This window comes from Eptesicus fuscus, chromosome 23, assembly GCF_027574615.1.
Source record: "Eptesicus fuscus isolate TK198812 chromosome 23, DD_ASM_mEF_20220401, whole genome shotgun sequence".
Taxonomy (NCBI): domain Eukaryota; kingdom Metazoa; phylum Chordata; class Mammalia; order Chiroptera; family Vespertilionidae; genus Eptesicus; species Eptesicus fuscus.
Window position 1 is genome coordinate 28,144,493 of NC_072495.1, and position 138,480 is coordinate 28,282,972.

The following is a 138,480-nucleotide window of genomic DNA, read 5'->3' on the forward strand; positions in this document are numbered from 1 at the left end:
CACGGAGCAGCAGCGAGAGACAAGAGACGACATGGCGGGCCCTGGGGGCGTCTCGGGAGAGTTCCCAGGTTCAATCAGGCGCGGTTGCTAGAACATTCCGTGTCAGGATGGCGGGAGCAGCCTGCCGTTTTGTAGGATGTAAATTTGGTAAAAACACAAGCCGGCATATTAAAGAAACCTCAAACAGAGGTCATTTATCCGATAAGCTTTTCGTCCTAAAAGTATTTGCCAAAGAAAGGTCCCCGGGCCAAGTCCCCAAGGACACTCACCGCCCGGGAAAACGCTTGAACCCTGGGCACTGGATGATCCATTTCCCCGATTTAAAACGTCCTGAAAACCTCCTGGAGTGGGCCGTGGGCTCGGAGCTCGGATTAGACTTTAAAATGGATCCTCCGGGGAGAGGAGGGCGGCCTCGAGGCGCCGTGACCGGGAGACGGAGGGAGGGGGCCGATATGAGCCGGGACGCTGATCTGAGGGGTCGGAGCCGAGGGAGCCCAGGGGCCTGGCTCAGCAGCGTTGAGGGGGCTTCTGGGAGAGACGGACATTGGAGTCAGTGACGGAGGGAAGCACATGCTTTCCTGTGGGTGGGTCTTGTCTAATCAGGTGAGGGTGCGAACAGAATAAAAAAGTAGAGAAGGGAGAATTCTCTCTTCCCCTCTTTCCCCTCTTTCTCTCTCTCTCCCAGCCCCCCTCCCTCCCTTCCTCCCTCTGACTGCTGAGCTGAAACATCTGCATTCTCCCGCCCACAGGCCTCCTCAGCCCACTGGCCCCCACGCTCAGGCCTCCAGACTCGGATGAGAACCCGCCCATCCACTCTCGGAGCCTCCGCTTCCCCGTCAGGTGAGCCGGGCCGTCGCGATGAACACAGACGCGAATATGAATGGAAACGCAGCCCCTCGCCCTGTCACTGTCCGTTTCTCCGGAGAGCCCTGGGGCGCCGGCGCCAGAAGCCATCAGCCGAGGAGGCTGTCTGGAGCAGGCGTCCTCACACCACGGCCCGCGGGCCACATGCGGGTGTTTTTGCCGTTTTGTTTTTTTACTTCAAAGTAAGATACGTGCAGTGTGCATAGGAATTTGTTCATAGTTTTTTTTTTTAAACTACAGTCCGGCCCTCCAGCGGTCTGAGGGACAGTGAACGGGCCCCTGTTTGAAACGTGTGAGGACCCCTGGTCGAGGCTCATAGAGGAGCGGTAGCCGCGGAAGGCGTTTTTGTCCATTACGACCGAGGATGGAACATTTTCCCCGTAATGCACGCAGCAGGGTGTTTACGTTCCAGAAAACACCTATGTGGAAAGGAGTTGTTAATAGAGCTTGGAGGTCCGTCCCTGAAAGAAAACCCGTTCTCAGCCCACAGAACTCCTTGGTAACGTCTGGTGGCCCAAGCCGTCCTTCTCCAAGGCGTGCTGGTCGGGGGACCTGCAGGGGTCACGGCCCCTGGGGACAGGGATGGGCCTTCCTCCCTGACCCGGGACAGTGGGGAGCAGGTGTCTGTGGGGGGGGGGGGGTCCTGTGCTCTCCAGCCTCTGAGCTCTGCTGGCTGAGGCCTGTCGGCCACGCTCTCTCTCTCTTCCAACCCTGTGTCCTCTGTCAGCCTCCACGCAGACACGGGTGTGCACTGCCAGGGCCCCAGGGAGACGTCCTGAGAGCCTCCCCGGCCCTGACCGGCGTGGCTCAGTGGTTAGGGCGCCGGCCTGGACACCGAAGGGTCGCAGGTTCGAGTCCCCGTCACGGGTATGTTCCTCAGTGGCAGGTTCGATCCCTGGCCCCAGCTGAAGTGTGTGCTAGAGGCAGCCGATCGATGTGTCTCTCTCTCTCCCCCTCCCTCCATCCCTTCCACTCTCTCTAAAAATCAATAAAAAAGTATTCTCAGGTGAGGATTAACAAAAAAAGAAAAGAAAAGAGAGCCCTAGCCGGTTTGGCTCAGCGGATAGAGCGTCGGCCTGGGCACCAGAAGGTCGCAGGTTCGAGTCCCGGTCAAGGGCATTGCCTCATGTGTGTGGGTCAAGGACGTGCCCGGGGAAGTTGGGAAGGTCTGGCCCCACTGGAGACCGATCGGTGACGCGAAGGCTCCAAAGAGGACGGAGATACTGGCCCGATGGAAGCCCCGGCTGACCCTGAGGGAGGAGGTCGGGCAGACGCGGGGAACCGCAGTGCAAGGTCCTGGCGGCCTGCCCACTCCGGCGCCTGGCGTCCCAGCGGTCGAGGGGATGGGGGTGTCTCTCTGGAACACGCCGTGGTCTGCAGCCTCTTCATCGGGGCCGTCTCACCCGGTCCCGGGGCCCCCAGAGAATCGGGCACCGGGAAGGCGGCCCCTGCCCGGTCCGCGCCGCCTGGGAGCCCGTGACACAGATTCACGTCCCACCCGCGCCAGCCCGACCCCTCACCCTCAGCGCCTGTTTGGAGCAGGAGGTAGACCAGATGGACGGGGGCACGGGCCCACGTCCCTCCGGGGAGAGGATGCGGGTCTCCATTCGGCTGGGCAACCTCGGACACGTGGCTTTCCCTTCACTTCCTGCGTACTTGTGACGTTTCCTCTTTAAAACTATCTCACTTCCTCCTTTTCATTTGTAATGTTTTTTAATGATTTCAGAGAGGGAGAGAGAGAGAAACATCCGTGATGAGAGAGAATCATGGACCGGCGGCCTCCTGCACGCCCCCCACTGGGGATGGAGCCCGCACCCCGGCCTGTGCCCTGACCGGGAATCGAACCCTGACCTCCTGGCTCCTGGGTGGACGCTCAGCCCTGAGCCGCGCGGCCGGGCCGCAGTGATGACTTCTCGTGTGTTTGCTGCTCTAGTTCCACAGCCAGGTTTATGCGTTCGTCGCTCCGAAGGCCCGTTCCCCAAGGAGCAAGGTGTTCACAGGAACATTTTACATCGACTCAATTGCGGTGCGAGTGGGAGGGGCCCATCGCCCACGGCTTTAACCCCGAGAGGCTCCTCTGCGGGCTGGCCCGGCCCGGCCCACCCCTAGGGCTCTGGTTCCCGGGGGACGGGCTGGTTTGCACCAAGTGGGACTCGGGGTGATAGGGAAGGTCATCGCTGTCGTGTGGCCTAGAATGTAGCCGTGGGCAGGGTTCCGAACGGGCCCCGTCATTTCAGAAGGACGCCCTCTTGTGCAGCTGGGAAAGGTTGACCCTGAAGTCGGGGTTCAGGGACCCTGGGACACCCAGGCGGAAATGCCGGTGGGCGGGGCTGCGGACAGACCACGCGGAGACCGGGTCCTGGGCCTCGGGGGGGAGGCGTGTTTAATAACCAGCTTTTACCCAAAGTCCAGCTCAGAGGAAGAGTTTCTTAACAAAGTCACGCCCAGAGGCACGAAAAACAACATACAACGTCAGTGACCCCACGGGCCAGGTTCACACGTAAACTGTCCACGGCTCTTAATCGCATGAATTTTGTTCAAAAGAACGGGCTCCTTCCGGCCCCGCGACGGGCCTTCCGTCCCGTGGCACCAACGCCACGCCAGGACGCGCTCGGCGCGGCTTCACACTCAGCCGCTCGCAGCTGAGACGGGACGGGACACGCGGGCTGAATGTTTCCTGATCCACCTCCTCGCTTCATTAAAAAGCAACGGCAACAGCTTACAAACAAGGATGCTCGCGGCAGCAGGTAAACGTCCTCCGTGCCGGCCGTGCCGAAGGCAAGAGGAGCGGCGGGGAGACCACGACCGAGGCCCGGCGAGGCCCACCGCGTCTGACCGCCGACCGGCACCTGAACCCTCCGTCCTCCACACGGGTGGGTGTTCGTTCATCAGAAAGGAAACAGTCACGTCACACGCTCACACGTGTGTAAACCACGAAGAACCAGCAGACACGCGGCCATGGCCGTGCACCCGCGTGGGCCTGGCACGGCGCGGCTGCAGGAGGGGCGTCGTCCTGAGGAGGCCCCTGCGCTCCGGCTCCAGAGGCCCCGCGAACAGGCGCGCGCAGGAAGGCACCGTCGGTCGGAGCGAGGGCGGCGGGCGTTTGCGGGAGGTGACAGCCTGCTCGCTCCGCACCGGCCAGCCCCCCGGTGTCAGTCTCGGACCCGCTGGGACGTCGGGGTCAGGCCCTGCGGCTGCTGGGCGTCCCGGGCGCCGACGCCCTCGCGCGCTGCCGGTCGTACCTCACGGACACGAGGAGGAAGAGCAGGAGGGTGGCGGCCTGGACGGCGGCGAGCAGGAAGAAGTAGTAGTTCAGGTGGCAGCCGTTGATGTTGCCTGGAACGCAGAGGAGGCGTCAGTGTCCCTGCCCAGGAGGCGGGGAGTGAGCCAGGACCTGGTGTGCCGCCCGGAGCCGATGGACAGCGAGCGGGCTGCTCCCCGCCTCCGGGGCCGGCCTGTCCACGGAGCCCGGGCAGGTCCTGCAGGGGGCGCCCTCTCTCTCAGACCCCACAGCGCACGGAGCAGCACAGAAAGCCAGGAAAGCCTCCCTCCGAGTGTTTGACCCCAGGGCGCCCCCTGCTGGCGCCAGCTGGTGGTGACGGAGCGTGTCATTAAAAGGGCGACCATAACCTGTTTCTCTAACGGAAACAAGCATGCCGGCAAACAGCGGGACCCTTGCGACGCCGACACGGAGGGAGAGGCCGTCTGAGGACTGGACGTCCCGTGGACAGAGCAGCAGGTGCAGGCCAGGCCGTGGCCGCCAGGGTCCCGGACTCGGGAAGCGGCACCGCAGGAGGCCCCGCCCGCCCGCCCGCCCGGGAGCTCCACGCTCACGGCCCCGAGCCGCGTCCTCACCGAAGTCCGTGTGGTTGCTCATCCAGCCGATGGCCTTGGTGGACACGAGCGCCAGCAGCCCCGAGCCCACGAAGGAGCCGACGCCCGAGAAGAAGAAGAACAGGCCCATGATGGCGCTCTGCATGGACTTGGGCGCCGCCGAGTACGCGAACTCCAGGCCTGGGGGGGGGGGCGGGGTCTGTGAGGTGCAGTGAGGGGCGGGGCTCCAGTGCAGCAGGCCCGGCTGTCACTCCTCCCGGGCCCCGCCCCGCCCCGCCCCTGGGCAGCCCCCCCAGCAGCCCCCAGAGGAGCTGGGCCTGAGGACAGGCTATGGAGGCAGCTGCCTCCCTGTGGTCATCTGAGCAGCACGACGCCCCTCAGGCGGGGACGGGGCGGCCCACGCGGTGCCTGGAGAGCCGACCAAGAGGAGCCGCCTCCCTGTGGACCGGACGAGCCAGTGCCGCTCGGACATGCTGCTGGCAGCTGCTCTCCCGGCCGGACCCTGAGCCACAGCCGCCCCAACAGACGCTCCGCCCTCTGTCCCCACGGCCCCTCAGGTGAGAAACCTCGGGTTTATCCTAAGGACGAGACCCGGCCCCACGCCCCGCCAGCCCCACGCCCCGCGGCCCCACACCCCGCGGCCCCACGCCCCCACACCCCGCGGCCCCACGCCCCGCCGGCCCCACGCCCCGCCGGCCCCACGCCCCGCGGCCCCACGCCCCGCCGGCCCCACGCCCCCACACCCCGCGGCCCCACGCCCCGCCGGCCCCACGCCCCGCCGGCCCCACGCCCCCACACCCCGCGGCCCCACGCCCCGCCGGCCCCACGCCCCCACACCCCGCGGCCCCACGCCCCGCCGGCCCCACGCCCCGCCGGCCCCACGCCCCCACACCCCGCGGCCCCACGCCCCGCCGGCCCCACGCCCCCACACCCCGCGGCCCCACGCCCCGCCAGCCCCACGCCCCGCCGGCCCCACGCCCCCACACCCCGCGGCCCCACGCCCCGCCGGCCCCACGCCCCCACACCCCGCGGCCCCACGCCCCGCCGGCCCCACGCCCCGCCGGCCCCACGCCCCGCGGCCCCACGCCCCGCCGGCCCCACGCCCCCACACCCCGCGGCCCCACGCCCCGCCGGCCCCACGCCCCGCCGGCCCCACGCCCCCACACCCCGCGGCCCCACGCCCCGCCGGCCCCACGCCCCCACACCCCGCGGCCCCACGCCCCGCCGGCCCCACGCCCCGCCGGCCCCACGCCCCGCGGCCCCACGCCCCGCCGGCCCCACGCCCCCACACCCCGCGGCCCCACGCCCCGCCGGCCCCACGCCCCGCCGGCCCCACGCCCCCACACCCCGCGGCCCCACGCCCCGCCGGCCCCACGCCCCCACACCCCGCGGCCCCACGCCCCGCCGGCCCCACGCCCCGCCGGCCCCACGCCCCCACACCCCGCGGCCCCACGCCCCGCCGGCCCCACGCCCCCACACCCCGCGGCCCCACGCCCCGCGGCCCCACGCCCCGCCGGCCCCACGCCCCGCGGCCCCACGCCCCGCCGGCCCCACGCCCCGCGGCCCCACGCCCCGCCGGCCCCACGCCCCGCGGCCCCACGCCCCGCGGCCCCACGCCTCACCGGCTATGCTTGCGAAGATCTCGCTGATGCCGATGAGCACGTACTGGGGCAGCTGCCACCAGATGGGCAGGTCGGCCGCGAAGTACACGACGTTGCCGATGGTCTGGTTGACGGTCCCCTCCCGCACCAGGTCCAGCCGCTTGCTCTCCAGGATCCCTGCAACGACAGCGGTGACGGCCTCGCGCCTCGCCGGGCCCGGGGCGCTCCAGGCGGCAGCTGGTCAGGAAGGCCGACGACGCCAACACGGAAGGGTGTTCGACACGCGGGTTTACTTAGTTTTTACGTTATCGCATTTTTTAAACCCTCACCCGAGGATCTGTTTTCAGTGATTTGAGAGGGAGGAAGGGGGCGGGGGGGAGAAACACTGATGTGAGAATCAGCGATCAGCTGTCTCCCTACCAGGGATGGAACCCGCACCTGGGCCTGTGCCCTGACCTTGAACTGAACCTGAGGCCCTTGGGTGCCTGGGACCCGATGGGCAGAGAATCACGGAGAGCACACGGTGCCAGCTCCATGCAGACACGGCCTCACGTGAGTCCCCGCTCTGCTCAAGGGGAAGCGTATCTCCGCGTGTGGATGCTGAGCCCGGGGACCCAGGTCTGGAGCCCTGGGGAGCACCCCCACTTGCTCCTCGGAGGTAGGGGGGGGGTGGAGGCTGCGGAGCATATACCCCGTCCCGGCACGCTGGGCAGTGAATCCTGAAAGCGGCGGGCTGTGGGGTGGACTCGGGAACACCAGCGTCTCTTCTCGTTCTAGAACGAGGCTATTTTACCGCGGAATCGTCCTCAAGTGTCAACGGAGGAAAAAGTGCAAACGTGGTGAGAAGTCAGCACCCCGGCTTCTCACAGAAGACACTGCAGCGACCTCCCTGTGGACCCTTCCTCCCAGGGAAACGCACGCGGAATCCTACGTGACCGTGCTGGGGCCGGGGCGCACGCGGGGCCCCATGGACGTGACAAGAACCGCAGGGAGGACCTCACACCGCCCCGAACCTGTGGAGGTGCATCCACTCGGCCCCCGGCCTGTCTGCCACCGTGCCAGACCGCTCCCCACGGCCGGGCTGACGGACGGCCCAGCTCCGCTCCCCACGCCCGGGCTGATGGGCCCAGCTCCGCTCCCCACGCCCGGGCTGATGGGCCCAGCTCCGCTCCCCACGGCCGGGCTGACGGACGGCCCAGCTCCGCTCCCCACACCCGGGCTGATGGGCCCAGCTCCGCTCCCCACGCCCGGGCTGATGGGCCCAGCTCCGCTCCCCACGCCCGGGCTGACGGACGGCCCAGCTCCGCTCCCCACGGCCGGGCTGACGGACGGGCCCAGCTCCGCGCCTGAACCACCCACCTCCGCCCGCGCCCGCGCCGGCCGGCCCTTACCGGCAGCGAAGGCCGAGCACATGACGAAGAACATGCCCACGGCGATGCGCTTCAGGGAGGACGGCAGGAGGCCGTGCCGGCGCAGCACGGGGTCCACCAGCTTGTCCTTCAGGGGGATCAGCAGCAGGATGAGCACCGCGTCGAACATGGTGAGCCAGGCGGCCGGGAACTGCGAGGAAGGCCAGACGCTCGGTCACGGCCGCCGGCGATGGCCCGGGGACGCCGTGCCGGGAGGGCTCTGCCGGGGGCGTTTCCACAGGGTCCACCCTCCAGGGAAGAGGCTCCGCTCCGTCCCCGGAGACGGGACCCGGGCCGGGAAGGCTCTGCACCTCCTCTCCAGGACGTGAGGGGGAGGGGCCAGCCGGGCAGTCACTGACGACTGATGGGACGACTGACACGACCAACGGGCACGCCTCCGACACAGCGAGCTTCCCCTCAGGGTGAACGCACGGGACCGCTGACCGCCACCGCCTGTAGCGTGTCCGCCACGGGACCGTGCTCAGGTCCCTGCCCGCTCACCGTGTGCGCCGTGGCCGTGAGGCTGGGGATTTCCGGGATCCTCAGGTGGAGACTCTGTAGGACGTACGTGGTCTGCATCTGGGGTGACAAGCGGCAGCGTTGGGGGGGCTGGCTCGGCCCCTCCCCGCCACCCTGCAGCCTCTCCCTCCGGCTTGAGAACAACGGACAAGTCTATCAGCCGATCCTCCTGAACTGGCCCGGAGACCGACTCTGAACGGAGTCACCCCCATGAGGAACCGCGGGAAAGGGGGGCCTGGGACAGCAGAGGGGACCCACTCCTGGCTGCTGCTTTAGAAAAAACATCAAGACGTTTCCATCAGCAAAAAGGAGCCGGTCACTAACCAGGAGACCCCCAGACGCCGGAGACTCGTGGGAAAGAAACCCGGGCCCGTGGCGCCGAGAGGCAGGGCCGCGCCCGCCACCACCCACCTGGAAGTACACCGTCCAGTAGGGGATCAGGGCCAAGAACACGGGCACGACCTTGACCAGGGCCCGCACGTCCTCCACGGTGTCCTCCGTGAAGGGCCCGCCGCGGGACAGCTTACAGGAATCAAACAGACCGTGTTTAGAAGGCGGCCGGAAGACTCCGCTGCCTCCACTTGGGAAACAAAACGAAGGCGTTAGTCTTCTCCCCGGAACCGGGTCACGCGGACGTCTGGAGACACCCCACCCCCTCCCCCACCCCCACCCGGCGCCCTGCTCAGCCAGCACCCAGCAGACGTGAAAGGTGCTTCAACTACAGTGACCGACCCGACGCCCCATCACACCGGGCCTGTGACGGGGCCGAGCCTCACCCGCCGGGACCAGGGTCCGCCGCTCGCTGCCGGGGGCGGCACGAGTACGCCAGGACCTTGACCACGTCGGTGAAGGCGCTGCCGTCGGGGGGCTTGGTGACGAAGACGCTCAGGCCGCAGAGGAAGGTGAGGAAGGCGACGCCGATGCAGACGGCGGGGATGGCGTAGCCGGTCACAAAGCTCACGTTCTGCTGGACGTAGGCCACGCCGCCCAGCGAGAGCAGGGCTCCCAGGTTGATGCTCCAGTAGAACCAGTTAAAGAACCTGCGCGTGGCTTCCGGACCGCGATCTTTAACCTGAAGGCAACGGGAAAAGGCGTGAAGCTGTGCGGTGATCTTCAAGGATGAAAAGCATACGTGGTGGGGGTTTTGTTGTTTGTTTTTAAATATTTTTTATTTCAGAGAAGAAGGGAGAGAGAGAAGCATCCATGATGAGAGAGAATCAGGGATCGGCTGCCTCCTGCACGCCCCCCACTGGGGATGGAGCCCACAACCCAGGCATGTGCCCTTGACCGGGAATCGAACCCTGACCTCCTGGTTCATGGTCGACGCTCAACCACGGAGCCACGCCAGCTGGGCCGTAGTGTTTTTATACGTTAATAAAGATATTTAGGAGGAGGGTATAAAGAGGCTAAATGGTGATGGAAAGAAATGAAGTTTAAAAACATACATGTTTATATAGTCACTGTTGCTGTCACAGCACCATCAGAATGCTTACAACCCACCAGGGCCCCTCACAAAAGCACCGACACCCCATTACCACACGTCCTGGGCTGTGCGGCCTTAATTACGCTTCAACCCAACACGTCCCGAAGAGTCTCAGCACAGCCTCCGGACACCTGCGGGGGCACCTGGCTGCCTCCTAAGCGCACAGGCTCACAGGCCGCGTGCAGCCCTCCCGCTCACCACCGCGGGGCCGGCCCCCTTCCCAGGCGGCGGCTGACCACAGCTACGCCGCTGCGGGCCGGGGAAACCTGGAGCAGAGAGGAAGGTGCAGGCTGGAGCTGAAGCCTGTCTCAGGGGAGGAAGGCTCTCCGTGGGCCCCCGAGGCTCCGACAAGGAGAGGGAGTCCCGGGAGACTCCAACCCGATTCCTGGACCCGGGCAAACGCGGGCCCCGGGGAAGAGGAGGTGATTTCTGAGGGTGCACGCTCCCCCCGACAGACGCCCACGGAGCCCGAAGCGTGGACCATTCACGCAGGCGCAGGCCCACGGCTTCCCGTCCCACGTGGATTTTCACGTCTCCACGGACACGCCGGGGTGAGCTCTCCACCCGGAGTCCTTCCGGCCAATTTCGCTTCATAAACTCTTGGAATCGGTAGCTAAGGGCCGGGCTGGGCTCACACCAGGACTGGTCAGGCTGCCGTCTGCATTACAGGGCATGAAAAACTGGGCAACCTCTGTTCCAGGAACAGATCGGAACTCTGATCCACGTTACAAGCTCCTCTTCTCAGTAACAAGCGAGGTTTCTCACGGAGCCCGAACAGCCAGTGACGTCCGCACAAAAGCATCCTTTAAGCAGGCTCCATACTCGAACCCGGATTGTTTCCAGTGTTGCAAAGTAACCTGCCAACTGCAATCACACAGTGGCCACCGTCTCGAACTGAAATTCTACATTTTAAGTAAACGTCCCCCGCCCACATCAAAGCTGGACACGGGTCCCAGACCAGATGCTGGCATGACTACCGCATCAGCGATTTGTAGGGGGAATGTTTTATCCCCCGAGACAGCTGTTCCTGGAGATACATTCATTTCAATGTCGCTAAGCTGGACTCAGATATTCACGCTGCCCTGGAGACAGACGGAGGAAAGAGGAACTGCAAGCAGAGAAGTGGTTACAGAGAAGATATAACTAAAGATATACAAAAAGTCTTTTTTTTTGGGGGGGGGGGGGGAGCTTAAAAGGGAAGGGCCAGTCAGCGTAAAGCTACAAGGAATGCAGACACGATTCATGGATCCAAGTGGCACTTAATCCCATGGACACGCTTAGATCCTCTCCACGAAGCGTGAGAAATGAGCTTCCACGAGCCAGGCCCCGCCTCACCTCCTGTGTAACCCGCCAGTCGGGTTACTCAAACCCCCGAGTGCCATTCGCCCGAAAGAGCTTGGGAAAGCTCAGCCTGTACGAGGCCCGAAATAACCCGTGATTTCTGGGGGACACGTGGGACGCTGGCTTGGGCACTCGGGGTCACATGCCTCGTGCCTCGGAGCCCGGCCGTCACTTCATATTAGTCACGTTACGTCATCGGCCCTGCCCCACGCCAAGGGCAGACGAGCTTTCACGTGACGGCTCAGGAGAAACCACAGAATCGAGTCCCAGAAGCGCAGAACAAAGACCGGGGTCGTGTGGAGTGAGTCGGACAGCTGGCTGTTTTGGAAAAATTCCTTAAAATGCCCAGGGTGCCATTTCCTTCCCCTCTGGGGAAAAAAAAGAAAAAGTGTCGCTTGCCGTCTTTACGGGTAAAATGAGCCTTTTCTTCTTTCGGGTCACGATGCCAGGGCCTGATCCATCCATGGGGAATGCGTGACCTCTGGGGAAGGTCGGCGCTGGGGAGCACACGGGCTGGCCGTCTGCACCAGCAACCCCCCCGCAGAGCCCTCAGCCGTGTCTCCTTTCAACATGCACCCCAGGGCTCCCGGGCCGCCCCACCCGCCGCCCACGGGCGTCTCCCGGAGGCAGACGTGCTGAGCACCCGGACGCCACAGGCAGCTTTCCTCAGACCGAGAAGGGCCAGGACACGACGAACGGACCGTCCCAGACCGACCTGGCTGCTTCTCGCCCCAACCCCATCCCGCCCCCAAGCAGCCAGCCCCGGGCGTGGAGCAAGACCTGGCAGAGGCGCTGCCTCCGTCCTCCTCTGTGTCTGTGTCAGGAAATGTGACTCATAAAAAAGCACAAACAAAAACAACTCTGCCCTTGGAACGGACGACCGCGCCGGCTGTTCGCAGAGCCGTGGACCCATCCCCACCACCACTTCCACGTCCTCATCCCCCAACCAGGACCCCGCGTCCCTCCACAGCCTCCGGCCACCCCCACCCCCGTCCCTCTCCTGTCCCCTGGAGACACGAGTCCACTGCCAGGCCCGCCTGCTCTGGGCATTTCCCACGAGTGAGTGAAACGGGGGTCATGGGCCTCTGGGCCCGGCGCCCCTCCCTCAGCATCCTGGTCTCAGGCCCATCCCCCTGGTAGCAGGTGTGAGGCTTCCCTCCTGTTCCTGGCTGCATACTATTCCCCACGTGGACGGGCCACGTCTGCTGTCTCCGTGCATCCGTTCATCAACATCGCCTTAACTGCTTTTAAAAATATATTTTATTGATTTTTTACAGAGAGGAAGGGAGAGCGACAGAGAGTTAGAAACATCGATCAGCTGCCTCCTGCACACCCCCCACTGGGGATGTGCCCGCAACCCAGGTACATGCCCTTGACCGGAATCGAACCCGGGACCCTTGAGTCCGCAGGCCGATGCTCTATCCACTGAGCCACACTGGTTACGGCTCGCCTTAACTTTTTATTTAAAAAATCTTTCAAGCTGATAGAAAAGTTTTTAAAGAACAAGCCTTCGTACCCAGCTTCCTGCTGTCATCGCATCCCACCCAACCCGCTCTCCACGCCAGAGGCCTGCAAGCTTGTCTGAGGAGGGGCGGGCCAGGGATACTTTAAGTTCCGAGGGACCTTCCGTCTGGCCACGACTCCTAATTCTGCTCCTCGGCTGTGGGGGGGAGTCCAGGGCGTAGCCCACACTCAACACCAGCGGGCAGAGGCCGGAGGAGACTGAACGGGAATTTCATATCACTTTCGCTCTCACGAAACATTTTCTTTTTCTTCCCCCTAAAAGCCCAAGACCCGCTCTTATTCTTAGCTCCAAAAACGGGAAGTGGCCCAGATTTGGTTGGCAGGCGGCAGAGGCCCAATCTTTCAGAAACGCAAATCAGATCGGGTCACTCCCCTGACGGAAACCCACACACGCTCCCCCGCCCCTCCCCCTATGGAACACAGACCTCGAACTCTGTCCCGAGCCGCACGGACAGCACCGAACCCGCCGGCCACCTCTTCCCACGTTTCTTTTCAATGCATTTGATACATTTGTAACCTCGTGTGACTTTAAGAGGCAGCAGTGGTGATTGATACATTGATGTGTTGCAACGTGACCGCTACTGTAGCCACAGCAGCTGCAACAAGGGCTCCTTCTCTGCCCGGCCCCAGGGCCTTTGCACTTGCTGATGTCCCGTCTGGAAAGCTCCCATGACACTCTGCAGGCGCCTGCGCCCATGGCCCCCGCTCTAGAAAGGAGGCGCCCTCTCCTAGCAGCTCCGCTTGGCCATCCATCCGCAGCCCCGCCCCGTGCGGACCCCTCCCCAGGCCCCGCCTCCACTTGTCCCCCCACCCCAGACCTTGGCAGGCCCGTGTCCCCCGCCGCCTGCGTGCACCTGCGCTCACCTGGTCGGCGCCGAAGGGCGTGATGTTGGCCTTGACGGCGCCCACGCCCAGGCCCACGACGACCAGCGCCCCGAGCGCGGCGGGCGCGCAGTAGCGGGTGGGCGCGTCGGCGCAGGGCGGCGCAGAGCCGTTGAGGCCGCGCGTGGGGTGCGGGGCCCCGCAGAGCGCGGCGCGCGTGGCGGGCGCGGCCAGCAGCGGGAAGGCCAGCATGCCGAGCAGGTAGAGCGCCAGGCTGAGCAGGATGGCGCGCGCCCGGCCGAGCCGCGCGTCGGCGAGCCAGCCCCCGAAGGGCGACACCAGGTAGGTGAGGCCCATGAAGAGCAGCAGCGCCTGGCTGGCCTGCGCGCCCTCCCAGCCGAAGCGCGAGCCGTTCAGGAACAGCACCAGGTTGCCCGTGACGCCGTAGAAGGCGGCGCGCTCCAGCAGCTCCGTCAGCAGCACCGCGGCGCACGCCAGCCGCCGGCCCGCGAACGCCGCCCGCCGCGCGCCCAGCAGCGGCGCCCGCTCCTCCGCGCTCCCGTCCGCGCCCTCCATGCGCCCACCCGCTCGGCTCCCTCGCTCTCTCGCTCGCTCCCCTCCGCCGCTCAGCCCGGCCCCGCCCGCGCCCTTCTCGCGAGACCAGCTTTCCCCGCCCCGAGACGCCTGGGCCCGCCCCTCGAGCGTTCTCATTGGGCGCGCTCGCCACCGCTCAGCCCGCCGGGAACTTCCGGCCCCGCCCCGGAAGTTTTCCAGAGCGGAGCCCCACTTCCGGCGCCGGTGGGACCGCGGGGCGGAGGCAGTCCCGGGGATCGGGCTTTGCGAGCGACAGCTGAGCTGGAGGCTCCGGAGCCCCGCCGGGGGGAACCCAGGCTGCGCGCGGTGTGGCCTGGGGGGTGCGTCGCCGTCCGGGTCCGGGTGCCTAGGCCGGGCCTGCGCCCTGCGCCCCCTGCTGGCGCTCCTGCCCGGGGACGGGGGGCGCTGCCCGGTGAGCAGATCTTACGGGGACGTGAGCGCCTGGTGCCAGGTGAGCGCCGCTCTGGCCTCTGCCCTCCACTGGGTGCCACCTCCACCCCAGCTCCTGGGTTGTCACCAAAAATGTCCCTGGAGCCCGGGGGCGTGGCTCAGAGGTTGAGCATCGGTCAGGGTTCGAGTCCCGGTCAGGGCACAGGCCCGGGTTGTGAGCTCCATCCCCAGGAGGGGGCGTGCAGGAGGCAGCCTATTGATGTTTCTCTCTATACCTCTCCCTTTCTCTCTCAAATCCGTAAAAACTTTTTTTTTTAATGTCCCCAGACATCCCCATGTGGCCCCTGGGCTGCACAGTCGACCCCCATGGAGAACGCGGGTCCTGGAACCAGCCACGCCCAGAGGCGGCGTCCCTGTCACATGGCTGGCATCCTGCTTTCCTCCAGCTCTGGGCTTCTTAGAAGCCTTTCTTTCTTTCTTTTTTAAATATATTTTATTGATTTTTAACAGAGAGGAAGGGAGAGGGATAGAGAGTCAGAAACATCGATGAGAGAGAAACATCGATCAGCTGCCTCCTGCACACCCCCTACTGGGGATGTGCCCGCAACCAAGGTACATGCCCTTGACCGGAATTGAACCTGGGACCCCTGAGTCCGCAGGCCGACGCTCTATCCACTGAGCCACACGGGTCAGGGCTTAGAAGCATTTCTTGACCAATCTATCAGCCCCCAACCCCCGCTGCACCCCATGACCCTGCTTTAGTTTCTCCCTAGTCCCTGTCACGTGTTTGTTGTTTATTCCGTTGTCTCCCCAGCTTGTTCCTGGTCCCAAGAATAGGGTCCTTGTGTTTCTTGATCCTCCCCCGCCCCCTGGCACCCCCAGCCTGCCTGGTGCATGTGAGAGCCGGGCCCAGGGGTCCTGGTTTCTCTCTGTGGTGATGGAAGTATTCTGAAATCGATTGTGGCGGCCGTTCCACAAGCAGGAGAGGAACTGGTTTAGGAGGCCGCCTTGGTGGACAGAGGCCGGGGGAGAAGTTAGATAAGTCTTAGGTCCTTAACCCACCGCGTTGGATCTTCCTGCTGCGCGTAGTGAACGGCCAGCCGTCACGATTCCGTGGAAAAGTAGGAAAGTGAAAGCTGGAACCAGGGACGGCAGCCAGATATTCCCCCCTAGAACCTGACTCCGTCTGCTCGCGGGGCTCCCTGCCTGGCCCCCGTGCTGAGCCCCAGCGGTCGCATGGCTAAAGGCATGGGGTACGGTGACTCGCATGGCTTTGTTGGGCACACTTGGGCCTCTTCTTTGTACTCACAATCATCAAATAAAGAAATGGGCCCTAGTTGGGTTTGGCTCAGTGGATAGAGCGTCGGCCTGAGGACTGAAGGGTCCCGGGTTCGATTCCCGGTCAGGGCACAGGCCCAGGTTGCAGGCTCCATCCCCAGTGGGGGGGCATGCAGGAGGCAGCCGGTCCATGATTCTCTCGCATCATGGATGTTTCTCTCTCTCCTCTCCCTTCCTCTCTGAAATCAATAAAAACGTTTTTTAAAAAAATAATAAAGAAATGGCCTCACTCGCACAGCAGGTGCCTCCCAGAGCATAGCCTTGTGGGAGCCTCTTCCCCGGGGAGGTCTCTGAGCCGAGGACATCGGTGCCAGGACACCTGTGCGAACCGAAGCTGGAAATGCCGCGTTCGCTCTAACACGCAGGGCCCTTCCTTGTCGGTCACCCCCCCCCCCCCCCGTCCCCCAGCCCCGTCCCCTGCTCAGGGCCGAGAAGTCGGAAGCCATCCGAGACCGAGGCCGTTTCGGGGCCGGCGATGTCCCTGACATCTTTCCTGCCACTTCCACTTCTCCTTCCACATCTGCGCCTCCCCCCGCGGCCCCATCTGCTCGCTCACTCTCCGTTTCCTCAACACGCTGCCCTGCCAGCCGCCACCACGGACCCTGCGTCTTCCCGCCGTCGCCCACCCACTCGGCCGACAGACAGCCTCGCAGGGCCTGCTGCCCATGCCGTGACCGCTTGCCCATGCCGTGACCGCTCGGCGCCCGCACCGCGGCCCGCGCTTCTGCTTCGCTGGCGCCCAGTTCCCCGCGGGGTTCCTCCGTGCGGGTCGGGCTGTGGTGTCCGTCATCAGCTGTGAGGCAGTCACAGGCCCTGCCATGGAGCTGTGACTTCCGGGATGGAGGCGGCATAAATTCTATTTTAAAAAAATGTTTTCATTGCTTTCAGAGAGGAAGGGAGAGGGAGAGGGAGACAGAAACATCGATGATGAGAGAGAATCGTTGATTGGCTGCCTCCTGCACGCCCCACGCTGGGGATCGAGTCCCGGAACCTGGAACCCAGGGCCCTTCCGTCCGCAGGCCGGCGCTCTATCCACTGAGCAACACCGGCTAGGGCATAAGTTCTATTCATTTCAAGGCATCCCTGTTGCCACACGCCTCCCTGGCTGCAGATAGCCGAGGCGGAGGGAGAAGGAGGACAGCCAGCCGACGCAGTGGAGCCTTGCGTTCCCGGCCCAGACCGCAGCCCCACGAGCCAGCCCGGGTGTGAGTCCGTGTGGCTCGCAGAGCAGTCGAGTTTCGGTTTCACAGGGGATGTGAGAGCCTGTGGCTGGGGCGGTGACTGGTTGGACTTGCCCTTTTCTCGGGCTCTTATTTGGCCTGTGAACAGCGCCCTCTTCTGGGTCCTCTCCCTCCTGGGTGGGCAGGAGGCGGGCATTGGCCGATAGGGAGGGCGGAGGGCGGGGAGAGGGCGGAGGGCGGACCTGAAGTGCAGCTGTTTGTTCCCGTTCACGGATGTGGGACCACACCGAACAGGTCTATTTTTTAAAAATGTCTTTATTGATTTCTGAGAGAGAGAGAGAGAGAGAGAGAAACATCGATCGGCTGCCTCCTGCACCCCCCCCCCCCCCACTGAGGATCGAGCCTGAAACCCAGGCATGTGCCCTGGCCGGGAATCGAACCGTGACCTCCTGGTTCATGGGTGGGCGCTCAACCACTGAGCCACACCGGCCGGGCCTGACCGTTCTCTCTTAACGACCACGTTCACAACTCCTTACAGGAGTCTGAATCCACGTGGGATGATAACCGGCAGTTACAGGTGTGTTTGTTTTCCAGGTCAGGCCTTACAGAAAGACCAGAGGAAAAGAACTGGAGGCCAAACCTGATATAACTCAGCAGGTGGTAACAGCGGCGTTTCCGGCCCCCGGGGAAAGAATGGGGGCCGCAGACAACTCACCGGAATAAGCGTCTGTAAGAGCCCTGAGAGAAAATGACGGCAAATACAAGACCTCATGAGGGGGATGCATTTCCAAGCCTCCCACGAAAGCCCTCAAGGAGACGTTTGTGGATTTAATTTCATAAAGACTTTAAAACTAATCTGTGTAAAAATCATTTCTGTTTACAGCAAACTGAAAAAAATATTGGAAATACACGGATAACGGTAACGTCCTTATTTGTAGAGAGTTCCCAGGAGTCCTGTGAGGTGTGTTGGATAAACACTCAGGAAGTAAAACTCCAAGTGAATGTCGGGTTGTTGGGGGGGGGGGGCGCGGGAGGAGAGGGGTAGCGGTCCCTTGGTGCTCCCCAGCTCGGGAGCAGCACCTCGAGTTTCTGATTGATCCCTGCTGCCCTGCCCGCCCCCCCCCCCTGGGGGGGCTAGGAGCCCACACGTGACCTCGGCCCATCCAATCAGCAGGAGTCATCTGTTGACAGTGATTGCCTCAAAGATGGGCACGTGACCCAAGTTGGTCCCTGACTTAACTGGAGCGACCAGGACAAGAAACACTCTCTCTGCCAGTTTGTCCTTCTGTGGAGAGGAGCCTGGCATTGCGGGGGGCCGTCGCGGGGAACCCCAGCCTGAAGCAGCCGGAAGAAGGGGGGTGAGGAGAGAGAGACCTGGTTTCAGAATGCCCTTCCTAGGCCTTGGTTACGACGGCTTCTTCTTCTTTTTTTTATTCCTGGACATTTCACCGGCGAGCCCGTAAACTCTCTTCCTGGTTAGGAGAACGGAAAAGTCCCAGCTCAGACAGCACAGACATGCACACGTGTGTACACGGAGAAAAGAAGGGCCAGCGCTGAGAACACAGTGCAGACCAGCAGACCCCACCAGCCAAAAGGTGACACGCAGAGCGGGGACTGCTTGTCACTTGAGCCAGAAGCTCCCGGCGGGGACGACGTTCTGGGAAACGCTTCCGTGAAAAGCGCGTTCCTGCCGGGCAGTCAGTCACTGGTGTCGGAACCACGCGGGCCTGCTCTTGGCGCAGTTCCTCTTCCGGGAACCCGAGGGAGTGCGCAGAGACTTGGCTGTTACAATGTTGCTTAAAGTAGCAAAACGCCTGCACACGGCAACCTTGTGCAATTAGAGGGCATTGATCACGTCCGGGCGGATGGTGCTCGGGATGTTATGTGGCTGTTCCCACGGCGCTGTGAGCAGGGTTCCGGGGTGGAGACGCCTGGCTGATACATCGCTCTGTGCGTTTCCTGTGCCGCGTAACAGATCACAACTCCGGGAACTCGTGCAGCGCCCGTAAATCAGCTCACGTCCGTCCGGGGGCCCGAGGTGGGCGTGGCTCATCCGGTTCTCAGCTCAGGGTCTTGCAAAACGGAGATCTCACCCGGGCTCCTTCCAGCCCCTGCGGTTGTGGGGAGTCTAGTTTTTTTAAGGTGAGGGTTTGAGGTGCCCATTACCTGCTGGCTGTCAGCTGGTGCGGGGGGGGGGGGGTGGGGGGGGGCTGCCCCCAGCTTTTGGATCCTCCAGTGTCCTTTCCACGCAGCCCCATCATCCCCAAAGCCCCCAGCAGGGACGCGCCCTGACATCAAATGCCTCCATGCTTTGACACCAGGAAATGCCGGTCCCCCTGAAAGGGACCATCTTATTGGGTGAGACTCATCCTTTCTTGAGGGCAACTCACTTGGGAATGTCATGGTTGCCCGGATGCGTGTGTGACTCTTAAGGGAGAAAGCATCGGGCAGGAGGCCGGCCCGGAGGGGGCGGGTTAGCACTTTGCCCACCACAGTGATTAAGTAAAAAAAGAGCCAATGACTGTGTGTGTGTGTGTGTGTGTGTGTGTGTGAAGTGTTCCTATCTTTGTAATGACAACCACAAACCCCACAGAATAAAAGTCAGTGACAAAAAGGACTGTGTCCGAGCAGAGTTAAAGAGCAGGTGAAGAGTTCACCCGGCTTCCTCCTCTGCTTAGCGGCGAGCACACCCCGTCTGGATCGGGGGACACTGCCGAGTGCCTGGGACAGCGCCGGGCGCGGGTGAGCACCCCGGAGCTCGGCTGTGCATCACGTCTGGGGAACCTGAAATCAGAGCGTTCCTGGTGCCTTATCTCCGGGGCCGCGGGGCTCTGTGGTTTCTAAGTCCCGTCCTGTGCGCGGTGCTGAACACAGATGGGTTACGGTTACGCAATCCGGTAAGTTAACGATTTACGAGAAGAAGCGGGGCTGCTGTGCAGGGCTGTTCCGGAGCGGTTAGGACACCTTCCCTCCGAGGCCCTGCGTCCTGCCTGCTGAGAGACACCGAGCCTCGGGCGCAGCCCCTGCGTCTGGGTGGGGAGAGGACTGCCTTTGGGGGAACTGGTCCCCCCCAGCCCTCGGGACAGAACGGCATCCGAGCCCGGCGTTCCTGCCCAGAGCTCCGGGGAAGGCACCTGGGTCCCGAAACCTCCTCGTTCCTGACGCAACCCGAGAAGGGACTTGTTCCTCTCACACCCACGGACCTTTTTTTAATTTTTTTTTTTTTTTAGATTTGGTCACTCTCAAGGGCCGTGGTGAAAGCCAGGATTTGGAGACCACAGCTCTGTACAAACCTCCTTTTCTCTGAGCGGTTAGCGGGGGCCCCCCTTGCCCGCCTCACCCCCCCCCCAGCATCTGCCGCTCTCACCCCACAGGGGGAGGCGGGGGCAGAGACCAGAACCTCTGATAGAAACAGGAGCCGCCTCGCTCTGGAGGCCGCAGGCCAGAGGGAGATGGAAAGGAGGGGAGGTGGGTTGTGACCCCAGAGCCGGTTCTGAGGTCCCTTCGCCCACAGCGCCTCCCTGGGGACCCTCTCTGGCTGGACCCCGTGGCCACAGGGGAGAGAGTGTACTTTTATTATAAATACATTTCTATGGGTTTCAGCGAGGAAGGGAGAGAGAGAGACATCAATGGGGAGAAGCATGGATGGGCTGCCTCCTGCAGGCCCCACTGGGGATGGAGCCCTCACCGGGGCCTGTGCCCTTGGCCTGGATGGAACCGTGACCTCCCGGTTCCGAGGCGGGCCCTCAGGGACTGAGCCGCAGAGACGGGGACCCGCCCACCCTGGTCCCCACGGGAGCAACCCGAAGCCACTCCAGGTCCCTGTGGGGGGGGGGGGGGGGAGGAGGGGCGTGGCCACCCCTGGTCTCCGTGGGAAAGGACCCCACGTCCCCGGTGCTGCCTGTCCCCGCGGGAGCAGCCACATCAGGTCGCCTCGGACCCCCCGGAGGGCCCCCAGGTTCCTTCTGGTTCCCTGCCCCCCCCCCCTTCCAGCGCCCCGCGGCCCCGCGTGCCCGGACGCCCCCGGCGCTGAAACCGGCGAGTGCGGGCGCGGCCTCGGGAGCCTCGGGCGGGACTCACCGAGCCCCGCGACACCGCCCGGTGAGCTTCCCGCCCCGCCCTGGGCCCGGTCCCCGCGGGGCAGTCGATGGACCGGCGGCGGCGGCGGCGGCATGCGGCTCCTGTTCCTGGCGGTGCTGCGGCCGCACACCGGCAACGCGGTCACGGCGCAGCGGGTGCGGTAGGTGCGGGCGCCCGGCGTCGCCGAGCGGCCGGGGAGGGGCGGGGCCGGGGGCGGCGGGCGCCCGGCTCTCGCTCCGGCCTCCGCGATCCGCGCGCGCAAACGGCCGGCCGGCGGGGCCTGCGGGGGCGCGGAGCGCGGGGGAGCGGCGCGCGGCCCAGGTCCCGGCTCTGGCTCCGGGCCGCTCGGGCTGGGGAGGGGACCCCTCTGGCACCGGCCTGGGCCGGGCGGCCGGGACGCGCGCACCGCCTGCTCGCGCGCACCCCACACGCGGGCCTGCGCGCGGCTCTCCCGCGAGGGTGTCTGTGCTTCGGGAGCGCCCGGGTCGGGGGGTCCAGCGACCAAAAGCACCGTCGGCGCTTCGTGGCGCTTACCTGTCCGTGGGGACGGGAGAGACGACAGAGACACGCGGACCGACACGGAGGCGCGCGGACCCTGAGCGGGTCCAGGGGTGCGCGTGCGCAGGTGCCATTTCGGGCAGGACGCGGGGGAGGCCTCCGCGAACGCGGCGTTTGCGCAGAATCCGGGGTGTGCTGGAGGGACACCCCCCCCCAAGCTGGGAGGGGAGGGTGGAGGGGGGTCAGCGAGGCGAAGACCTCCCGGGACCTTGGGGTGCGCTCTGTACCCCTGACCTGGGTCCTGCTCGCCAAGGGGCCCCTCCCTCCTCCCTCCTCCCTCCTCCCTGCGCAGCATTTCCCCTTCCCCATCCCTGCCCGCCACCTGCACCTTTTGTTGTTGTTCGTCCTCCTCCGTGGGTTTTTCAGGGAGATTAGGGGGGGGAGAGACAGAGAGAAACATCGATGTGAGGGAGACACAGGGATGGGGTGCCTCCCGCAGGAGCCCGGACCAGGGCCCGGAGCCTGCAACCCAGGGACGTGCCCTTGACAGGAATCGAACCCGGGACCATTTGGTCCGCAGGCCGACGCTCTACCCACTGAGCCACACCGGCCAAGGCTATCTTCTTTTTAAATTTTTTCTGATTACAGTTGACATTCAATTTTATGTTAATTTCAGGGGAGCCCTCACCGTCCTGACCCCGGCGTTGTCTGCAGGGCCCTGTTTTGTCTGCTGACCCCAGGGACAGGGAGGGAGCGATGGCTGCCCGGCGCTTAATAGAAGCTCCTTTTTTTTCTTTTTTTTTTTAACAAATGGACTTTAACAAATTTCTCAGTTTACTTCCTGCCGAGGGTCTGCGTCCTCCTCATTAAAATGAACAGTCCGGCCCGGCCTGTGCGGCCGGGGCTGAGCGTCGACCTACAAACCGGGAGGTCAGGGTTCGATTCCCGGTCAGGGCACAGGCCCGGGTTGCAGGCTTGATCCCCAGTGTGGGGGGTGCAGGAGGCAGCCGATCCATGAGTCTCATGATGGATGTTCCTCTCTCTCTCTCTCTCTCTCTCTCTCTCTCTCTTCTCTCTCTCTCCCTCCCTCTCCCTTCCCCTTCCTCTCTGAAATCAATAAAAATACGTTTTAAAAAGAAAAAAGAAAAGCAGTCTGGTGAGTTACAAAACGAGGTCAGAGGCCGGGGGACGAAGTTCATCTGACAGACCGGCCGGGAGAGAGGTGGCAGGGGCCTGGCTGGCACAGGGATGTGCGCGCCGTGGCGTCAGCGCCCAGGCGGAGGGGTGCACGTGGCGTCAGAGGGAGCCTGGCCGGTGCTGACCCAGGGCCCGGCCTCCGAGACCTGGACAGACCCTCCTCCCGGGAGGCCGGACAGACCCTCCTCCCGGGAGGCCGGACAGACCCTCCTCCCGGGAGGCCGGACAGCCGCTGCCCGAGGGCCAGCCCAGGCCGTGGCGTCCGGTCCAGGGCAGTGGCTCCCGCAGCGGCTCCCACCCCGCACGCCACCAGAGTGTTGAAACCGTGTGACCCCTGACTGTTTCGTCGGGGCGGGGACCTCTTCCCCTCAGATCATCCAACAAGAACAAGGACAGGCCTGGCCGGTCGGCTCAGTGGGTAGAGCGTGGGCCGGCGGACCAAAGGGCCCCGGCTCAGTGCCGGCCACGGGCACACGCCATTCCGGCGTGAACGAATGAAACGCAGACCTACGTTTTTATCAGCTCGGCGACCACAGATACATACCGTGGGGCGCGGAGTTGTGGTTATGGTGGATGTGCGCTGAGACGGAAGGGCTGAGCATCGCCGGCCAGGTCCGGGGGAGCAGCGAGGTCCCCCATTACCCCCGCCCGGCGGGGGGGACAGGGGCCCTCTGTCCACAAACCCAACGATATTTACTCTCCGGCCATTTCAAGGACAGGGTTTCCATCCCCTGTTCTGTATCTTCTTATATATGTACTTTTTATTGATTTCAGAGCGGAAGGGGGTGGGGGAGAGAGAGAAACATCCATGATGAGAGAGAATCACTGATTGGCTGCCTCCTGCACGCCGCCTACTGGGGATGGAGCCCACCAACAGGGTATGGAACCATGACCTCCTGGTTCAGAGGTCGACGCTCAACCCCTGAGCCTCGCCAGGCGGCCTGCCCCTGCCCCAGGCCACAATGCCAGAGGCTCTGCAGGTGCCAGGGCTCCCGGACTCTGGTCTGCGAGCTCCCGAGGGCGGAGGGTGGGACCTGGCCACGGGAAGCGGCTTGGGCTCTGCCATCCGTGTCCGGAGTCCTGGGGCCCTTCGGGGCGTGGGCATGGGGATTGAGGAGGTGCCACGTGGCTGAGAGCCGGGCTCCGCGCTGAGGGCGGGACGGTTCTCGCTGTCACCATCTGGGACACGGTGTCCGAACGTGTTCTTATCTGTTCTTATCGGGGTGGAAAGACTTCAGATAAAGGAGAGCAAACAAGCCCTGAGGGAACAGCGGGAGGGGGGGAGGGGGAGGGGGAGGGGAGGGGAGGGGAGGGAGGGGCCGGAGGGCCTGGCGGAAGCAAAGGCACCCCTCCTTCCCCCCCCCCACTCCTCTCCTCTCCCCCCCCCACCCCACCCCCGCCGCCCGCCGGCCAGGTCCTGCCCCTGCGGAGGTAGATCCTCCTGGAATTGCCTGCTGGGAAGTTTTCCAGTTTTCTTTCTTCCTTTTTAATATATTTTATTGGTTTCAGAGAGGAAGGGAGAGGGAGACAGAAACATTAATGATGAGAGAGAATCATGGATCGGCTGCCTCCCGCACGCCCCACACTGGGGATGGAGCCCACAACCCAGGCCTGTGCCCTGACCCAGAATTGAACCCTGACCTCCTGGCTCCTAGGTCGACGCTCAGCCCTGAGCCACGCCGTTTGGGCTGATTTGAGATCTCGATCCCGGCAGCCCAGACGGCATGGCTCTCTCTGTTCCCCGTCTCCGCACAGAGACCACCTGGAGGCCGCCGGCCACGTGTGCCTCCTGAGGGACGCCGAGGACTTCCCGGGCCCCGCGGACGTCGCCGACCTCATCCGGGCGGAGGCCGTGCAGGCGGCCCTGGCTCTGCACCTCTACCGGGCCGGCCGGCTCCTGCAGGGTGAGCCCCCCTCCGCCGGCGGCACCAGAGCCCCCAGCACCCACATTGTCCGGTAACACACGCCACGCAGCCCCTCGGCCTGGTGCAGGGCTCGAGCGTCAACCTGTGAACCAGGAGGTCAGGGTTCGATTCCCAGTCAAGGCACAGGCCCGGGTTGCGGGCTCCATCCCCAGTGGGGGGGGGGGGGGGGGGGCGTGCAGGAGGCAGCCGGTCCGTGATTCTCTCATCATTGACATTTCTCTCTCTCTCTCCCTCTCCCTTCCTCTCTGAAACCAATAAAAACAAGTTTTAAAAAATAAAATAAACATAAACAAATCCCAGGACGTGGGTTTCCAGTCGTTGCTGGGGACGGGGTAGGGGTGGGGGTGGGGGGCTGGTGCCCGGCTGGGCTCCCCTCGTCACCGTCCTCCCCCGCAGGTCACGGCCTCCCGTTCGGGGTCGTCTTCGGCGGCACGGACCTGAATGAAGACGTGCACCAGGGAGACAAGCGCCGCGTGATGGGGGCGGTCCTGGAAGAGGCCAGGTGCGCGGCGCCCGCGGGGGGAGCTGGCGACACGGAGACCGAGGAAGGCAACACGTCTTCCCGAGGAAGCCGCCTCTTCCTTTCATTTGACCCCTTTTTACCAGATGTTTTCTTACTGACGTCAGAGAGGGAGGGAGAGAGGGAGAGAAACATCCATGATGAGAGAGAACCACGGACCGGCTGCCTCCTGCACGCCCCCCTATTGGGGATGGAGCCCACAGCCTGGGCCTGTGCCCCGACCGGGAATCGAACTGGTGACCTCCTGGTTCATAGGTCAATGCTCCACCACGGAGCCACGCCAGCCGGGCTTATTTCTGTAATTCTTTATCCGGTTCCCCTCTCTCTATTTTTTGAGTAAGCACATTTATTTTTATTTTTTTAAACATATTTTTATTGACTTCAGAGAGGAAGGGAGATGGGGGAGAGAGAGAAAAACATCCATGATGAGATAGAACCATGGATCGGCTGCCTCCTGCACGCCCCCTAGTGGGGACCGAGCCTGCAACCCGGGCCTGTGCCCTGACGGGGAATCGAACCCTGACCTCCTGGTTCCTAGGTTGTCGCTCAGCCCCTGAGGCTTTGTCTTGAAAGCATGATTCTGTAATGAGCGTTTGGTCATGACGTCGCGTGTACACGGGGCGTGTGGGAAAGGCGTGGACATCCTCCTGGGAGGCTCCTGGCAGGAACACGCGGAGGACCGTCTGGGGGCGGACACGGCCCCGCCGCTGGGGCGTGTGCAGCACGTGGCAGGGGACGCCGCGCGGACCTCCCGTCTGGCAGGTCACAGCCGGGCGCCGTGGGCCGTGTCCTGTGGTTTGGGGGCGCCCGGGGTCCCTAAGGCCTCAGGTCGGAGTGAGGACCTGGGGTTCCACCCGCAGCGTTCTCCCCAGTTTCTATTTCCCGTGAGAAACCTGTGACCACGTTTCCTCGCCTCCCTGCGCCTGAGGCCAGGAGCCCTCCTCTAAGGGTGTCTGGGCCTGGCTGGCAGGGCTCCGGGGTTAAGTGTCGACCTGTGAACCAGGAGGTCAGGGTTCGATTCCCGGTCAGGGCACAGGCCCCGGCTGTGGGCTCCATCCCCACCAGTAGGGGGCGTGCAGGAGGCAGCCGGTCCATGATTCTCTCTCCTCACGGATGTTTCTCTCTCTCTCCCTCTCCCTCCCTCTCTGACATCAATAGAGATAAACACTGAAAAAAGGACATTGGCAGTTTTGAGCCTCGTGCGCTCATTCCCCGCAGGAACCAGAGTTTGCGAGGCGAGAGCGGCTGACCGCACGCTCGGCGGGGCTTCCTGCCACGGCTCACGGTCCGTCTCCACGGGCGGCTTCGGGCACGAGCGTGGCCTCTTCCCTGACGGCCTCCTTTCTGCTCCCTCCCAGGTTCGCCGTGGCGTTCACAGAGGCCATGAGGGCGGCCGCGTGCCGGCAGTGGGTACGTGTCTGTGCGGCCCCAGGCTTCCGGGCGGGCAGTCCCCACTGGGCCCTCCACACCCCTCCCTGGAGAGCCGGGCCTGGTGCCTGTGTTCTGTCTCCCAACACATGGTGTTCTCTCGTCCGCCATCTCCTCCTCCTGCTCCTCCTCCTCCTCCTCCTCCTCCTCCTGTTCCTCCATCTCCTCCTCCTCCTCCATCTCCTCCTCCTCCTCCATCTCCTCCTCCTCCTCCTCCATCTCCTCCTCCTCCTCCTCCATCTCCTCCTCCTCCTCCTCCTCCTCCTCCATCTCCTCCTCCTCCATCTCCTCCTCCATCTCCTCCTCCTCCTCCTCTTCCTCCATCTCCTCCTCCTGCTCCTCCTCCATCTCCTCCTCCTCCATCTCCTCCTCCTGCTCCTCCTCCATCTCCTCCTCCTCCTCCATCTCCTCCTCCTGCTCCTCCTCCATCTCCTCCTCCTCCTCCTCCTCCATCTCCTCCTCCTCCATCTCCTCCTCCATCTCCTCCTCCATCTCCTCCTCCTCCATCTCCTCCTCCTCCATCTCCTCCTCCTCCTCCTCCATCTCCTCCTCCTCCTCCTCCTCCATCTCCTCCTGCTCCTCCTCCTCCTCCATCTCCTCCTCCTCCATCTCTTCCTCCTCCTCCTCCTCCATCTCCCCCTCCTCCTCCTGCTCCTCCTCCATCTCCTCCTGCTCCTCCTCCTCCTCCATCTCCTCCTTCTCCTCTTCCATCTCCTCCATCTCCTGCTCCATCTCCTCCTCCTCCTCCATCTCCTCCTCCTCCATCTCCTCCTCCATCTCCTCCTCCTCCTCCTCCATCTCCTCCTCCTCCATCTCCTCCTCAATGCCCCCCCATCCCCTCAGCTTCAGCTCAGGACACACACCACGTGCTTGGTCACTGGCACGTCCTCCCGGAGCCCCCTCCCTGGCGGGCAGGCGGGCGGGCGCTGTGCTGAGGGGCTCTCCGGCTCTCCGGCTCTCCCGGCGGAGGAGGCAGCTCCTTGCTGCTGGGAGGAGCTGGTCCCGAGCGAGCGTCCCCGTGGCTGCCTCGCCCGTTTTCACGGGGATTTCCCTGTTTTCACGGCCTCCGCCTTGTTTCTAGAAAGCTGTTGTCGTGGGCTGTGAGTTCACTTGTTTCTCTTTTCTCTCTTCCCTCCTTTCGAAAGCCTCATGCAGAGGGCAAGATCTGTGTCCAGGGTCAAGGTAAGAATTTCTAAATGTATTTGGGGGAAATTCTTATCGCTGAGAGACACGGACTGAAGGGTTTATGAACGAACATGATGGCGGGGATGTCCTGAGCAGCCGCTCACCGAGCGGACGCGTTTTACTTTCTGACGTTAAGATGGAGGACCCATGGCCCTGGCGGGGGGCTCAGTGGTTAGAGCCGCCGGCCCAAGGGCTGAAGGGTCTGATCGAGGGCCCGTGCCTCGGCGGCAGGCTCCATCCCGGCCTGGTCGGTGCCAGGTGGGAGCTGGAAATACCGGGCGGAGGGGGGGCGGGGGGGGGCACGTTGTAAAACACACGCTTGTCTAACCGCGATGCTGTCCACCTGAACTACAGCAAAATGAAATGGGGTGTCAACTGTAAGTGGCAAAAACTGTTTTGAAGAAAAGATAGCCCTGACCGGTGTGGCTCAGTGGATAGAGCGCCGGCCTGCAGACTGAAGGGTCCCGGGTTCGATTCCGGTCAAGGGCATGTACCTTGGTTGCGGGCACGTCCCCAGTGGGGGGTGTGCAGGAGGCAGCCGATCGATGTTTCTCTCCCATCGATGTTTCTAACTCTCTGTCCCTCTCCCTTCCTCTCTGTGAAAAATCAGTAAAATATATTTTAAAAAATAAAGGAAAGATAATCCGGGAGGTGTTGCCAGGGGGTCCCGTGTGTCTGTCGACGTTCCATTCCCAGAGAGCTGTGAGGGTGCCTCTGTCTGAGTGGGTGACCCCGTGGCAGACAGCCGTGTCCGGTTTGGAGAAGCGGAGGTTGGGGATGGGAACAAGGATGTCGTTTCTACCCGGGACGATCCGAGTTTTGTTGCCAATGTTTTAGAAACCTGCCACTTACACACATTTAATAAAATAAAAAAAAACTTATTATTGCATCACATAGCATTTTTTTAAAAAAAATACGTGCTTATTGATTTTTATAGAGAGAAGAAGGGAGAGGGAGAGAGAGAGAAACATCCATGAGGAGAGAGAATCATGGACCGGCTGCCTCCTGCACGCCCCCCACTGGGGATGGAGCCCGCAACCCGGGCCTGTGCCCTGACCGGGAATCGAACCCTGACCTCCTGGTTCACAGGTCGATGCTCAACCCCTGACCCACGCCCCCCGGTCCTTACACGCGATTTAAAGGAAACAAACCTGTGGCCCAGAGGCGCTCTGGCCCAGACATGAACTAATTCTCTCTCTCTCTCTCTCTCTCTCTCTCTCTCCCCCTCCCCCCTCCCCCGGCCCAGGAATCGCCACGGCCCCCAACGCCGCCTTCCGGTGGGGCACCTTCCTCCAGCGCGCAGGTGAGGGCCCTGCAGGGCGGGCGGCCTCGCGGTTCCAGGAAAGGGCTGTGGGGTCCCAGAGGCTCCCGGTCCAGGCGGGCGGGGCGGGAGGGACAGGACTGGTTGAGGCCAGAGGAGGGGACGTGGTTCTGTCCCCTCTGGTGCCGCCACGGCGCCTCCTCCCGGGAGCAGAGCCACTGGCAGAGGAGGAGGCGCCGTGGCCACTGAGCCAAACTGGCCGGGGCTGTGACCGCATCTCCGAGGAAGCCTGCAACGCCTCTGTCCAACCTGAACTGTCTCTCCGGGATGACCAGGCCGGGCTGCTACTGTGGGGGGAGGGGGAGGGGGAGAGGGAGGGGGAGAGGGAGGGGGAGGGGAGGGGAGAGGGAGAGGGAGGGGAGGGGAGAGGGAGAGGGAGGGGGAGAGGGAGGGGAAGGGAGTTGCAGTCCAGCCATGAACTTCAGAGAGGAGACGGAAAATGCAAAATCCCCGTCCTGCCGGCAGCAGGCAGGAGGGCACCCCAGCCTGTGTTCACACCAGGCCTCGGGCACGCACCGCATGTCAGCGTTCGGCTCCTTTGGAAAGAAAAAGAATGTGCGGCATTTTATTAGAAATAACTTCCCAGGTGCCCGCATCCATCGTAGCCTGAGTGCGAGGTCCTCGGCGTCACGGGGGTCGCTCCATCACCCCATCCCTCAGCGCCCAGCGTCCGGCTTACACGGCCCGGCGCACACTCACTCCATCTTCCCTGCGTCACCGCGCGGCGGCCTCGGGCTGGGATCCATCTCGGGGTTTGTCATCCAGGGCCGTCCTCTCTCGGGCTCACGGAGTGATGGATGGGGGGGCCAGAGATTTAAAACCCTCAGGAGACCTTCCCCGGGGCCTGCTGGCTGCCCTTTAAGAAGTAAAAAAAAAAATAGATATAAATATATATATATATTATTATAAATATATATATAATAGTATATATATAATAATATATATTATTGATGTCAGAGAGGAAGGGAGAGGGAGAGAGAGAAACATCCATGAGGAGAGAGAATCATGGACCGGCTGCCTCCTGCACGCCCCCTGCTGGGGATCAAGCCCGCAACCGGGCCTGTGCCCTGACCAGGGATGGAACTGTGACCTCCTGGTTCGTAGGTCGATGCTCAGCCCCTGAGCCCCGCGGGCCGGCTGCACGGGACATTGTAAACGTCTGCAGAACAGGAGGGCGCAGGCAGAGGGCGGGTCAGAGGGTGGCTTTGGGGTGAGACGTTCTGGAGGAACCGGCGTCTCTGGGTTTTAGGATCAGATGTCTGCGCTTGTCTATGTGGTTGTCTGTCTCTGTCGCCTGGACTGCCCCTCCCCCCATCGCCTGTTCCCCGCTTTCCCACCCCCACCCCGGCTTTCCCTCTCCCCCCCCACCCACACCCCCATCCCCATCACCTGTTCCCCCCGCTCCCCCCCCCTGCCTTCCATCCCCATCGCCTGTCCCCCGGCTTCCCCACCCCCCATCGCCTGTCCCCCCGCTCCTCCCCCCTGCCCCCCGCCCTCAGAGCCAGCGATGGCCACGCGTCACAGCCCCGTGAGCTTCCCGCGCGGCCACCGACCTCCCGACCTCTCGTCTCGCAGGCATCCCCCAAAGTGCGGACGCCTTACACGTGTTCCTGCTCATCTGCGGGCTCCGGCCCGTCAAGGACCCGCTGTACCTGGTGGACGCCTTCGCGGGTACGTGGCTGAGGGGCCTGCGGGCTGAGTCCCCGTCTCGTCCTCTGCGCGGTCGGCAGCGCCGCCCCGGCCGTTCCTTTGGAGAAACCGGAAAAGCGACAGCGCTGTGGGGCCTGTCGTGGCTTCTCACGTTCTGTGTCCCGGCCCCGAGGGAAGCGTAGAAGAGGGCGGAGCCCGGCCGCCCGGCTCAGGGGCTGAGCACCGACCTGTGAACCCGGAGATCAGGGTTCGATTCCCGGTCAGGGCACAGGCCCGGGTTGCGGGCTCGATCCCCAGTGGGGGGCGAGCAGGAGGCAGCCGGTCCATGACTCTCATCAATGATGTTTCCATCTCTCCCTCTCTCTTCCTTCCTCTCTGAAATCCGTAAGAATATATTTATATATAAATTAGCCGAGAGTTCTGAGGCTCAACGAACGTTACGGGGCGTGCTCCGGGCAGGCAGGGCGCCGGTGCGATGGGCGTGGAGTTTCGCTGCTCGCGGCGGCCCGTGCTCTCGAGCTCGGGGGCTCGTGGCTCCTAGCCACCTAGTGAGTTAGGTATCGGGCCGAGGCTAAGGGTCCAGGACCATCCTACGTACCCAAGAGCAAGACACGTCAACGTGTTTACCCTTTAAACCCGCCTCGTTTAAATGGGCGGCTGGGAACGGAACCAGAAGGTGAAATGGCTCATCGACGAGGCTTCTGTGTCCCGCTGGGACTTGTAACCCTTGTCAAAGTGTCTTCCCCCCTTTTCTCCCCGAGAATGGCACGAGGAGGAGCCCAGCGTGTACCTGGTGATCGTGGGTCCTGAGGTGAGTAGACGCCGGTGCGTTCCTGCCCCGACACCCCCGACTGAATTATTTTGTCCGTTTTGAGTAAGTAAACTCTGTTTGCCTTTTTTTTTTTTTTAATCCTCATCCAAGGATGTTTTTATTGATTTTTGAGAGAGAGAGAAGGGGGGAGAGGGAGAGAGAGAGAGAGAGAGAGAGAGAGAGAGAGAGAGAGACATCTATCAGTTGCCTCCTGCATGTGCCCTGACCGAGAATCGAACCCGCCACCTTTTGGGGTGTGGAACAACGCTCCAACCAATGGAGCCACCCAGCCAGGGCAAGTCTGTTGGCCTTTTTGAAAATGAAAACTAGCCCTGGCCAGTGTGGCTCAGTGGATAGAGCGTCAGCCTGTGGACTGAGTGGTCCCGGGTTCGATTCTGGTCAAGGGCATGGACCTCGGTTGCAGGCTCCTCCCCGGCCTGGGCCCTGGTTGGGGTGTGTGCAGGAGGCAACCCATGGATGTGTCTCTCTCACATCGATGTTTCTCTCTGTCTCTCCCTCTCTCCCTAAAAATCAATAAAAAAAATATCCTCGGGTGAAGATTTTTTAAAAAATGAAAATAAATGGAAACTAGATCCCCGTTGCAGAGTATGAGGCTTTACGCAGCTTGACGGGGAATTTGTTGCTACGAAGCGTCAGGGATACATTGTTACAGAAGCGTCAGGGATACATTGTTGCGGAAGCCGGTCAGGGATACATTGTTGCGGAAGCGTCAGGGATACATTGTTACAGAAGAGTCAGGGATACATTTTTACGGAAGCTCAGGGATACATTGTTACGGAAACCGGTCAGGGATACATTGTTGCAGAAGCGTCAGGGATACATTGTTTCGGAAGCGTCAGGGATACATTGTTGCGGAAACCTGGAGGGGCCGCAGCAAGAGAGTCACAGACAGCCGAGAGGGTTTGTCTGCCCTGTGGGGGGCCCCAGTTGCCGGGGAAACTCCCCTAAACGCTCAGCAGACAAGCCCAGAGCAGGGGACTCCGGAGCCCTCGGGAGCCAGGCTGCACGGAGGAGCTCACCTGGCCAGGCGGGTGTGCGGCCCCGACCTTGGCTGTTGCCCGGGGACCGGAGTCAGGGGCGCCTGGGGGTCCCTCTGCTCCAGGTTCCGGTCATGCCCAGGCGATGGGGTGTCAGGGCAGTGAGGCCTCCCTGTCCTCCTGGGGTGTCTGTCCCAGGCTTGCACGTGCACCCCAACGTCCTCCCGTCCTGCGGTCAAGCAGGGAGCGTGGAGGGTGCGCGGGCTGCGTGCAAGAATGACCTTGCCGTGACCTCAGGGCACCAGCGGGGGGGGGGGGGGAGGGGGAGGCAGCGGGGCTCTGCACAGCTCAGGGTCTCGCCAGTTCTGCCATTTTTCCTTCTGTGGGTTTTTTGGTTCCTGCGGGACCCACAAAGCATGCAGTGTGTGTGCGGGGGGGGGGGGTCCCCACGCTTTGCTCAGTATTCTCAGACCCCTGGAAACGGGAGGTTTACCCAGGAAAAGGCCACCTCCCCTCACAAGGTAGCCAGGCCGCCCCCGAGACCGAAGCACCCCTCAGCCTCTGTCGTTTGTTTGGGGTAACACCCCCCCCCCACACACACACACAGGAAGTTTCTGGAAAACAGTGACTTCATGATAAGCTACAGCCGTGGTCGGCAAACCGCAGCTCGCGAGCCACGTGCGGCTCTTTGGCCCCTGGAGTGTGGCTCTTCCACAAAATACCACGGCCTGGGCGAGTCTATGTTGAAGAAGTGGCGTTAGAAGAAGTTTAAGTTTAAAAAAATGTGGCTCTCCAAAGAAATTTCAATCGTTGTCTTGTTGGTATTTGGCTCTGTGGACGAATGAGTTTGCCGACCACTGAGCTACAGGGACAGAGCAGTGTGCACGCCACGGGCTGGGCCGGGCTGTCATTGGGAGCCCCGCTGGCAGGTGTGAGGGAGACAGGAACTCTCTGCCTTCACGCCCCCCCAGATCCCCCCCCCCAGCTCCCCGGAGTAACAGGAAGCCGCCGTGTGGGTCCCAATGTTTCACACTTTGTGTCACACTTGCACAGACGAACATTCTGTCAGTTCTCATTAAATTGAATTCACTGTTAATAACACAGCGGCGGCGGGGGAGGGGGGGGGGGGGGGGGCTGTGCAGCAAAACCAGCCTCCTGGTGACAAGTGCACGCCGCAGCCTCGCACGGACAGGCCCCTGGTCCCCCCCCCCCCCGCCCAGAGCCGACACAGGGTCCCCAAAGGTGGCCGCGCCGGGGCCTGCTCGGGCTCCAGTCTCAGACCCCACAGCCCACAGGAGGGTGTGTCCCTCCGGGGCCTTCTCTCAAGCCCCGCCCCCCCCCCGCCCCTGTGATTGGCAGGGCAGAGCCGACCCGGGAGTCTCGCTCACGTCTGTCTCGGTCTCTGTGCAGGTGGATCCGGAGTTCACGAGGGAGGTCAAGGCCAAAGTGGAGAGGTGAGCATCGGGAGGGAGCGGGGAGTTAGCGGGAGGGGGACCCCCGTGGCCAGCACTCCGTATATATACACGGAGTGGCCAGATTATGATGATCTCTGAACACATACTAATCTGGCCACTCCGTGTATATCCTATAGAATAAAAGGCTAATATGCAAATTGTCCCCTCGACCAGGAGTTCGACCAGCAGGCAGGCCGGCAAACCGCCCATGTCCCCTCCCCCTGGCCAGGCTGGCCGGACCCCACCTATGCACGAATTCATGCACCGGGCCTCTAACACACACATATACACACACACACACACACACACACACACGGAGTGGCCAGATTATCATGCGTTCAGAGATCATCATACTCTGGCCACTCTGTGTCCCAGTGTCTGTTTCTCTCTGTTCACCTGTTACGTCGCCATCGGGAGGGCGGGCGAGGGCGGCGTCAATATCAGAAAAGCGTCGTCGTCTCGGTCCCGCAGGCGGGACGCAGAGCCCTTATCTCGGACGCGCAGTGTCTGGGGGCGCGTGTCTCGTGTGTGAAACGTCTTCGAAACGCCCCCCGCCGTGCCAGCGGCTGTGTCTCCCCGCCCAGCCCTCCCAGGGCCCCGGCGTGGAAACGCCTCGCCCTCCACGCGCCCGCTGTGTGTTGCAGGTCGGCGGGGGTGCGGCTGCTCCCCGAGATGCCCCAGGGAGACCTGCACGCGGCCGAGAAGAACTGCCTCGCCCTGGTCAACAGCTCGCTCTCCGAGGGCATGTCGGCGGCCATCCTGGAGGTAACGGCTCCCGGGCCCTCGCTCCCCTCCTCGGGCGACTCCCTCACGTCTCCAGCTTGAAACATGCAGGCGCGTTTCCCCGGGAGCTCGGGGGGGACGGCACCGAGGTGTCGATTCATTTATTTTATTTTCCCGGATGCATTTTTAAAATTGTTTTCAGAGAGGAAGGAGAGGGAGAGAGAGAGAGAGAGAGAGAGAGAAACCTCAATGATGCGAGAGAATCCTGGACCGGCTGCCTCCTGCACGCCCCCCACGGGGGATGGAGCCTGCAACCCGGGCCTGTGCCCTGACCAGGAATCGAACCCGGGACCCTTCAGTCCTCGGGTCGACGCTCTAACCACTGAGCCGAGCAGCCAGGGCGGGACGCAGCTGCTCTTAAAGCGCCCACCACCGTCGCCTCCTGCGCCCGCAGGCCATGGACCTGGAGGTGCCGGTGCTGGCCAGGAACATCCCGGGGAATGCCGCCGTGGTCCAGCACGGGGTCACGGGGCTGCTGTTCTCCGACCCTCAGGTAACGGGGTCCCTCCCCGGTCCGCGTGGCGGGAGGGTTTGCATGTGTCTCAACATCTTGCACGTTTTCGTCAGCGCTCAGCGTCCCCGTCACGGTCAGGGCGGCCCCACACACAGCGGGCTCTCCCCGGACGCCCCTCCAGATAAAACCCGGGGGCGTGTGGGAAACGGGGGGGACGGAGGGCCCCTCCGGGTCCTGCCCCTGGAGCAGGGTGGCCCGAGCCAGGCCCTTCCCCTTCCCAGGCCCCGGGGTGCCCGCGGCTCCCCCGGCCTCCGGCTCCGGCGTTGGGTGGACGGCCACTCCGCTGGGCCCGCGTGGGGGGACGCAATGGGGAGCCCCCTGGCATCCAGTCCCGTGTCTGTACGGGCGGCCGTCCCTCCTGCAGGCCACCGTCCTCCCGGAGGAAGGCGGGGAGCTGACGCAGACGCGGCCGCCCCCTTCGCCAGTGACCCCGTTTCTCTCGGCTTCCTCCCGGGCAGGAGTTCGTGCAGCTGGCCAGGAGGCTGGTCCGCGACCCTGAGCTGGGGGCCGAGCTGGTGGCCCGGGGCAGGGAGTACGTGAGGACGCGCCACTCCTGGCGGGCGGAGCGGGACACCTACCAGCGCCTCGTCCGCACGCTCGAGGGGGACGCGGACCGGCCGGCCTGCTGACCGGCGCCCCCCCTTTTAACGCGTCTGACGGGCACCGGGGTCAAGGCCCCCCTGTCCCCGCCAGCTGAGTCTGCAAGGAGGAGACTCTTGGCCTCGCCCGGATCGGCAGGAAGCTGGACGCTGTCCCTGGTCCTGACCTCCCAGATGCGCGGCTCCGTGTTACCTCGCGTTCCCCCCCTCCCCCACCCCCCATATGTACATCTTCATATCCAGGCGCACCCCGGCCTCCTGTACGGGGTGAGGGGCATGTTTTTAAGAGAATAAAGTGCGTCGTCAGCAGCCTTGTAAGCTCCTCTCTCTGTTGTTAATAGGCAGGTAAGGCCCCGCCCACTGCTGGGGCCACGCCCCCCGCCAGGACCCCGCCCACTGCCCTGTCCCCAGGGTTTTAAAAGGAGACGCGGACACCTGAGCATCTAATACAGAGAGGTTTAAACACAACCACTAGTCCAAGGCCCAAGGAGAAGTGTCCACAAATGCTTTTCTTCCTTTTTTTCCCCCTAATATATTTTATTTATTTCAGAGAGGGAGGGAGAGGGAGAGAGAGAGGAACATCCATGATGAGAGAGAATCATGGATCGGCTGCCTCCTGCACGCCCCCCACTGGTGGGGATGGAGCCTGCAACCCCGGGCCTGTGCCCTGCCTGACCGGGAATCGAACCCGTGACCTCCTGGTTCCTAGGTCGAGGCTCCACCCCGGAGCCAGGCCGGCCGGGCGTACCAGGCTGATGTTCAAGGCGACTGTTTTGTGTGGCCCATGGATGATGTCCTCCGTGTCCCAGGGGCCCTGCCTCAGACCGAGAAGCAAGGTGGCCTGGGACGTGGGGACCGCCGTCTGTCACGGGGGTGACAGCAGCCTCCCCCGGAGACACCCCCCTCCGGCAGCAGACAGCACGGCCAGCCGTCACACGGCGCCTCTCTCACCCCGGGAACAGCAGCCTAATTGCCGGAGCCGTTTAGTCACCAGCCGCAGTGGTGCATTCGCTAATGAAATGTTTCACGCCGCTTGGCTCCGGGAGCGGAGGAGGGAGAGAGCGCCCCCGCCCCCCAGCCATCCATCCAGGGAAGCCATCGCTGTTCCTTCCTCGGGAGGCTGGCTGTTATCTGCGGGAAGCAGACGCGGCCGGGAGGACTCGGCGGGCCCTCCGTGCGCGGCTGATGAGGTGGCTCCGAAGGCGATGCCGGAATCAGGGACGTGGTTCACGCCGGCCCTGGTCTCCGGGCTTCTCTCCGCAACCATCACCCCTGTGCGGCCGCCCCCCCCCCCCCCCCCCCAACACCAGGCCGTTGGGGCGCATGGCCGGGCCCGGAGGTGCCGCTGTAACCAGTCACACCCCGGCAACCAGCAGGCGGCCCCGGTGGCCATAGGGAGCCCAGGAACTGGGAAGAGGGGGGGAGGCGGCAGCGGGGAGAGGAGGACAGCCCTTTGGAGTCGGAGTCTCGGCTTGGATTCCATCAGCCAGCGGGAAGCGGGCTCTGGGGTGGATGGGTGGCCCGTGGGGACTGTGGCTGTGGGAATGGCATTGCTCAGAAGTTAGGGGCTCCCCTGTGGTCGGCTCCTGCCATGTCGTGGCCGTCCAACCCGTGACGTTTTTTGGGAAGCCCTGGGGTGTCTGGGAAGTCCTCGGGTGTTTACAGAAGCCCTCGGGTGCCTATGGAAGCCCTTGGGTGTCTATGGAAGCCCTCAGGTGTCTATGGAAGCCCTCGGGTGTCTACGGAAGTCCTCGGGTGTCTACGGAAGCCCTCGGGTATCTACGGAAGCCCTCGGGTGCCTATGGAAGCCCTCGGGTATCTACGGAAGCCCTCAGGTGTCTATGGAAGCCCTCGGGTGTCTACGGAAGCCCTCAGGTGTCTATGGAAGCCCTCGGGTGTCTACGGAAGCCCTCGGGTGTCTAGGGAAGCCCTCGGGTATCTATGGAAGCCCTTGGGTGTCTACGGAAACCCTCGGGTGTCTAGGGAAGCCCTCGGGTGTCTAGGGAAGCCCTCGGGTGTCTACAGAAGCCCTCCCTCCGGCATTGAGTCTCTGCTGTGGAAGGGGAGTGAGATTCTCCCTCTTACCGCTAGGGGGCAGCACGTGGCTGGGCTTGGTCAACGGATTCTTGGTCCAGGAATTTTGAATCTACGGCCCCTGTGGCAGGGCGGCGGGTGGCTTTGGTGTCTTTGCTGTGGCAGCTCCTTGCCCAGGCCTTTCCGGCCACCTGGACTCTCGGAGCTCCTCGTGTCTTCCCGACAGCGGGTCCGTTTCTGTTGCTTGTGACCAAGAAACCCGACCGCCCCCAACAAGCTTCTCATGGGCTTTGCCTCGGGGGAAGGAGGCGAGGCGCTTTACCGACACCCTGCCTCAATGACACGTTAACCTGGGGTCCACACGTTGGCCACGGGGAAGCAGACTTGCTCTCAGGGACGGTGTTCGGAGAGGATGCAGAGGGAATTCCCCCCGGGAGGCCCACATTCAGCCGTAGCCCCCACACCCATCCCTGTTCTTGTGGCCCCATAGGAAGAGACTTCCCGGACCTGCAGGCACAGCGTGTGCAGTGACTGAGAGCAGCACCACGTGGTCTGGGAAAGGCAGGCATCGGAGCCAGATGCCCCGCTCGCTTGCAAGCCCAGCTCTGACCCTAAACTCCTCAGTGCTTTGCCCTCTCTCTGCTTTAGTGCCTAATCTGTAACCGGGGACTAACGATGAGTTAACTCTGCAGCGTGGGGGCCGATGATACATTGTATCTATCAACGGGATACAAACTTGCAGCCGCTCCCAGCGCAGGGCTCATTGCCTTCTCTCTTCTTCTGTGGGCCACACAGCAACACGCCTCAGAGTTACTCAACACGGCCCGCGAGACTGCAGGGCGGTGGCTTCCTCCCAGAGAGGGGGTTGGGTCGTTCGGAGTCTCACAGCTGGGATGCAGAGCTCGGCAAGTTGGGCTCAGGGGCCCCCCTGAGTCCTGGGCAGGCAGAGCACCCTGACCCCCCCACCCATCCACCCACGGTTTCCCTCGGGGAGAAGGAGCCTGGACGGACGCTCACCTGCCTGGGTGTCTCCGGGGTCCGGTCCCTGCAGGACACCTGGTGGCTGTTAACTGCGAGCGGGACCCGTTCTCCAGCGGGCCCGCCTGGGCTTGTGGGTCTGGAGGCAGGAAGTCCCCAAGAGGGAGCAGGGGCAGGGCTCTGAGACCCAGGGGTGCACCTGACACGGGGCCACGTGGACTAACGCAGGCGATGAAGCCGCCGCATCCCAGGGTCGGGGAAGAGGAGGAGCTGGGCGTCCTATTGAAGATGGCGCTCGCAGGAGACACAGCTCGCCGTGTGCTCAGCCTGTCCCACCGGTGATACAGGGACCCACAGGCCGGAGACAGCCTGGCCTCACCACTCGGGGCCCGAGAAGCTGGTCCTGAGCCCGGAGCTGGGCCCGTGGACTGCGTCCAGGCCCGATTCTGCACCTCGGGGCTGTCTCCCGTGTCCCGTCCCTACGGAGCCCGGCAGGACACGTGTGTGCCCCCCTGTGCTCATGCCAAGAACATGCAGGTCCAACCGTAGCCCGTGTCATCCAGCGTGCTGCCAAGAGGGGGTCCTTCTCTTTGGGGACCCCCGGGCGAGGGGGCTAAGGTGCGACGTGCCGACCCCACACGAGACAGAGCAAGCCTGCGGCTCCCGGCTCTGTGTCTGGAGGCCTGGGTGTCCCGGCCGGCGGTGTCCGCACTGGCCCCGCCGCTCACACACCTCTGCGGCCGGCGGTGTGGGTCTTCGCGGCGGCATCGCGCCCAGTGGCTCCCGGGTGCCCAGGGCACGGGGGTGCAGAGCAGGGGCTGCGTCCGGTCTCCCGGGCTGAGGGCTCCGTGACGCAGAACCGGAGCCCCCGCCCGCAGGCCCCCGAGTCCCCTCGGAAGAGTCCTTGCCCGCAGCTGACCTTGGGCAGCCGCGCAGCAGACACAGAGGGTGCCAGACGCTAGGAGGACGGCTATCGATCAGGTCTGCAGGGAGGCGGCGGCGGAGTCGTAAATGCTTATTAATGGCCTGAGACGCGAGGGATGCTGGGCTTCTGGCAGGAAGATAAAGGGTGCGGAGCGAGTTAAAGAATCAGAATCTACAGCCTTCGCCCTGGGAAGGCCGGCTGCCCGACCCGACTGTGGGTCGGAATCAAGGGTGGTGGGGGAGGGGGCTTTTATTACTATTTTAAAAAATATATTTTTATTGATTTCAGAGAGGAAGGGAGAGGGAGAGAAAGAAACATCCATGATGAGAGAGAATCACGGATCGGCTGCCTCTTTCACGCCCCCCACTGGTGGGGATCGGGACTGCAACCCGGGCTTGTGCCCTGACCGGGAATCCAACCGAGACCTCCTGGTTCCTAGGTGGATGCTCAACCCCTGAGCCACGCCGGCCGGCTGGGCCCCTTTGAGTTGGGGGCCTGGAGACTGTAGGCTCTGAGGGACCAGGGCCTCTAGGGACCTGCCTCCTGCGGCGGTTACCCGGCTGCAGTGAGGGGCGCACAGGGGTCGTGCTCCTCGCTGGGGGTGCAGATTGCGCTCAGGGCCGGATCTATATATGGGCATGCGCGTGGCCGCAGGCTACGGGACCGCCCCACTGCCCATCAGCGGGCGGAGAATTCCCATCGCTCCTATTGACCGTGTCTGTTCCTGGACGGGCCTGGAGGCGACCTGGGAACTGTTTGCAAAGCCCGCAGGGTGCTCAGTACCGCTGGGAGTGCCCCACCTGGCGGGGGACGCGGGGACGGCACCTTCCCTCCCTCCCCCCTCTCCCCTCCCCCACCCCCACCCCTCGCATCCCACGCGCCACCTCCCCAAGGAGCCAGCGGCTACGCGGGAAGGGTCCCCGCAGGTCACCCCGCGGCCCTGCCTCCGGGGAGCCCCTCTCCTGCCGGTGGAGGGGCGCTGAGGCCCAAGGGGCGGCCAGGGCTTGTGGGGACGCTGGTGGGTCTGTCCTGCTCTCTGTCTGCATTGGGGACCTTCAGGGAAAGGGTTGGTGCGCATGGCCTGGGTGTGTTACAGTTTCGAGTTGGTTACATGTTGTGAGGGGGGGGGGTGTCACCTCTCTAGCAGCCCAGCGCCCGCCAATCCCCTTGTAGGTTTATTATTATTGTTGTTGTTGTTGTTGTTGCGGGAGAGACACACGGAGGTGAGAGACGCACAGAGGTGAGAGACACACGGAGGTGAGAGACACACAGAGGTGAGAGACACATGGAGGAGAGAGACATATGACGGGTTGCCTCCTCGCGTGCAGGGTCAAACCTGCAGCCCAGGCCGGTGCCCTTGACTGGACTCGAACCCGGGACCCTTCAGTCCGTGGGCCATGCTCTACCCACTGAGCCACATCAGCTAGGGCTCCCCCTGTAAGTTTAGCTGCCTGGGGCCTTCACCCAGAGGCCACGGTCCTGGGGTTCCCGGCGCCCCCAAATCCTCATGCTTAGGCCCAACCCTAGCTCCAGGGGAGACCTTCTTTGGAACCGGGGCCTCCGCAGGTGCAACCCGTTCGGATGGAGCCGCGCTGGCCCTCGCCGCCCCCCGCCCCCCGCGCCCCCGCGATGCCGGGGTTCATAAGCGAGGAGGAACCGTGGACAGACACCCGCACGCCGCGTGGGAAACCCCGTGGAGGCAGAGGCCGGGGTGGAGTCTCTCTCCCAGCCCCGCGGGGAGCCAGCCCCGCCCGGACCCCGACTTGCAGCCTCCGAGGGGGTGGGGTTGTCTGTGGGCCAAGCCCCCAGGGCGTGGGCCTTGGTCGGAGCCCAGGGAAGCGATGCCCGTGGGGGGCCAAGGGCGTGGGTAGCTCAGGGCAAGGAGAGGCCGCGAGAAGCCGGGGCCGCCACTGGGGGGCGCTGGCGGCCTGCTCCCCGCGGGGCTCGGGGCCTGGTCCCCCGGTAGCAGGTGCGCCCCTCCCCTCCCGGCAGGAGGGCCCGCAGGTGGCGGCAATGAGGAGCCGAGGCAGGTGTGGGAGACGCGGCTGAGCGCTGGCTTTATTCGCGGGGAGAGGCGCCCCGTTGGAGGAGCCGCCGTGGGCGCAGCCTTTCCCGTCTTTCCCTCCTCCGCTCTGGGCACAGGCCGCGGGCAGCGATGTCCTCGCTCCAGGCCCAGCGACAGACGCCTTCCTGACTGTCCGGGGAGCACACCGCTGCCTCCGTCCGTCCCTCAGCTTCTGGGGAGAGACCTGACCGGGAAGAATTATTTCCCCAGTTTAAGAAAAGGGGTGCGGTTTGCGCTCTGGGTCAGGGGGGCAATCCGGGTGTCCTGCCTGGAGGCGGCGGCGGCAAACCCACTGTCTTCTGTCAGGGATGCTCAGGTGGGAGCGCCCTTTGGCTAGAGTGTCTGAATGTTCAAAAGGCTCAAACATCCAGATTTTTGTGTGTGTGTGTGAAATGGGCAAAGTGCTAGATATTGACTTGTCCTTTCTAAAACTCACAGCGACCCGGAAGTGACCTCCTGTGCAGTTACTCCCCTCGCCACCCCCTACTAGCTGCCAGGTGCAGAGAGCAGGCCTGGGCCTGTCCCAGCCGCCGGTGGGCACGTAGTCGGTGCCCAGGAAGCACCCCTGGGAAGACGCGATACAGTTGGCACCCGGAGGGCATTGGGCGCAGCCCCCTTGTTGTGTGGAACCGTCCGGGGGCTGCGTTGTCAGAGGAGCCTGCAGCCCAGGCGTTTCCGCCCGGACCGGTCACCCAGGCCACGGGCGCACACAGGAAGTTGCCATCGGAAAGGGCGGGAGAGCCAAAGGCAGGACGGAGCCTGTCCCCGCCGCAGCCGGAGGGAGGGAGGCCGGGGGCCGCCCGCCTCGGCTCTCCCAACGCCATCCGTCAGCGGGCGCTGAGCGGAGCCCCTTGATTGATCTGTGAGCCCGCAGGTCCCGAAGGAGAGGCGCTGGGAGCCGGAGGATGCGGTCTGTCACCCCGCCTCGCGGTGCAGGGCGCGGGGGTAATTGCATTGCGCGCCGGGACCCTTGGGCCTGGAGGTCCGGCCGCGGAAGCCGCAGCGTGGCCACCCTGGGGACCCCCTGACCGAGGCCGGCGCCGCGCAGGGTCAGCCACCAACACGCGGGGGCGGCCTCTGCCTGCGCAGCCGGAGGGTTTATAAATCCATGTGACACCTGCGACCTGCGTCCCATACATTGTTTCTGCTCCCAGATTGGGGGGGGGGGGGGGGCGGGCAGCGGCTGCGGCAGGAAATGAACAGCACGTGGGTGAGCCCGGAGGAGCAGGGGGACCAGGTCACCCACAGGGGCCACAGTGAACCCCCAGGCGGAGGAGGTGAGGCAGCTGGGGAAGGGCCTGGGGCTGCGGGGGGCTGAGGGGCAGGCCCAGAGCTCAGCGCGTGGGAGTGGCCGGTAGGGGGAGCGAGCGCTGAGGGTCAGGAGAACTCAGCTACAGGCAGAGAGCGAGGGAGATGGGGGGGGGCAGCGAGGGAGATGGGGGGGCAGGGAGGGAGATGGGGGGCGGGAGGGAGACTCACAGAGAGACACGGAGGAGAGGCGGGAGGAACTGGAGAGGGAATTGGAGAGAGAGCGAGTGACAGAGGAAGGCGGAGGGAGACAGCACTGGTGTGAGGCGTGGCCGGACCTGCTGCGTCCCCTCCCCCCTCCCCCCTCCCCCCCAGCTCTCGCATCTGCTGGGCAAGGACTCACCCCCCACATCCCTCGCGTGGAGCTGAGTCCCCCTCACCTCGGTGGGCACAGGCGTTCAGGACCACCCCAGCCTCGCAGACCCACTCAGGCGCTGCAGTCGGCCCGCTCGCTCTCCAAGGTCACGGGCCGTGCATTCTGCCGTGTGCCGGGGGGCGGGGGGGGGGGCAGCGGGCACAGGCTCCCTGCCCGACCGCCTTACACACCCAGAGGCCCAGCCCTCCTCCCCCTGCACACGCCACAGGGACGCCCACGCCCGTGTCCACAGCCCCGGCCCGGGGACCCGCGTCACTGTCCGGGCACCACAGGGCCGCCTCTTCCTTCCGGAGAATCGGGGACCGAGCGTCAGCATGGACCCTCGCGACCACTGTCCACGCTCAGACCAGCTCCTTCCGGGGCAGCCAGCCTGGAAGGCCGCCCGGAGGCCTCCTCAGGGACCCCCCACCTGGGAGCCGGCAGAGACCCCGTGAGACCGGTGCATGCTGGGAGCTGCCCATGGCCCACAGGGACCCGGCCCCTGGAGAGGCAGGGTGCAGGGAGGGCGCGTCTGAACCAGGTGCAGCTGCTGAAGTGAGACCTCGGTTCTCTGGACCTGAGTGAGGTCTGGGCCGGCGTCCCCGGCGGACAGGGGAGGAAGCTCTGACTCGCTGGAACGGAGGGCTCTGTCTGTCCGTCTGTCCTGGGCACCGGTTACGAAGGTGCCGGGGCCCTCACGCGCCCTGGTGCGCCTCTGCCTGGCTCTGCCTTTGGGAGATAGTAGCCGGTGATCACGCCCCCCAGGGCCGGCGGTGCCCCCCAGGTCCCGCCACCCACGTCCCCAGCGACCACTTCCGCTCGACCCCAGGTCAGCGTTCCTCCCTCGTCCACACACTGAGCGGCGGACCCACGCGGATTTCACACCCGATCCCCTGATTAGAGGTGGGGGGAGGGGGCACTCGTCCCTGGAGGCTCTCAGACGCTCAGAGATCCAGGATGCTTTTCTCTCCCCAGTTTCAACCATCCTGCCACGCGTGCGCCTCACCACGGGCTCCGGACGGGGGGACACGGGCGTCCAGGGGAATCAGGCCTCCCCGCGGAGCCAGGGGTGTTCCCTGGACTCTGTTGACAGCGTCGCCTGGGTCTTGTCCTGTCATTCCTTCCTCCCGCTGGGGGGCACCCTGGCCGCCCATCCCCACATTAAAGGCGAAAAGGTGAGTGAGAACCATTGTCCGTGCGCGCGCGCGTGGGCTACGCGTCATCCCGGAGGATCCCTTCCACGTAGCCGCATGCGCCCTGCTCCCCGGCGTCCAGGGCCGGGCAGACCCAGCCCGAGCCTCCCTCACCGCCCGTCCCTGGGGCGCACGCGGGGCCCCTGTCCTCCGGGGAGGAGACGGAGGTGAAGGTGGTGAAGGTCACCCTCCTCCTCTTGGAGGTGGGGGACGTGGGTGGCTCGCTCTCCCCGTCGCTCCGGTGGTGGTTGCCCGCGGGTCCGCACAACAGCTGCCCGTTGGCGCTGTTCTGGGTACTGAGCAGGTACTTGCTCTCCTCCAGGTCCAGGCCCCTGTCCGTGGTGCTGATGGGCTCGTCCGGGGCGAAGTGGAGGCGGCTCTCCAGCAGCTCCGCCCCCTGGCTCAGCCCCACCCAGTCGTGGGCGTGGCTCAGCCCCTCCTGCTCCTCCAAGGGCACCTGCTTGCGCCGGTACCTGAGGGCGAAGGTGGCGCAGTTGACCAGGAAGACGAGGATGGCCAGGCAGAAGACGCCCAGCAGCGCGTACATGCCGATCTCCAGGTCGCTCATCCCCTTGGAGGCCTGCGCGAGGTCGCTCGCGTCCGCGTCCGCGTCGCCATGGCTCCCGGGGGGCTCGGCCTGGGCTGGGAAGCCGGGGAGGTGGGTGGGGACGGTCTGCAGGCTGCCCCGGCCATCGGAGAGGCCCTCCCAGCCCTGGTTCCTCCGCAAGGCCGACCTCTCCGTGGTCGTGGGCCCCCTCCCTGCCGCGGGGCCCACGGAAGCAGACGCGCTGCTGAGCGCCGTGCCCTCGGGCCCGTCCCGCTCCTGCGGGGGCCTGCGGGGCCGCCGGTCACTGCCCTGCGTCTCCAGGTGCGCGCCCGCCCCCGCGTGTCTGCTGGCGCTGGTGTTGGGGTGGGCGGCGTCGGTCTGGCCGAATTTCACCCTGACGGCGGCGGTGCCCGCGGCCAGCACGCCCTTCCGCTTGGACTTCTGGCAGGACTCGCTGATGGCCATCTCGACCCTGACCAGGGCGCCCTGCCCCTCGGACTCCGCGACGAGGACGGGCCACTTGGAGTCGGGGTCCTGGCGGATGGAGACCACCTGCTGGTCCCCGGAGGTGGCCGTCAGCGAGAAGTCTCCCGCCGCGTAGATGTCCAGGGGCGTGACGGCGCCGTCGCTGAACTGCACCCAGCAGCTGAGGGCCGCCTCCTGTGGGGGAAGGCGAGTCCGTCAGGTGGGCCCGGGAGCAGCGGGCACCACGTCACACACACGGTGGACAGACAACGTGACAGCAAAGGAAAAGCGTGTGAGCCGCGCAGAAGCAGGAGGTGAGCAGACCTAAGAGCAGGAAAGAAAATCCACTCCCACACGAGGTCACTGAACTGGCAGTGACGGCCCAGGGGCCAGGGGACACCCCACACCACGAGCCCACCACCTGCGCGGGCAGTGAGGGTCACCCAAACCTCCATGTTCCTCCCAGGAGGCAATGGGTCTCACCTCTGAGGAGAGAGGGGTCTCGCGTGTGCAAACCCCTGCTAACAGTGTGACCTCACCTGCACTCTGACCCCACCTGCACTCTGACCCCACCTGCACTCTGACCCCACCTGCACTCTGACCCCACCTGCACTGTGACCTCACCTGCACTGTGACCTCACCTGCCCTGTGACCTCACCTGGGGTGTGACCTCACCTGCACTGTGACCTCACCTGCACTGTGACCCCACCTGCACTGTGACCTCACCTGCCCTGTGACCTCACCTGCACTGTGACCTCACCTGCACTGTGACCTCACCTGCACTGTGACCCCACCTGCACTGTGGCCTCACCTGCACTGTGACCTCACCTGGGGTGTGACCTCACCTGGGGTGTGACCTCACTTGGGGTGTGACCTGCCCGTGCGACCCCACCCTGCGGCGTCCCCGCCTCGGTACCTGCTGGGGCCGCTGCAGCAGCTCCTGAGCCACGGCCGTGGCGAAGATGGCTCTGTTGCTCCCCGGGCTGAGCTGCAGGGAGAGCGACAGGCCGGCCACCACCTGCACCCCCAGGTCGGTGACGGCGACCTTCTCGTCCAGCACGGTGATGGTCTTCTCAGCCAGGATGGCGTCCGACAGGGGCGACAGGACCTGGAAAGGGGACCGCATGGCAGGGCGGAGCCTCTGTGGCCCCAGCAGCTGCTCCAGCGGCAGGAGGACGCCCGGGCGGGGCACCGAGCGGGGCACGCGGAAACGGCGCTTTCTGGGGTCTTCTTCCCCAAACTGTGCCCTGCCCGGGGAACGTCCCTGTCCTTTTAAATAACAGCAAGATGGGAAGGACTGGACAGGGTGGGACGTGGCCCCCCGCCCACCACGGAGAGGACCTGCTGGCGTGAAAGAGGCGGGGAGCGCCCAGCCGGCAGGGCTCCGTGCTGGAGCATCGTCCCACGCACCAGGAGGTCACAGTTCCATTCCCCACGGCACAGGCCCTGTTGCAGGCTCGGTCCCCAGTAGGGGGCGTGCAGGAGGCACGATGTTTCTCCCTCATTGATGCCTCCCTCTCTCTCTCTCTCTCTCTCAAAACCAGTACAAACATAATACTTAAAATATAAGGAAAAGAGGGGCGCCCTTGCCCTTGGGGCCGTCTTACCTGCAGGGTCGTCATCCCGAGCTCCTGGCCCACCAGCACCTGCCCGCCCTGCAGCCGGGCGATCCGGGGCTCCTCCACCTGCATGAACTCACGCACCAGCTCCGTGACGTCCACCTGCCAGTCGGAGCCCAGCAGGTGGGCCAGGGGGCCCCCAGGGTCAGCTGGTTCGGCCACAAACTGCGTCAGGACGCGCACCATGGCGTGCTGGTACTGCAGGGCGCAGCCCCGCCCCCGCCTCTCCTCCTCTTCCTCTTCCTCGCTGTCCCCAGCTGGCCTGGCAAAGGGTCCGTTCAGTTTAGCAGATCCTGACTCCGGGGGCCAGTGGTCAGGGGCTGCGTGGAGGGCGGGGCTTGCCTGGGGGCGGGGCTGTGCGTGGGGGCGGGGATTGTGGAGGGCGGGGCTGTGTGTGGAGGGCGGGGCTGTGGGGGGCGGGGCTTGCCTGGGGCGGGGCTGTGGGGGGCGGGGCTTGCCTGGGGCGGGGCTGTGGGGGGGCGGGGCTGTGCGTGGAGGGCGGGGCTGCATGGAGGGTGGGCCTGTGTGAAGGGCGGAGGGACGCAGTGGCCCCAAAGTCGCCCCCTTCCCAACTGTGCCCCCTGCCTGTTCCCACTCAGACACCCCCCTCCCCCCGCACACTGACGTGGGTTCCTGACGGGGTCCCCACCTGCTGTTGGGGGCGACGGGCACCCTCCAGCCCTTGATCTGGTTGAGCTCGGCGTCCGAGACCTCGATGTGCAGCGGGAGCCGGGGCGCCCACACCGTCATCGCCAGGGGCGCGCTCAGGTGCTGGTAGGCGAAGGTCACGGCCGCCGCCACCTTGCCCTTCATCTCCTTCCCGTTGACGAAGACGTGGTCGCACCCGTCGGACACCTGTGGGGGGAGGGGCAGGGGGCCCGTGAGTCCCCGTCGTGTCCCACGGCCACGGCCACAAGGGAAGGCGTTTCTGTGGTCCGTGTCCCGGGGCCTTTCCGCAGGAACCTCCTGCTGGGGGGCGTGGCTGGGCCCGGCTCCAGGGGGCCCGGGCCGGGCACCCACACATCCTGGCGGACAGACAGCGAAGGGGTCCCCGCGGGGGCCGCGGGCAGAGCGCCCTGTCCAGGCCCGACCCCTCTGCTCCTCCAGCCCCTGGTCACCCCGCTCATTCCAGGCTTCAAGGTTCCAACCCAGAGAGGAGCTGGAGAAACGCTGGTCGGGGGAGCCCCTGAGACCAGCTCCTCCCCTCTTGTTCCAATATGACCAGTTGTGGCCAGGCCGGCGTGGCTCAGTGGCTGAGCGTGGACCTAGGAACCAGGAGGTCACCGGTTCGGGTCCCGGTCAGGGCACAGGCCCGGGTTGTGGGCTCCGTCCCCCGTGTGGGCGCCCAGGAGGCAGCCAATCCCTGATTCTCTCTCATCTTTGATGTTTCTCTCTCTCTCTCCCTCTCCCTTCCTCTCTGAAACCAATAAAAACATATCTTAAAGAAACACGACCAGGTGTGCGAGCAGAAGGATTTCCTCGATCCCACTTCACAACGCTGACGGCTGGAAGCGGCCGTCCATTCCAGCTCCCCACCCGTCTCAGGCTGGAACCACGGCTGTGTTTCTGACTCCGACGTGCAGGGCCCGGCACTTATGAGAATTTAATGCCATCTCCTTTTTTCTGCGTAAATGCGGCACGAGTATAAATCTTAGTTAAATATCGCCAGTACTTGTGGGGAAATTTATGTTTTCATGTTCTGCTCTGTTTTTTTTTTTTTTAAGAGCTAGAGCTAAGGAGATTAAAATGCGTCCCACCCTCCCCCCATTTAAACTCAGCCTCCAGGAATATTTATTTGCATCCGTCTAGGCGTCGCCTCTTCGGACTTGGTTTTTATCCGGGGCAAAACAGGTAACAGCACAACAGTGGTGACAAGGAAACGCTGGCCGCGAGGCACCTGGTTAGATGCTTCGCCCACCGAATCCTCGCCGGGAGTCTGGTGGGGGGGCACCGTTACCCCATTTTCCAGACGACAAACTGAGGCACAAGGTCCCTTCGCTGTCAGGGACGTGTCCCGCTGGCTAACGAATGGGAGACGACTTTACCTCCCTCGTGGCATCTGTTAACGTTTATATGTATACTCGAGGGTGTTTCTCTCTCTCTCTCCCTCTCAATTCCTCGCTGAGATGAATAAAATAGCCTCCTAATAAATAAAGAGGTAATATGCAAATTGACCATCATGCCCTCGCACAAGATGGCCTCCCCCATGTGGTCAAAGATGGCTGCCACAAGATGGCCGACAGGGGTGGGCAGTTGTGGGCCATCAGGCCAGCAGGGGAGGGCAGTTGGGGGGGACCAGGCCAGCAGGGGAGGGCAGTTGGGGGGGACCAGGCCTGCAGGGGAGAGCAGTTGGGGGTGACCAAGCCTGCAGGGGAGGGCAGTTGGGGGGGACCAGGCCTGCAGGGGAGGGCAGTTGGGGGCAACCAGGCTGGCAGGGGAGGGCAGTTAGGGGTGACCAGGCCAGCAGGGGAGGGCAGTTGGGGGGGACCAGGCCTGCAGGGGAGAGCAGTTGGGGGTGACCAGGCCTGCAGGGGAGGGCAGTTGCGGGGGGACCAGGCCTGCAGGGGAGGGCAGTTGGGGGCAACCAGGCTGGCAGGGGAGGGCAGTTAGGGGTGACCAGGCCAGCAGGGGAGGGCAGTTTGGGGGGGACCAGGCCAGCAGGGGAGGGCAGTTTGGGGCAACCAGGCCAGCAGGGCAGGGCAGTTGGGAGGGACTGGGCCAGCAGGGGAGGGCAGTTGGGGGGGACGGGGCCAGCAGGGGAGGGCAGTTTGGGGCAATCGGGCCAGCAAGGGAGCAGTTAGGCATTGATCATCCTGGCAGGGGAGTGGTTAGGGGTGATCAGGCTGGCAGGCAGGCAAGCGGTTGGGAGCCAGCCATCCTGGATTGTGAGAGGGATGTCTGACTGCCCTGTGGGATCGGGCCTAAACTGGCAGTTGGACATCCCCTGAGGGGTCCCAGATTGGAGAGGGTGCAGGCTGGGCTTAGGGACAACCCCCCCCCCCCCCAGTGCACAAATTTTCTGCACTGGGCCTCTAGTGTGTATGTATGTGTATATATATATAATCCTTGGACTTGCACCCTCTGACATAGAACACAAGCTAACGTCACCATGTTCTTTTGTTTGGGGGACAGAGGAGAGGGAAAACGCAGGAAAGTGCTTGGACTTTTCTGACCCGTGAACGGGCAATAAAAACATGGCAACAGCCAGCTGACAAATAGAGTCTCCTCGCACGGCCATCGTCCATCACGCCGGAGGCTGGGCCCGTGAAATACGGTGACGGCCGTCTCCAGCCTCCACGGCCTCCCTCCCTGCAGCACCGAGCCACCCGCCCGCCCCTGCTCGTGACACACGGAGGCCCCGTCACCGCACCCCCCTCCCGCCCTGCCCCAGCTCTGAGCCAGCGGGTGCTTTCAGGGCCGGAACTGTGCGGTGAGCCCGAGGCTGGGTCCCAGTGTAGTTCGGAAAGGGAGGGAGGGGGGGAAATCAAATTCTCCAAGACTTGTTTTTCATTTGCTTCTCTCCTACGTTCCCTACAGCAGCCCGGCTGTCAGCAACGGGCAGAAGTAACAGCCTCGTCCCCGGAGACAAAAAGGCAGCGAAGTCACGAGGGTCCCTGTTCTCCTTAGGGAAGAGGGAAGGCGTTTGCCGGGGAAATTGTCAGCTTTCCCCGAGAGCTACGACTGTGGCTTCTTTCTTTCTTTTCTTTTTTGTAAGAGAACGCTTATTTGGTAAATCAGAGGTGGAAGCAGGAGTTCCCAGAAGAAATGGGCTCGGGAAGCGAGTTCCAGAGGCAAAGGAAGGAACCTTGTGGTTCGGGAGGGAGGGAGGTGATGTGAGGAGCCAGGGAGTGAGGAGGGGGGAGGAGAAGGGGGAGAGAGGGGAAGGGGGAGGGACAGGCACGGGGAGCTCCGGAGGGAGGGGCACTGGGTCCTCCGTCCTAAGGGCTTTTTAAAAATATATATATATATTTTATTGATTTTTTTCAGAGAGAGAGGAAGGGAGAGGGATAGAGAGCTAGAAACATCGATGAGAGAGAAACATCGATCAGCTGCCTCCTGCACACCCGCTACTGGGGATGTGCCCGCAACCAAGGTACATGCCCTTGACCGGAATCGAACCCGGGACCCTTCAGTCTGCAGGCCGACGCTCTATCCAATGAGCCAGACCAGCTAGGGCCGCCCTAAGGGCTTTAAGGGGGAGATTTTAGGGGAGGCCCCAGGGGAAGGTCTCAGTAGAACATTCAGCAGCTCCCCAGGTGAGTCCTTTCTGGGTCAGGATCTCCCCTGATTGGTTGGCGGCACCAGGGTGGGGGTGGGGGGTCCCTATCCTAGGCAGCTGGTCCCAGGTGCGGTACCAATGACATCATCCTAACGAGGCAGCAGGCCCCCCCCCCCACCCCCCAGCTGCCTCAGTTACAGACCATCCTCCCCGGCAACACACGGCGCTCCGTCTCCCTCGCTCCCTGGAATCCGCACCCTCACTTTCAGCATCTACTGCCGTCTCGTCCCAGAACCTTCCAGAACCTTCCCGAGCCCCAGTCTCCCCCAGGCGCCGGGGTGCAGGGCACGTGTCTGCAGAGCCCACAGCACCGGGGCCGGGGCCGTGCCTCAGAGCTGGGCTCACAGGGCAGTCACACGGCGGGGGCGTCACTTGCCTTGATGACGCCTTCGTCGGCCGACCTGCACTCCACGGCCCGCAGCAGGTCGGTCACGGTGCCGTCCTCCTCCACCGAGACCACCTTCACCGGCACGGCCACCGCCTTCCCCGTGAGGCCCGCCGTGTTCAGGACCTCCGCCTCCTGGAAGACCAAGCACAGGACCGGCCGTGAACCCTGACCCCCCGCAATGAACCCTGACCCCCGGTTCCTGGTTCGACGCTCCGTCACTGAGCCCTGCTAGCCGGCGCTCCTCCCCTTCTTACGGGAATGGAACAATCTTACCAAGGTCAGAGCGCCCCCCCCCCCCCGTGAACAGGTGACGTTGGTGAAGGGGTCGGTCACAGATGCACACAAGGTCACCCCCCCGCCCTCTCCCCGTGGCCGCCCGTTCCACGCAGGCCACACTTTCTACGTGGCTGACGATGTCCCGAGGGTCCCCGTGAACCTGAAGAACATGCCATCGGACACCTCTTGGGACGTTAGGGTTCGCCAGCGCCCCCTGGGGTTCCGGGAGGACAGGTGACCCCTGGCCCCTCACTCCGGGCCACTTTCTGTCGTCTCAGCCGGTATGATTCGGTTCTGGGCTGGCGTCCTCTTTCGACTACTGATCATTTTAACAGACGTTCCTCTCATCAGGAGACAATGTGCTGACCCCGGAGTGGCTGAACGTTATGAGAGAATCACTGACCGGCTGCCTCCTGCACGCCCCCTCCTGGGGATGGAGCCCGCAACCCGGGCCTGTGCCCTGACCGGGAACCGAACCCTGACCTCCTGGTTCCTAGGTGGATGCTCAACCCCTGGGCCACGCCGGCCGGGCTGTGTGCATGTTTTAAACAGCCGCTCCTCGTGTTGGGAACAGCAGGCCCCGTGCCCCATGCCCGTGACAAGTGACAGGGACGGCGTGTGTGCGTGCCCTCAGCATGTGCCAGGGACCGACCAGGATCCACGCTGACACGGCTCTTACAGACGGCTGTGCCTCCCGCCCGACGGCTACGCGGGGACCTCGGCGCGAGTGGGTGAGCGACGTCTGCGGGTAGAGGCCTCTTCACGTCCTGGGTGTTTGCTCTTTGAAACCGGGGGGCTCCTGCCTGTCCCTTCCCCTACACGGCTGCCCCCCTTCTCCCCGTCACCACAGCACAAGGCATGTCCAATTGTCAAAGGCGTCAGAACCACCGCCCCCCGGCCGGGAGCAGCCGGGAGCAGCCGGGAGCAGCCGGGTTCCCGTACACGAAAATGAGAAATTAATTCAGCTGGCCCGGAACCGACAGAGGGAACCGACATCAAAGGGCTTCCTACCACATCGGAGCGAAGCGTGTGGGGCTGGGAGCGGGTGTCATCTTGGTTCGCACCCCCCTCCTCCCGCCGCAGAGGGGCTGCTGGGGTGCCGAGCCCTCTCCTGACCCGGAGGCCTCAGGCGGGGAGCCAGGTCTGATTACTTATGCCGGCAGCCAGCCAGCGCCGCGGATCCGGGACCTCGGAGAGTCCCGGAGTCATCCGTAGGCTCGGTCCCAGAATACTCGATGAGTTTTTTTCTCTCCTCCACCAGACAACTTCTTAATTATGTTGTCCTTAGGCTAATGCGAGGGCGGATTTGCATGCCTCGAGTTCACCCTAATGAGGAGGAGGGAGGGATGCAGGGAAGATTGCTCTGGGAGGCGGGGGACGTCCACCCGGGGCTTTAAGCCGGACACAGTCGCCCTGCGGTGACCCCGGCCCCAGGACGCCTGGCCACGGGCCTGCCCTGCGCGTCTGTCCCCCGCCTCCTGGTGGTGGGGTGACGGGGTGCTGCCTCGCAGAGGGACGGGTCGGTGTTGTTGCTGCTCCCCAGCCGCAGCCCGTCCGTCTCCGTGTCTTCCCCGTGGACAGGGCCCCGTCTCCGGGAGTCCCAGGCGGGCTGGCCCCTGAGGCTGGCCCCGGACCTCGCTGAGTCAGACGGAGCGGGGCCACGGGAGCTTGGCCACGGGAGCTTGGCGGGAAGGAAAACCATTCCAGGCCCTGCAGAGCGGCCGAGCTCACGGACACGGACCCACTGTCGCCTGTGAGCCTAGAGGGGCGTGTGTCCAGCAGAGCAGCGGGGTGACCAGGGCGTGTGGGGGCCACGTCGCCGTGGAAGGCAGCCCCCCCCCCGCCATGTGATCTCCTCCAGCATCGACGTGCCCCGCGCGGTCCTCTCCCCTGAGCACCCCACGTGCCCCTGCCCGCCTGACCTCTCCGCGGGGTTCCTCCCGCCGCGGGCGTCGCTCTCACGTCCCAAACCGTAACCGGTGCCGTGGGTGCCCTGGGGCTGCAGACAGAACCTCGGGCGCCATCTTTCACGTCTCCTTCCCTGGTCCCCATGGCGCTCCCGGCCCCGTGTCCCATCCCGTCAGCACCACGGACAGCGCGCCTGCCTTTCCTCCCCGCCACCTCCATTGCTATCACCTAAATCAGCCACCCCACCCCCCCCCCCCACCCCGCCCAGAGTCCCAGGGTCACGGGAGAGCCCGCCTTGCTCATGTTCCCCCCGAGTTCTGGCCGCTTTGGGGGATCACTTTCCCCAGGAGCCCATTGGCTGCCTGAACACACGGGGTGCCAGCTCCAGGGGGCGGGGCTTGCACTGCCCACGCCCAGTCCAGTGCTGACTATAGACACCTGCAGCTCTGACGTCAGCACGTCACATGCCCCACCCCCAGCACAGTGCTGACTGCAGGCACCTGCAGCTCTGACGTCAGCACGTCACGTGCGTCACGCCCAGCCCAGAGCTGACTGCAGGCACCTGCAGCTCTGACGTCAGCACGTCACGTGCGTCACGCCCAGGGCTCACCGGCACCCGCTGGAGTCGGTGTGAGGCCCTTTCAACCACTTGCCATGTCAGCAGGTCACCTGCCTGCGGCCATGTCCCCGCGGACCCTCCGTTCCCACTGGGTCAGCTCGCCCCCCTGGGTCCTCCTGCGTCTCCAGGCCCCGCGTTCACCGGCTGGAATGGGGAACCCCGCGTTCACCGGCTGGAGTGGGGAACCCCGCGCAGTCATCGAGCCGGAGGTGGGACAGGAGCCCCGCGGGCAACGTGGCCACGCTCGGTCGGTGGCTGTCGAGGTCCGAGGGGGAACGCGGGGGTGTGTGGCCGCCCTGGCCGGGTCCTCTCCGTGTCTCCCCTCCCGCCGCCATCCTTCTCTCTGATTTCATCCATGAAGCTGGACGTTGGCAGCAAGGGGGTGCGGCCGAGCAAGCACCCGCCCCGGCTGGTGCAGGGGCCGGAGGGGTGTCCGTCCCTCCGCCTCCCTGGCCCTGGAGTCGGGGGTGCGTGTGCAAACACAGGCTCTGAGACGCGGATTCCGCTAACCCCGCGGCACCAGGCGACTTAGGTAGGAGCTTGAGCACCGAGAGGAATTCATAAAACGACGGCAGGAAAAAATAAACACACGCCCCGCCCCTTTAAGGCCGCGCAGGAAGGCTGCTCACAATGGGAGGATGGAGATTAAAAGAAGGGAATTAAAATAAGGCTCGCCCTAAAGGGTGTGGCTCAGTGGATAGAGCATCGGCCTGCGGACTGAAGGGTCCCGGGTTCGATTCCGGTCAAGGGCATGCACCTTGGTTGCGGGCACATCCCCAGTGGGGGGTGTGCAGGAGGCAGCGGATCAATGTTTCTCTCTCATCGAAGTTTCTAACTCTCTAACCCTCTCCCTTCCTCTCTGTAAAAAATCAATAACATATATTAAAATAAATAAATAATAAGGCTCAAGGAACATGCTGCCGGCCATTTGCAAATCAGCCGAGGTTTGCAAAGCCAGGAAGCGGTGCTGAGACGTGGCCAGTCTTACGGCGCCCGAGCCGGGGCTCCTCAGCGGCTGCGGAAAGCGGGTCTTTTCGGGCTGGTTCGGTTCTCGAGGGCTGGTGCCCGTGCCCACGCCCCGGGCTCGAGGAAACACATCTGGGCTCGCCTTGGAGGTGCACAGCTGGGGCCTTGAAAAATCTCCGTTTCTCCAACGCGTGATGTATCACGACCTGCCGCCCATCCGTTCTCTCCTGCCCGGTCACAGCATCCGTCTTGCTTTACGGCTCCCTTTCCAAGACGAAGCCCATTTCACGAAGTGTCCCATTCTCCTCCACATCTCTGTGACATGCGGGCCGCACACCCGGGGCCAGAAACGCATCGAGAATGCCGGGAGCGGCGATGTCTTACGATAATGAAATAGGTTTTTCACCACAGACAGACCTACAAGGACGGCGCTTAGTGTGGGCGAGCAGAATGATTTTTATTCACAACGGCAACGGGTGTGGGTGAAGTCCATTGTGGCACCCTGCGCGGGCAGAAACACCGTGGAATATTCTTTTTTTAAAAAATATATTTTATTGATTTTTTTACAGAGAGGAAGGGAGAGCGATAGAGAGTTAGAAACATCGATGGGAGAGAAACATCGATCAGCTGCCTCCTGCACACCCCCTCCTGGGGATGTGCCCGCAACCAAGGTACATGCCCCTGACCGGAATCGAACCCGGGACCCTTGAGTCCGCAGGCCGATGCTCTATCCACTGAGCCAAACTGATTTGGGCAACACCGTGGAATATTCTGGTAAGATTGTCTCTGTTTCGCCCTGTAAGATTGTCTCATGCAGACGCCTACAATGGTTACAGTCCATTACACAGGCTCAGTAATTAGTCGGCCAGAGAATCTCGTTAGACGCACATTAAGTGTGCGTTTAAGCCGTATTGGAGACACTCGGCGTGAATGAAATGCCCAGTCAAATTAAAACTCAAATTGATGGTCACTCTTACTTTCCTTGAGAACGGAACACGGTATTGAATTCTTTCTCCCCCGCCCCCCCCACCCCCCCACACACACACACACACCGCCAAGGAACAGTCCTGGCCACGCTATGCATCTCACAACTGCTTTGTTAAGTATAATTTACATAAAATAGAGTCAACTATTTTAAATGTACAACTCGGTGAGTTTGAATAAATTTAGATGATTGTGCCGACATCCCCACCGCCCAGGTTTAAGCGGCCCCTCGCGCCCGCGGCACACCCTTGTGGCTTGTCGCTCTCGATCCCTCATCCTTCCCGGACATGGCGGGTTCGGTCTGATCAGATGTTGTGAATGGCTCCTGCACGGCTGTCCGTGAGGAATGCTGGCCTACAGTGTCCCGTCTTTAAGAATTTAAACAAATAGCCCTAGCCCCGTGGTCGGCAAACTCATGAGTCCACAGAGCCAAATATCAACGGTACGATTGAAATTTCTTTGGAGAGCCAAATTTTTTAAACTTCAACTTCTTTTAAGGGGTTGGGCATCGGCCTAGGAACCCGGGGGTCACGGCTCCATTCCCGGTCAGGGCACAGGCCCGGGTTGTGAGCTCCATCCCCAGTGGGGGGCGTGCGGGAGGCAGCGGATCCATGATTCTCTCTCATCATGGATGTTTCTCTCTCTCTCTCTCCCCCTCCCCTTCCTCTCTGAAATCAATAAAAATATATTTTAAAAAAGAGAGAGAGAGAGATGGGCTGATGGCCAATGTCCCAGAGAAAACTGCGCAGGATGCCGGCGAGGGTTTCACGGCCCAGACCTACTTCAGTAACACGCACTTGTTCCTTCGCCGGAGCCCGAGGCTCGCTCGCGGCCCAGAATGAAGCATTTACTCGCGAACCTGTTCTTTCTGCCCGTGAAGCCGCTATCAAAGGAATGAGAACTCCACGGGGGGCGATATGGATTTTCTTAGCCATGTCTCTTTTTTCTTCACCGGAAGAGTCTTTTAAAGGCCTTCTGAGCAGCCCCTTTTACTTTCTCTCAGATCGTCCATCAGCCCATCGCTGACGCCGCCCGCCTGGGAGTCCAGGAGCCGGTTCCCCTGGGAAGTGTGCGTGGTCTGCCCACTGGTGTTTATTAATTCCCTGTGGGGGGTCAGTGCAGCGGTTCCTCTGTGTGTCTGGGCTCAGAGCGTGGCGGCGGGGGGCGGAGGGGTGTATTTTAAAGGGTGACAGTAGCCCTGGCGGGTGTGGCTCCGTGGATAGAACATCGACCTGCGGACTGAAGGGTCCCGGGTTCAATTCCCGGTCAAGGGCACATGCCTGGGTTGCGGGCTCCATCCCTAGTAGGGGGCGTGCAGGAGGCAGCCAATCGGTGGTTCTCTCTCATCATGGATATTTCTCTCTCTCTCTCTCCCTTCCTCTCGGAAATCAATAAAGATGTATTTTAAAAAATAAATAAAGGACGACATTTACAAGGAGCGTCTGGGCCAGCGCCGGCGTCTGCTCCCGGCATCGGCATTCTCCCCGCGGGCGATGCCGTCAGCCCAGACGCTGCGGAGCCAGCTCGCGCCCTGGGTTTGGCGACGGAAGGACACTCGCTGCGGCGGGGTGACCGCGGCCTCTACATCTCGCGGGGCTTCCTCTGCGGGACTTTGCTCTGTGGTTTCACGTCCTTCTTTCCAGAGAGAGGAAACAGCCGGCCGGCGTGGCTCCGTGGCTTCCCACCTGCGTCTCCAGAAAGGTGAGTGCCCCGGAGAGCAGGTTACTGCAATCGTGGCTCTGGCCGCGTCCTTAGGTAAGACGGCGACAGTGTGCCCACAGCCCCGTCACACCCTGTGGAGAACTCGGAGCCCGAGACACAACTACTCAATCGGGGGGGGGGGGTGTTGAGTGGGAAAAAGATGCACCTTTTTATTTATTTTTTATTTACTGATTTCAGAGAGGAAGGGAGAGGGAGAGAGAAAAACATCCATGAGGAGAGAGAACCATGGATCGGCTGCCTCCTGCACGCCCCCTACTGGGGATGGAGCCCGCAACCCCAGCAGGTGCCCCTGACTTGAGTCAAACCTGAGACCCTTCCGTCCACAGATGGACGCTCTAACCCCTGAGCACACTGGCTAGGGAGTATTGTGTTTCTTATCATACTATCTAATAAAAGAGTAATATGCAAATTGACCATCACTCCAACACACAAGATGGCTGCCCCCATGTGGACACAAGATGGCTGCCACAAGATGGCGGGCAGGGGAGGGCAGTTGGGAGGGACCAGGCCTGCAAGGGAGGGCAGTTGGGGGCGATCAGGCCTGCAGGGGAGGGCAGTTGTGGGGGACCAGGCCTGCAGGGGAGGGCAGTTGGGGGGGACCAGGCTGGCAGGGGAGGGCAGTTAGGCATCAATCAGGCTGGCAGGGGAGGGCAGTTAGGCATCAATCAGGCTGACAGGGGAGTGGTTAGGGGGTGATCAGGCTGGCAGGTAGAAGTGGTTAGGGGCAATCAGGCAGGAAGGCAGGCAGGTGAGCGGTTGGGAGCCAGCAGTCCTGGATTGTGAGAGGGATGTCCTCCTGCCTAACTCGAGGGGTCCCAGATTGGAGAGGGTGCAGGCTGGGCTGAGGGACACACTCCCTCCATGCACGAATCTCATGCACCGGGCCTCTAGTGATCATATAAAGAAGAAACATGCCCTCCCCCAGTCTCCGTGGCAAGATTTGGAAAACCCGCCACCGTGTCCAAGTTGAAGGATGACCTGGTTGTTTTTTTTTTTACGTGACCTCATCTCCCTCCTGCACGCCGGGCCCCCGGGAGGCCAGCTTGGCAGGCCCCTTGCGTGGGGGAGGGAAGCGCGTCCATGGAGCCGGATTAATGTTCTTGGCGTGAAAGTCCAGGCCGGGCCCAGGAAAGCGACGCCAAGCCTGCCTTCCCCGGAGAAGGATGTCCGGCTGGCCCGCGAGGAACGGCGGCGCGAGGGGAAATTAGCCTCCAGACGATGTTAATTACGCGTTCCCCATTAGCGGGAGGGTAATTGAGCCACTCAGCGGCTCCGTAAAGAAACCCCCGCTGGCTCCATAAAGGCAAACGACAGTGTTTAATGTTCTCATTAAGGCGCAACAACGTAGCCGGTAGACGGCGGGGAGGAAGTGAGGCGCGCACAGTGAATTAAGAGACGCGGACGCTCCCGTAACACCCTCGTCAGCCCTCGGATTTACGAGGAGGTGGTTGGTGAGACAGGTGTGAGGGCAGGGACGTCCACAGCCCCCAGGCGCGCCCTGGCCGGCGTGGCTCGGTGGATAGAGCGTCAGCCTGCAGACGGACGGAAGGGTCCCGGGTTCGATTCCTGTCCAGGGCACGTGCCTGGGTTGCAGGCTCCTGGCCGGCCCGGGCGGCCCTGGTCAGGGCACCTTCAGGAGGCAACTAATGGATGGGTTTCTCTCGCATCGATGTTTCTCTGTGTCTCTCCCTCCCTCTTCCACTCTCCCTAAAAATCCATGGAAAATTATCTCGGGGTGAGAATTCACAAAACAAACAAACAGCCCCGGCGTGTGAAGTGCTGAGGAACATTCGTGGCACACGCTCACCCCGGGAGCTCACAGAGCCGGCTGGTGACGGCAGACAGCTTACACCCGCACCTCCTGCTGATGGCGAGGCCATAACACAGCATTCGTCTTTTTCCAAAACAGGCAAACAGGCAAAAACAAAATGAAATGATGGCCCTGACCGGTGTGGCTCAGTGGATAGAGCGTCGGCCTTCGGACTGAAGGGTCCCGGGTTCGATTCCGGTCAAGGGCATGTGCCTTGGTTGCGGGCACATCCCCAGTGGGGGGTGTGCAGGAGGCAGCTGATCGATGTTTCTCTCTCATCGATGTTTCCAACTCTCTACCCCTCTCCCTTCCTCTCTGTAAAAAATCAATAAAAATATATGTTTTTAAATTAAAAAAAAATAAAATGAAATACGTCCTTTTCACAAGCCCTCCTCAAGATGAAGTCGGGGTGACCTTGAGGACTGCATGGGGCAGCTCCCAGCCCGCCGGGGAGCAGGGCTCTCCACGGAACCCATCCATCTGGCTGCTGCTCTCGGTGGAAATAAATATCACTTTGTGTCAAGTTGGAGAGGCACAGCAGAGAGAGCGAGCGATCACGATTAGAGCTGCTCACCAGCCCCGGTTATAACTCCCCGCGGTGCCTCCCGCACACGAGGTCCTCCGAGCGCAGCCAGGCGGCCCCCGGCCAGCTGTCGGGGGGCCCGGCCCACAGGCGAGCTTCTGTTCGGCCCTGGCTGCCCCCTCGACAATGCCGGCTCAGGGTCGCCGGTGGGAGAGCGGCCCCGCGTGGGGTCCCCCCGGCATGAACACGGGCCTGGGGTTGGCAGGGCGCCCGGATGAGTCTGCCTCAGGTCTGCCTCCGTGACATGCTGGCCACATCCAGCGCATTTGCTACCGTCCCCTCCTGTGCAGGGAGCGGTGACGAAGAAAGAAGTCACTCCTTCGGAAGTCACTCCTGAGGAAAGTCCCACAGCTGAAAGGAGGTCGGAAGACCTAGTCAGGCCGGCCGGCGGGGCTCAGCGGTGGAGCATCGGCCTATGAGCCAGGAGGTCAGGGTTCGATTCCCGGTCAGGGCACAGGCCCAGGCTGTGGGCTCCATCCCCAGTGTGGGGCGTGCAGGAGGCGGCGGATCCATGATTCTCTCTCATCGTCGATGTCTCTGTCTCTCTCTCCCTCTCCCTTCCTTTCTGATATAAATTTTTTATTTTATTTTATTTTTAAAATATATCTTATTAATTTTTTACAGAGAGGAAGGGAGAGGGATAGAGAGTTAGAAACATCGATGAGAGAGAGACATCGATCAACTGCCTCCTGCACGCCCCCTACTGGGGATGTGCCCGCAACCAAGGCACATGCCCTTGACCGGAATCGAACCTGGGACCTTCCAGTCCTCAGACCGATGCTCTATCCACTGAGCCACACTGGTTAGGGCTGATATAAATTTTTTAAAAAGGAGAAATACCAGCGTCCGCCTGACAAGCCTTCTGTGCGTTACCCGATGTTACATTTCTAATCTGTTTAGGATTCACCTGTTTCCAAAAACGGAATCGGGAATAGAATTAGTCGGTGGAATACGATACCCAGGACCGCACTCCAGGGGGAATTAGCGAGGGTGGCAGCCGCGGCTGGGAAAAGGGGGTGCCCCCCGCCCCGCCCCCCAGTGCCGGGTGAAGTAGGTGAGGAACAACGCTCAGCAGGAAGGGGCGGGGTCTCTGGGGCTGAGCCCCGAGCGTGGGAACCAGGGCCCTTAACACCCAGAGTCAATCCGGTCAGCGCGCCCCGAGGCCGGAGTTGTCCGTGGGAAACGCAGACACGAGGAGAGCCTGGCGCAGAGGAAATGAGGAAAATGGTGAGAAATGCGAGGGCAGGGCCCAGGGCCAGGCCCCTGCCGGCTCCACGCAGGAGAACCTGGGACGCGAGAGAACGGGCTCTGTCTTGGTCGGAGCAAACGGAGAAGCAGCGTTGATGCTGGGCTGCCTCCTGCGCGCCCCCACGGGGGTGGAGCCCGCCCCCCGGGCCTGCATCCTGACCGGGAATCGAACCCGGACCTCCTGGTTCCTGGGTCCACGCTCACCCGCTGAGCCAGGCCGCCAGGCCTGGATTTCCGTCTCCTTTTCCGCCAGCGGCCTCCCCGCGTGGGCTGCCGGCTCTGTTGCGCCCTCGGCACCGAGGACGGGGAGGCACGAGGCCTTGCTCTGCTGCCCACGACATGGCCACACCCCGAGGGTCCGCACACTGACGGCGCCGGGCGGGCGACAGCCACACGACCAGCAGCGGCGGGAACGCTCTGGACCTGCCCCGCGCACCTGGGAACACCCGAGGCTGGGCCGTGGCGGCTGCACCGGGACCGGCTCTGAGGCCAGCGGGGGGGGGGGGGGGGGGGGGACGGGGTGACCGCCGGGGAGGGCAGTGGCTGCCGCCCAATAAATAATTCATTTCCCGGCGCCTCTTCCCGTCTCGCCTCCATCATGTTTTTATGAGCGGGCCTCTCGCATTTGCATTTTCCAAAGAGCTGTTTGCACACTGCCCTGGTCAACAGCCTGGACTCTGTTTCTTTTCTTTAAAAAAAAAATTTTTTTTTAATTAATTTCAGACAGGAAGGGAGCGAGAGAGGCATCCATGATGAGAGAGAGTCATGGATCGGCTGCCTCCTGCACGCCCCACACTGGGGAGCGAGCCACAACCCGGGCCTGTGCCCTTGACCTGAATGGAACCTGGGACCCTTCGGTCCACAGGCCGACGCTCTATCCACTGAGCCAACCGGCCAGGGCCTACATTCTGTTTCCACAGTCGAGTGGACTGGCTGGGAGCTTGGCCCCTGGGCCCTCCGTCTAGAGCCGGACTCCAGCCCAGCCTCTCCGCTGGGTCACTAGGTGGGGGGTGCAGAGGGGTCCTCAGCTCCGCATGCCCCCATCCACGCTGTGCAGTGGGGGTCAGCGTGGTCCCAGCTTCCCGGGCCCCTGGGGGAGGGAATGCCACATACAGGAGTGCGGTGCCGAGAGCCACCCTGCGACCTGACCCCCAGCAAGCACTCGGGGCTCGGGGCGTGCGGTTTGGGGAACAGAAGGCCAGGCTGCGTCTCGGAGCAGAGAATTCTCTCAAGGGCTGCTCGCCGCACCTGGTTCTGAAATCGCAGTCCTGAGAGCCCTGGGCGCTGTGGAGGGATGGAGGCCTCAGGGAGCCCCAGACGCTGCGGCCGAGGACCTGGCACATCCATCAGCCACCGACCCAGGGAAGGAACGCCGCGGAGAGCCGGCTGAGCAGGAGCCAGGAGGCTGCTCTCACGCCGAAAAGCAAAAGCAAAAGAAATCTCCTTGCGGACGCCAGGAAGGATGGCTGCCCGCCCTCGCGTGGGGGCCCTTTCTGGCGTTCTGATCCCGGCGGGTGACTGTCGTGTTCCCTGTGCCAACTCCACAGCGGACGGGACGCGTGTGACCCAGGGGGACCCGCCTCTCAGACACACATGGCCCTGTGCGTCCGGCAAGGGGGGGGGGTGCCCCTGGGCAGCGGGGGACCCAGCCGAGCGGCCAGGCCTCTGAGTCCCGAGGGCTCTGAGGACGAAGGCGGGGGTGGCTGATGAAAGGGGAGTTCAGCCCTGGCTGGTGTGGCTCAGTGGATAGAGCGTCGGCCTGCGGACTGAAGGGTCCCAGGTTCGATTCCGGTCAAGGGCATGCACCTTGGTTTTGGGCACATCCCCAGTGGGGGGTGTGCAGGAGGCAGCTGATCGGTGTTTCTCTCTCATCGATGTTTCTAACTCTCTGTCCCTCTCTCTTCCTCTGTAAAAAAATCAATAAAATACATTTAAAAAAAGGAAAAGAGAGGGAAGTTCATTTCACAGAAGCACAGCGGCGCGTTGGCCTCCGGAAAGCTTATTTCACACGCGTTTCATCAGGAGCTTTTCAGGAGCAAATTACATGGTTCTCCAACGGTGGGCGCGTTTTGTGTGCTGGGCTCGCAGAAACGGAATATTCCACCGGAGTCAGAGATGGAGGGGCCCGATCCGCGAGATGTAAGATGCCAAGGAGACGAGGAGGAAAGAGGCTGTCGGATGCCAGGTTCTTGTCGGCCTGGGAGTCACGCAAGCGAGGAACTCAGCGTTCCACTGAGTCAGCGAGGGGCCCGGCCAGGCTCCCCGCGTTGCCTGGGTGACGGAGACGCTCCCTCCGGCCAATGGGAAGAGGCTTCGCACCGGGCATGCGCAGTAGGCTGGGGGGATGCACAGAGCATGCGCAGTCGGCGGGGTGATGCTCTGGCGCCAGGCTCTCTGCCCTCTGGGAGGGCGCTGAGGCCGGGAGGGTGTAGGTGGGGTGCAAGCGGTTAAGGGGAGCCCGGGAGGCATGTCGTGGGGGTGGCGCGTAGAGGGACGTGCTGAGCCGCGTCTTCCCCGGCGCCCTGGGTGTGGCTCCTGCCTATGATGGCTCCTAGGGTGCCATCTCAACCGGCCCGGTTAACAAGAGTGAACCCCGCCGCTGGCCACGGGTCTACTGTGCGCAGGGGCAGCTCAAGGCCCCAGGGCAGGAGGGCCAGCGAGCATCGCATGGCGTCCGGCTGCAGGAGAAAGGAGGGCATTGGAGGAGGTGGCGTGGGAAGCGGGAGACTCGGAGAGCTCTGGGGTGCGCGTGCTCGCCCACCAGCGTCACGTGGGAGGAAAGCCTCCAAATGGGACCCCGATGGCCCTTCCCGGAGAGACACGCGCGGGGCCTCTCCGGGTCCGGCACACACGTCTGCACGCTCCTGTCGCCAACACCTTCGTCCCCGGCCCCTGAGGGAGCCAGGCCCCTGGTCACGGTCAGTTACGCACACCCAGACGCTGCCGGTCCTGCGTGAGTGCCGTCTGAAGCTGAGGACCCACCTCCGGTCTGAGCACACACCTTGGCAGACCCATGGATTTGCCCGCACAAACACGAAACCAACACCCATCCACTTCTGCTGGCGTCCACCGTCCGTGGGAGTACAAGGTGAGGGAGAAATGCGCCCATCAGAAGGTTAGGCTCGTCCGGCCTGCGGGGCTCCGTGGGTGAGGTTCCACCTACGGACCAGGAGGCTGTGCTTCGGGTCCAGGTCAGGGCACAGGCCCGGGACATGGGCTCCATCCCCAGTGGGGGGCGTGCAGGAGGCGGCTGATCCATGATTCTCTCTCTCATCACTCATGTTTCCATCTCTCTCCCTCTTCCTCTCTGAAATCAATAAAAAATGTATTTAAAATAATAATAATAAGGTTAGGATCTCCTGTGTAGTGAACCAGGAAGTAGAGGGCGGCTGCCGAGGGCGGGGCGGAGCTTCCCCGCCGGAGACGAGAGAAGGTTCTGGAGCTCTGAGATTGCACAGCGGTGTGGGCATATTTACCATTAATGAACCGCACCGTGAAAAGCGGTGAACACGGCCACCTTCCTTCCTCGCCTGGCTGTTAGCACAACGCTAAAAAAAAAGACTTTCTATGACAACGTAATCAGAATTTGAACTCCCCAATCGGAAAAGGAAATGGGCTCAGAACAAATGTTGAGGAAGGAAATTTAAAGGCATGTAATGGAACACAAAAGGCGGGGGTTGGCGGGGGGCGGGAACCGCGGCGGCAGCACTCAGATGTGAATTGCGGGTAATCGTCCACTTTGGAGCCTGCGTGCGTCTCGCCGGCGCCGCGCGGGGCAGCGGGGCATTATCCCCAGCAGGTGGGCTGCGGCCGGCTCCGCGCGGGAAGGCCGCGGGGAGACTGTTAACCAACAAATGTGACAATGTCGCCTGCCCTTTGACCCACCTCCATGGATTCAAATGTATCTCGACAAGTTCCTCTCCGCATCCATCAGGGACGCGTGCCAAGGTGTTTGTGCCTAAATACAAACCGCGGGCTGTTCTGCGGCAGAAAAAGCCTCTTGAACATCGTGAGCCCGAGGGGTGGTGCCATGGAGACACGTGGGAGCTTTCTGGCTGGGCCTGAAACGAGAAATCACCTGCTTTCCTTTCTTTTTTAAATGTATTTTTATTGATTTCAGAGTGAGAGAGAGAGAGAGAGAGGAGAGAGAAACATCCATGATGAGCGAGAATCATCGATCGGCTGCCTCTTGCACGCCCCCCCCCCCCCCCCCACTGGGGAGGGAGCCTGCAACCCGGGCCTGTGCCCTTGACCGGAAATCAACGCATGACCTTCTGGATCCTAGGTCGATGCTCAACCACCGAGCCACGCCAGCCGGGTCGGTCGCCTGCCTTTCTTACTTCTGCTCGGCAGAAACGGACATGCTGGCCGGCACCCCAGCAGCCACCTTGGGCCACGAGGTGGCTGGGAGGACAGAGTCCGTGCCCTCGGCTGCTGAGGCAGAAATAAAGGTGGGGCCTGGGCCTCAGGGGGGGCCGGCCCTGCACCCCCATCCTCAGAGGTTCCTTTAGGTCAAAGCAGCAGTCTATTTGCCCTGGAGCCACGATGGCCGGTGCAGTGGACTGGACGGGACGGGGCGGCGAGGAGCGGTTCCTAGCCCGTGCACGGCTGGCCGCTGCCGTAGCCAAGGCCGCCCCGAGCCCTGCCCTTAAACAGCCCTGCACGTTCCATGGGTCACCGCAGGGAAGGGGGAGGCCCGTGGGAGCGGCTTCCAGGCCCCGGTGAGAACCGGGGTTCCCGGGGGGTGTGAGGAGCAGGGTTGGGGGTGGGCCCGGAGCACGAGGGACAGCCGGGGCGGAGAAGGGCTGGGTCAGCACACACGCCGGGCGCAGCCTCCTGCTAAGAGCTCCTCAGACCAAAGGAGCAGATCAAAGTAATTCCTTATTCGAGACAACGGTCTCGCCTCGGCGGCGGTAGGCCCACCATGGCCTCCACGGAGGGCGCCACTGTCACCGTGAAATGAAGGACCAGCAGGCGCCTTTGCAGTGAAGGGACAGGGAGAGCCCTGGTCCACGGACTCCCCCCCCCCCCCCGCCCCCGCCGCCAGCGCGTTTCCCCGTGGACGGCGCGCGAGCGCACCTGCTGTCACTAGGCAACCGTCCTGGCACCTGTCACTGAGAGACGAACGCCCGGCGGTCTCTCACCCCCGGAGAGTCACGCCCGTCAGCGTTCCCAACGGACGCCGAGGGGACACACCGGGCGGGTGCCCACGGGCCACCGCACGCGTCACCGTCGCAGGACACGCGCCGTGACGGGAGGAAGCGCACGCCGGTCGGGAGGCTAACCCAAGCCCTGCACCGTGAAGTCACGCCAGCAATCCATCACCCCTTCGCACCGCTCCCGCCGCGTCGGGAAGGCGGGGCCCCTGCTGTGCGGGCTGCAGACGTGGCCCGAGCCTGCTCTTCGCACAGACACCGCGGTGGGGTCCCCGGGCCACGGGCGGGTCCCGTCGGGGGGCAAGCCCATCCGCGTGGCACAAACACCCGGAGGCAGACAGACTGACGGCCGAAGCCTTTCGGATGAGATACACGGCGCACACAGATGACCCGGGAGCGCAAGGAGGCGGCTCACGCCTGCAGTGTTTGATGAGAAAAGGAGTTCTCACGTGAATAAGATGACACTTCCCCTTAAATCAATACACGGCGTGGCCAGATGATGATGATCTCTGAACGCATAATAATCTGGCCACTCAGTGTATATATATGTATGTTAGAGGCCCGGTGCGTGAATTCGTGCATGGGTGGGGTCCGGCCAGCCTGGCCAGGGGGAGGGGACATGGGCGGTTGGCTGGCCTGCCTGCTGGTCAAACTCCTGGTCGAGGGGACAATTTGCATATTAGCCTTTTATTATATAGCAGGCGTCCTCAAACTACGGCCTGCGGGCCACATGTGGGTGTTTTTGCCGTTTTGTTTTTTTACTTCAAAATAAGATATGTGCCGTGTGCATAGGAATTTGTTCATAGTTTTTTTTTTGAACTACAGTCCGGCCCTCCAACGGTCTGAGGGACAGTGAACTGGCCCCCTGTTTAAAAGTGTGAGGACCCCTGTTATATAGGATATACACTGAGTGGCCAGATTATTATACATTCAGAGATCACAATAGTCTGGCTTCTCTTAAAAAACCAGGAGAGCCGAAACCGGTTTGGCTCAGTGGATAGAGCGTCGGCCTGCGGACTGAGGGGTCCCAGGTTCGATTCCGGTCAAGGGCATGTACCTTGGTTGTGGTCACATCCCCAGTAGGGGGTGTGCAGGAGGCAGCTCGATGTTTCTCTCTCATCGATGTTTCTAACTCTCTATCCCTCTCTCTTTCCTCTCTGTAAAAAATCAATAAAATATATTTAAATAAAACAGGAGATCCTAGGAATTCAGAACATGGATTTCCTGCATGGCGATCACTGGCAGGTGTCTGCCACGCCCTGCCACGCCTCCTGCCACGCCCACACCACGCCTCCTGCGAGTGTCACTCACAGGCTCCGGCTGCTTGGTCTCTGCAGGTGCATGTGTGTGAGGCCCCTACGCAGTCACGTGGTGTGATGCAGACATTCACTCCATTATCGATTCTTCCCACGCCACGGAAGGCCCAACCCTAACACCTGGAGTCGGGTTCCTTCCTTCACAGGGCGCTATTCTTCTACTGTCGAGTAAGAGCGCTGTTTGAGTGGCTGTTTGCCGCAGCCGTCACGGTTCCCCGCGGCCCCCGCCTCCCCGTTTCCCACGGACGCCCCCGCCCACGTCTGGGTCACCGTGCGGAGCCTCCCTGACCCCGAGTCCCGTGGGACCGGCCCGGGGACGCGCTCACCATGGCCAGGGGGACGATGCCGACCAAGTCCTTGTGGCTCACGTAAATCTTGGAGACGCCCAAGTCCGACGTGATGTCCCCCGGATATTCGACCTGCCACGTGACGAGCTGCGTGGCCGGCGGGTCGCTGGGCGCTTCGACTTCCACGTCAATCTGCATGACCTCCTCGGGGGCGCCGGCGGCCCTGGGGAGAGGGGAGGGGAGGGGCTCTTAGGGGGAGGTGCCAGCTCGATCCGCAGTGTGGGGCGTGCAGGAGGCGGCTGATCCACGATATTCCCTCTCATCGTGGATGTTCCTCTCTCCCCCTCCCTCTCCCTTCCTCTCTGAAATGAATAAGAATAAAAAAGAGGGTTTCCTTCCCCCCCCTCACTCACTTATAACTGCTCGGATGCTGACCTCCAGCCTGTCTCACACGGACGGACGCCAGTGATCTTTGAAAGAGGGGGTGTTCTCCTCCGTGAGAGAGGCCCCCAGCATTTCGGGGTAACAGAGAAGGGACTAACGTGGGGTGAGGGGTGCAGAATCAGGAGACACAAAACGCCTTTGTGCAGGAGCAGGGCAAAAGGGCACAATTCTGTTTCCCTGGCATGGTCCTGGCGCTGCCCCCCCCTCCCCCATGTGATCGTGTCCCCCCTCCCCCCGGGATCGTGTCCCTCCCTCCCCCCGGGATCGTGTCTCCCGCTCGGGAGCCGGAGCAGCTGTGGGAGATGAAAATAGGAAGGAAACGAAGCTGCTCTCTCAGCCCCACGCCCTGACATTTCCCTAAACACGTTCCCTGGGACCTGGAGAGCTACTTTATTTTAAAATATTTCTTTCTGTTGGGAGTTTTTTTTTTTTTTTTCCTTTAAAAGGAATTCCATCTGCACGGCACAGACACACTCACTCTCCTGCCAGGGCTGCCGATGGCCCCATCCCTCCTGTCTGCCCACAGGTGACGGGCGGGTGGGGGCCTCCGAGGCTCCGGCACCCCATGGAGCCCCGCCTGCGATGGGGGGGTGGGGTGGGCAGAGCGATCCGGCACCACCGGCTCCTGCGCGTCTCCCCGTGGGGGCTGGCGAGGCAGGTGGGCGCCTCCCACCTCCGAACGGATCAGCTGCAGGTGGAACACGTCCCCCGTGGACTCCGCGCTGGAGAATTTCCCACGAAAAGTGTCCTCTCCGGGGCCTGGTGGGGCAGCTCCATTGGGTGGAGTGTCGTCCCGATACACCCAGGTTGTGGGTTCGACCTCTCAGAAGCAATCAATGGATGGGTACATAAAGGAGCAACCGATCGATGTTTCTCTACCCCCCACCCCCTTTCCTCTCTCTCTCAAATCAATTGTTAAAAAAACATCTCAGGTCCGGCCGCGGTGGCTCAGCAGCTGAGTATGGACCCACGAACCAAGAGGTTCCTGGTTCGATTCCCGGCCTGGGCGCAAGCCTGGGTTGCTGGCTCGATCCCTAGTAAGGGGCACGCAGCCCACGCATCGATGTTTCTGTCTCTCAATCCCTCTCCCTTCCTCTCCCTAATATCAATTTTAAAAATATATTTTTTGAAATCCCTGCTACATCTGGCAGCCCGGTGCCTCTTCTCCGGCCGCCCCCTCCATTTTTATTTAGTTTTAAGAGCGAATGCTAAGAGGTATTTGTCCATCACGACTCCCTCTTGGTCAGACACGTGAGCAGGCAGCTCCAAGGGAGGTGATTGGCGATGAAATCCTCGGCGTGTGGACACGGGATGCACCACGGCCCCCGGGGACGGATGGCCGACGGGCTGCCCCCCCCCCCAGGCATCTCCACTGACAGCCAAGCTACCCGTGAAACCTTCACCGCCTACACGGGGAACCGGCCGCTCAGCGCCGGCGCAAACGGGGGGCCGACACGGCGTCTCTCGCTCCAGCCGGGTCTCTGTGAGCTGGCGGCTGAGTTGCTGGAGGAGAGAGAGGTTCTACGCTCGTCTGAAGAGGCAAACAAGATGACTCATGGATCGTGAGGATAATTGCCACGTCTCCTAACGGCTTTCTCGACTCCCACCTGACATGACAGATGGACGCCCCGGGAGGCTCCGACGTTGAGCTCTTTCGCGATGAAACATAATTCAAACGTGGATCTGGGGAGCCCTCACGCCGGAGCGGGCTCGGTGTCTGTGAGCTGAGCAGGGAGCGCCAGCGTGCGCGGGCCCACCGGCCTCGGATCGACACACCGGTGTGTGCCCGCCCCCCAGGGCTGCGGGTTCGAGGCGGGAGAGTTAACCTGCTGCTCGCCTGACGTCGTCTCAGCCTTCGGACGTCCACCCATGAACCTCGGGGGTTGTGCCGCCGACGTGAGATTTTACCGCGTGGAAGGCCATCTGGCCCACATCAGCTCTCTCCGGGCGAGACGCCGGCTAAAGGCAGTGGGACGTCCGGCGGGGAGAACGGGCTGTGGGTGAACCAGAGCCGGAAGGAACCCTGAGGATGGAACCAGTTACGTGACCTCATGGTCTCCGGGAGCGTCTGGTTTCTCAACCTGAAAGCGTGGCTCCGTGGCTGAGCGTCGTCCCGTGCACCAGGAGGTCACGGTTCAATTCCGTGGTCAAGGGCACAGGCCCGGGGTGTGGGCTCGATCCCCAGTAGGGGGCGTGCAGGAGGCAGCCGATCCATGATTCTCTCTCATCATGGATGTTTCTCTCTCTCTCTAAAAAAATCAATAAAAACGGATTAAAAAAAAAAAGCTTTGAAATTGATCAATCATTGCAACCATCTCCTAGAAACGTGGACAGGCCTCTGAGGATGTGTGCGGGGTGGGGGGTGGGGGGCACAGAGGTGGGGGGAGCCCTGAGCAGCCTGGGGGTATCCCTCACACAGCCAACCTGGTGCTGTGCCGTTGTGGGGGACACGACCTGGGCCTCTGGATGGACCGCCCCGTGCCGGCGACGATGGGGGGGGGACGGAAGGGGGCCTTCACGCACAGCACTGAGGACGGCACCGGGCAGAGCCCGCGAGGGCTTTGGGAGGCATCCTGTTGGGATAAGCTCCCGGCTGAGCTGGGTACGAGGCCTGAGGTGAGTTTTGCTTAGTGTTTGGGGGGCGATGGCGATGTCCGCTGCGGGTTCAGCAAAGGTAGTTCTTTCCTTTCTCCTTGTCTAGCTGGGTTCTGACCTGTTCCTTCACTGGAGGCATTAGCCCTGGAGCGGGCTGCGGGCGCTGTCCGAGGTGCTGAGGTCACAGCGGATGGGGGCGCTGTCCGAGGTGCTGAGGTCACAGCGGATGGGGGCGCTGTCCGAGGTGCTGAGGTCACAGCGGATGGGGGCGCTGTCCAAGGTGCTGGGGTCACAGCGGGTGCGGGGGCGCTGTCCGAGGTGCTGAGGTCACAGCGGATGCGGGGGCCCGCTGTCCGAGGCGCTGATGTCACAGCGGATGGGGGCGCTGTCCGAGGTGCTGAGGTCACAGTGGCTGCTGCGCTGTCCGAGGTGCTGAAGACCCTGTGCCCCAACCCCGCAGAGCCTTGGCTGGAGAAAGGGCACCCCTCGCCTCAGAGGGAACTTTAATGAAAGATGCAAGAGCGCCCCAGCCGGTGTGGCTCCGTGGATAGAGCATCGGCCTGTGGACCGAAGGGTCCCGGGTTCGATTCCGGTCAAGAGCACGTACCTCGGTTGCAGGCTCCTCTATGTCCCAGACCCTGGTCAGGGCGAGTGCAGGAGGCAACCCATCGAGGTGTTTCTCTCCCATCGATGTTTATCTCTCTCTCCCCCTCCCTTCCTCTCTGAAATCCAAACCGGCTAGGGCGAGCCAAGCTGTTTTCAGCACAGCCCTCGCCACCGCTACTCTCGCCACACTTTTCCGGTGGCGACTGGGAAGCCATCGGGGGGGGGGGGTGCAGGTGACGGGCGCAGCCGCGACCCACAAGATGAACTCTGAGACGGAGCACGCGTGGGCGCCGAGCGGTGTTGTTGCTCACGGAGGGCCTCGGGGGCCAGCAGGAGGTAACCGCCCGGAGTCGCGGGCGCACTCATCACTCCGGCCTCCTGGGCCTGTGCCTTTAATTCAATCAGCGGTTCTGTTTAATGAGCCTGAGGACTGGTAATAAACGGCGAACAGGCGCCATCCTGGGGAGGCGGCCGCTCTGGCCTGCGATTTAACGCCCTGGAAACGCAGGTTAGCCCCATCTGGTCGGCATCTGAATGTGGCCATCACTCGGCTGCCAATCCCACACACACAGACACACACACGGGCGGTGAAAGTGGAGGCTCAGTGTGTGCTCCGTGGGAACGGGAACAGGAAACTGTCCCTGCAATGTTCTCAGAGCTGCACCTGTCAGCTGGGGGGCAGCCATGACTGAAGGTCTATGAGTGAGGGAGGGAATGAATGAGTGAGTGAGGGAGGGAATGAATGATCAACGTGATGATGAATGAACTGAATGAATGAATGAACAACTGAATGGATAAATGACAAGGCACTTGGATCAACAAGCGGAGAACGCAACAGCTGAACCTGAGAATGACTCACAAAACCCACGTTACCAGAAACACCTGTGGCCGCACGGACACACGCCGATTCCCTGATTCCGGCCGGGGCCCAGGCGAGTTTCCGCATAAGAAACACGCTGTGGAGCGCCTTGTAGGAGAGGCAGCGGGCGGGCGGTTTTATCCAGAAATGGAGGCACCGGCGAGGGAGGAGTATATTGTGTGTGCATGCCCCTCACGTGACGTCCACCTTCTGGAATGACTGTTGAAGTAGAAAGATGTACACACACAGACACCACCCCCGCTCAGGTGCGCACACGGACAAGTACGCGGGACAGCGCGCGCCGATCACGCGCGACCACGGGCACGCGCCGCTGCAGCCTCTCGGACGAGACGTGAACGCCTCCTGTCTTTAGCCACTTCTGCTCCAGCAACAAGCGCCGCGTGCGAGAGGCCCCGTCGCCCTGCGGGGGCCGAGGCCCCGGGGGACGGCTCGCCGACGGGAATTAGGGATCGCCCCTTCCAGCAACTCGCGAAGCTAATGTGTCGCCAACATTAGGCAGCGCGCCCACGCGGCTCTCGCGTCTATAAAATAAGCATATGGAGTGTGGAAGCCTGCGTGCCCATAAATAGCCACACACACATTGGAGTGCCGTGTGACTTCCGACTTGGATGTGACGGGACTCAGCCCGGGGAGCGCGGTAACGCACAGAACAGGGTAAACACCACGCACGCGCCTCGACGCAACACAGGAACACGATGGCCGGACGGTGCGGGGCGCTGAGGGCACCCACAAACACGCGGGCAAGACGCTGGCGGGCTGGAACACCTGTTAACCTCGGTCACGCTGCGGGCGGCCTCCAGGACACATTTTTGGTTTTTATACTTCTTTTATTTTTAAACTGGAGGCTCGGTGCATGAAATCCGTGCACTGGGGCAGGGCCGGTGTCCCTCAGCCCAGCCTGCACCCTCTCCAATCTGGGACTCCTTGGGGGATCGGGCCTACACCGGCAGTCGGACATCCCTCTCACAATCCGGGATGGCTGGCTCCCAACCACTCGCCTGCCTGCCAGCCTGATCACCCCCTAACCACTCCCCTGCCAGCTTGATCACCCCCTAACCACTCCCCTGCCAGCCTGATCACCCCCTAACCACTTCCCTGCCAGCCTGATCACCCCCTAACCACTCCCCTGCCAGCCTGATCGACACCTAACTACTCCCCTGCTGGCCCGAGTGCCCCCAACTGCCCTCCATCTTGTGGCGGCCATCTTTGACCACATGGGGGAGGCCATCTTGTGCGAGGGCATGAGGATCAATTTTCATATTACCTCTTTATTATATAAGATGAGAGAGAATCATTGACCGGCTGCCTCCTGCATGCCCCCCACTGGGGATCAAGCCCACAACCCGGGCACGTGCCCTGACCGGGAATCAAACCGTGACCTGGTTCCTAGGTTGACACTCAACCACTGAGCCCCGCCGGCCGGGCCTGACTTGCTTTTGGTGCGGAACCGTGTAAGACGTGCTTGCGATCGTGTGGTCGTCGGTTCAGAAATAAGGATGGAGCTTTTGCTCCGCCGCCCCCCCCCCGCCCCCCTCATCTGTTGGAAATGCCTGTGGTCCCCGCTCCGGGGCCACGTCGCATGTGTCCTTGGCTGAGGGCGGCGGATGTTGGCGGGATGCTCGCTCCTCCCCACGCGCTCGGCCGCGACCCCGCCCAGCAGCATTTCTTCTGGAAATCTCTGTCCTCCCCAGCTCACAGGGCTGGAGCACTTTTCCCCATAAGCAACTAGACTCAGTGTGATGTAATCCTTCCTTCTCCCCGCACTGCTGTCTCAAACGTTATGCATTTTTATAAAAAAAACACACACACACACACAACATTTTGGTACATGTTCAAACTCAAATGTCACAATGCAAAAAAAAAAAAATGTCTTAAGGACTTCAATACGAGAATTCTCCCTCTCTCTCTCTTTTTTTTTTTTTTTTTTGCAGAATAATTATTTGGGGGGAAAAGATGCCTTAGACTTCTTCATGTCCTTGTCAGAGACCTGAATGAACCCTAAACTTTGAACTCCGAACCTTATGTTTCCTATCACACAGCCACTGGCCACATGTGGCTACTAAATGCTAAAATGTGGCCCAGCCGGCGTGGCTCCGTGGCTGAGCATCAACCTATGAACCAGGAGGTCAGGGTTCATTCCCGGTCGGGGCACAGGCCCGGGTTGTGGGCTCCATCCCCAGTGGGGGGGGGGCGTGCAGGAGGCAGCCAATCCATGATTCTCTCTCATCACGGATGTTTCTCTCTCTCTCCCTCTCCCTTCCTCTCAGAAATCAATAAAAAGATATTTTTTAAAATGTGGCCATTTCAGCCACGAGGCAGGATTTTAAATTTAATTTTCACTTAGTCTTCCGCGGCCGCCGGTGTCCAGCGGCATCCACATTGGACAGCACAGTGTGAGCGGGGTTTTTTTTTCTTTGTTTGTTTTGGTTAATTCTCACCTGAGGGTATTTTCCCATTGACTGTAGAGAGAGAGGAAGAGAGAGGGAGAGACAGAGAGAAACGTGGATGTGACAGAATCACATCGATGGGTTGCCTCCTGCATGTGCCCGACCAGGGCCTGGGCCAGGGAGGAGCCTGCAGCCGAGGTACATGCCCCCGACCGGAATCGAACCCCGGGACCCGTCGGTCTGCAGGCCGAGGCTCTACCCACTGAGCCACACCGGCCGGGGCCATAGGCGGAGTGTTGACCCCCATGTCACACCAGCGAGAGGCAGGGGGAGGAGCACCACGTGGGTTTAAAAATACCCGGTTATTTATACCGGCCCTCGCGGTGCCCGCGGAGGACGCCCACGGCCCGCCGGCGAGCAGGCGCAGCTGTTCCCTGTTTGCCGCTCGGCTCCTCCCGGCAGGTTCCCACGGGTTCTCCTTTCAAGCTCCCCCACCCCCAGTTGTCCTTCCCGTCCCAGGGCCGCTCGCTCGCTGTCCTCACCTGACCTGCACCTGTGTGCCTGGCTCACTCCCACCGCCTGCACCTGGGACCCCTGCCTCCCAGCCCTCCGACCCCGGCCTCCGACCCCAGCCTCCGACCCCCGGCCTCTGACCCCCGGCCTCGCTTAGTGTCAACCCATCGCCTCTTCTTCTTCCTCCCGACTCCATAGCATCGGTTCCGACTTGAAAGGGTGTCTTTGCTTTGTGCATATGCTTATTTATTTACTAAAATATATTTTTTATTGATTTTTTTTTAGAGGGAGAGGGAGAGGCAGATAGGAACATCCACGATGAGAGAGAATCATGGATGGGCTGCCTCCTGCACGCCCCCACACTGGGGATCGAGCCCATAACCCGGGCCTGTGCCCTGACCCGGAATCGAACCCTGACCTCCTGGTTCCTAGGCCGACGCTCAACCACGGAGCCACGCCGGCCGGGCTGAAAGGGGGTTTTCTTCATTCCTAACCAGGTAAACGCAGAACAAAACCCCAGAGAGAGCGTTTCCCCTTCGGGTTAGCGAGGAGCGGGCTCCCACCCAGCCGGGCGGTGGTGGGGACGTCAGCGCCTTTACAAGTTGCCGTCAGAGAAAATGAATTGGCTCCACGTCCTGGAAATGAATCCGGGGCGTCCGTCATAAAACAGCCACCGGTTCCCTGGCCCGTAAATCTCACGTGGGAATCTGTCTTCGGAAATAAAACCTCCAGCGTCTGAGGGTGTGTGCAGAATTATTCATGGTGACGACAATATTTGCAAGGCGCTATCCACTCTGGCGGAATAAATTATGGTAAAACCAGCCGGTTGGTTATTATGCAGATGTTTAACAAAGAAAGCATCCAATCGATAGGTATTGATCTGGAAGAATATGCAGGACATATTTTCAGGTTAAAAAAAAATAAAAGTAAATCTCAGTTTATTATTTTTTTTAATGCCCCACACTGCAGACATTTAGGCAGGCGTGGCTGGCACTTGAGGTCTGAAATGATACCGTTTGATAATTCCCCTTCTTCCTCTTTTGCATGAAAAAGTGCTGTGAAGGGAGAATTAGCCTGGGCAGTGTGGCCCAGTGGTTGAGCGTCAACTTATGAACCAGGAGGTCAGGGTTCGATTCCTGCTCAGGGCACATGCCTGGATTGTGGGCTTGGTCCCCAGTAGGGGGCGTGCAGGAGGCAGCTGATCCATGATTGTCTTTCATCATTGATGTTTCTCTCTCTCTCTCACTTCCTCTCTGAAATCAATTTTAAAAACTGTATATTTTTTGAAAATAAAATAAAAGAGAGAATCAAACCCCGGGTGGGGAGAGCCACAGGGACAGCATGACCGGCTGTGCTGTAGTCTCTCCGCCGGTGATGCCGGGAGTGCCTGCCCTGTCTCGTCACAGAAAGCACTGTCCTCCCTCGCCTTTCGGTGGCTCGCTCGTTAGGGCACCTGATTCGTCTAGAGCGAGGCTGGCAAATGGATTTCATTCAGGAGCTGCATCGGGCCGATGGGTGCTGGCTGCCCGGAGCCATGTCAGGGCTCAGGGAAGACTGTCACCATTCATCATCAGTGTCTCCCCCAGGCGGGGACGGGGCCTGGCGCAGGAGCCAGCCAGCAGGCCGCCCACCTACTTCTAGGTGCCGTTCACGACAGACCTTCCGTGACGGGCAACGGAAACACTGCGTCCTAAAGGGGAAGGCGCCAGCCAGTACGGTAACGTGGCTGGATTCTTACAAACGTCCTCTCAGGCACACGGTGACGCCTGAAATTACTTACGGTGATGTGCGTGGACGAGCAGTAAAAACACGTCCCCACTTTTGACAAGGAAAGACCGCTGCATCTTAATTTTCAAAAATACATTTCCCAGTCCTCACAATTTCAGGCACGAAATTCAATTCATTAAAGATAAACAGCGCATCAGCATGAACTTCCTTCAATCTGAAGCAGCCTCGTGGGTAAGTCTCCTGGGCAGCTTTGGCTGAGGAAATATTTGACATCTTTGGGAAATTACCTAAAACAATTTTCCAGCTGGTTTTAAATCATCTCTTCAAAGATGGACTTTTCTCTATGAGCATTATATTTGTTGGATACTAAAGACAGTTCAATGATGATGACGATGATGATGGTGATGGTGAAGATGGTGATGGTGATGGTGAGGATGGTGATGGTGATGGTGAAGATGGTGATGGTGATGGTTGTGATGGTGATGGTGGTGATTGTGATGGTGATGGTGAAGATGGTGATGGTGATGGTGGTGATGGTGATGGTGGTGATGGTGAGGACGATAATGGTGGTGATGATGGTGATGGTGGTGATGATGGTGATGGTGGTGATGGTGATGGTGAGGATGATGATGGTGGTGATGATGGTGATGGTGGTGGTAATGATGATGATGGTGGTGATGATGGTGATGGTGGTGATGGTAAAACTGAGGCACAGAGAGATTAAGCAATTGGCCCAGGCTCCAACACGCGTGTTTCATGGGTCCCCTGGCAGGCTCTCCCTGGCAGAACGTGTCATCTAGTTCAGAGACCCACGTCCTCTAAAGAGCTGTGTGACCGTGGCCACGTCACCCTCCTCTTCCTGAGGCTTTGTCCGCTCACGTGAGCTGGGGGATGAGCCACGCCTCACAGGAAGTCCGTGAGGATGCGAAGCCCCCGTGTGGGAACACGCCGAACCATCCCTCCTGCTCAGGGCTCACATGTGCTTTTGCTGAAATGTCTGCATCTCGTGTGGGTTGAGAACAGGACGTGTGGATGGCATGAGGCCAGAGACGGATACACTCGAGGAGGAAGATGCTCAGGGCCCGGCCGCCCGGACGCACCAGCATCCCTGCCCCTTGTTCAGACACATCACCGAATTCAAGGCGGCTGGACCCTTTCGGGTCTGATCCTGCTCATTCTGCCTCACTCTGCCTCCCGGCTTTTGTAAGAAAAAAGGTGAGTTTAAGAGTACATTTCCCCCCAATTTTCTACAGGAGGAAAGTACAATCATGCCGTGTGGAGTGCCGAAATGCCACAGGTGTTGCTTTTGCTTCAAGGAGCACTTTCCCGGTAACTAACTGCCGCGTTCACAGACTTACAGGGGCTACGTCCCACGGAGCCAGCCCGACCGCCCTCTCCCCTCTTATCCCTGCCCTACTGCTCAGCGCTCTTCGTCCTCTCTGGGATTTTTAAAAAATATGTTTTTATTGATTTCAGAGAGGAAGGGAGAGGGAGAGAAAGGTAGAAACATCCATGACGAGAGACTCGGGGATCGGCTGCCTCCTGCACGCCCCCCTACTGGGGATGGAGCCCACAACCCGGGCATGTGCTCCAACTGGGAATCGAACCCGTGACCTCCTGGTTCCTAGGTCGATGCTCAACCCCTGAGCCACGCCGGCCTGGCTCTGAGATCCTTATTTTAAAGGGAAACCGGGTTCAGCGGCATCACCTGTTCCCAAGACGGTGGGTCCGGCTGGGCTGGGCCGGACAAGAGCTCTGGGCACGGAGTCCTGCCTGCCCGGCATCGGCTTCTGAGTGAGCAGGGCCACCTCCAGCCGAGGGGACCTGGTCCGGGCGCCCCGCCCCTCCACCCACTGCTCTCCGGGTGGAGACGGGGTGTCCACGGGTCCTGTGCCGCGGATTCCCGTGGCCGGTGACTGACACGTGGGAGGGAGTTGTCAGCACCTTCCCCAGCACCGAGGGGGCACTGGACAAATACTAACACGTCCCTGCTGTCCACCCCGCCTTGCTTACCTCCCGCACGCCCGACCCACTCGGACGGCGGAAACTGACGCGTGCCCCCCCCCACCCCCACACACACACACACACACCCGTCCGGGCAGCGGAAAGCCGGCTCGGCGGGGACGCCTGGTCCAGCGGCCGTGGGTCGAGAAGATGTCCTCCTCTCTAATAACAATTTATCTAGCCGAGCCTCCATCCATCATTCCCCCCGTGGCAGCCGTTACGCATCCGTAACTACCTGTAACAGCTCTCGCCAATGATGTTCATTCATCAACTCACTCCATCAGCGAACGTCCATTAATTACGTTCCCCCGGGAGGACGCGGGGCTGCGGGCACGTCCGAGTTCTGCAGGGAACGCCGGGCGGCCGTCCAGCCGCGATGAGTTATGAGCCCCCCAACCCCACCCCCCACCCCCGGCCCTAACGGCACTGAGCTCGCTCTTACTGGTTCTCACACATCATTCCCCGAGCCTGGCATGCTCGGCCCCCTCCCCCCTTGTGGCTTCTGGCGGAAACTCCTATTCCTCCTTCAACACTCAGCCTGCGTGTCACCGCCTCCGGGAAGTCTGCCCAGATATGCCCAGGGCTGAGGAACAACCTCGCGGCCTCGCTAGGAGGAGTGTGCACACCTCCCCCTCGAGTTGGAGAAAAGCCCTTAAACGCCGGGAACTGTCCCGGGTGCTGAAGGAGAAACCGGACGGGGTCTAAGTGCGACGTAAACGTGCGCATTCAGTGGATAAGTGAGGATACACAGGAAAAGATGCGCCCGTGGTTACAATCCAACACAGAAAGAAAGCAGTGCTTTTGCAAGTGCTTGAACGGAAAAAGACAGTAACACAAACCTGGCTTAGACCAAAAAAGAATAATAACAAATGCATTGGCGTCAATTCCTCCTGAATTCCAATGGCGGTCTCCATCCAGGCCAGGCGGAACCCAGGGTTTAAGCTCTGTAGTCAGGACGCGCTCAGGGCCTGCGTTTCTCAGTCTCCACGTGACACCCCCACCCCCCCCACCCCCCCACCCCCCACCCCCCCACCCCCACCCCCAGGTGCCCAGCATCAGGCTGAGGTGAGGCCGGCTCCACCCCCTCCCTGAACACAGCTGCTTCCTTCCCAATAGCTCCGCCCAAATCCTGGGAAGGAATCCCATTGGCCAGGCTGGTGTCACATGACCCTCCCCCAACCAATCCCTGCGGCCCAGGGGATGGGCTGTTCTGATAGGCCAGGCTGGGTTGGGTGCCCGGCCCTGTTACCAGGGGGAGGAAGTGGGAGGGAGGCGGTTCCCCTCTTCCTGGGGGGGGGTGGGCAGCAGGGCAGGAGGAGAGGCCCAGCGCTGGCCTTGACCAGTGACAATGGCTGGACGTTCGGAAACAGGGGAGAGGTCGCCCCCAAAGGCCCTGACTGCTGGGGTACAGGGGTCACCCTCATTCGGGAGGAGGCTGAGCCCGCCAGGCAGTGGGGAGACCGGCAGGGCAGCTGAGTCAGACGTCCCCGGAGAGTGAGCTCATTCCATCACCAGGGACCGTGGGAGCTGGGGGGCTGGGGGCAGAGCCCACGGACAGCGGACCCAGCGGCCAGGGTGGAGGGGCCTCCTCCGCGCGTGGGAGCGGCCTCAGGAGGAGCAGGGACCGCTCGGAGGCCAGCATTGCTGGGCACTGACAAGGCTCCCCTTGTCCTGGCTGCCGCCTCCAGGGGGCGCGGGCGAGCGAGCGAGGAGTGGTGACCCGGTCCCTGTCAGTGGCACTCGGACTGCAGCCACTCATGGCTGAGCCCCTGACCCCGAGGACTCGTGGCTGACCCCTGACCCCGTGGCCTCGTGGCTGACCCCCTGACCCCGAGGACTCGTGGTTGACCCCCTGCTCCCTGTGGACTCGTGGCTGACCCCCTGACCCCGTGGACTCGTGGCTGACCCCCTGACCCCGTGGACTCGTGGCTGACCCCCTGACCCCGAGGACTCGTGGCTGACCCCCTGCTCCCTGTGGACTCGTGGCTGACCCCCTGACCCCATGGACTCGTGGTTGACCCCCTGCTCCCTGTGGACTCGTGGCTGACCCCCTGCTCCCTGTGGACTGGTGGCTGATCCCGTGGTGACCAGAGACGCAGAGGGGGGAAGCCACATCCCAACCGGCCTCTGACACCCTCATTAGTGCTCATTACCGTGAGGAGCTGTGACAGGCACCGATGCAGACGTCAGCGAGCCTCATGCCCGCACCCCGGGGGACCATCAAACCACCTGGGGTCCCCGCCACCCCTCAGAGGCTCGGGCAGCTGCCCAGACTGCAGACCTCCGTCCGAGGCCTGGGGTTTCGTTTCCCACCCTTTCCTGTTCCCACGGTGAACCCCTGAGACACGGATCCGCCACGCAGCAGGCCCACACACGTCCCCGGCTGGTCTCGGCCCCTCCCGCCGCCTCCTCTTCCCGTCACGCCTCGTAAAGCGGCCTTCCCGTGGGGTCCTGGTAACTGCTCACCCCGACAGCCCGGTGCGCTCCAATTACCCCAGCCCGGGTGCCCCCCGGCTTCCCCCGGCGCTGAGATAAATCTCTGTTAACGGCGCGCGCCTGTGAGACCTGGCCTCCTCCAGATGGAGACAGATGTTTTGCTTCTTTTTTTTTTTAAACTTCATTTTTTAAAACTTATTTTTCAATTACACGGGGCGAGCACGGTGGCGTGGTTTCCGGGTGCTTGGCGTTCCCGATGGTGCCCGCTCTCACGTGGCCCCAACGACGGGGCCCTGGGAATCCCGCCCCGACGCTGAGCTCCGCACCCCCTCCCCCCACCCCCGTCCCCTGACGTGTTACCACAACCAAACCTCCCCTCCCCCACCCGGCGAAGAGCACGGCCCACGAGCAGGGACCTGGAGAGCCAGGGGAAGGACACCCACCGTTCACGCCCCCACGACACAGGACAGAGTCCACGGGGCCGTGCAGAGAGCAGCCCTGGCTGGTGGCTCAATGGTTAGAGCGTGGGCCCACGCCACGAGGTTTGAGCGTTTGATTCCCGGTCAAGGGCACGTACGCGGATTGCGGGTTCCATCCTGACCCCAGTCCGGGCGCGTGTGTGGGGGGCAACCCATCAGTGTGTCTCTCTCACGTCCATGTTTCTCTCTCTGTCTCCCCCCTCTCTCCCTCCCTCCTTCCTACGCTCTCTACAAGTCATGGGAGACATATCTCCGGGCGAGGATGAACCAAAGACCAGACCAGACCCCCGCCGGGCCTCGGGCGTGGGATCGGGGGAAACGCTGCGGGAGGAAGAGACCTGCGTCCTCGCGGGAGGCGGGGCCGAGCCGAGCTGCCGGCTGCCTGACGGCTTCTCACCGGGTCTCGGTGCCCTCGCGCCTTCACGCGGCGTGCTGGGCGGAGAGGGTAGTGACTGCGACGGCGGAGAGGGATGGGGGGCTGCCTGCCTGTGTGCGGACGCGAGGGCCCCGAGAATCCACGGAGGGACAGACACGGGGAGACCCCGGCCGGACCCATCCGGACTCCGGGCAGCAGGGCCCCGGAGCCTCGGAGGCCTCTGCAGAGACAGCTCACGGGATGAGGTATTGATCCCGGCTCTAAATGTGTGGTTGTGACGACAGAGTAATGTGTTGCTGTGAAACAGCCACACGGGATGAATGCGTTTGGATTATTAACTCGCAACCGGATTCCTGTGGGCACCACTGCCTGGCTCACGGCGGCTGCTGTGGCGTCGCCGGGCTGTTTCCAGGGAGTTTGTTTTATTTTTCCGTGTGTGGTGGATTATTCTGGGCGATGGAGGTGCCTCCTGGAGTTGGAGTTCATGTAGAAGGTCCTCTGAGGTCCTCCCAGGGAAAACAGCATGAGCCGGCCTTTTGCGAGGGGGGGGGGGGTCCCCGCTTTGTGTCAGGCACGTCACCAGGGTTTTGCTTGCGATTCCTAATTGGACGCATCCGCCTGACGATTCTATGTGTTGGGCATTTGAGGGGTTTTAAACCTGCATTTTTAAAAATATCCTTTTATTGATTTCAGAGAGGAAGGGAGAGAGAGAAACATCCATGAGGAGAGAGAATCATGGGTCGGCTGCCTCCTGCACACCTCCCACTGGGGATCGAGCCTGCAACCCAGGCACGTGCCCTGACCGGGAATCGAACCCTGACCTCCCGGTTCATAGGCTGACGCTCAAATCACAGAGCCACGCCGGCCGGGCTCAGTTCTTTGTTTTTAAAAGCGAGTCGTGAGCACCTGACTTTACTGCCTCGACTGCCCGCCGTGTGCCGCCTGGACCAGCGCGTCTCCGGGGGCAGGAGGTTTACCGTTTCCTCCAGCGCCAGGCGCACACCACGGTCACGAAATGCCTCCTCCCTGATTAGCATTTTTGCTCGACAGTTTTGTTTGCTGTAAAATGTCACCCCGAGAGCTAGAAAGGTCGCCGAGACTGCGGCCTGCCGGAGGGCCAGGTACCTGGCTCACTGGGGATTTGACAAGCAGGGTATTTGCTCCGGGTGGTCGGACAGGCTGCCTGCTGCTCTCTCAAGGCTACAACGTGGTCGCTTGCAACTTTGTATCTTAGCTTGTGGTTTGCAACATTGTATCTTAGCTTGTCGTTTGCAACTTTGTATCTTAGCTTGTGGTTTGCAACGTTGTATCTTAGCTTGTGGTTTGCAACTTTGTATCTTAGCTTGTGGTTTGCAACGTTGTATCTTAGCTTGTGGTTTGCAACTTTGTATCTTAGCTTGTGGTTTGCAACATTGTATCTTAGCTTGTGGTTTGCAACTTTGTATCTTAGCCTGTCGCTTGCAACTTTGTATCTTAGCTTGTCGTTTGCAACTTTGTATCTTAGCTTATAACAAAGTGGTTCGCTCACTCGCCCAGGAGACTGTTCCCAGCGATGGAGGGTTGCGAACTAGCTTGAGGTGATGGCTTGACCCACAAAGTACTTTTTCTACAACTCACCCAACTGCAGACTTTCCGCGGGTGCCTGTGAGGGACTATGAGTCATCACTCAAAAATCTTAAAAAAAGGGAAACAGCCATCGCTAGGAAGCGTCCCAGGCCCTGTCGCTAATTTCCCCAACTACGTCCGAGTTCGACTAGGACCCGTGGGAAGAGCAGCTGTGCCAGGCTCGCTGGCGACAACGTTAACCACGGGGCTCGAAGACGAGGAAGTCACCGGGGAACCTCGTGGGCTCCCCGCACGCAGCGTGGCGGCGGCCGGAGGAACGGCGCTTTCAGAAACGACGGAGCAGCCACGAGGCGCGCTGGCGGGAAGAGCAATGCCCGAGCGCAGCGCGTGGAACCTGAGAGACGGCGTCGCGCGGCTCCCAGTGGGACCGTAGATAACGCTTCTCGGGTGGGTTCTGCCATCGCCTTTGTTTCTGTTTTTAATGTTCCGTGAAATGCTGTTATCTGCCTAAGCTGCTCCCCAGGCCTCCGCACGACAGATGATCCCGCACGGCTCGTCCCAGGGAGGCCGGCGGGGCTCGCGGCCCAGACGGTGGTGGTGAGAAGGGAGGCAGGTTGGGGGGCCGCTGGCGGGACAGCGAGCGGCCCACCGAGCTGACTCTCAGGGACACGCTCCCCCTCCCCACCCCCGAGGCTGCTCAGAGGTGCCAGAGTTTATGCTCCTTTTCCACGGCGAGCACCTACCCAAGCACAGGCGATGGCAAAAGCGAATGCCTCTCAGCGCAGGAAGGTACTTCCAGAGTTTGCCTAACGTGTGTGTGTCATGCTTACCTGCGTACATGTGAACACAGACCTGCTCTGATGTGGAGACGGATATAGCGACAGGGATAAAGCTATAGGACGGATACACAGATGCGGACATCTTTTCCCTGCAGGGCTTTTACTGCTGTTTCCCGTGTTTGCAGGGGTCACTAGGGCTATGCGTATATGCGCACATGTGTGTACATGTACACACACATGTGCAAACCCACCTGCGTATACACGTGCACACATGCATACACTTGTGACACATGCACACATGTGAGCACATGCCTGTGTGGCGCGTGCACATGAACACAGTCGTGTGCACACACATGTGCACACATGCCTGCATGCTCACACACGCACACACAGTCACCGAAGTTGCTGGTCCAGAAATTCACGTGAGACACACAGCAGCCGTGGTCCTCTCAGTGCCACGCTGTGTCCCACCGGCTGCTGGCTCCTGCGGACGTGCTTGGTAACCGCAAGGAATGACGGGCTTTCTCTCTCCCTGCGCCTCGGTGACGTCACAGGCCTCGGCCACGCCCACAGGCGCTCAGGGCAGGCGTGGCTGTTCGGCGGGGCCGCGCTGGGGAGCCGCTCAAAAGCCAGGCTTTCCCGCAGCGGAGCCGCGTGGCCGTAACTCAGCCTCGCCCGCGAGAGCGGCTGCGCCGTAATTCCATCCTCAACACGGGCTCGCCCGGGACGGAGGCCTAAGCACCTGATAGATGGAGGCGATCGGAGCGAAGCAGCGCCGGGTAAATCCAGACAAGGCCCTCGCCCCCCCGGGGCCGCCTGGCTGTGGGGCTGCAGGGCCGTCGGGACTGGTAAACGAGTCCGCCCGAGGGGTGATTTCCCGCGGAATTGGGCTCATAATTCCCCGTCACTGAGCTGCCGGCCTCCCAGCTCCGTCCGCGTTTCTAACGGAGGCAGCACCGCGAGCAGCGGGCACAACACGCCGGCTCCTGGGGGTGCCGGGCCTGGCCCCCTCGATGCCTGCACCCCACACACACACACAGGCCCCCACACCACCCCCCCTGCTGCATCTCACTCGTGGGTTTCCGGGCAGCAGCCCTGTCTCACCCATCGGCACCCACGGTGACCGCATCCCCCGAAGGCCCAGCGGGGTCTCCCTCCGCGTTCCCGGCGTCCGGCTGCATCGAGCAGGTGACGTGTTGCTGCCGCCCAGGCTGGTATGCGAGTCTCCCACGCCCTCAACGTGACATTTTCAGATCCACCCAACGCTGCCCTGCCTCAGTCACCGATCGGGCCCCTCCCCGCCATCGCGCTCGATTCTATCACATGAGGCCCCGCCTTCCAACACGGTTCCACGGCTCATGGCGACTCGGCTGCTCTCAGTGGCTGGCGACTTAAAAGGCAGCGATGGCCCGGCCGCCGTGGCTCAGGGATTGAGCATCGACCTATGAACCAGGAGGTCACGGTCCAGTTCCCCGTGAGGGCACAGGCCCGGGTTGCGGGCTCCGTCCCCAGTGTGGGGTGTGCAGGAGGCAGCCGATCCATGTTTCTCTCTCATCATGGATGTTTCTCTCTCTCTCCTTCTCCCTTCCTCTGTCTGAAATCAATAAAAAATATCTACACCGATAAAAAGATGCAAATTGACCATACCTTCAAGACGCCCACCAGCCAATCAGGAGTGAGTATGCAAATTAACCCAACAAAGATGGCGGGCTAATTTGCATGCGCAGGCACCAAGCCGCCAGGGGTAGGGCAGGATTCAGGCGTTCCTCCCCGCCCCGGCCGCTCCGGGCCTCTGGGAGGTGTGGGAAGGCGGAAAGGCAGCTCAGGCCGGAGCGAAGGCGGTGCTGGCCGCCAGGGGAAGGAAGGCCCGTTCTTGCACAATTCTTCGTGCATCGGGCCTCTAGTGAGCATATAAACTAATAAAAATACAGCGACAAACACGCGTGCTCACTCTCCACATCTGTGACGAAGCGTTTACCAGAGGAGATGCCCCCAGGCCTGTGACCTCAGGGTCATGTGCAGGCACATGTGTGAGGGTCACGTGCAGGCACGTGTGTGACCCATCGGCCAGATGCCTACGGACACAGCTCCATGGGGAGCGAGCCCTTCCCAGTCCCCTCCCCTCCCCCCCCTCCCTCGCAGGGAACCAGAGGTCCCTGCAGCCCCTCCTTCCCAGGAAAACATTTGATTGTTTGCATCTTTTTTTGTGGCCAATCGGATGGAGAGAAACGCATTGGAGACGGCGCCTCGGTCTGCCGCGTCCCTAATGCGGAAGTTATTAAAACGCACTTGAGCGAAAGTGCTCGTGACAGATCATAAGTCTGCACACAACGAGGAGACCCCGCCGCCCCGCGCGGATCCGGGCTCCCCGGCAGCCGACGCGGTTCTCCCGCGCCGGGAGGCCGTGCTGGGACGCGGGTGATAACGTCTCTTTCCCGAGCTCGGCAGGCGAGGCCGCGGGGCTGCACGTGCCACCTGGAACGCGGTCCTCGCTTTAATCATCCCAAAGCCGTTCACGGCGGAGGCCGCGCTGGGTCGCTCCCACGCGTGTGTCTGCCCGCCCGCCCGTCCCGCTGGGTCTTCACAGGGTCCATGGAGGCCGCCTCCCGGGCGCCGACTGGCAGAAGATGGGGTTTCGCCTCTCGTTGCCTCTCGTTACCTCTCGGCGGGAGGCGAGACGGCGGCATGCAGGCGAGAAGGACGTGTGAGGCTTCCTGAACCTCGTGCGGGGCCCTTCCCTCCGCGGGGAGGACCATTCAGATGCAATGTCACGCGTTATAATCCACGAGAGCAACTTCTTAAAAAATATATATATTTGTATTGATTTCAGAGAGGAAGGCAGAGGGAGAGAGAGAGAGAAGCATCCATGACGAGAGAGAATCATGGATCAGCTGCCTCCTGCACGCCCCCTACAGGGGGATCAAGCCTATAACCCCGGGCCTGTGCCCTGACCGGGAATCGAACCCTGACCTCCAGGTTCCTAGGTCGATGCTCAGCCCCTGAGCCACGCCGGTCGGGCAAAGCTGAACATGTTTAAACACTTGGTAATATCCCCAGGACAGGTCACTTCTGCCTGACACCCAGGCCGGCCTTGCTGCCCCCACACTCCGGATCCCGCTCACGGTTATGAGGGCCACATATGAGCCCGCACACTGTATGAGGGTGCAGGTGGGGCTGAGGGATCCCATATGAGGCCAGCACACTGAATGGGGGGGGGCAGGCGGGGACCCCATATGAGCCCGCACACTGTATGAGGGGGCAGGCGGGGCTGAGGGACCCCATATGAGGCCCGCACACTGTATGAGGGGGCAGGCCGGGCTGAGGGACCCCATATGAGCCCGCACACTGTATGAGGGTGCAGGCGGGGCTGAGGGACCCCCATATGAGCCCGCACACTGTATGAGGGTGCAGGTGGGGCTGAGGGACCCCATATGAGCCCACACACTGTATGAGGGTACAGGCGGGGCTGAGGGATCCCATATGAGCCCCGCACACTGTATGAGGGGGCAGGCCGGGCTGAGGGACCCCATATGAGCCCGCACACTGTATGAGGGGGCAGGCGGGGCTGAGGGACCCCCATATGAGCCCGCACACTGTATGAGGGGGCAGGCGGGGCTGAGGGACCCCATATGAGGCCAGCACACTGAATGGGGGGGGGGCAGGCGGGGACCCCATATGAGCCCGCACACTGTATGAGGGGGCAGGCGGGGCTGAGGGATCCCATATGAGGCCAGCACACTGAATGGGGGGGGGCAGGCGGGGACCCCATATGAGCCCGCACACTGTATGAGGGGGCAGGCCGGGCTGAGGGACCCCCATATGAGCCCGCACACTGTATGAGGGGGCAGGCGGGGCTGAGGGACCCCATATGAGCCCCGCACACTGTAGGAGGGGGCAGGCCGGGCTGAGGGACCCCATATGAGCCCGCACACTGTAGGAGGGTGCAGGCGGGGCTGAGGGACCCCCATATGAGCCCGCACACTGTAGGAGGGGGCAGGCGGGCTGAGGGACCCCCATATGAGCCCGCACACTGTATGAGGGTGCAGGCCGGGCTGAGGGACCCCCATATGAGCCCGCACACTGTAGGAGGGGGCAGGCGGGGCTGAGGGACCCCATATGAGCCCGCACACTGTATGAGGGGGCAGGCGGGGCTGAGGGACCCCATATGAGCCAGCACACTGAATGAGGGGGGGCAGGCGGGGACCCCATATGAGCCCACACACTGTATGAGGGGGCAGGCCGGGCTGAGGCCGGGCTTGCTGGCCTGCACACTCCGGCTCCCGCTCACAGTTATGGGGGCCACACCCAGGTCTCTGCTGAGCCACCGGCCCAGCGTGGGGGGGGGGGGGGCGGGGGGCACCACTTGCCTTCTGCCTCCCACGGTCTCTCTTCCCAGCTCCACACGGACCCACCTTCACGAGGGGGGTTTTCAGAAACACGGAGCCCACGCAGGGAGAACACCGACCACAGAAACCCGGCCCCGAGCCCGGTCTCCGCCGGACCTGCGCCGAGCTCAGGTGGGTCCCGGCGGTGAGACCCGCCATGCCCAGAGGAAGGCTCCGCTCCGTCCACCTGTCTGTCCCTCCGTCTGACCTGGGCACGTCCGCACGACGGGGACACCCACCCGCGTGGGCCCGGGCACAGGGAGGGGGACTCACCCGTGTGCGGGGCCGGGGGACCTCCTGCGGCAGACGATGACGGCGGGGGCCACCCTGCCGGCCCGGTCCGCGCTCGCCTGGACCTCCCAGACGGCCGGGCTGCTGGCTCTGACCGCGGCGATGCGCACGCCCCTCTGCGCCTTGGCCCTGCGGAGGGAGACAGGAGGTTGGGGGAGACGCTGGGAGCCAGGGGGCCGCTGGCTCCGGGGAAACCTTGTTGCCGGGCGGGTGGGAGCGCCTGTTGGATACAATGTAACCACCTCCCGGCCGCGGGGTCACCTCCCCAGGGGTCCGCCTGTCCCCCCCGCCCCCCCACTTTCCCTACTTTTCACCGAGGAGCTAGGGCAGCACGTGACCCGAGCAAGCGCCGCTGACGCGTCGGAGTGCAGACATGAGCCTGCGGGAGGGCTTTTGTGTGTGTTTGTTGTTGTTTTGTTATTTTTTTCAATGTGATTTTTCCCCATTTTTTTAATTAAGGTATTACATGTGTACATATCTTCCCATTGCCCCCCCCACTCCCATACATGCCCTCACCCCCCAGTGTCTTCTGTCCATTGGTGATGCTTATATGCATGCAGACGGTTGATCTCTCACCTCCCCCGCCTCCCCCCAACCTTCCCGCTGTAATTTGACAGTCTGTTCGGTGCTTTACTGCCTCTGAATCTATCTTTTTGTTCATCAGTTTATAATGTTCTTTATTATCCACAAATGAGTGAGATCATGTGGTATTTTTCTTTCATTGACTGGCTTATTTCGCTTAGCATAATGCTCTCCAGTTTTTTTTGGGTTTTTTTGTGGGTTTATTTTTTAACATGAACACCTGGAAAGCCCCGCACTATGAAGACCAAACAGAAAAGGGAAATGACTTAAACATGTGAAGGTGCAGCCCTGGCCGGTGTGGCTCAGTGGATAGAGCACCAGCCTGCAGACCGCAGGATCCCGGGTTCGATTCCGGTCCCCGGCACATGCCCGGGTTGCAGGCTCCTCCCCGGCCCCCGGCCCTGGTCAGGGCTTGTGCAGGAGGCAACCCATCGATGTGTTTCTCTCACATCAGTGTTTCTGTCTTTCCCCTCTCTCTTCAACTTTCTCTAGAAATCAAGGGGAAAAAAATAACCTCGGATGAGGATTTAAAAATAATAATAATAATAATAATAATAAAGAACGCAGTTGCTTATGTAGCCCGTGAGGTGCCGAGCGTGTGTTGGGGATAATTCCACGGCAGCTGTGTGCGGCTGGCTCGGGGCATGAACCCTGTGCGTTGAGCGGGACACCGGACGCTGCAAAGGCTCCGGAGGGAAGGCAGTCCCGCCGTGTGAACCCGCTACAATGTATCCCCGATGAGATACAGTAACACGGGCCCGGCTCCTGCCCGTGAACCTGCTACAATGTATCGCCCATGAGATACAGTAACACCAGCCCGGCTCCTGGGGCCCCGCCCGTGAACCCGCTACAATGTATCCCGATGAGATACAGTAACACCAGCCTGGCTCCTGGGGCCCCGCCCGTGAACCCGCTACAATGTATCGCCGATGAGATACAGTAACACCAGCCTGGCTCCTGGGGCCCCGCCCGTGAACCCGCTACAATGTATCCCGATGAGATACAGTAACACCAGCCCGGCTCCTGCCCGTGAACCCGCTACAATGTATCGCCCATGAGATACAGTAACACTGGCCCGGCTCCTGGGGCCCCGCCCGTGAACCCGCTACAATGTATCCCCGATGAGATACAGTAACACTGGCCCGGCTCCTGGGGCCCCGCCCGTGAACCCGCTACAATGTATCCCCGATGAGATACAGTAACACTGGCCCGGCTCCTGGGGCCCCGCCCGTGAACCCGCTACAATGTATCGCCATGAGATACAGTAACAGGAGCCCGGCTCCTGGGGCCCCGCCCGTGAACCTGCTACAATGTATCGCCATGAGATACAGTAACAGGAGCCCGGCTCCTGGGGCCCCGCCCGTGAACCCGCTACAATGTATCCCCGATGAGATACAGTAACACCGGCCCGGCTCCTGGGGCCCCGCCCGTGAACCCGCTACAATGTATCGCCATGAGATACAGTAACACGAGCCCGGCTCCTGGGGCCCCGCCCGTGAACCCGCTACAATGTATCCCCGATGAGATACAGTAACACCGGCCCGGCTCCTGGGGCCCCGCCTGTGAACCCGCTACAATGTATCCCCGATGAGATACAGTAACACCAGCCCGGCTCCTGGGGCCCCGCCCGTGAACCCGATACAATGTATCGCCCATGAGATACAGTAACACCAGCCCGGCTCCTGGGGCCCCGCCCGTGAACCTGTTACAATGTATCGCCATGAGATACAGTAACACGGCCCGGCTCCTGGGGCCCCGCCCGTGAACCCGCTACAATGTATCGCCCATGAGATACAGTAACACCAGCCCGGCTCCTGGGGCCCCGCCCGTGAACCTGTTACAATGTATCGCCATGAGATACAGTAACACGGCCCGGCTCCTGGGGCCCCGCCCGTGAACCCGCTACAATGTATCCCCAATGAGATACAGTAACACCAGCCCGGCTCCTGGGGCCCCGCCCGTGAACCCGCTACAATGTATCCCCGATGAGATACAGTAACACCAGCCCGGCTCCTGGGGCCCCGCCCGTGAACCCGCTACAATGTATCCCCGATGAGATACAGTAACACCGGCCCGGCTCCTGGGGCCCCGCCCGTGAACCCGCTACAATGTATCCCCGATGAGATACAGTAACACCGGCCCGGCTCCTGGGGCCCCGCCCGTGAACCCGCTACAATGTATCGCCCATGAGATACAGTAACACGGCCCGGCTCCTGGGGCCCCGCCCGTGAACCCGCTACAATGTATCCCCGATGAGATACAGTAACACCGGCCCGGCTCCTGCCCGTGAACCCGCTACAATGTATCGCCCATGAGATACAGTAACACCGGCCCGGCTCCTGGGGCCCCGCCCGTGAACCCGCTACAATGTATCCCCGATGAGATACAGTAACACCGGCCCGGCTCCTGGGGCCCCGCCCGTGAACCCGCTACAATGTATCCCCGATGAGATACAGTAACAGGAGCCCGGCTCCTGGGGCCCCGCCCGTGAACCCGCTACAATGTATCCCCGATGAGATACAGTAACACCAGCCCGGCTCCTGGGGCCCCGCCCGTGAACCCGCTACAATGTATCCCCGATGAGATACAGTAACAGGAGCCCGGCTCCTGGGGCCCCGCCCGTGAACCCGCTACAATGTATCCCCGATGAGATACAGTAACACCAGCCCGGCTCCTGGGGCCCCGCCCGTGAACCCGCTACAATGTATCCCCGATGAGATACAGTAACACCAGCCCGGCTCCTGGGGCCCCGCCCGTGAACCCGCTACAATGTATCCCCAATGAGATACAGTAACACCAGCCCGGCTCCTGGGGCCCCGCCGCACCCGCAGGACCTAACGCGGGGGACCCGGGCGGCCCCCTTGGACCGCAGGGCCCGGAACCCGCCCGTCTCCGCGGGGGATTCCTCCGGCCGGCGACGCTCGGGAGTAACGTTCCCGGAAGTCGGCATCCCCAGGCGCATTTTAAAATGACATTTAAAACCCTCCCTCCCAAGCGGCAAAGGTTGCGTTTCCGGCTCCCTGTAACTATTGACATTTTAAAATTAAACTGTTAGATCGCTCTTCTAAAAGTTTCGCCGGAATCTAAATACCAGCGCGGGCTCGCCACCCTCCGTGGCGCGTCTTTAAAGGAATTCAGACACATCCCCTTCTTTGCCAGGCGCGGGTTGTGCATTTATTTCTTCATTTATCGGTCGCTTTTAGCTTGCAGGTCCACTCGATGCTTTTCTCAGAATTCTACCCCAATGCACCCCTCTATCTCTGCGCCCGACAGTCTCTTATCGATCGCTCCGCCGTACTTCTCTGCAACACAGACACGCACACAATTCGAATTTAGCTTTCCCTGTGTCCAGAAGCCTCTACGTGCAATTACATATTTTTATTTTTAAAATATTTTTTTAATTTTTTTTTTCAGAGAGAAAGGGAGAGGGAGAGAGAGAGAGAAACATCAATGATGAGAGAGAATCATGGATCGGCAGCCTCCTGCACGCCTCCCACTGGGGATCTAGCCCACACCCCAGGCACGTGCCCTTGACCGGAATCGAACCCTGACCTCCTGGTTCCTAGGTTGATGCTCAACCACTGAGCCACGCCGGCCGGGCCCTAAGAGTGATTTTAAAAAATTCTGGATCGAGACTCATTAAAAGTATATTCAGTACACACTTCAGCAGATATGGCCGTGGGTGCAGAGACATAAACCTTTTAAAGAATAACGATTCAGCCTAACGCAGGGCGAGACTCTCAGAAATGCATTGACCGATGACAGGAACGGGGTGCAGTCAGGATAGTCTGCTCAGTCAGGGGTGGGGACGCCCAGCCCGCAGGTCGGATGAGGCCTGAGAAACCATTCGGTCTGGCCCTGCCAGGGGTGAGTTAGGGGTGAGTTAATTAAATGTTGGACCAAATATAGCAGGCTCATTTTTTAAAATATATATATATTTATTTTAATTGATTTCAGAGATGAAGAAAGAGAGAAAACGAGAGAGAAACGTCCATGATGAGAGAGAATCACTGCACGCCTCCTACTGGGGATCCAGCCTGCAACCCGGGCCTGTGCCCTGACCGGGAATGGAACCCTGACCTCCTGGTTCCTAGGTCGATGCTCAACCCCTGACCTCTGCCGGCCGGGCCAGCACGCACCTGTGAACACGGCACCTGCGAGCAACAAGTGTCCTGCGTCGCACGCAGGGCCCCGCGGAGACTGGGCGTCCCTGCCAACGGAGGACGCGTCACCTCATTAAACATGGGCACACGCAGCCAGCCTGCCGCGTCCGCTAATTCCCCAAAGTGCTCCCTCTCCGAGGCGCCGTGTGTCTCCGGTGACTCCCCCTCCCCCCGCCCATCTGTTTGATGTTTTAACGTCGGCCAAATTGCCTTCATTTAAACTCAATTAACTCGGTGAAAGGCAAGGTATCCCCGTGATGCCACTCGCTGGACTGCATTCTCTTCCTGTGCCCGTCACCAGCTGCGGGGCCGGGCGTGAGAGGCGTGAGGCCGGCGGGCGCCGGGCTCCGAGGGCTCCATTGGCGGCGGAGAGACGCGCTCACCCCTCCTTGGACGCGGCGGGGCGTCAGTCACGCGTTCCTTCCTCACGGAAACACCACAAGGGATTTGGCTGGAGGACACTCCATTTTACAGCGGAGCGCCCGGCCCTCATGAGAGAGGGACGCGTCGGGTATAAAACCCTGGCCTCGCCCCGGCCGGTGTGGCTCAGTGGGTAGAGCGTCGACCCACGAACTGAAGGGTCCCCGGGTTCGATTCCCCGTCAAGGGCACAGGCCCGGGTTGTGGGCTCGATCCCCAGGGCGGGGCGTGCAGGAGGCAGCCGGTCCATGACTCGCTCTCCTCGTGGATGTTTCTCTCTCCCTTCCTCTCTGAAGTCGATAAAAATATATATTTTTTAAAAACCTGGTCTCCTCTAGAAAGACATCCGAATGAGCTGTGTCCACTCCTGCCCTAAAGTCGCCCCAGGCCACCCACTCCCAGGCCGCAGTACCTCCCGCCCACCCACACCGACGTCCCCTTCTGTCCCCAGACCGGCTCTGCCTGCGAGAGCCGCCCCCCCAAAGGCAGGGTCCCCTTCGACTTCGAGTTCATTCTTTCCGCTCACACAGGAGCCTCCCCACACCAGGCGCCTGCCCCCCCTCCCGGCTGTGGGGGGACCAGTGCCTGCTCCCCCCACGGTCCCTGTGCCCTGATCTGGGAATCGAACCCTGACCTCCTGGTTCCTGGGTCCACGCTCAACCACTGAGCCACACTGGCCGGGCCCGATGCTGTCTTAACGGGAAACTGACCTGGAATCGAACCCTGACCTCCTGGTTCCTGGGCCGACGCTCAACCACTGAGCCACACCGGCCGGCCCGATGCTGTCTTAACGGGAAAACTGACCGGGAATCGAACCCTGACCTCCTGGTTCCTGGGTCGACGCTCACCACTGGGCCACGCCGGCCGGGCCTGGGTGAACTTTTAACCCCACGTGGAAACCATGTCATGCCCCGCGGCGCTCCTTTCCCGGGGTCAGCACACGGACCCGTCCCGTGGCCCTGGCACCCGCGCCAGGTGGCGGCGGCATCAAACCCCGTTTAGCGGAAACCCCACGCAGCCGAGGCGGGCGCGTCTCTCACGGTCTCCGCCCCGAAGAGAACAGCGCACGCGCGTCTCCGGAAAGGACGCGGCTCTCCGCAGACCCTCCCCTCTCCCCTGCCCCCTCCTCTCCCCCTCCCCCTCTCCTCCCCTTCCCTCCCCCCCCCTCCCTCCCCCTCCCCTGGGCTCAGGCTCACAGGCCGGAGGGACGCCATCTCGCCCCCGGCTGGGATCACCTGCCAGCCATTTATTTATGTTTTAATTTTTTTGTATTCTATATTCTTGGCTGTTGTTGTTCATCCTCACCGAGGATATTTTTTCCGTGGATTTTTAGGGAGAGTGGAAGAGAGAGGGAGAGACAGAGAGAAACTTCGATGTGAGAGAGACACATTGATGGGTTGCCTCCTGCACACGCCCCAACCAGGGCCCGGGCGGAGGAGGAACCTGCAACCCAGGTACGTGCCCTTGACCGGAATCGAACCCGGGACCATTGGGTCCGCAGGCCGACGCTCTGTCCACTGAGCCACACCGGCCGGGGCCATCTGTCAGTCATTTAACTCCAACTGTCAGGGGCCCGGCTGGGCCACATTAGTCTTGGGGTGCCTGACACTGTCCCAGGGCACGCCCCCCCCCCTCACGTGGGGTGCCCTGGCTGCTCCGTGACAGCCTAGACCGGTGGTCGGCAAACCGCGGCTCGCGAGCCACATGCGGCTCTCTGGCCCCTGGAGTGTGGCTCTTCCACAAAATACCACGGCCTGGGCGAGTCTATGTTGAAGAAGTGGCGTTAGAAGTTTAAGTTTAAAAAATGTGGCTCTCCAAAGAAATTTCCATCGTTGTGCTGTTGGTGTGTGGCTCTGCGGACGAATGAGTTTGCCGACCACGGGCCTAGACCGCGGATGGATCAGAACGCCTCCGCCGCCCAAGGGACACCCCGCTCAGATCGCACCGGCCTGATTTTGCAGGGAAAACGGGGAGCCCGGTGCACACAGCTCCCCCAAACCCCCCCCCCCCACCCCCCCAGCTCACTCACCTCAGGGTGAACCGGTCCTGCGTGCAGTTGCCGGAGACGGAGACCGGGAAGGTGAGCACTTCGCCCGGCCGCGCCCTCCGCGGCGGGTAGCGGACGGCCACGTGGTCGTCCAGGCGCAGCTCCCGCAGCGGCGGCCGGCGGGGCGCGGGGAGGAGGAACACGCTGCCGATCCTCTGCAGGGGCGGCCCCGCCTCGTCCGCGTCGCCCGGGTCCCCGCGACCCCCGCCGCTGGCCCCCGGCTCCGCCCGGACGCAGTCCCCGCGGCCCCCGGGAGGCGGGCCCCCCGCGTGCACCGTGTAGTACAGCTCCACGGGGCTCCCCTCGGCCGGGCCCGCGGGCCGCCGCCTCCCGGCCACCACGGCGGGGGCGCTGAACCAGCCGGGCGGCAGCCGCAGCTCGGCCACGCACAGCCCCAGCGCGCCCCGCAGCCGGCAGCTGGCCCTGACCTCCCGCGTCTCCCGGAAGGCGTACACCCGCAGGCAGGGCAGCGGCGCGGCGGGGTCCGGCTCCGCCCAGTCCCGGCCCAGCACGTGGAACAGGACCTGCGCGACGGGCCGGCCCGGGTCGATCTGGTCCCGCAGGACGTGGGCCCGCAGCTTCCAGCCCAGCGGGGGCGCGCCCGGAGGGCCAGGAGGGCCGGCGGGCAGCAGCAGGTCCCGGGGCACCGCCTGCTGCGCAGAGAAGGGCCCGTAGCGGGCGCTGAGCGCGGGCGGCCGCCGGGCGCGCAGGACCAGGAAGGACTCCACGCGGGCCTGCAGGCTGGCGTTGCGCATCACGTCCTGGTTGGCCTCCCGCAGGAAGAAGGCGGCGTCGGCGTCCACGCGGAAGCTCACGGGCAGGTAGGTGGGCAGCAGGGAGAAGCGCGGGGCGCTGTCCAGGAGGCCGCGGCCCTCGGTCACTGCAGGGAACGCAGGGCATTAGAGGGAGGTCAGCCGCCGTCCCACGCTGTACCCCAGGCCACCGCCCCCCATGCTGTACCCCAGGCCACTCCCCCCACGCTATACCCCGAAACCGGCTGTGGGCCACCGTCCCCCAGGCATGGTAATGCGGCCCTGTAGTATTGTTGTGATTTCCTGTTGTAAGTCCCAATGTTGTTACAAAGTTGCAATGTCGTTACAAAGTCGCAATGTTGTTACAAAGTTGCAATGTTGTTACAAAGTTGCAATGTTGTTACAAAGTCGCAATGTTGTTACAAAGTTGCAATGTTGTTTGCAAGTTGCAATGTTGTTGCAAGTTGCAATGTTGATACAAAGTTGCGATGTCGTTACAAAGTCGCAATGTTGTTGCAAGTCGCAATGTTGTTGCAAGTTGCAATGTTGTTGCAAAGTTGCAATGTTGATACAAAGTTGCAATGTTGTTACAAAGTTGCAATGTTGTTGCAAAGTTGCAATGTTGTTGCAAGTTGCAATGTTGGTACAAAATTGCAATGTCGTTACAAAGTCGCAATGTTGTTGCGATGTTGTGACATCATCCTGTAGCCATGCTGTAACGCTGTGATGTCCAACGCTGTCACGTCTAATGTCTTAGGGCAACACACCACTGCTCTCTGCAGGCTCAGCCTCTGGACGGCGCCGCCATCGGCTAGAACCACCCAGGCACTGAGTGGCCAGACGATGATGATCTCTGAACACATAATCATCTGGCCACTCACTGTCTATCCTATAGAATAAAAGGCTAATATGCAAACTGTCCCCTCGACCAGGAGTTCGAACGGCAGGCAGGCCGGCCAACCGCCCATGTCCCCTCCCCCTGGCCAGGCTGGCCGGACCCCACCCACGCACGCATTCATGCACCGGGCCTCTAATATATATGTATACACACACTGAGTGGCCAGAGATCATCATAGTCCGGCCACTCCGTGTATTTCATTCGACTTATTAAACCCCAAGATGGCCTTCGCCCAGCAAAAGGGCACCTGTGGTTACGGGGAGGGACTTCGGAGAGGAAACCCCCTCCCCCAAACGCGGGTCCTCGGACGCCCAGGGAGACGGTGGCAGGGTGTCCCCTCCGTGGGCCGTTCTCTCTGCTGCTTCTATTTTCAAAAACCCTCCAACTGCCCACGGCAGCTGCTGCCAACCGCCGGCCCATGAGCCAGTTCTGGCTCCGAAGCCTGTTTTGCTCGCCTCTGCGTGCCATTATTTAGGATCGTAATGAGGTCTCCATGCCAATATTTATCAAACAGATTTCACATGGAAAGCTGGACTCTGGGCTCACACGCTGCAAGATGGGAGAAATCTGTGAGTCCATCGCCGTAGTGTAACCAGCCTCGGAGCTGTGCCCTTGGGGTGCAAGGGGGGGGGCGGGAACTCAGTCCTTGGCCGCAGTCCCCACCCGGCCCTTATGCCTGGCTCACGCCCCATGCTTCCTCCACAGGCACTGGCTCATCTCTAGGCTGTAGGGTTGCGCACAAAGTCGAGATGTTTAAAACAATCACTGTGGCCCGGCCGGCGTGGCTCAGGGGTTGAGCATCGACCTACGAACCAGGAGGTCAGGGTTCGATTCCCGGTCAAGGGCACAGGCCCAGGGTTGCAGGCTCGATCCCCAGTGGGGGGGCGTGCAGGAGGCAGCCGACCCATGATTCTCTCTCCTCACGGATGTTTCTATCTCTCTCTCCCCCTGTCTCTTCCTCTCGGAAATCAATAGAAACATATTTATATTAGAAAGTGACATTTTAAGGAAACAACGGTCGTCCCCCGATAACCTCCCCTCACGAAATAAAGTCTGCGGTCTGTCCACGGCCAACAATGCACGGTATTGATTGGCGATTACGGAACAAGCTAAGAAGATTAAATGACTCCTGTATTCATTTTAAAAAAAAAAATCTTACTTAAAAGGTCTCCGCTATAACAGTCTCCCCAGGCCCGGGAGATCAATGAAATCAGGGATCTCCATGCTAATCCTAAGTGGCCCCATTAGCCCTCGCTGAGGAATAAATGGAATTAAAATAACTATTGTCTGCCTTCGGAGCAGATGCCTCCCACCACACGCTTTGAGGGAGTGGACTCCTTTGCCGGAGGAGAGAGGAGGGAAATGGAGAGGAGTGGGCGGGGGGGGGGGGGGGGGGGGGCGGAGAGAGGAGAGAGCGGTACGAGGACGCGGCGTCTACGCGATTGCCACAACGTACATCCCCCGTTTCTCAGGTGGCCACATCCTTAAGGCGCCAGAGGTTACAGAAGAGGGAGAGCCCGATACATTGTAGCAAAATGTGGAAACATCCGAGCGGCAGGAGAAAGTGTCACTCTTTGCTTCCGCTGAGGCAGGGCCCCGGCAGTCAGAGAGGAGAGGGGCCACGTGCTCACCGGACAGGCTCAGGGGCGGCCTGCGTGGCGGCCGTGCAAACTCAGGCCTCACGTGGCCACAGGGGATGGCCCGGGATGCAAAGCTTTTCATTCGAAAGCAGTGGCTGCCGGGTAGTCCCGTCCTAGGCCGGGATCTTCCCTGACAAAGGCCCGTCTGGACCGTCCCGGAGCCCGCTGTCCTCTGGCATCTTCGATAACACATCTCCGGAATGTGGACGTGATCGCCCCCCTCCCGCCCCCCGTCCCCGGACCCCGCCACGCACAGGCGCCGCGCCGCCGAGACCACGCAGCCCCCGGTTGGCCGTTCCCCCCCCTGCCCCCCCCCCCCCCGAGAGAAAGAAGGACGTGGCTCTCCTTTTACTTCTCACCCAACCCCAGAGGTTCGCCCTCCCCCTCGCTTTGCTTTCTCCCTCGCCGATCGCCCGCGGAGTTCGTGGGACCCACTTCCGGCTCCTCTTGGACTGGAAAGCACACAACCAGGTAACAGACAGACAGACAGACATTCCCGGAGCCTTATCTCCGTCCCCGGAGGCTCTGCCTCGCAGCCGCCGTCGGCAGCTTGGCTCAGATAAACTCACAGGCATTCTTCACAGGTTTGAGCGTGTTTTTCACGTTCACGCCGGAGATCGGCCCTCACAGCCGCCAGTCTTAAGTAATCCGCGAGACGTGTGTTCTTCCTTGTTTATTTAATTTATTTATTTATTTTTATTTTTTTTTGGTTACTCGTCACCAAGGGATACTCTGTCCCTTGCTTTTCAGAGAGCACGGAAGGCAGGGAGGGGGGAGGAGAGAGGCCTCTGTGATATATCGCACGCCAGGCGCCCGCGCCAGGCCCCGGGGATTCGAATGAAGGCAGAAAAGGTGGCCGCTTCTGACGCCGGACACGTCCCTCCTTCCTGGTGACGGGCGCCCGTCCCTCTCCAAGCAGCGGCCGGCGTTTCAATCGCTCGGGGTCAGCTCCGTGACTGCCGCCCACCCCGCTGATTCCGGGGGCCCGGCCTTCGTCGCTGGGGAGAGACACCTCAATGGGCACCCACCGAGACGGGGGGCCTGGCACGGAAATTCCCGCAACCCAGGGTGGTGCCCTTGACCTGGAATCAAACCCGAGGCCCTTCCGTGCGCGCCCCCACGCTCTAACTGAAAGGGCAGAGCAGGACAGCACAAAATGTACTGTACCCTCCACCCTGTGTAACTATATATATAACTCCTTTTTCTTAGAAAACTGCGAGAATGTAACAATTGCATGAACCTGCCAATAGGAATGTAGAGAGATGGACTCAGTCCACCTTAAGCAAGCTGCCCAGTGTGCCTTTGTGTAACTGGACCCCTCACCCTACCCCTGACCAATCATAAACACTCTCCCTGCCCACTGCTTGAGACCCCCTTAAAGCCTTGGTGTTGGCGAGAGAAGCGCTCTTGGTCCCCGGTGAGCCCTGGAGATGAGAGCTCGTGCTAGCACGAATAAAGGTTCTCTTGCAGTTACAGCGGGTCTTGGCTCCTTCCTGGGGGGTTTTGGGGATTCTGAACACTGGGCATTACATTTGGGGGCGCGTCCGGGATCCCCAAGCCCTCCGAGGGACCCCCAAACCCGGAGAACCTGACTGGCCACGGTAGGTGTCTGTTTGTCCTTTGTCTCTTGTATGAGCTCAAATCTGAATTTCTGGCAGTGCCCGAAGCGATCTAGGCGGACGCGCTGCTGAAGGATCACGGGCAAGAGGCATCGGGAGACGTCTCGATCCTCTTTCAGGAGGGATGTGTATGCCCCTCAGTTTCTGGGACGAGGTGGGTCGCTCCCGCCGGTCGGCGTGAGGCCGTTGTCCACGCTTCTGGTTCTGCTCCAACGGACTGGCGTTGGAAGGATTTTCTTAAGGATCCTCTGTTTGTGTGTGTTGATTTGTTTTTGTTTTGTTTTGTGGACTCTCTTGACGGACATTATGGGACAGACTCAGTCCACTCCAAGTGAGTGGAAAGGGGAGCTTAATCCCCTCCCCCCCCCCCCCCCCCCCCCCCCCCCCCCCGCCGAAGGCCATAGAGCGTCCTCAGGCAAATTAATCAGGTGTCTGTTTAAACTCTGGTAAATATCTAGTAGGAGTCAAAAACTCGGACTGTTTGGTATATAAATATAAATGTGAAAATATTTGTTATCTCTTTCTGCTGTTTAATTTATTTAAAGATAGGGCGGACCTGCTGTGGCGGAATACAGAGGTCTTTAGCAGCTGCTGAGACACCTTTTTCAGAGCCCTTTGTTCTCCGTCAGAGAGGGAATCAGCCCACTTAGATGATAAAAATTCCTCTGTTTGTATAAATGAAGGTTTCAGTTTGCTCTGATTTGTGAATTTACTGTATTAAATTGAATTTTAAAGTTCTAAGGTTGATTTAAAAGTATCCATTTATAACATTTCAAAGAACAAAGGAACTTTTATTTACAGCTTCCTTATCTCTTTTGGTGCTCGGAGACTCCCAGCTAACAACTTCACAGGGCGGAGAGATTTACAGGCCTGTGACATCATAGTCCAACGTGGAACTAAGGCTGAAGTTACTATTAACTCTTTATAGACCCCGTTAACCGTTTGTTTAACTTACTGTTTTCAGTTATTAGGATCCTCAGAGAGGACATAACCTGGACTTTCCCTTCCTCTCTCATCCTGATTCTAATAGCATCTGTAACTGGATTAAAAATCTTTTCTTTCAGGAGGCCATCCAGGCTTTAAGCTCACAAGAAATCTCCCTCCTGCGAGAGGAGAGAGGGACCCCCCGGAAGGGGCTGGAGGCTCTCCCTCTCAACAGGTGTTTGTTTTGTGTTTTGTCATGTTGGTATCAGGACTGTTTGTTTTGTCTTTTTGTCTTGGGCCCTATATGTATATATTATTTATTGAATTTTGATTTGTCAAGGTTTTGTCAGTTTGTTATCAGTTTGTTAAAATCCTCTTAGAGGACATTGAGTGGTTCTTCCCTTCTAGTTTAACCTTTGACTGTGTGATTGAATTACGGAACTTTTATCAAGGTTTTGCCTCTCCTGAAACAACGCTCCATGTGTAACCTGTCCCTCCCCGAGCCGGACTGCAGGATGATTTTTCCTTCAACACACTGGTCCCGCCCACTGGCCTATGGCAGAAGCCAGAAAAAGCGACGATAAGAAAGGGAGGCCCCCATCAGGGGACTTAGAAGCAGTGCTCCTGTTATCTGCTTAGATCCCAAGAATATAAGAATACTTATTTACTGAAATGATATAAGGACAGATGTTTGTTTGATATTTTGTTGTCTGCCTGGTTATAATTATTTGTTCATATATAGAAGAAAAAAAAAACAACAACACATTTAATTTGTTTAAGGCTGAGTGCTCTGACAGGTAGCAATCCCCCCCGAGTGGCCACTGGGATTCTTTTTTCCCAGGGGTGTTTTCTCTCTGTCAGAGGGGGAATCGGCCTGCCTAACAACATTTCTGTCTATATTTATTAATTTGAAGATATGAAGTTATAACAATTGTAATCCAAAGAGACTTAAAGCAGGGACCACATTCTAAAATTAACTATAAGAAGGAAGCTGGAGCTGGCAAAGTCACCAAGTCTGCCCAGCAAGCTCAAAACCTAAATGAATCTTATTTCTGACACCCGCCACCACCCAGTCTTAATCAGTGGTGGAGGAACGGTCTCAGAAGTGTTTGTCTCAATTGGCCATTAAGTTTGATATGATTATTGTACATTGTAAAACCTTTAAAAGAAAAGGAAAATATTTTATAGGCCACTTGGTCCTTGTGTGTGTGTGGCAACTCTTAAGTTATAATTTTGAAATCAGTAATTTTTAATAGAAACACACTCAAGCAGAGTGGCTTTTCAGAAAGGTCAGGGAGTCTGATTACAGTGTAGGGGTCACCGGTTCCCCCACACCACCTTCGTTAGCAGGAGGCAAGTACTTTTCCCAGTGTGAACAGAGAGTGGGCTGCCAGATGAAAACGCCTCGGTGGGACCCGTGCCGCGCTCCCTGCCTCCGCCCACCCGGTGTCCCTCCCCTCCAGGGATTGTTTTAAGTGGCTAGAGGCAGCAACAAGGAGGGAAATTCCCTTGTGACCCCCTCCGCCCCAATGAGACCCAAGAACCCTCGGCAACTCCTTGGACACTTTTCACCGTGTTCTGTTAGGGGGCTTAAAGGCGGCAGCTAGAAATTCCCCATTCCAGGCTTATCAGAATCTGATATTCTTATCTATAGGAAAAATATAACAGTTTGAAATTCAAGCGGCTGAGCCTGCTCCCTTCTCCCTCTGCCTTTTCTAAATATTTTAAAGTAATAAAAGATTTGAGGCATAATTATACATTTTTGAAAGACATAAAAAAAGTTTAGAGACTAATTTAAAATTATAAAATTTATAAAAGTTTATAATTAGTAAGAAGAAGAACAGAGAAATATTAGAAAGAAGAAAAAGCCAGCAGCAAATAGGAAGGAATTAGTATGCCTATTGTAAGAAGGAGAGGCACAGGAAGAGAAAATGTCCTGGCAGATTAGCTAGAGAAGCAAAAAGGGGAGACTCAGACTCCAAGGGTCTTTAACTTAGAAGAAAAGGACTGACAGGACCGGGGTTCCTTTCTATTAAGCCTCCAGGGTAACCTTACAAGTGGGGGGCAAACCTGTTAGTTTCCTGGTGGACACTGAAACAGCCTATTCAGTCTTGACAGGGCCTATGGGACCCGTAACCTCTAAGAAGACAGCAGTCCAGGAAGCCACCGGACAAATTGCCTGTTTTCCTTAGACATCAAAAAGGACTATGGACCTCGGAAAGAACACGGTAACTCATTCATTTCTGATCATGCCAGAATGCCCGTACCCCCTATGTAGATGTGACCTCCTACAGAAACTATTTGGACTGCCATCATATCCTTTGCGGGGGATGAAGCGGGAATTATTAGGGGCAGTTGGATACTACAACCTATGAATACTGGGGCTCATAGGGATTGCTAAACCTCTAGACTCAAGTACTGGGGGAACGCAGCCACTGAACTAGTCCGAAGTAGAACAATGGGCCTTTGAGGAGCTAAAGAAGGCTCTCATCTCAGCACCTGCCCTAGCCTTGCCAGACGTCACGAAGCCCTTCCACGTCCACGTGAGTGAGGTAAGAGGCATTGCCAAAGGGGTTCTCACTCAGACTCTAGGTCCCTGGAAGAGACCTGTAGCCTGTCTGTCTAAGAGGCTAGACCCCGTGGCAGCAGGGTGGCCAGCGTGCCTCTGGGCAGTAGCCACCACAGCATCGCTGGTAAAGAAGGCAGATAAGCAAACTCTGGGCCAGGAACTAGCCCTAATAATACCCCATGGTGTGGAGGCCCTCCTTCGAGGTACCCTGGAGAGATAGATGTCAAACACCAGGATCACCCAGTGCCAAGCTCTTCTCCTGGACCAGCCCTGCATCCGGTTCCATAAGACACTGGCCATCAACCCTGCCAGCCTGCTTCCAGATGATGACCCAGAGGAACCCATTCATGACTGCACGGAGGTAACAGACGCAGTACAAACGGCTCGTCCAGACCTGACAGATGCCCCACTATCATCACCAGACAAGGTACTGTTCACGGTTGGGAGCAGTTATGTTCAGGATGGCATCCGATGTGCAGGGGCAGCAGTAGTCACCCTGGACCGCACCATTTGGGCGCAGTCCCTGAATAGGGGAACCATGGCACAAAAAGTCGAGCTTTTGGCCTTAATCCAGGCCCTCCAATAGGAACACAGTGCCATCCACCAGAAAAGAGGGTTACCAACTGCAATAAAAAAGGAAATTAAAAATAAGGAAAACATTTTAGCCACATTAAAGGTCATCTGGCTCTCAAGGGCAGTTGCAATAGTGCACTGCAAAGGACATCAGAAAGGGAAGACAATTGAAGCCAGAGGAAATAGAGCCGCAGACCAAACTGCCAAGGAAGCCGCCCAAAAACCAGTGGGGCCTTTACAAGTTTTAGTAACCCTGCCATACCTGGACCTATGCAGACCCCCTCCTACACCAAACAAGAGGAGGAATTGGCAGAACAGAAGCAAGCCATCAAAGGACCGGATGGTTGGTGTACCCTACCAGATGACAGACTGTTGGTCCCAGAGGCTATAGGTTGGACATTAGTTACCCAGTTATACCAGGCTACCCGCTTGGCGTCACCAAGACTTCTGAAGTTCTACAAGGCAGGTACTCTTAGATAAAATAATTAAAAGCATAGTCACTAGAAGTAATGTCTGTGCACAGGTAAATGCTAAGCAAGGTAAGAGGGTCCCCCTGAGAATTCGGGCCCCAGGGAAATTCCCCAGGAGAGCATGGGAGGTAGATTTCACAGAGATTAAGCCACTAGCATCAGGGTATAAGTATCTGCTAGCTCTCATAGACACCTTCTTGGGTTGGGTTGAAGCATACCCCACTAGGACAGAAACTGCCTCTATAATTGTCAAGAGATTACTCCAGGAGATTATACCTAGATTCAGGCTGCCAGTAGTCATAGGATCAGATAACAGCCCCGCCTTTTGTAGCCAAGATATCTCAAAATATAGCTCAAGCCTTAGGACAGCCATGCGCGAGACTAAAAAAAAAAAGAATTTAACTGAATTTACCCTAGAAACTGGTGAAAACTGGACCAACCTCCTGCCCTTCACCCTCTTATGGGCCAGGTGTACCCCCTACCGGTAGGGGTTTCCCCCTTTTAGAGATCATATATGATAGACCTCCCCCTGCCGCTTCCTTTCCAGGGACAGGAAGAAACTGAAAGCTGGAATTCATAACCATTCCCTTACTCAAGTCCTTACAGGCTGTGCAGTATACCCAGAAAGCCACCCATACGCTTGTTCCTGTACAACCCTTCCAGCCCAAGGACTCGGTATAGGTAAAGAAGTTCACTGCCCAAGGACTCACCCCAACCTGGAAGGGATGCTACACTGTTATCCTGAGCATGCCCACGGCTGTTGAAGTAGACGGCGTCCAGACCTGGCTACACCACTCCCAGCTCCTGCACCAGGAAACGGCCTAGATCCTGGCAACCAGCAGCCTCACCCGTGAGATCCCTAGCCTGGGCTCCACGCAGGCCAGGAGGAAACTCAACACCTGCAGGAGAAGAACTGGAATTCATTGTGGACAGTACTGTTGGGGACTGTAGTACTAAAGGCCTTAACCAGAAGTAAAAGACAAAGTAAAAATACAAACCGTCTCATGATTGAGCCGGGTGTCCCAAGACAAGGGGGGAATGAAAGGGCAGAGCAGGACAGCACAAAATGTACTGTACCCTCCACCCTGTGTAACTATATATATAACTCCTTTTTCTTAGAAAACTGCGAGAATGTAACAATTGCATGAACCTGCCAATAGGAATGTAGAGAGATGGACTCAGTCCACCTTAAGCAAGCTGCCCAGTGTGCCTTTGTGTAACTGGACCCCTCACCCTACCCCTGACCAATCATAAACACTCTCCCTGCCCACTGCTTGAGACCCCCTTAAAGCCTTGGTGTTGGCGAGAGAAGCTCTCTTGGTCCCCGGTGAGCCCTGGAGATGAGAGCTCGTGCTAGCACGAATAAAGGTTCTCTTGCAGTTACAGCGGGTCTTGGCTCCTTCCTGGGGGGTTTTGGGGATTCTGAACACTGGGCATTACACTAACCACTGAGACACACCAGCCAGGGCTGGTTTCATTGGCTTTTAAAATCAGTCCTGTCCTGTGGGGGCGAGGGGTGGCTTGTAAGGAGCCAGGAGCGGAATTGGGGGGCGGTGTGGGGGGGGGTGGGGAGGGAGAAGGGGCATCAGGAGACTCAGGAGGAACAAAGCCGACCAGCCCTGGCCCCGGGCGGGGGGAGTGGAGACGGAAAGATGCCAGGAGATTGGAAACCCAGGAAGGAGCGAGGGCCGGGAGCGAGCTGCCAGGTGTGGGGGTGGGCGGAGGACGCTTTGTGGTGCTGAACAAAGAACGTTCCATTTTCTCTCTCAACACAGAGGCGCTGTTGTGTGTGTGTGTGTGTGTGTGTGTGTGTGTGTGTGTGTGTGTTCACACGCACACACGCCCTGGCTGCCGGGAGCAGGGAGTTCATCGCGTTCCGTCCTTCCAGGGGGGGCGCCCCAGGTGCTGAGGGCAGATGCTCTCTGTGCCCCGAGGGAGCGGCCGTGGGGGTGTGGGGGGGCCATGCCAACCGGGGAGGGGGGTATTTTTAACTCGTGCCGGACCTGCCCCGTAAGACCTCTCTTTCTTTGGGGTTCACCCTCGCCCCAGGGTATTCTCCCATGGACTTTTAGAGAGAGAGGAGGGGGGAGAGCGAGACGGAGAGAAACGTCGATGTGAGAGAGACACGTCGATCGGTTGCCTCCTGCACGCGCCCCGCCCAGGGCCCGGGGCCGGGGAACCTGCAACCCGGGTACGTGCCCTGGACCCTGAATCGAACCCGGGACCCAAGAGGCTGCGATCTCGAAAACGCTGCAAAATGCAAGAGCCGGACCGGCGGCCCCAGAGGTCCAGAGCCAACAGCTCTGCGTTCTTAGATCCGAAACCCGATCAGCACGACCCTCTGTCCCCGAGCGGAGCCCGACGCCGGCGGGCACGGCCCCTCAGTCACAGAGGCCGGCAGGACCCTTCCCGACCAAACCCCGGCTCCCGCCCGGCAGGAGGCGAATTTACTTAAACCGTTTCCAATCGTTCAAAATGCTTTCTTTTCCTGGAAAAATAAAATGAAATAAAGTCAAGGTAGACGGACAAGTTAATTGGAAAAAGACGGACGGGCTCATATCCGACCGCGTGATACTCGGCGAGTCCGGGCGCCGACGCACTTAACAGCCATCAATTTCCACCAAAGGGAAGGAACGCGGCCCATTTCCGCGCGTTTCCTATTCCGCGAGGCGCCCGAGTCCGCTCGGGCTGTTTATGAATTCCGGAGCGAGCGGGGCGCGGGGCGCGGGGCGAGCTGCAGGGGACGCATTTTTTTTAGAAATATATTTTTATTGATTTTTTACAGAAAGGAAGGGAGAGGGATAGAGAGTTAGAAACATCGATGAGAGAGAAACGTGGATCAGCTGCCTCCTGCACACTCCCCACTGGGGATGTGCCCGCAACCAAGGTCCATGCCCTTGACCGGAATCGAACCCGGGACCCTTGCGTCCGCAGGCCGAGGCTCTATCCACTGAGCCGCACCGGTCAGGGCAATAAAAATTTGTTAAAAAGAGGAGTGTGACAAGCAGGCCCGTTCCCCAGCCCACAGATGAGGCGGGAGGCGGGGTCAGGCAATGACCCGTTACACGCGAGGCCTTTTTTTTTTTCTTTTTCTTTTCAACTCATGCGTTTGCTGCGGGCCGGAGGGTCACGCTGGAAGGCTGCCGATTCCGTGGGCTCCGACTGCGTCTCTGTGGTTCCAAATTCCATCTCGAATGCCAGTGACTCACCCACCGGCGTCTCAGCCAGAACCCTGCCCCTGAGCGCCAGACCCTGGCGGGTGCCACCCACTTCCTCCCGGGAGCCTGCCGTCGCCGCCGCGGCTGCCAATCCGTTCCTGCCGCCTCCCTTCCTCCCACCCTCGCTCACTCGCCAGGGCCTCTCCACTCCACCCGGCGTCTCCACATCCAAACCGGAGCCCACGTCACCTCTGAATCACCCTGTCCCTCCTGCCACGCCCCCCGAGCCACGAGAGACTCGCTGTTTTCTCTTTCATGCAAATGGGATGGCGCCCCCGCTTGGCTGAAAAGACGCCATCGGGACTCCCAGCTCCAGGAAAACCCCACACGTGTCCACCCAACTCCCCCCACACACCTGCCCTACCTGCCCTGGGTCTCCCGCCTCACTCTCCCCACCACCCGCCCCTCTGAACCCCACCACTTTCTTTATTTCGTTAAAATATGTGTGTGTTGATTTCAGAGAAGAAGGGGGAGAGAGAGAGAGAAACATCAATGATGAGAGCCCTGGCCTGTGTGGCTCAGTGGAGAGGGCGTCAGCCTGTGGACTGAAGGGTCCCGGGTTCGATTCCGGTCAAAGGCACGTACCTCAGTTGCAGGCTCCTCCCCGGCCCGGGCCCTGGTCGGGGCGCCTGCAGGAGGCAACCCGTCAATGTTTTTCTCTCACATCGATGTTTCTCTCTGTCTCTCCCTCTCTCTCCCACTCTCCCTAAAAATCAATGGAAAAATACCCTCGGGTGAGGGTTAAAAGAAAAGAGAGAGAGAGAGAGAGAAACACCAAGGATGAGAGAGAATCATGGATCAGCTGCCTCCTGCACGCCCCCCACCTGGGGATGGAGCCCGCAACCCGGGCCTGTGCCCTGACCGGGAACCGAACCCTGACCTCCTGGTTCCTAGGTCGACGCTCCACCCCTGAGCCCCCCGGCCGGGCTGACCCTCTTAATTTACTGTTTTGTTAAGGACGCGGGTCCTCCTCAAAGTCTGGCCTGTGTGGCTCCCTCTTCTCTCTTCCTCCTCAGGAACCTCTCTCCCTTTTCTCATTGGCCCGGAAACTGTGTGTTCTAAGCAGCCGGGACCCCGGATCAGAGCCTGGGGGGCCGGGGGGGGCTCCTCTCAATGACCCCCCGGGCGGCTCTGCAGGATGAAGACATGAGATTTGCCGGGTGAAGCGACGGATCCTCAGGACGGACCGGCGGCCACTTCCCCGGCGCCGGCCTCCCGGTCGTGTTTTGCTCGGTCATCTTGGCGGCGGGACCTGCCCGGAGGACGCCCGTCCACGCTCCCGGGCCGGCGCCGAGCACAGAGAAGCCGCCTGTGTTCAGGGCGCCGGGCTCCGACAGACCGCGTCTGTCCCGGCCGCCGCCCGGCAGCGATGAAAGAGCCCTGTGTCCCGGCCTCCCCCGAGCGGCGCGCGGGGACTGGCTCAGGAGCCCTGGCCGGTGTGGCTCAGTGGATGGGGCGTCGGCCTGCGGACTGTAGAGCCCCAGGTTCAGTTCCCCATCAGGGCACAGGCCGGGTTGTGGGCTCGATGGCCAGTGGGGGGCGTGCAGGAGGCAGCCCATCAGTGACTCTCTCTCATCCTTGATGTTTCTCTCTCTCCCTCTCCTTTCTGCTCTCTCTAAAAATCAATAAACATATATTTTTTAAAAATCCAGCCACAATCATGTATTAAAATAGACCTTATACCCAAGAGACAGGGTGTCCCCCCAAAAAACGTATACGCACACTCTGACTAATTCTAAAGGCCGTGTGTACGAAAATACATTTCCTTTTCAAAGTGGAGCTACCTGCTGTTCCAGCGTGTACACGTTTTTGGAGAGGGGCACCCTGTATGTACACAAATATGTAGAGACGCACAGATACATATGTGTGTGTGCATGTGCGTGTGTATGCGTGTGTCTAAGAACACGCACATGTAGTTCACATGCTGAGCACTCTATGCAACCTGCCTCCACACTGAGAAAACACGGCCTCTCGGGGTCTGGGCTAATGCGCCCCAAAACCCTGAGCTGTAATGACTGCCAGCCGGTGGCCGGATGGAGGGCTGGGGGGGGAGGGGTGAACCCCTTGTTGCCATGGACGCCGAGGCCCGGGACGTCACACTCCGGGGCGGGCGGCTCCTGAAGGCAGTCACCCCACAACCCAACCTCTGTCCTGGGAACCCCCACACCCCAGGCTCCTCCGACCCCTGAGCTCCCAGGGGCTCCCCCTCAGAACCTCCGAGACTGTTTGGGGAGTCCTGTCAGCAGCTGACACGGAACAGCTCGGCCCTTTCGAGAAATATTAGTGCCCCCACCCCCACCCCCAAGCTCCCCAATCTCCCCAAGTTCCCTGCCGGAAGCCGATCCTTGTCTCACTAGCAGAGAGGTGTGGACGGGGAATCCCGAGGGCTGGTTAACCTTAATTGCTCTGAAAGGTCAGGGCTAATCACTCATTGCCTGGTGGAGACTTCGGTAGTTGAAGCCTGATGATTGGCTGTTAATCTCCTGCCTGAGGGGTGGGTGCGTCCCATAATCTTAATAAAGGGGATGGCAAAGCCAGAGCGAGGAGGAGTCCTCTCCTGGGCTCCCTCCTGGCCCCCACTTCCCAAACTAATGCTTTTCTAGTCTCTTTTCATTGGTGTGCGGCCTCCTCCAGAGCCCGAACCCTGAACCGGAACCCTGAACCACGCGGGACGTGAAAGGGGTTCCCACAGCTCCCCCCCCCCCCCCGTTAGTCCTCACCCCAGGATATGTCTCCATTGATTTCAGAGAGAGAGGAAGAGAGAGGGAAAGGCAGAAACATCCTGCACGAGCCCCAACCAGAGAGGCCCAGGCCGGGGAGGAGCCCGCCACTGAGGTGCGTGCCCTTGACCTGAATCGAACCCGGAACCCTTCAGTCCGCAGGCCAACGCTCTAGCCACTGGGCCAAACCGGCTAGGGGGTTTCTCTTTTAAATATATATATATAAGTTTTTCTTGATTTCAGAGAGGAAGAGAGAGAAAAACATCGATGATGAGAATCATCGATGGGCTGCCTCCTGCACGCCCCCCACTGGGGATCCAGCCTGAAACCCAGGCCTGTGCCCTGACCGGGAATCGAACCGTGACCTCCTGGTTCCTAGGTGGACGCTCATCCCCTGAGCCACCCAGCCGGCTCCACAGGCATTTAGGTCCCTCCTACCTAAATGAGTTGTTGGAAGCCAAGTTCCCAGCGCGGCGCCTGGGAGGGAAGCTCACTCCCACGCCTGGCTTGCTCTTCTGACATTTCGCTAAATTGAATTTTAAGCCATCCCTGCCCTGGACGGGGGACATCCTTAACGAAGGCATTAGAGCAGGACCTCCGTGGAGCGAGGTGTCTGGGGAGGTGCCTGCGTGTCCCTGGGAGAGAAACGTTAGCTCCCAACCCCCCTCGTCGCCCCAACGAAGCGCCTCCCGAGTGTGCAAGACGGGTGTGCAAAGGGGCAGGCGCATCCCTTCGAGGATACAATGTGTCTAGGCCGACGGGTGTGCAAAGGGGCAGGTGCGTCCATCGAGGATACAATGTATCCAAAGGGGCAGGTGCATCCATCAAGGATACAATGTATCCAAAGGGGCAGGTCCATCCCTTCGAGGATACAATGTATCCAAAGGGGCAGGTGCGTCCATCGAGGATACAATGTATCCAAAGGGGCCGGAGCATCCCTTCGAGGATACAATGTATCCAAAGGGGCAGGTCCATCCCTTCGAGGATACAATGTATCCAAAGGGGCAGGCGCATCCCTTCGAGGATACAATGTATCCAAAGGGGCAGGCGCATCCCTTCGAGGATACAATGTATCCAAAGGGGCAGGCGCATCCCTTCGAGGATACAATGTATCCAAAGGGGCAGGTCCATCCCTTCGAGGATACAATGTATCCAAAGGGGCAGGCGCATCCCTTCGAGGATACAATGTATCCAAAGGGGCAGGCGCATCCCTTCGAGGATACAATGTATCCAAAGGGGCAGGCGCATCCCTTCGAGGATACAATGTATCCAAAGGGGCAGGCGCATCCCTTCGAGGATACAATGTATCCAAAGGGGCAGGCGCATCCCTTCGAGGATACAATGTATCCAAAGGGGCAGGCGCATCCCTTCGAGGATACAATGTGTCTAGGCCCCGGCTCCTCCCCCCAAGTGATTAAAAACATCATCTTCCCGAAGCCACGGATGCGTTTTGTTTACATTAATGCTAATGGCTTGCTAACGAATGATAAACGTATGCTAATTTATTCCCAGGGAGACAAACTGTGCCCCGAAGACAGACTCCGCAAATGAGGGCTTCTGCTCCGCCGAGTCCAGCGCAGGCGCATTAATTAACGCTGTTCTTTCACGGCGGGGAGGGGGGGGGGGAGATCGCGGTATGCAAATGATATGCAAAGTGTCCACCGTAGCCACGCCCCGGCCCGGGGGCAGGGGATCCGGGCAAAGGTTCTGCGAGCCCACCCCGCCCCCTTCGCGGTGGCTCGGACACCCAAGCCCCGGGGCCAGAGAATGTTCTAGAGCCTGTTCCTGGGGCACGGCGGACACTCGGGAGGGTGGGAGGGTCGGTCTCTGCTCCTGCGGACGAAAACAGAATTAATAAAAGCCCCGAGTGTCCTGTTGTGCGCGTTTAGAAATCATTAGGCCCAACTGTCTTCTGCGAACGTGGAGATGATCATCGCCATCGCTCACGGTAGCAGTTCTCATTTAACCCACGCAGACGCGTCTCAGGAAATCTCGGGCCTCCACGGCGGCCTTACGTCCCCGCTTGGTATTTGGGGCAGAGGCCACTGGCCAGGCCTACAGCCCATTTTTTTAAATACATTTTCATTGACTTCAGAGAGGAAGGGAGAGGGAGAGAGAGAGAGAAACATCCATGATGATGAGAGAGAATCATGGACCGGCTGCCTCCTGCTCGCTCCCCCTGGGGATGGAGCCTGCAGCCCAGGCCTGTGCCCTGACCAGGAATCGAACCCTGACCTCCTGGTTCATAGGTCGGCGCTCAACCACGGAGCCACGCCGGCCGGGCCGATGCTCAGTCTGAAAGGATCAACGGTCCCGAGAGCAAGGAGGCTCCCAGCCGCCCGGGTTTCACCACGGACGCGGTGGAGCCGCCACGTGGGTGCCTGGCCGAGCGCCTCAGACTCGGGTCCGATCTGCAGCTGAACCCCAAAGCCACTGCTGTGTCCGCCCCCCCAGCTGCTGCTTCGTGGGTGGGCTGAGAGAACGAGGCCAAGGTGGGGTCTCTCTGAGCTGCAGGGACACGGGCGGCCGGGCTCGGACTCAGCCCCTCTGGCCGCCCTGTCCGGTCCCCGCTGCACCTGGGTCATGATGGAGGCTCCTCCACGCCGCCTCTGGGGGGGCTGGAGGGACGTGCACAGAGCCAGACAGACAGACAGACAGAGCCAGACAGAGAGCCAGGCAGAGAGAGACAGAGACAGAGACAGAGAGAGGATATGTGTGCACACACATGTAACATGTAGCAGCCGCAGAGCACAGGCGGTTCGTTAGAAGGATTAGCCGTGACCACAGTCTGAGAGCTTCCTGCTCTGGGGAGAACGGCCGTCCTCGGTGACAGGCAGGCCCACCCCCTCGCTCGCCACTGGAGTTGTCGCCGACCAAGGACTTGGGGTGAGCGGCCACCGTCCTTCCCACACAGCCGGCGCACCGAACACGCAAAGGTGACTGTGTGCATGTGCCTGTGTGCATGTGTGTGCATGTGCGTGTGAGTGTGTGCATGTGTGTGTATGTGTGTGCATGTGCGTGTGAGTGTGTGCATGTGAGAGTGTGTGTGCACGTGAGGGTGTGCATGTGTGCATGTGAGTGTGCGCGCCTGTGTGCATGTGAGAGTGTGTGTGCGTGAGAGTGTGTGTGCCTGTGCACGTGTGTGATGGTGTGTGACAGTGTGTGTGCATGTGTGTGCATGTAAGAGTGTGTGTGCATGTGAGAGTGTGTGTATGTGAGAGTGTGTGCATGCACGCATGTGTGTGCGTGTGAGTGTGTGTGCACACGCAGGCACTGCTGAGAGCCTGGGACACCGCCCGGCACCTCTGCATCTCAGAAGGCAAAGACGCACATCAGCTCCTCATCACGCAAACGCGGCGCTCACTTAGCAACAAGGTAACCACGCTGCCTTCCTCTGACATGAGCACACGTCCCGTGACAGTGACGTCAGAAGGGCCCCTCCCAGCTCCCTGGAGACAGAGGATCAGCGGCCCTCAGGGCTCCCGGCCGAGCCCGGCTGCGCACAGTTACTCATCGCCGGGCGCCGGGCGAGGCTGTTTCTCGCCAACTCCTGGGGCTGCCAACGGCAGGCCGAGGGCGCGGGCAGGGCGTCGCCGCGCTGTAGCTGCTCACGGACAAACCCAGGCGACCATGAGCGACCGAGGCCCCGGCTGAGTCCACGTTTTGCGAAGCAGAGAAGGAAAAGCAGATAAAGACGGGGGGGCGGGGGGGGTGGGGTCTGTTCTTAACCCGCGGGGAAAGGGAGTTTGCTTCCAAGACGCTCGCCAGGGAACGGACGCCGCGGTGAGAGTGGCCGCCGCCGCGCAGCGTCTCCGGGGAACGTTGTGCAATTGACGCCGTGCGGCCCGCGTCTCGCCGTTGCTCGTGGTGCTACAGCGCGGCCTGGTTCGCCTGGAAGATGTGCCTTCTCGGCAAACCTTTGTGGATCATTTCCTCACTTGGCATCTTCCGGAAGACGGCGCGTTCCGGGGAGATTGCTTTCCGATGGGAGAGGGGCCTGGCCGTGCCCAGCCGACCGCGGGGGCTGGGCGTCCATTCCCAGGCGGGGAGGTTTCTAGCGAGGATTTCGGTGCCCAAGACGCGTGCAAATGAACGCATTTCAACGACGGGGTCCGGCCCTGGCCAGTGCGGCTCAGCGGTTAGAGCGCCGGCCCCCGGGCCGAAGAGTCTTGGGTTCGAGTCCCAGCCAAGGGCATGCACCTGGGCTGCAGGTTTGTCCCGGCCCGTGTCGGGGCTCATGCGGGAGGCCACCTATCGATGTTTCTCCCTCCCTCCCTCCCTCCCTCCCTCCCCCTCTCTCTAAAGAAATCAATGGGAAAACATCCTTGGGTGAGGATTTAAGAACAATTACGAAGTTTACAACCGAAACGGCCCCCAAGCTCTCTGTAGTGGAATCAGGTGAGAACACGTCGCTCCTTCCGTCCCCCTCGGAGCATCTGTGCTCTTGGCGGGAGAGGAACGAAGAGGAACCGGCTCAGGCCGCGCGAACAGCGACGTTTCTCCCCCAGAAAAGCTTGGGGTGCTTTTGATTTCCTACCAATACGTCCCGCTGTTGTGGTTCATCCTCACCGAGCCCATTTCTCCCACTGATTCTTAGAGAGAGTGGAAGGGAGGGGGAGAGAGAGAGAGAGACAGAGAGAGAGAGAGGAACATCGGTGTGAGAGAGACACATCGATGGGTTGCCTCGCACACGCACCCCAACCAGGGCCGGGAGGAGCCTGCAACGGAGGGACGTGCCCTTGACCGGAATCGGACCCAGGACCCTTCAGTCCGTGGGCCAACGCTCTCCCCACTGAGCCACACCGGCCAGGGCGCTGTTACCCACACCACGTGTCCGCGTGGGCAGGCCGGGCGGGGAGTCACATCCTGCCCGGGTCCCCCGGCTCCGTGAAGTGAAATGTACGTGAGGTGGCGGGGCTGCCTGTGAGTGAAAACATCAAGTGAAATGTACGGACGGAGCCCCGGCCGGTGTGGCTCCGTGGACAGAGCATCGGCCTGCGGACTGAAGGGTCCCGGGTTCGATTCCGGTCAGGGCACAGGCCTGGGGTTGCGGGCTCCATCCCCAGTGTGGGGCGTGCGGGAGGCAGCCGATCCATGATTCTCTCTCATCATGGATGGTTCTCTCTCTCTCCCTCTCCCTCTCTGACATCAATAAAAATATATTTTAAAGATAAAAACTTTTAAAAGAATAATATAGGTTAAGTTCACTCAACTTGATCACAGTGCTGAGGCTCAAATTTGGAAACAGTACATACACTGAGTGGCCAGATTATTCTGATCTCTGAACACATAATAATCTGGCCACTCAGTGTGTATATACATATATTAGAGGCCCAGTGCATGAATTCGTGCATGGGTGAGGTCCGGTCAGCCTGGCCAGGGGGAGGGGACATGGGCGGTTGGCCGGCCTGCCTGCTGGTCGAAATCCTGGTCGAGGGGACAATTTGCATATTAGCCTTTTATTCTATAGGATAGACAGGGAGTGGCCAGGTGATTACGCATTCAGAGATCATCATCATCTGGCCACTCAGTGTGTGTGTATATATATATATACACATATACATATGTAACACACTATATACTGGTATACACATATGTGCGCGCACATACGTCTATTACATGCGTCTATTACACTACATAGACACATATGCATGCACACATGTACACACATCACATCATATATTAAATGATATACCTATGTGTACATGCATAATGCATCCGATAGTGCATAGTGTGTACACATGTGCGTACACGGGTACGTATGTAACACATTATGCATTACCTCGTGTATATGCCATACGGACGTGCACACACCCATGCGTCTGTGTGTGCACGCATAAAGGGATCATGTTTAAGGCCCCCGGCCGCCGCCCGCGCTCCCCTGCAGGGTGCACGGCAGGGGGAGGGCGGGAGACTCACGCAGCCCGCAAACCGCTTCTAAGATGGAGAAGGAGGACGAGAAACCGCGCCGGGGGGTGGTTCCAGGCCCCCAGCAGGCTGTCTAATTAGGTCGGATGACTTTGATTTCCCTCGTTCGGAGCGGAGCCGCGATGAAATCCCACTTTAATCAACCCTGCGGCCCCGCTCCCGAGGGGATGTCCCTCCCCCACACACACACCCCCCCCACGCTGGAACTTCCGCCCGGAGCGTGTCCCTCTCGCCTCCGCCCCCCCTCCCCCAGCAATAACGAGGCCGCGTGTTAATGCCGCGTGGGTCCTCGCTGAGGCTGTTGCTTCAACCTTCCCCCCCCCCGCCCTCTCCCGGTCACGAGGTGACCCACGGGGACACGGGAGACGGAGAGGATGCCGCGAACGCCGGGGCGGCGAGCAGGCGGACACACAGGACCCACACATTCATTTTGCTTCGGCGAGAACATTCCCCCGAAGGCGCCAGAGCCATCGGCTCAGGAACCGTCTGCGGGGAGTCGGGCTCCCGTCCGGCCGCTGACCATCCCCGTGAGGCACGGAGGCTGAGCGGGAGTGACAGACGGTACCGGGACTGGGTCTGTTCTCACCGTTTAACTTGTTTCCGTCTGTGATCTGAGATCTCACGGCGAGGCCCGTGTTTAGGGCAAAGACTGTCTCTTCGCACACAAAGCAAAGAACCCGAGGCGATCTCCGTCCGCGGGTTCCCGTGGGGCAGACATTTTCACGGGAAAAACGAGGAGGACTTGAGTTCGCAAACCCGGGCCGGCTCGGCGCCGCGGGGCCGCCGCCGGAAAGCACGGCCCGCAGGAGGCCGTTCCGTTCTCCGTGTTTCTTCCCTGGAGTCCACGGAGGAAGCCGTTTTCAAACACACACAGAGTTGGTGTCAGAGAGGAGGGGGAGGGAGGGAGAAACATCCATGAGGAGAGAGAATCACGGACCGGCTGCCTCCCGCACGCCCCACACTGGGGGATCCAGCCCGCACCCCGGGCCTGTGCCCTGATGGGGAATCGAACCCGGGACCCTTCCGTCCTCAGGCCGACGCTCTGTCCGCTGAGCCACACCGGCCAGGGCCCTGGTCAAGCCTTCCCATCCGCGCGGCACGCTCAGCGGGCCCTGGTCACATCCCGGGCGGGCGGCACCCTGACGGCCTTGAGTCTAACGCGGGCCTCTCGGCTGGAGCGCCGTTGATCGGAACTCCCCCGGGAGGGGCGCGGGGATCCCCAGAGAACCATTCAGAGGCCCGGCGCCACGCCGTGTCCCCAGCGAGCCGCGTCGTAACCAAATAAAACACCCGTGGGCGCGGACACCGCCGGCTGCTGGCTGGCCGCTCGGAGACACAGCCAGGCGAGCTCCACACGGAAGGACGAGCAAACGAAACGCCAGCGCGGCTCGCACCCTGACGGAGCAGAGGCCGCTGGCTGACCCCACCCTCCTCCCGGCCACGGAGGGGGCCAGACGGATGTCAGCAGGGACTCGGGGCCCCTCTCCCGCCCATTTAGACGAGGAGGTGTGGCGGTCGGGGAGGAGCGTGGGCTGGGAGCGGGATGCGGGCTGGCGGTCAGACAGACGCGGGCCCTCCAGCGCCGGCCGGAGTGTGCGTGGCAGCCCGCGGGCCTGTCTGGGGAGCGGGTGACAAAGGAGGGGGTTTCTTTACGGCGGCGCCGGCCAGCAGCACCCCGAACCCCACCACGCGGGGCTGGCTCTGCAGCGTCAGCGCCGAGGGACCGGCCCAGCCATGGTTCTCTCTCGTCATGGAGGTTTCTCTCTCCCTCTCCTCGCCCTTCCTCTCTCTGAAAGCAATAATTACTGGCTTCCCCGCCCTGGCCGGTGTGGCTCAGTGGGTAGAGCGTCGGCCTGCCAACGGAGGGACCCAGGCTTGATTCGGGTCAAGGGCACAGGCCCGGGTTGCGGGCTCGATCCCCAGCAGGGGGCGTGCAGGAGGCAGCCGATCCGTGATTCTCTCTCATCAGGGATGTTTCTCTCTCTCTCCCTCCCTCTCCCTCTCTGACATCAATAAAAACATATTTTTTTAAAAAAAGGACAAATGTGTGAAGACACACGGACGGCCAGTGGGCACAGCACGGGGGACAGGCTTTGCCGTCTCAGCTGCCGGATGGCACGGGTGCAGCCGGGGGTGGGACGGAGGCCAAAGCCACTGAGGCAGGGGCGGGGCGGGGCGGGGGAGGAGGGAAGGGGCAGAACTCATCTGTCAGCGGCTGGTCCGTGGCTGTGCATCCCATCCCGTCCACAGCCCCGTCACAGCCCGGTCACGGCCGACCCGGCTCCCGGAAGTGAGAGTGCATTGCCCGCGGGCTCTCCCTCCCCGTCAGCAGGCTCTGCCGCCGAGCGCTGACATCGCATCTCAGGACGCCGAGCGCCCGGCCCGCCAACCAGCATCTGTGCGTCTGGCGCTGCCTTACCGGCCGCGACGCCCCTGTTTGCCGACAGCGGTGACTCCCATTGTGCCGCGTGCTCCCACCCAATGAAGGCTCCGGGCAATCACAGTCGCGGCCAACAAAGCGCCCATCACGTGGAACCAAACAGGCAACGCGGAGCCGCGCTGCCGAGGGGACCCAGGGGCGCCGAGCCGGAGCCGCCGTCTGAGCGGGACCCCCGTTCCCTCTTTGGGGAACCGTGAGGGAACAGGGGGGACACGGCCTGCCTGTGAGGCTTAAAGTCACAACCCTCCCCCAGCCCGGCCCGGCCGGCGGGGCTCAGGGGCTGAGCATCCACCTAGGAACCAGGAGGTCCGGGTTCGATTCCCGGTCAGGGCACAGGCCCGGGGTGCGGGCTCGATCCCCAGTGGGGGGCGTGCAGGAGGCAGCCGGTCCGTGATTCTCTCTCATCATGGGTGTTTCTCTCTCTCCCTCTCCCTTCCTCTCTGACGTCAATAAAAAATATTTTTTTAAAGTAAATTAAAGTTATGACCTGACCCGTTTCCCCCCACACACACACACAAAGCGCGGGAGAGCGCCGGCTCAGGACGGCCTAGCACCCACCGGCCGCTTTACGGCAGCTGTGCCCACGTGGTTTAGCATCAGCCTCCTCATATCCCGGTCCGACCGGCTGTGCCCCTCCTGTCCGACCGGATCCGGGCGGCTCCTGGCGCAGCGTGGGCTGGAGGACGCTGGGCACAACTTTAAGGGACCCCTTAAGGCCGTGGTCGGCAAACCGCGGCTCGCGAGCCACGTGCGGCTCTCTGGCCCCGGGAGTGTGGCTCTTCCACGAAATACCCACGGCCTGGGCGAGTCTGTGTTGAAGACGTGGCGTGAGAAGAAGTTTACGTTTAAAAAAGGTGGCTCTCCAGAGACATGTCCGTCGTGGTGCTGTTGGTATGTGGCTCTGTGGACGAATGAGTTTGCCGACCACGGGGTTAGGAGAAATGGTCTTTACTGGGGGCGGGGTGGGCGGGGGGGGCAGGAGGGCCGCACACCAGGGGGAAGGCCCTGACACCCTTGGGTCTGGCCCCGCCGCGGCATTGGGGGTGAGCTCATTAAACGCTTCACCAAACACAGCGGCTGCTTTTAAAAAACACAGTTTTATTGACGTCAGAGAGGAAGGCAGAGGGAGAGAGAGAGAAACATCAGTGACGAGAGAGAATCATGGACCGGCTGCCTCCTGCACGCCCCACACTGGGGATCCAGCCCACAACCCGGGCCTGTGCCCCTGACCGGGAATCGAACCCTGACCTCCTGGTTCACAGGTCGACGCTCCGCCACGGAGCCACGCCGGCCGAGAAAAACTCCTCTGTTTCGTTGTCTCCGTCCTGGGTCCCAGGGGCCGGACGTGCCGGCGACGACATTTTACCTTTTTATTTACTTTCCACAGACCTGAGGGCGGGCGGGTGTGCTCTGCGACCTCCCCGTCCTTAAACACGGGTGCGGTCCAAGGACAGGAGCCCGGGGTTAAAACGCGCTTTTCCGTTCGAAGATTCGGATTGGAAACGGCGGAGGCCCACGCAGTAAACACGTGTGTGACGCCGGCCATCCCCTCCACCTGCCCGTCAGGCCCTGGGGCTGCGTGTGTGCCCGTGGGTGCTACCTGTGCCTCTCCCCATGGAAATCCTCTATTTTACTTTGTTTTCATTAATCCTCACCCGAGGATTATCTTTTCCACTGATGTTTTAGAGAGAGAGTAGGAGGGAGGGAGGGAGGGAGGGAGAGACATCGATGTGAGAGAGACACATCGATTGGTTGCCTCCCACATGGGGCCGGGGGTCAGGGGTCGAACCTGCTACCGGGTACGAGTCCTCGACCGGGAATCCAGCACATGACCCTGCAGTGCGCGGACCGACGCTCCAACCACTGAGCCGCACGGGCCAGGGCCCAGTAAAACCGTCCTGACAGAGTCCACAGTGGCGTCCGGCGGGCAGGGCTCCGGCGGGCAGGGCTCCGGCCGGGGAAGCGGTTCGGACACAGGGAACGGGAGCCGCAGGGCCCAGCCTTGGGGCATCCCATCGGCACCAGGAAGTCCGTGCCCTCGCCGCGGGAGGGGCTTGCGGGTTGGGAATGGCCCCGGAACCGCTTCCCCGGGCCCAGGACCCCGCTCGGTCACGCCTGTGCACACGGCGGCACCGAGTTCTCTGAGCTCGACACACGGACACGTCACACGCCAAGTGTCCCGGCTTCCCGTGTCACTGCCCACGCGCCGACCTCCGGGGCCCGGGGCTCCTCATGCCCAGGAAGGTGTCAGGGTTTCCGTTCGAAAACGCCCCGAGGCGCGGGGGGCGGGGGGGGGGGGACTTGAGGAGACACTGGCTCCTCGGCTCGGCTCCATCTCCTGAAGAAGCCGCCGGCAGACCCTCCACGACCGGGATGCGCCCGGTCAGGCCGCGAGGACGAGCCATTCTGTTCCCTTCCTCACAAACCAGAGGCCACGTGACAGCCAGTAAGACACACGCCTGGGAGCCGTGTGTGTGTGTATGTGTGTCAGTGTGTGTGTGTGTGTGCATGTGTGTGTGTGTATGTGTGTCAGTGTGTGTATGTGTGAGTGTGTGTATGTGTGAGTGTGTGTGTGTATGTGTGTGAGTGTGTGTGTGTGTGTGTGTGAGTGTGTGTGTGTATGTGTGTGTGTGTGTGTGTGTGTGTGAGTGTGTGTATGTGTGAGTGTGTGTATGTGTGAGTGTGTGTGTGTGTATGTGTGTGAGTGTGTGTGTGTGTGAGTGTGTGTGTGTGTGTGTGAGTGTATGTGTGTGAGTATATGTGTGTGTATGTGTGTGTGTATGTGTGTATGTGTGTATATGTGAGTGAATGTGTGTATGTGTGTGTGTGTGTGTGTGTGTGAGTGTGTGTGTGTGTCCGTTGGGCTGGCATGTGGCTTTTCTTAATATATTTTTTTATTGATTTCCAAGAGGAACATCCATGATGAGAGAAGATCATGGACCGGCTGCCTCCTGCGCGCCCCCCACTGGGGATGGAGCCCACAACCCGGGCCTGTGCTCTGACCGGAACCGAACCCTGACCTCCTGGTTCCTAGGTCGGCGCTCAGCCCCTGAGCCTCTAACCTCAGCCTCCCGCCTGCCTGGGTCCATCTGACTCCATGGCTCTCTCCTCCCCGGTGTCCCGCGCACCATCAGTCCCGGGGGCTCGGGGCGGGGGCTCTAACGCATCAACCGGAGCCGCCAGCCCCCGGTCCCCTTCCTCCCCTTCCTCCCGGCCCCAGCGCGACCCCCCCCCCCCCCGCCACCCACCCGCCCGCAGCAGCCTCCCCCCGCTCCTCCCCCCCCCCCCCCCCCCCGGTTCCGGAAGAGCTGGGAACGGAAATCCCTGACGCGAAACCCTGCGCGGGACCCCTGGCTCCGAAGCTCGGGGAGGATCTGCTTCCAGGAACTGGGGGCGCACCGGGGACCCCAAGAACCTCCTCTCCGTAGTTCCCCGTCGGAAAGGCTGCTTGGGGGCGCGCGGGGGCCGGGGAGGGGGGGCCCCACACACATGCAGAGCCCCGGCCCACGCTCCCGCGCCAAGGGGGACCCCCCCCCCGCCCCGAAGGAGGAGGCGCCCCGCCCCTGGCCCTGCTGCTGGGGAACTCGGGGCACAAGTTCGGGCTGGCGACCTGCAGCGGTGCGGGCGGGGGGCGGGGGCGGGGGGACCGGGCGCTAAGCAACGCGGGTCTCCGCAGCCAGGGAGCCTGGCGGCCTCCGCACCCGCACCCGCACCCGCACCCGCAGCGGGACGGACGCCCCGGATCACCTCCTACAGGTCACAGGGCGCCTCCCCCACTTCCACTCGGCCCGCCCTGCCCGCCCCCCTCCAGGGCCTCCACCCCGCACACGCTTTGGGGGGACGGGGCTAAGGTCTCCCCCTCCCCCCAAGTCCTCCGGGGACGCACCTGCCGCAAAGGGGCCCCGCAGACCTCGCCGGCCACACGCGCGCGCGCACCCACGCCCTCGGTCCCAGCCCCCCGCCCCCCAGCCACGCACCCCTCCCACGCGCTCACTCCCCGCAAAGTTAGTCCCGGAGCCCGAGGCGGCGGCGGTCCCCTCACCTGTGGAGAGCAGGGCGGCCAGGCCGAGGAGCGCGGGGGGCCAGCGGGGCCGGCGCGGCCCCCGCGCGGACGGGAGCATCCTGGAGACCGCAGGGCAGAGCCGCCGCCCCCGGGGCGTCCGGGCGAGGGAGACGCGGTCGCCGAGTCCCCGGAGGCCCGCGCGGGGCTGCGTGGCCGGGAGGGGGGTGCGGCTAGGGGCGCGGGCAGCCGCGGGGCCCTGCGCGCCCGGCCCGCCTGTCCATGGCCGGCCGGGGGCGGCCGCCGCGCGGCGCCGGAGTTGCTCTCCACAGCCCGGCGCGCGCAGGCGAGCCCCACCCCCTCCCCGCTCCGCCGGGTATTTTCACTTCAATCCTCGCGGATTCGGGTCCCTTCCCGATGACCCGAGCGCGGACCGGCCCCCAGAGGGCCCAAAAAGGGCGGCTCCGAGCGCGCGGGCGGAGGCGGAGGCGGGGGCGGCGCGGGGGCTCCGGGCCGGGCGGCCGGGCGTGCGGGGCGGTGCGCGGGCCCCATCCCGCCCGGCCGCGCCCGGGGGGGTGGCGCGCGCCGACGCCGAAGTTTGGCGGCCGCAGCCCCGGTGCCTCCCGGCCCGGCGGGCGGGCCCCAGGCGCGCGGAGCGCACGGCGGAGGCGGCGGCGAGACGCAGGCTGGGGCGCGCGGAGGAGGACCCGCCGCAGCCGCGGAGGCGAGCGCCCGAGTGCCCCGCGCGGTTCCGAGCTTTGCCTGGAAATTGTCCTTTTCTTTAAAAAAGCCCCACCCTTTCGGAGTGACAGCTGGGAGCCCCAATCCGCACAGTAAACCCCACCTCCCCCCCCCCCCCGCTCGCCCCCGCGCCCTCCCTCCCGGGCGCCCCTCCCCGGGAGCGCGGGTGGGAGGTGCTGCTGGGAGGTGGGTGGGCACCTGGTCAGCTCGGAGGGGCCCCCAACAGGTGTCCCCGCCGCCAGGGCCCTTCCTTCCTTCCTTCCTCAGACCCCAGGTGAGGGGTCCTCTGTCCCGGGGGGGGGGGGGGGCAGGGAAGGGGGATGGGGGAGGGAGTCTGAAGCTCTTCGTCCTCAGTGACCCCGAAGATCGCTGCGCTGCGGCCCCTCACCCTGCACTGGACAGTCCCGGCAATCTCTGGGCAGCAGAGCCTCTGACCTCTGACCTCAGACGTGCCATACTGAGGGCCCCCTCACCCCATCCCGGAATGACTGCCAAAGTCAGTGACCCTAAAATAATTCCCACTGGAGTCCTGGCCGGTGTGACTCAGCTGACAGAGCGTCGGCCTGCGGACTGAAGGGTCCCGGGTTCGATTCCCGGTCAGCGCACAGGCCCGGGGTGCGGGCTGGAACCCAGTGAGGGGGTGCAGGAGGCAGCGGCTCCACGATTCTCTCTCCTCATGGATGTTTCTATCTCGCCCTCTCCCTTCCTCTCTGAAATTCCCACTTGGCCCCCAGCAGCCCATTGGGAGCCGGGATGCCTCCCTTCCCCGCCACCGAGGCCTCAGGCCAGCGGTTCCCAACCTGTGGGTCACGACCCCTTTGGGGGTCAAACGACCCTTTCCCAGGGGTCGCCTAAGACCATCGGAAAACACAGGTATTTACATGACGATTCATAACAGTAGCAAAATGACAGTTACGAAGTAGCAACGAAAATAATTTTATGGTTGGGGGTCACCACAACACGGGGAACTGTATTAAAGGGTCGCGGCATTAGGAAGGTTGCCAACCACTGACTTAGGCCTTGAGAAGAGAGGAGAGGGGAGGGGAGGGGAGGGGAGGGGCAGGGGAGGGGAGGGGAGGGGGAGGAGCAGGGGAGGGGAGGGGGAGGGGAGGGACCAGGAGGGGAGGGGAGGGGAGGGGGAGGAGCAGGGGAGGGGAGGGGGGAGGGGAGGGAACAGGAGGGGAGGGGAGAGAAGGGAGGGGGAGGGGAGGGGGAGGGGAGGGAAGAGGAGGGGAGGAGAGAGAAGGGAGGGGGAGGGGAGGGGAGGGGAGGCTCTCCCTTGCACCTGCCCCCGCCCTGAGGAAGATGCCGGAAGCCCACGCGAATGGCAGCAAACGGCAGAGACCTATGAGTCAGCCGGAGGACTGGGTCCCGCCTGGGGCCTTGAACCAAGCAGATGGGACATGAGAGCAGGGGACAGCGTCCTGCGAGTGTAAGACGATGGCCAACAGCCACCAGGAGCCGCGTGTGGGGACGCACCTCGTACCCGGGAGGGCAGAGAGGCGGGAGCGGCAGGTGTGTCGTCCTCAGGCCTGTGATGGCAGAGGTGCCCGGCGCTCGCCCCGGGGAGACCAGCGAGCGAGCGCGTTTCTACCTGAGAGCCTCTGGGCGTTCCGGCTGAGATCGCGCCCGCCTCGCTCTGGATGGACTTTCCTGGATGTGTGATGTACGTGTCTTTCTGTGTTTATTTTTTCAAAATACGTTTTTATTGATTTGAAAGAGAGAGGAAGGGAGAGGGGTGGGGAGAGAGAGAAACATGGATGTGAGCGCTCAACACCCATCGGTTGCCCCCTGCACGCCCCCTGCTGGGGAACGGACCCCGAAACCCAGGCCGGTGCCCCGACCCCGAATCCCACGGCGACCTCTCGGTGATCGGGCCGAGGCTCAACCGACTGAGTCACACCGGCCGGGCTTCCTTGTACTTAAACGTCCGCCTGTTCTCGGTGCATCTCCCCTAAAAGTTCTCCCGCGTTCATGCGGCGGATAACCGAAGAGATGCCGTGTCTCGGGGGGTCTGAAACCTGAGCCAGCGCCCCCCTCACTCTGCAAGCGTGTTAAAACCCGGAGTGGGGACCCCCACGCCCCCAGCGTCTCTGATTCCCCGGGTCTGGGGGGGGGCTCGGGAACGGGCCGCGTCCCCCATCACCGGTGGGGACCCCCAGGCTCGGCCCCTTGGGCACTGAGGCCCGTCAGCACCCGGGCTGCCAGTCTAATGCGGGACGGAGTCTACTTCTAAACCACGTCTCAGGCTCTTTACGGGGAATGGATGCCTCTTGTTCTTGATTCACACAATCATTTTAGCCCGGCCGGCGGGGCCCAGGGGCTGAGCGTCGACCTAGGAACCAGGAGGTCCCGGGTTCGATTCCCGGTCAGGGCACAGGCCCGGGGTTCAGGCTCCATCCCCAGTGGGGTCGTGCAGGAGGCAGCCGATCCCTCCAGGGTGAGGTTCCAGCAAGCTCCTCCGATCTCCTTGGGGTCATCAGCCCGACGTCGTGGGGGTGAGGGGGGCACCTCGGCGAGGCCTGCCAGGCCCTCAGCCACATCCCGCGCCCCCGGACGGCTCCCCGCCCTCCTTCTCTCACATTAATTCTGAGGAATCTGCTTCCCTCCGAGCCTCCGTGTTTCCTGCTCGGCCGGGAATCAATTTGGAAGCCGGTTCTGTCAGTAATTAAATAGCGCTAATTGGTCGTGCTGTGTGCAGCCAGCTCCGACACGAGGCGGCTGGGTTGTTGTCTTTCGATAAAACAAATGTTCTCAGCAGCAGTTTCCAGAATTGCCGGCTTGGTCCGGGAGCGGGGGGCGGGGGGAGGGCGGTGGCCCGCGCCACCCTGCAGCGGGAGGGGAGGGACGCTGCCAGGTGTGGGCTGACACCCGCCTCCGTCATGGCCGGACACGCAGCCGCGAAGACAGTGGGGCGGCCGGGGGGGGGGGGGGGGGGGGAGAGAGTGGCCACGTCAAGGGTGGGGGTAGGAGACACCCCCACAGGCTCCGGGGGGTCGGGTTGGCTGGGAAAACCTCCGGATTAGAAGAACTCTCTTCCTTTTTCCTCTTTTTTTAAAAAAATAAAAAATATTTTTACGGACTTCAGAGAGGAAGGGAGAGGGAGAGAGAGAGAAACATCCATGATGAGAGAGCATCATGGACCGGCTGCCTCCTGCACGCCCCCCTACTGGGGATGGAGCCTGCATCCCGGGCCTGTGCCCTGACCCGGGAATCGAACCGTGACCTCCTGGCTCCTAGGTCGACGCTCACCACTGAGCCACGCCGGCCGGGCTGTCATTTTCCTCTTAATAGGAGTCCCCCGAGGAAGCTAGGTGTGACTGGCGCTGCGGATTTCCACGAAAGCTGGCGCCCCTCGGCCGCCCCGGCTTCCCGCGGGGTTTCAACAGGAGCTGCCAACCCGCTGCCTCGCCGCACCCGCCCGGCCACAGAGGCAGCCCAGCCGGAGGGAGGCCTCACCCCGCGGCGGCGCCAGCACCTCTCAGACGGCGATGCTCTCGGACATCCTTCAACGCCAGACTTCGAATTCTTCGTCCTCTGATTTTATTTCCTTTTTTTTTTTTTTGACTTGTCCACCTTGGGGGGAGTAACAGGAGAGGGGGGCTGCTGATCCCCGGGAGGAGTGTGTCGGGGTACGCTGGTGCGCCTCGGAGGTCACTTTCAATTGCTCCCCGAACAGTAAGCTCTGGGGCGCGGGGGGAGGCGGTTTTCATGCATCGAAGGTGGGGGAGCAGAACCAGGTCGTGGGGCTCCCCCAAACCCCAGGGCAAGGCCCCAGGACAGCCCCAGCGGCGGGACCACGAGGGCAGCACCGTGGACAGCGCCGCATCCGTGGTCCTGCAGCGACGCCTAGTGGCGAGAGCGTGGCCGTTCCAGACACCAGCTTCTCCCAAAACCATGGTCGGCAAACCGCGGCTCTCGAGCCACATGCAGCTCTTTGGCCCCTGGAGTGTGGCTCTTCCACAAAATACCACGGCCTGGGCGAGTCTATGCTGAAGAAGTGGCGTTAGAAGAAGTTTAAGTGTAAAAAATGTGGCTCTCCAAAGAGATTTCAATCGTTGTGCTGTTGATATGTGGCTCCGTGGACTCATGAGTTTGCCGACCACTGGCCTAACCCTAACCCTGACACTGACCCTGACCCTAACCCTAACCCTAACCCTAACCCCTGGCACCCGGCATTCTCTGCCTCTCTATGACCTTGACCTCTCTCTGACCTTGACCTCCCCAGGTTCCTCAGACACAGGGGACCCGCCGTCTGTGTGCTTTGGTGTCTGGCTTCTCGCACTCAGCGCATCCTCCCGGCTCCTCCGGGCCGCAGCACGAGGCAGCATCTCCCCCACGTTCACGGCTGAGCGATATTCCTTCCCCGGCCCGCCCTCCGCTGCTCACCCGCCATGGGCCCGCGGACACCCGTGTGGCCCCGCCTCTGGGCCGTGTGAACAGTGCTGCTGGGAGCACAGGTGTGCAGGGACCTGGGGTTCTGCTCTCGGTCCTGTGGGGTAGAAACCCAGAAGGGGGATTGCTGGGCACACACAGAGACAGACAGAGATGGAGAGACAGAGAGAGAGAGGAGGGAGGGGGGAAGAGAGAGCCACTCCTCTCGCTGGTGGGGAGACAGACTGGGAGCAGCCGTGGGGCTGCCTTTGATGGTGTTTTGTTCCAGATTGGGGGGCTCCCGGGCACCCAATGCTGTTTGAGGCCTTGAAGCCTCCTCTTGGGTTTGAATCAGCCGCTGTGTGACCTGGGCTTGTGGCTTGACCTCTCTGAGCCTCCATTTCCTTCTCTTAAAAAAAACAATGTGGACTAACCAGCACCTCAGTTGTTGGGCTGCTGTACAGCTGGTTGAGGATGCACATACAAAGCACCACGTGGTGCCCAGGATGTGGTTAGCGTTAAAAACGACCACCGTTGCCCGACCAGCCTGGCTCCGTGGTGGAGCGTTGACCTAGGAACCAGGAGGTCAGGGTTCCACTCCCCGTCAAGGGCACAGGCCCGGGGTGCAGGCTCGATCCCCACTGTGGGGCGTGCAGGAGGCAGCCGGCCCGTGACTCTCTGTCATCGCGGATGAGTCTCTCTCCCTCTCCCGTCCTCTCTGAAATCAATAAAAATATATATTTTTTAATGTCCTGTGTTTTTTCCCCAGCTCCCAGCCTGCCTGCCCACATGACTTACTGGGTTTCCTCAAGGTCAAGGCCATGAGATTCCAACTAGAAGCACACGCCGCATCGGGCTGTGCGATCCCTACAACCATCCCCTCCCCGAAGTCGGAGGAGCAGGGCCTGCCAATCCCCCTCCCCCCGGAGTTCATGCAAAACAGGAGCCTGCTCTCGTTTGGAGTTAACGCTTTTCTCTTCTGCACGAGAAAGCCGAGGCCGGGGGGGGGCGGGGGGGGGGGTTCAACAACAAAACACCCCCCCCCCCCCGGCACCTGCGAGACGGCGTCTTGGAGGTTGCGCCCCGATCGGGAAGTCGCTGACTTGACAGACGCCGCCGGCCCGTCGCTCCGTGTACCTGAGCGGCTGCACCTCTGCGTTCGAGTGCCGTGTCAGACGCGCCGTGTTCAGGGGTGTTGCTGGTGTTCGTGTCACGTCTGCCACGTGGGAGGCAGCCGGGCGGCTCCCTGGGAGGGGTGGGGGGTGGGGGGACGGGGCAGGCACCCTCTGCAGAGCGCCAGGGGGCCCCTCACCCACGAGTTCCTGGAGGCAGAGGTGACCTTCAGCTTCAAGGTCAGGGAAGGTGCCCCGCGTCCCCCCCTCCTCCCCAGCTCCCTGCCCGAGACCCGCCTTCGGGCTGGGTCAGAGCCAGGACTCTGCAGCGAATGAACACGGAAGAGCCACGGCTAACGCCAGGACGTGACACCCCCCCCCCCCCCCCCGCCACAGTGTTCCCCCCCCCCCCCCACAACGCCCGCCGATGGCAGACCTGGGCTTGCTCACGGGAAGATGCTCTTTTGCGAAGATCATCCCAGTGAGGCGTCCCAGCCTCCTCGACGTGGTCTCGGCAGCCCCGCCCGGAGGAGGTGTCTCTGTCCCCGTCCCTTGAACCTAGGCCCGTGGTCGGCAAACTCATTGGTCAACAGAGCCAAATATCAACAGGACAACGATTGGAATTTCTTTTGAGAGCCACATTTTTTTAAACTTAAACTTCCTCTAACGCCACTTCTTCAAAACAGACTCGCCCAGGCCGTGGTATTTTGTGGAAGAGCCACACTCCAGGGGCCAAAGAGCCGCATGTGGCTCAAGAGCCACGGTTTGCCGACCACGGTCCCAGCTCGCCCAGCGCCCGGGGGAGTCTCTCTCCAGACCCGGGAGTCGCACAGGTGTGCGCAGTTACAGCCGCTGGTTGTTGGAGGAGGTGGGGAGCTGGTAGATGAGCTGGTAGTTAATTGTTTGATGAGCCAGGTAGTTGGTTGATGAGCTGGTTAGCTGTTTGATGAGTTGGGTAGTTGGTTGATGAGTTGGGTAGTTGGTTGATAGCTGGTTAGTTGTTGGATGAGTTGGGTCAGTGGTCGGCAAACCCATTAGTCCACAGAGCCAAATACCAACAGGACAACGATTGAAATTTCTTTGGAGAGCCACATTTTTTAAACTTACACTATATAGGCAGGTACATGGTTATTACCTTAATCAGGGTCCTCCTGAGCTGGCCTTTGCTAAAAACTCAAGGGGCCAAAGAGCCGCAGGTGGCTCGCGAGCCGCAGTTTGCCGACCACTGGCCTAGAGGGACCCGTGGGTCACCGGGGCCTCAGGGAGGGGACGCCGAGTGGGCGTCTGAGGCCGCCTGCTCCCCACCTCTGTGCCCTCTGAGTCCGGGCCCAGGGCTACGTTTGAGTTTACGGCACGGATGATATACGAGCGTTTATTTTTATGCTTTTTAACATATTATTCTATTGACCTCAGAGAGGAAGGGAGAGGGAGAGAGAGAGAAACATCCATGAAGAGAGAGAGTCATGGACCGGCTGCCTCCTGCACGGCCCCCACTGGGGATGGAGCCCGCAACCCGGGCCTGTGCCCTTGACCGGGATTTGAACCTTGACCTCCTGGTTCATAGGTCGAGGCTCAGCCCCTGAGCCCCGCCGGCCGGGCACCAGCCCTTCGCAATGTCCTTTCTGTCTGGGACCCCGAGGACTGCGACCTCCGTGCGCCGAGGCAGCCGTGAGCGACGGGGGCAGCTCTCGCCGCGGGTCTCCGGGTCCGAGCCCGGGTCCGAGCCCAGCTCCGGGCCGAGGCGGGCGCCCCCTCCCCACCACGCGGCTGCCGCTGGGCTCAGCGTTTTCCGGGAGCAGCAAACAGAAGCGCACGACAAAGGAACACATCTGGCTCCGGAAATAGACCTCGTGAAATAAAAAGGCGTCGAACAAACTCCGCAGCCGGGGGCCGAGTTCACAGGCTCCCGAGCCGCCGCGGCGCCCGTGTCTGGGCTCGGCGCTGGCAGGCCACGGCGGCCGGCGGCCCGGCTGTGGCGGGGCTGGGAGGGGGCGGGCGTCTCCACTTCTGGCCTGTGCGTTCCCAGTTCCAAACGCCCTGGGCTGCTCAGTGGTTAGAGCATCGGCCTGGGCACCGAAGGGTCCCGGGTTCGATTCCCGGGTCAGGGCACAGGCCCGGGTCGCGGGCTCCATCCCCAGTGGGGGGCGTGCAGGAGGCAGCCGGCCCATGATGCTCTCTCATCACGGATGTTTCTCTCTCTCCCTTCCTCCTTCCCCTCCGTGTAAGATTCATTGGAAACTGCCCCGGGGTGAGGGTTAATTGTAAAAAGTGGGGGAGTGAGACAAGGGGAGAGAGGAGGGCTTTGGGCCCCTCTGAACTGTGGGAGTGAAGCGGGGGGAGGTCGGGGGGCAGAGGGGAGGTGGAAGACGCCCGTGGGATTCCCGCGAGCCCCGGTCCAACGTGCGGATCCGATGATCGGAACCAAGAGCACAGGCGATCCGTTACCTGGGCAGCTCCAGGGACTTGGCCGAGTAGCAGTGACTCCGACAGCAGCGATCGGAACCAGGGAGGGACTCGCTCTCGCCTCTGACGATCCCGCCGCCCCTCACAGGCCCGCAGGGGCCAGGGAAATGCCGTAAATGGGGGACCCCGGGGCCTGAGGGAATCGGGGTGACCACGGTGCCCCGTCTCCCCCGGAGCCCAGACTCAGCCCAGCCCCCCACGCCCCCCCTGTTGCCGGCCGGGGAGCCCAGCCAAGGGTTGTCTGCGCTTTTAGAAGCCGGAAATCGGGATTGTGCTGTGAGCCCTGACATGTTTTTAAAATATATTTTTTTATTGATTTCAGAGCGGAAGGGAGAGGGAGAGAGAGAGAAACATCCATGAGGAGAGAGAATCAAGGACCGGCTGCCTCCTGCACGCCACCCACTGGGGGAGGGAGCCCGCAACCCGGGCCTGTGCCCCGACGGGAATCGAACCCTGACCTCCTGGTTCCAAGGTCGACGCTGACCACTGAGCCCCACCAGCCAGGCTCCCCTGATGATACTTTTCTATTGATTTTTAGAGAGAGGGGAAGGGAGGGGGGAGACGGAGAGAGAGAAGCGTCCACATGAGAGAGACAGTGGGTGGGTTGCCTCCCACACTGGCCCTGACCCCTCGCCCTGTCCGGGGCCGGGGATCGAGCCTGCAGCCGAGGTCCATGCCCTTGACTGGAATCAAACCCGAGACCCTTCAGTCCGAGGGGCAGCGCTCCGTGCACTGAGCCACGCCGGCCGGGCAGGCAGGATCGTCCGGGGGAGGCGAGGTGTGCGTTCCCGGTTCTCACCGAGGGCTGCCTGGCGGGAAGGGCAGGAGCGCAGCTGGCAGGCCGGGCACTGTTCTCACGGCTGAGGCTGTGGCTGGGGCTGGGGCTGGGGCTGGGGCTGGGCTGGGATTGGGGCTGGGGCTGGGGCTGGACTGGGCTGGGGTGGGGCTGGGCTGGGGCTGGGGTGGGGCTGGGCTGGGGCTGGGCTGGGGCTGGGCCTGGGCCTGGGGCTGGGGCTGGGGCTGGGGCTGGGGCTGTGGCTGGGCCTGGGCTGGGGCTGGGGCTGGGGCTGGGCTGTGGCTGGGGCTGGGGCTGGGGCTGTGGCTGGGCCTGGGCTGGGGCGGGGGCTGGGGCTGTGGCTGGGGCTGTGGTTGGGGCTGTGGCTGGGGCTGGGGCTGGGCTGGGGCTGGGCCTGGGGCTGGGCTGGGGCTGTGGTTGGGGCTGTGGCTGGGGCTGGGCTGGGGCTGGGGCTGTGGCTGGGGCTGTGGCTGGGCTGAGGCTGGGCTGTGGCTGGGCTGGGGCTGGGGCTGGGTCTGGGGCTGGGGCTGGGGCTGTGGCTGAGGCTGGGCTGGGGCTGTGGCTGGGGCTGGGCTGTGGCTGGGGCTGTGGCTGGGCCTGGGCCGGGCCTGGGGCTGGGGCTGGGGCTGTGGCTGGGGCTGGGGCTGGGCCTGGGCCGGGCCTGGGGCTGGGGCTGGGCTGGGGCTGGGGCTGGGCTGGGGCTGATGCCGTGAGCTTCGCCGATTCAGACAGCGAGACAGAGTCCCCCCTCACCTTGACAGGATTAAAGGCAAGAGACATGAGCTCAGCTTTTTTCTTCTGAAGTTTCATCTCCGGGACTTTTTTAAAGGACTCGAGGGAGGCTCAGACACAGCACCCAGGACCGAGGCTCTAGCGGAAGGCGGGTCCCCTTCCCCAGCGGCCAGGGGGGCTTTTTCTCTCATCAGCACCTGCGGGTATTTCTCCATTGATTGAGAGAGAGAGAGAGAGAGAGAGAGAGAGAGAGGTGAGAGACACGTCGAGGGATTGCCTTCGAGTCTGGAACTGAGGTGCGTACCTTTGACCGGAATCAAACCCAGGACCCTTCTGTCCACAGGCCGACGCTCTATCCACTGAGCCACACGGGCCGGGCCCAGGGTGGCTCTGAGTGGGAGGTGGGGTGTCAGAGGAGAGCCCGCCGGGGGACAGTGCCTCCTCGGGGAGCCGAGTCCGGGGTGAGGACCAGGGGGGACGCCCGCGCCTGGGAGGCGAGTGAGAAAGTCTACTCCCGCCCGTGGGCACTGGGTTAAGAAGCGCCAGGAAGGCGGCACTGACCCGGATGAAAGCAATTTCTTTATTTATTATAAACATTGTTTTATTGATCTCAGAGAGGAAGGGAGAGGGAGAGAGAGAGAAACATCCACGATGAGAGAGAATCATGGACCGGCTGCCTCCTGCACGCCCCCCACTGGGGATCGAGCCCACAACCCGGGCCTGTGCCCTGACCGGGAATCGAACCCTGACCTCCTGGCTCCTAGGTGGACGCTCTAACCACTGAGCAACACTGGCCGGGCCCAAATTAAAGCTGTTTATGAACGCTCCCTCCCCGGTAGCGGGCGGGAGGAGGCGGCCAATGGATGCTTCTCTCTCATCTTCCCCCGAAGTATTCAAGGGCACCCCCCCCCCCAGCCTCTAGGCGGCGCTGCAGAGGCCCAGGTTCCCCTCCGGCCCCCTCAGCCCCGCCCCGGCCCCACTCGCGCGTGGGCTGCTGGCTGCGGGGTTTATTCGAGGGCAGAAAGCTGCCCCGGCTGCCCGCGCTCCTGCACGCGGGTCCGAGATCGTGGGCGCCGTCAGGGCCCCTCCCCTCGCTGTGCACGGAGCTCGCCCACACCCTCCTGCAGCCACGCGCCTCGTCGAGATGCAACTTCCCGCGTCTGCGGGAGATACACCGGGCCCCGCGGGAACGGGCCGCAGACCAGTATGCCTCTCCCCCGCCCCGCAAAGCGGTTTTTTATTAAAAAAACAGTTTTTTTATTAAAGATTTTTATCGATTTCAGAGAGGAAGGGAGCGGGAGGGCAGGTGCGGGGCCTGCGGGGAGGCGGGGCTGTGGCGCGATGCTGCCACCCGGTGGCCTCCGGGAGAACTGCAGCCGCCAGGCTCTGAGGCCTCGGCTGCTCCCCGCGCCCCCGTCCGCCAGGCCCTCCTGCGGGAGCAGCTCCGCGTGCGGACGGGCCGGGACCACCGCGTGCAGATGGGCCGGGACCACCCGTGCAGCTGAGCACGAAGCCACCGCCAGGCGGCGACGCAGCGGTTCCAGCGGCTCCTCCGCGGGTGCCAGCTCGCCCCCGGCTCCCAGGGGTCAGGCTCCTGGAAACTGTACCCGCCACCGCATGGCAGCCCCGCGCGTGGGCAGAGACGGCGCCTGCGGAGGGCAGAGCTCCCGGAAGCCGCAGGCCACGCCCCACGCCATGCGCTCACACGACACTGAATGTGGGGCCTTAACCCCAAGCCGGTGGGTCCCCCCAGTGTCCTCAACCTCGACGCAGGGTCTCTGGCCTAAAGGAGCGTCTTCCAACAGAAATGTAACCGGAACCACATAAGGAGAGAGAGAGAGAGAGAGAGAAGAGAGAGAGAGAGAGAGAAGCAGCCTTGGGCGGGGTGTCTCTCCCCGCCTGCCCCCTTCCTCCCCCCCCCCCCCCCCCCCCCCCCCCCCCCGGCAGCCACAGACACCCCGTCCTCCCGTGGGAAGCAGGCCAGGGTACTGACACGCTGGCCCGGCCTGAGGTGACCAGTGGTAACCACAGCCCCGCAGGGAGGGGCGTCCCTGGCTGCGGGGACTCCGGGGTTTGGGTCCCCGGCTGAGGTTCTGGGGAGACTCCCAGGATTCTGGTGGGTGCCGATGAGCCCAGCAGAGGCAGCCGGTTCGGCCCACACGGCCGCACTGGACAGAGGAGGAACCTCCGACGTAAATGTGGGTGAAGGGCCTGGCTGGGGTGGCTCAGTGGTGGAGCGTCGGCCTAGGACCCGGGAGGTCACGGTTTGATCCCCCAGCAGGGGGCGTGCAGGAGGCAGCCCATCCGTGATTCTCTCTCCTCGTGGATGTTTCTCTCTCTCCCTCTCCCTTCCTCTCTGACATCAATAAAAACGTATTTAAAATATCTATACTAATAAAAGGATAATATGCTAATTAGACTGGATAGACCAGACCTCTTCCAGGCGTTCTTCCGGACAAAACCACGGTGGCTTGGGCCAAGGCAGAGGCAGTTAGGGGCGATCAGGCTAGCAGGGGAGAGCAGTTAGGGGTGATCAGGCAGGTAGGGGAGAGCAGTTAGGGGTGATCAGGCAGGCAGGGGAGAGCAGTTAGGGGTGATCAGGCAGGCAGGGGAGAGCAGTTAGGGGTGATCAGGCAGGTAGGCAGAGTGGTTAGGGGTGATCAGGCAGGCAGGGGAGAGCAGTTAGGGGTGATCAGGCAGGCAGGCAGAGTGGTTAGGGGTGATCAGGCAGGCAGGGGAGAGCAGTTAGGGGTGATCAGGCAGGCAGGGGAGTAGTTAGGGGCATCAGGCAGGCAGGGGAGTAGTTAGGGGCATCAGGCAGGCAGGGGAGAGCAGTTAGGGGTGATCAGGCAGGCAGAGGTGGTTAGGGGTGATCAGGCAGGCAGAGTGGTTAGGGGCATCAGGCAGGCAGGCAGAGCAGTTAGGGGTGATCAGGCA

The 138,480-nt window shown here is 61.5% G+C and overlaps 4 protein-coding genes across 7 annotated transcripts; 2 read left to right on the forward strand and 2 right to left on the reverse strand.

Annotated features, from left to right (window-relative positions):
• Window positions 1-3,221: 3,221 nt before the first annotated feature.
• Window positions 3,222-13,973, reverse strand: SLC15A4 (solute carrier family 15 member 4). Its single transcript, XM_028133675.2, has 8 exons — window positions 13,440-13,973; window positions 9,004-9,299; window positions 8,639-8,807; window positions 8,210-8,287; window positions 7,691-7,859; window positions 6,321-6,476; window positions 4,720-4,878; window positions 3,222-4,200 (listed from the first exon to the last, which is right to left on the reverse strand). The coding sequence occupies exons 1-8, from the start codon at window positions 13,971-13,973 to the stop codon at window positions 4,046-4,048; spliced, it is 1,716 nt and encodes a 571-aa protein (XP_027989476.2). The 3' UTR covers window positions 3,222-4,045.
• LOC129148066 (uncharacterized) lies at window positions 13,972-17,810 on the forward strand. Of its 4 annotated transcripts, none has more exons than XM_054712421.1 (3): window positions 13,972-14,442; window positions 16,831-16,974; window positions 17,495-17,810. In XM_054712421.1, exons 1-3 carry the CDS (start codon window positions 13,972-13,974, stop codon window positions 17,621-17,623), a joined length of 744 nt encoding a protein of 247 aa, XP_054568396.1. In that variant the 3' UTR covers window positions 17,624-17,810. The 4 variants fall into 4 exon arrangements, with proteins under 4 accessions (XP_054568396.1, XP_054568397.1, XP_054568398.1 ...); XM_054712422.1 differs by having other exon boundaries at window positions 16,831-16,949; XM_054712423.1 differs by having other exon boundaries at window positions 16,831-16,924.
• Window positions 17,811-21,009: 3,199 nt separating this feature from the next.
• On the forward strand, window positions 21,010-36,172 carry GLT1D1 (glycosyltransferase 1 domain containing 1). Its single transcript, XM_054712475.1, has 12 exons — window positions 21,010-21,140; window positions 24,431-24,579; window positions 24,997-25,102; window positions 26,479-26,530; window positions 27,694-27,730; window positions 28,980-29,036; window positions 30,630-30,725; window positions 31,466-31,515; window positions 33,924-33,967; window positions 34,612-34,732; window positions 35,145-35,243; window positions 35,723-36,172. The coding sequence occupies exons 1-12, from the start codon at window positions 21,073-21,075 to the stop codon at window positions 35,891-35,893; spliced, it is 1,050 nt and encodes a 349-aa protein (XP_054568450.1). The 5' UTR covers window positions 21,010-21,072; the 3' UTR covers window positions 35,894-36,172.
• An 8,568-nt stretch (window positions 36,173-44,740) lies between these two features.
• Window positions 44,741-101,043, reverse strand: TMEM132D (transmembrane protein 132D). Its single transcript, XM_054712870.1, has 9 exons — window positions 101,016-101,043; window positions 97,557-98,454; window positions 90,346-90,492; window positions 68,934-69,117; window positions 52,008-52,151; window positions 48,002-48,207; window positions 47,341-47,614; window positions 46,650-46,841; window positions 44,741-45,928 (listed from the first exon to the last, which is right to left on the reverse strand). The coding sequence occupies exons 1-9, from the start codon at window positions 101,041-101,043 to the stop codon at window positions 44,741-44,743; spliced, it is 3,261 nt and encodes a 1,086-aa protein (XP_054568845.1).
• Window positions 101,044-138,480: the final 37,437 nt, after the last annotated feature.

Coding starts and splice junctions, on each gene's coding strand:
- GLT1D1 (XM_054712475.1), top strand. CDS start 21,073: ATGCGGCTCCTGTTCCTGGCGGTGCTGCGGCCGCACACCGGCAACGCG. Junction 21,141..24,430: donor GTCACGGCGCAGCGGGTGCG/GTAGGTGCGGGC, acceptor GTCTCCGCACAG/AGACCACCTGGAGGCCGCCG. Junction 34,733..35,144: donor TGTCGGCGGCCATCCTGGAG/GTAACGGCTCCC, acceptor CTGCGCCCGCAG/GCCATGGACCTGGAGGTGCC.
- SLC15A4 (XM_028133675.2), bottom strand. CDS start 13,973: ATGGAGGGCGCGGACGGGAGCGCGGAGGAGCGGGCGCCGCTGCTGGGC. Junction 7,860..8,209: donor TCACGGCCACGGCGCACACG/GTGAGCGGGCAG, acceptor CCTTCCTCGCAG/TTCCCGGCCGCCTGGCTCAC. Junction 4,201..4,719: donor GAGCAACCACACGGACTTCG/GTGAGGACGCGG, acceptor TCTGCGTTCCAG/GCAACATCAACGGCTGCCAC.
- LOC129148066 (XM_054712421.1), top strand. CDS start 13,972: ATGCGCCCACCCGCTCGGCTCCCTCGCTCTCTCGCTCGCTCCCCTCCG. Junction 14,443..16,830: donor ACGTGAGCGCCTGGTGCCAG/GTGAGCGCCGCT, acceptor CCCTGGCTGCAG/ATAGCCGAGGCGGAGGGAGA. Junction 16,975..17,494: donor GTTTCGGTTTCACAGGGGAT/GTGAGAGCCTGT, acceptor TTTGTTTTCCAG/GTCAGGCCTTACAGAAAGAC.
- TMEM132D (XM_054712870.1), bottom strand. CDS start 101,043: ATGCCAGAGGACAGCGGGCTCCGGGACG. Junction 98,455..101,015: donor GGACAGCGGGCTCCGGGACG/GTCCAGACGGGC, acceptor CGTTCCCTGCAG/TGACCGAGGGCCGCGGCCTC. Junction 52,152..68,933: donor GCATCGTCCCCCTGGCCATG/GTGAGCGCGTCC, acceptor TTGGTCTTCCAG/GAGGCGGAGGTCCTGAACAC.